Source organism: Gopherus flavomarginatus, chromosome 3 (assembly GCF_025201925.1).
Source record: "Gopherus flavomarginatus isolate rGopFla2 chromosome 3, rGopFla2.mat.asm, whole genome shotgun sequence".
Taxonomy (NCBI): domain Eukaryota; kingdom Metazoa; phylum Chordata; order Testudines; family Testudinidae; genus Gopherus; species Gopherus flavomarginatus.
The window spans coordinates 205,287,986-205,432,164 of NC_066619.1; the positions used below are offsets into that span (position 1 = coordinate 205,287,986).

A 144,179-nucleotide genomic window follows, 5' to 3' on the forward strand; every position below is an offset into this window, starting at 1 on the left:
CTAAATTGGTTAATTGACTCAGCGCGCAAGCCGTCAATTGACCCTATGCCTCAGGCAAAACTGTATAATTACTACAAATAGAGACCCCCATCTCTGTAAATTCATTTTTATCTAAAGATCAAGAGTGTATGTGAATGAGTGCCTAGTTTAAATGATGAATGAATGTTAGGGAGTTACCAGCCTGAAAAATTCAGTGTCAGCCGAAGAAGGTGTCAAGTGGAATCAACCAGATGACCCCCGGAGGGCGAACTGGAATCCACCCCAAGCACCTAACAAACATCTGACAGAATGGAGCCAGCTACCTGCTGATTGATCTAGCAACAGCAGAATGAAACAACTCCCATGAACTAACATAGGGAAAAATCCCTATAAAACTGGACTCTGAAGACTGAGGACTTTGAGTCTATGGTTCTGCTGCCAGTCTCCAGGAGCATCAGGTGCACCTGACCCGGACTCGGCTCCACTCTTGTGTACAGGGTACCTGGCCAGTATTCTGTCACAAGCAACTTTAGGTTGGTAACTATAATATCTATATAGAACCTGAATGAATGATTGTGTGAATGGAGATATATATAAGTAATCATAGGAATAAGTAGCCAAACAACATTGTTTGCTGTTATCTTTTATTATGGTATTGACAATAAATGTGACAAATGTCTTATCCCCTTTAATAAGATCCTGCTGGTTTTTACTGGTCTAGTATAATTGGTATAACACATATACCCCAGTACCCTCTGCTAGCTGGTATGCATTAGGTTCTTGGGTAACACTCTGCAAAGGTCATCTATTTTACTGAATGTTTGAGAAAGATTGAGACATATGGGAGAACTGGTGTTTGTAGAAATGTCCTCTTTTTTTCTTTGCTTGGTTGTCCAGCTCGTTAATTATTTCAATTATTGTGTTTATATGTTGGTATTTTATGCTGAGTTTTTCTTTTTAAGTTTAATGTATGAATTAAGGTGCCTAGACTTCTAATAAGTGGCACCATCACTCTTCACAGAGCATGATGTATGCACCGATGAGTTCTTTGATGGCTGATTAGTCTGCTGCATGACTGACAGTCCCATCCACAGGTCCGGCACACTCATACACTAGCAGTGCTGTGAATCTGAGTAGCAGATTCTTTTCATCTCTGACACTGGTCATCATAAAGCTTGATCCAATCTGCCTCACTTCATCTACAAGCTGACTCCACCAACCAGAGTGGCATTTGCATTCTTTCCCAAAGGATATTGTCATTTTTTTTCAAGAATTCTGAAATCTGTGCAGCAGTCTGCCTCTCTTTCTAGACCCTTGATGAGCTTCAGAAAACAGCACACTCTTCGGGATCCTGTAATCGCATTTGCTTGACATGTCCAAGCCACCTGAGTCTTTTCTTACAAATCAACATTCTCATGAATGACATACCAGCACGGTTTAAGACTTCCACATTTGTCACACTGTTTTGCTATCTTATTCGAAGAATTTTATACAAGCATCTGGTATGAAAGATATTCAGTCTTTTGGTATGTTTGGCGTAAGTTGTCTGTATTTCTGAGCCATATAGAATGGTGGATAAAACAAGTCTCATAGACATGGATTTTCATTTTTAGTTAACAATTTATTTTTTCCAAGCTCTGTGTTGCAAAAGACCAAAGTTCTTGGTTGCTTTTCAGATTCTACTAGCGAGCTCAGCTCTGTGTCAAGATCTACATTGCTGATAACAATAAAGCCAAGGTAGCAAAATGGTCAAAATTAGACTTCTAGGTGACAAATTAATCAAATGCCATTTCCGTTTTGGCCCCTGGCACCCATAAAAACTGACATTTTATGTCAGGTCTGTCATGGTATCTTTCCCCAATTTGAACCTTAGAGCCCAAAAGTTGGGGTACCAGCATGAATTCCCCTAAGCTTAATTACTAGCTTAGATCTGATACACTGCCACCACCCAAAAATATATAGTGTTTTGGGGCACTCTGGTCCCCCCAAAAACCTTCCCTGGGGACCCCAAGACCCAAATTCCTTGAGTCTTACAACACAGGGGAATAAACCATTTCCCTCCCCTTCTCTTCCCCTCCAGGCGTTCCCTCCCTGGGCTCCAGGAGAGAGAGACAGATTCAAGCTCCGTGAATCTAAAACAAAGGGATTTCACCCTTCTCCCCTCCCTGTTAAGTACAGACTCATAGATTCTAGGGTCAGAAGGGACCAATGTGATCATCTAGTCCGACCCCCTGCACAAAGCAGGCCACAGAACCCTACCCATCCACTTCTATAACAAACCCCTAACCTATGCCTGAGTTATTGAAGTCTTCAAATTGTGGTTTGAAGACCTCAAGCTGCAGAGAATCCACCAGCAAGTGACCCATACCCCAGGCTGCAGGGGAAAGCGAAAAACCTCCAGGGCCTCTGCCAATCTGCCCTGGAGGAAAATTCCCTCCCGACCCCAAATATGGTGATCAGTTAAACCCTGAGCATGTGGGCAAGACTCACCAGCCAGCACTCAGAAAAGAATTCTCTGCAGTAACTCAGATCCCATCCCATCCAACATCCCATCACCAACCACTGGGCATACCTATCTGGCGATAATCAAAGATCAATTGCCAAAATTAGGCTCTCCCATCATACCATCCCTTCCATAAACTTATCAATCTTAATCTTAAAGCCAGATATGTCTTTTGCCCCCACTACTCCCCTTGGAAGGCTGTTCCAGAACTTCACTCCTCTAATGGTTAGAAACCTTCGTCTAATTTCAAGTCTAAACTTCCTAGTGTCCAGTTTATACCCATTCGTTCTTGTGTCTACATTGGTACTAAGCTTAAATAATTCCTCTCCCTCCCTAATATTAATCCCTCTGATATATTTATAAAGAGCAAGCATATCCCCCCTCAGCCTTCTTTTGGCTAGACTAAACAAGCCAAGCTCTTTGAGTCTCCTTTCATATGACAGGTTTTCCATTCCTCGGATCATCCTAGTAGCCCGTCTCTGAACCTGTTCCAGTTTGAATTCATCCTTCTTAAACATGGGAGACCAGAACTGCACACAGTATTCCAGGTGGGGTCTCACCAGTGCCTTATATAACGGTACTAACACCTCCTTATCTTTGCTGGAAATACCTTGCCTGATGCATCCTAAAACCGCATTAGCTTTTTTAACAGCCATATCACATTGGCGGCTCATAGTCATCCTGCGATCTACCAATACCCCAAGGTCCTTCTCCTCCTCTGTTGCTTCCAACTGATGCGTCCTCAATCTATATCTAAAGTTCTTATTATTAATCCCTAAGTGCATGACCTTGCACTTTTCGCTATTAAATTTCATCCTATTACTATTACTCCAGTTTACAAGGTCATCCAGATCTTCCTGTATGATATCCCGGTCCTTCTGCATGTTAGCAATACCCCTCAGCTTTGTGTCATCCGCGAACTTTATTAGCACACTTCCGCTTTTTGTGCCAAGGTCGGTAATAAAAAGGTTAAATAAGATTGGTCCCAGAACCGATCCTTGAGGAACTCCACTAGTAACCTCCTTCCAGCCTGACAGTTCACCCTTCAGTACGACCCGTTGTAGTCTCCCCTTTAACCAGTTCCTTATCCACCTTTCAATTCTCATATTGATCCCCATCTTTTCCAATTTGACTAATAATTCCGCATGTGGAACCGTGTCAAATGCCTTACTGAAATCGAGGTAAATTAGGTCTACTGCATTTCCTTTGTCTAAATAGTCTGTCACCTTCTCAAAGAAGGAGATCAGGTTGGTTTGGCACGATCTACCTTTAGTAAAACCATGTTGTACTTTGTCCCAATTACCATTGACCTCAATGTCCTTAACTACTTTCTCCTTCAAAATTTTTTCCAAGACCTTTCATACTACAGATGTCAAACTAACAGGCCTATAGTTACTCGGATCACTCAATTCCCCTGAGCCTCAACAAGGGGAAAAAATCAAACAGGTCTTAAAAAGCAAAACTTTTAATAACTTTTACTTTTTTTCTTTCTTTTTATCTCTGCAATTTAGATGGTAAAAGTTACAGGGTCTTACAGCTTATAGACACTAGAAAGAAGCCTTCCTCCCAGCAAAAATACAATTTAAAATACTTCCAGCAAACTACACATTTGCAAATACAGAAAACAATCAAAAGACTATAACCGCCTTCTCCACTAAATACTCACTATTCTGAATATATAAGAGACTGTACCAGGGAGATTGGCAAGAAACCTGGTTGCACATCTAGTCCCTTCCAGGACCCAGAGAGAACAAAGCCAAACCCAAAAAACACAAACAAAGGCTTCCCTCCACCGAGATTTGAAAGTATCTTGTCTCCTGATTGGTCCCCTGGTCAGGTGTTTGGTTCCCTGTTTGTTAACCCTTTACAGGTAAAAGAGACATTAACCCTTAACTATCTGTTTATGACAAGGTCCCAGCCTGGTATTAGAATAGTCAATTCACTGACGCAGTTTGACTTCACTTCTTGCCACCTCGTATTGGCAAATAGACTTATATCACTATATATCTATGTGGCAGAGGTGAATTCAATGGAACGCTCTACATTCTTGGGAGGGAACATGCCTAACAAAATGGTTTATTTCTATCGGGTTTGTTCTCATTAGTGTCTCCTGTGAAGAGTCAGATGTCTGTGCTATCAGTATTAACTTGAGTTGGAGGTGTAATGGATGAAGACTTGCCTGTCTAATCTGACTAATCATGACCTAGTTATTTTATTAAAAACTGTGCATAAATTGTTTGTTAGGTGCAGCGTATTGTTAGGAGTGATGCAGAGCCATATTGCCCCTTAGAGGGGGGAAGAAAAAAACCCCTCCTAAAGGTGCTTAATAATGTCAGGAGAGAGAGAAGATAACTTGCTATACCTTTTGAAACTGCCACTATGTAACAGAGGCAATCAAAATGTGTGACAAATAACCAAAATGAGGAGCATCAGTGTTTTTTGTTGCATGTCACATTATAACTGACAAATTGTTGTTTTTTAGTATAAAACCTTTTAAAAGGAGTGTTAATTAAATCACCCAGTTATATAAAAAAAATGAAGAAACAAATTTCAACATGTGCAATTGCAAGGGCCTTGTGTGTGAGTTGTCAGTAGGGTTTTAGTGCTGGACTTTCAGATGACCAGCGTGAACCCTTACAACTTGAGCTCAAGAAGCAACTGGCATCCCCAGTTTGGAGGAATCCTTATAAGAGGATTAGATATTTATTACCAGTGGTTTATGCTACTATTAGTAGTACAATGCTGGATATCAGGAATTTTGTGATCTCTTCCTGAATCTGCAAGGTGAACATGGTCAAATATTTAGAGACAGGATAGTGAAGTCCACAGGTTTGGCATATGTGTTTTGGGAGGCACAGTGGATAAGATTTGGGTTTGCATTTTCGAGAACTATGTTCTATTCCTAGCTTCTGTAACTTACTTATTGTTAAAAGAAGGGGTGGGATGATATTAGCTTCCTTCTAGGCAGGGTATGAGATCTTGCTCATTAATAAGTGCACAGAAATATAAACAATCAGCAGAGGTAAATCCATAACTCATGGTCTCTTGGTGCCCTGCTACAGAGCATGTGTGGAGAAATCCCTCTTCATCTCTTTGATCCACAGATACCATTGCCCTGACTGGGCAGTGCAGTGGACCAGGTAGCAAACAGGACAAAATGTAAAATGTCCTGCAAAATCCTGTACGTATGAAAGCCCTGGGTTTTTCTGGAAAGCACAGAGCAAGGAGGGGGAGTAACTATTGCTCTGCCTATTCCCTGGCACCTTTCCAAAAACTTGCTCAGGTTCTAGGGCTGTGATCTTGTCCAGCTATTACACAGGCTTTTCAAGGGCTGAAGGGGAGACCTCGCTCCCTCTATCCCTCCACTCTATGCAGCTTCTTAAGGGCTAGCCATAATCTGTCCACTATTAAGTACATCTTTAAACAAATCAGTTTTATAGGAATACTTGCTCCTTGTATTTGTGGATTTTGAACTATATGGTATCATCTATATGTATAGCTAGAAAGAGAGAATCTATATCTGACTCAGACAGGTCTTCTATGCCTGTGTTTGTAACATCTATGTATCTCATAGCTACTGTGCTAGGTAAAGATTTTTGCCATTTTTTCTCATTTTCTTGAGTCTTGGGGTGGGGGGTAGGGTGGAGGACAAGAAATGCATTACTTTCCATATTTCAACTTAAGTATTTGGCTAGCACTGATCCATCCATTAGCTGTGTGTAGCTGTAGCAGCAGGTTCTTGCAAATGTTAGTGGATTTGCAGCAACCCATAGAAGACAACTGCACATTTTGCAATGTAAATAAAGTTTAAAGGAACCATCATTGTGTGGCTGTGGGAAGAAGATTGCAGGAATCAGGAACACTTTTCAGTGTCGCTGTTGCTGCTGCTATTACTGCACATGCTGCAGCGTACTACACTGTGCTCCTCCGTGTTAATACTTTTCTGAGCCAAAAGAAATTGGAACAATCAGGTGGCCAAATCCCTTATCACATTCTAGGGAGCCAAAGGCATCTTGACAGCATATTTCTGCTGCTGCTTTAACCTTTTCCTTTAATCTCTGTCATAACAGCAGTCCACACACAAAATATGAGATGCAGTCAATGGGGCACTCCTCTTGTAATGTGCCCATTATATCAGGAGAAGCCTGTTGCCGATCTTAATTTCTAGCAATAAAATCTGTGGTTGCAAATTCTGAGCGCAAATATTAGAAAGTACCCCAAGCATTTGATGTATAGTAGCAAAGGAAAAATCCCCAGCACATATCCGCACACACTTCCATAGTACAGGGCACATTCTGGTGGGTGTAGAATACCCTTTTGAATGTGCCCACCCTCCACTAGCACCCATGCCTCATAGCACAGAATGTCTGAGGGATATGAAATGCCTCAGAATGTGCCCATCAATACATTCTCATCTCTTATAGCAAGACCCATTCTAAGGCATATGCTCAACAGAGTGTGCTTGCCCTTCCATTAGCATCAATGGTCCCTTACAAGGAATATTCTGAATGGCACAAGGCAACGCTAAGACTTTCTTTCTGTAAACCATGGATGAAGAGTTGAGGATGGGCACACTTTGAGGAATATTACATAATATTGAGAATATGCCCTGCAACAAGGAATGGTAGCTGAAAGGTGCCCTGCTAAGGACCATGATGCTAAGGGAGGAGTGGACTTGTTCTGTGCTGAGTCGACTCAGATGACTAAACTTACTCCTGTATGTGTTTCCATAATTTGGCCTTAATGCTCTGATTTTGCAAGTATTTATGCACTTCATTGGAACTATTTATATGGTTAAAGTGCTGCGCACGTGTACATTTCAGCACAATTGGGGCCTAATTTTTTTTGTAAATGATGTCCCTTTCTATTCACTCTTAATTTATAATACAACTAATTTATGAAATAATTAAGAGATTTTATAATATAAAAATTACAGTATCTGCAAGAGATGCAAATGTACAATAATCTTTGAAACAGAAATCCTTTTTTTCCAGTGGAATTATGCTAGTTTAAATGACATGCTCTGTTATGCTGTTCAATGCCCAAAGCTGCTCCAACAAGAATTTATCATTATTTTTATTTGCATTATGGTAGTGCCCCAAGACCCCAACTGGAACCATCTGTGCTAGGCCCTGTACAAACACATAGGAGGATTTAGTCTCTGTGATTTGTTCAAATAATCTAAAACAAAAAATGACAAAAAGAATGGGCAAATATACAAGCAGAATGAGCAGGGTGGTCATAGATACATATCTTGTAGTTCAAGATTATTTCCTCTTATTTATTTATTAAAATTGTCCTATAGTACTGCTCTTGCCTATTCTGATTTTCCCCATCTCCATGTTTTTCTGATATTTTTAAATTATTTCATCCCTCTCATTTTTAAATTGCATTAACTGTACATTCCTATTTCATTTCCCCTACTTTTGTGTAGTTTCTATTTCCAGTGTGTTAATTGCCCTTTTCCGTTTACTTCAAAACCCCTTTGGATACTTACTCCCATCCCCATATCCTGATCCAGGGTTTCACCCTACTACATGATTTTCCCCTGGGAATTCTGCCTTTCTCTAGCCCTCATATCTCACAGTGGGTGCCCACCCTTCTCTATATCTGAACACGTGGGGGTGCCCACAAGAGCAGGAGGTGGGGAGAGCGAGCCTAGCGTTTTCCCCCCCTTATGCCACTGTACCAGTTTAACTTTTTTTTCCTCCCGGAATTCTAGCAGTGAAGCTCATAGATAAGAGCGAATATGCATCCCTAGTTCCGTCTCTCTCCGCTCCTAACTATACCTCCCCCTCCCCGCATTCCCTCGGGGAAATAAGCACACAGGGCTTCACTTCCCCAGAGCACATGGGCAAGCGCTGTGCACATGCTCACTAGAGCCAGCCCGAGCATTTTGCACATGCTCAGTAGCGGAAAGGGCGCATTTTGATGCAGGGTTCATTTTGCTACGGCTGCTGGAGGAGCTGCTCGGTCCGTTGCGGCTGTGCCATGGCGCGCTGCAGGTTCCCGGGCCACCTCCGGCTCTAGGAATCGGGGGCTGGGGCGTCCTGCGCTCGGGCTGTGGTATGTAGCGGGTGTTTGCAGGGTGGGCCGTGAGGCTGCGTGGGTGCTACGTTTGCACGGGCGCGGGGGGATTCGCCCCCCCCCGGAGAGGGGTTTGGAGCTGGGAAGCGGCGGAGGAGATGCTTCATCAGCCCCGTTGGCCCAGGGAGCCCCTGTCTCTGAGGCCCCTGTGCACGGGGCGTGCTTGCCTCCTCGCGAAGCGCCTTCAGTACCTCGGCCAGCACTGGGCAGCTGGTGTAGACGCTGCTGCTCGCGACCGTGGGGAGCTGGACGGGCAGGGAGTCGGGGCTGCTGCGTGCAGGAGGGGGTGGACAGAGAGCCCCAGGGCTGGGCTTGCAGAGGCCGGCGAGGCGTCGCTCGCGCAGCTGTTGCAGGTGGGGTGGCTGCTGCTGGAGAATGGGGGGCCCAGGGAGCCCCTGTTGTCGCTGGGTTGGTGATGAGTTTAGTGCAGATAACGTGGCTAGCACTATACAAGAAGAATTCATGCTAGAACAGTTTGTAAGTGGGGATGCTGAGAACCATTGAACCAAACTGTAAACCCTGTATCTAAGGGAAACTATTTCAGGGGGTGCAGCAACCACCTCATCTCTAGTTCCAGCACCTATGTACCAGACCCACAGCTGAAGGGAGCCCCAGAGAGCTTCATGTGGTTGGAGAAGGAGGCAGTGGGGAACCCCCTGTTGCTCTGCTTGAGTCGGGGAGGAGTAGAAAGTCGCTGTTGCTGTGATTGGAGAATGGTGTGTGGGTGGGTGGGGGGAAGTAGGTTAGTGGGACCGGATGCTATAGTTAGAGAGTATGTAAAGATCCCTTATGTGCATTTTGTAAAGCACTTTGGGAGCCTCCAATGAAAGATCCGATATAAATGTTTATTATTACTATTGTGTATTAATGCTGCTTTCTTTGAGGGGAGGACAGTTTTCAATGTGGGAGAGAGGACAGGAAGTCCCTGGATGCTCTATATGAGTGAAGGTGTTAAGGTATCCCTCATCCTCCTGCTGCTATTGTGATTGAGAGTCAAAAGACTGCTGCTGCACTTGTGGAGGGTATCAGAGAGCTCTGCAGCTGTTGCTTGGGAAGGAGATGGAGATTCCCATATCTTCTAATTTGGCAAGGCGCCCCTGCTGCTGTTTGCTTAGGGCATAAGAAGCCCCTTCTGTTGTTGCTTTTGGAGCGTGGACAAGAAGCTCCTTCTGTTGCTGATGTTAAAAGGAGTATAAATATCCTGCTGCTTCCAAGGGAGAGAGCGATGCAACTACCGTTTCTTAAAAATCCATAAAGTGCTTCTGTTGGTCTAGACAGAAAAAAATGGAGAAGCTACTTGTGGTACTTGGGACACAAAATGCACAGGAAAGCATAGTATTCTGTAGGTTATTGATCACCCTTGCTAATTACCATGTTCATTATAATCTGTAATTTCTATAATACTTGTTATAGTATATTCATTGTTGTCTAATGTGTTGTATTTGAAAGCTATTCAAATATACAATCCCATTTAAGAGCCTACACATGCAGTCTTTGTTCACACTTAACATTTAGAATAATGGGACTAATTGTGAGTTAAGGTTGAAGTGTGAGTCGCTAACTTTGTGTCTTGTCTATTAATGGTAAATTTGTTGATCACAATGTTTTAAAATGAAATATGAAATTCTCATTATCTCAATACTTGGCATACTGTGGGGCATACTGTTGCATATCAATGTCTCTGGGTGAAGACGGTGGTTTTTTTGCGGGGGAGAGGAAGAGAGGGAAGTCCATCCATGTCTGGTGAGACATCATAGGCTTCTTGAGTTAAGGCTTCTTTTATAGGGTTTAAATGTATTCCTCCAAAACACAGCAACAAAAATATGTTTATATCAACCTGTTGTGTATCTCCTAACTATCATACAGTCTATCCATGTACGTAAATATTGGGAGGATACTTAAAACAGACAAAATGTTCTCATTTGTAGCCCAGGAGCACCTCTCTCTTGAGATAACTTACTGAGCTGAGTTTTCTGTGGTTGCTGTGTGTGAATGAAATATATTTGTTTACTTCCTATATGTAGGTGATCACATTTTCCATAATTAATCCCACTAATATAGTCCTTTTTTCTTATCTACCATAGATGAGCTGTACTTCTGAGACTTATGCCCTCAAGATGAAGTTCTTACTGGCAGTTCTCTTTTTTGTTTTGTTGTCGTTATGGGTTGAAGAAGCATATTCTAAAGAGAAATCTTCAAAGAAAGGAAAGGGGAAAAAGAAGCAGTATCTCTGCCCATCGTACGTTCCTTATCTCTTTTATACTTTTTGTGTGACAAGAGTGATGGATATTATCTTTCTTTTATCTGAAGAGATTGCATACAGTTATAAAGCGAAGCCTGATTTTTTCCTATTTGAAAAAATATAGTTGTTTAATAAGTTTTGTGGGTGGGAAAGAGAGCAAGGGCTTTTGGTCAGTATAATGTCTTAAAGGTCTATCAGTTGGCATCCGTTTTCTGCCGTAGACTCCTTTTGGGTTTCCTTCAAGTTTCATGAAAAAAATCTGATGGCAAAATGACTTTGTTTTTAATTGTGATTTAGAATGTTGTGATTTCAGCCCAATATCCTCAGATTTTTGCAAAAATAATACTACAGGCTTATAATTTTGTGTTGTCTAGCATCAGATCAAAAATATACTAGTAAATAAAGAGGGTTTAAAACGTGGTATTAAAATCCATTTCCTGGGTATGTAGGTTTTGTTCCAGCCAAAAAGTAATGCAGCTGTTCACATTCGTAATGTATTGGTAATGCAACTAGTGTCTTTAATATTTCCCAACTGATAAGATGTAAATATTCATTTTATATTAAAGGAAGTACCATTGATGGTAGCTGTATTAGATGAAGTGGCACGTGCCTTTTTGGAATCTTTCTACTAATGAAATATAGAACTTAAAAGTTATTAATTACCAAGTTGAATATAAAGAACTCAGTAACAGAGAGCATATACAGTAAAACCCTTAGTGAAAATCTAAGATGATTTCATTTTGCAAAGACTTCCTGTTTTTAATGTCAAAATACTTTAGTTATATTCAGCCTCTAAAATGGCATAGCAGTTTTCTCATGGACAAATTGCCCTTTGTCATCTTTTGCATGGTGTGATGTAAAGACTCCAGGCAGAGACTGACAAAGTAGAATAGGTTATCACTAAATATAGGAAAAACATGCTGTAAATGCAGAGATTGCCAAAGTAAAATGGTGAGGCTAGAGGCCAAGTATGAGGTACCAGAGTCGCCAGTTAAAAAATCAACATTTTACACAGTTATTACACAGGGATATCTGAGATACTGCTGTCACTTTGTGTGCTTCTGTGCTAAATGTAGACTTTTTAACCAGTGTCATTCCTTAATGCACTATAAGAAAGAGGCAGGAATTAGGGGACATATCTTCCTGGGAAAAGAGAGAGGAGATATTAACTGGAAAAGCCATTATTATTTTTCTTTTAAATGCCAGAAACAAACACTGGTTGTGTATACCCTTTTTGAACTCTCATTTTGAACAATGGCTATAGTAATTGTTTCTGATCCTTTGCCAAATAAACAAATATCAACCTATGGAAGGAAGTATGTATGTATGTATTTTTGTTGTTTTATTGGGTTCCAGAGAATTGGGTGCTGGTCAGTTAGATTTGGAACTCTTGAGTTTTTAGTGTCATATGTGACCAGAGATCTCCTGAAATGTTACAGGTAGATTTTACTTTGTGTTCTTCTACTTTTTTTTTTGTCGGATGAACAGTGCACCTCATTGATTTGGTTTAAGATTTTTTTTACAGTATTTAGAATCCTTTGATAAAATGTTTTTAGGTCATTGGAGAGAGGTTGTGTAAGGAAAAGCTGAGGCCGATAATAATACCTAGCTTTTATATAGCACATTTCATGAGTAGATCTCAAAGAACTTTAAAAAGGATGTCAGTATCATTATTCTTATTTTATAGAGGTGGAAACTCAGGCTTCAGGTCATTAACATAAAGGTAGGCCCAGTCAGATTTTCTAAAAATAAACAAAGTACCCATATTTGGCATCTCTTAAATTCAGAGCCTCACAGCCAATAGGATCCTGATGTTATAATATGGAGGAGTCCCTGTTGGAGTAGTTAGAAGACATTGAGAACACATCAGTGTCAATGGGTGGTGAAAATACTAATTTTTAGAATTGAGGTAGAATGATATCGTGCATTCAATCTGTGCAGAAATATTCTCATATTCTGTTTGCTATTGTCCTGATGAGAAAAGATGATGACTCAGCTATGAACCTACCAGTTTCTGCCAGTTGATTCCAAAATCCTAAAAAATACATACCTAGTCTGTGTGAGTTTGCCAGACCTGAGAGAATTTCCCATAATGTCCCTTAAACTGCATAATACAGATTGGATACTTCTTTAGTTGATGACCTTGTATATTTATTTGGGGGATTTTTTTTTGTTTTTTTGTTTGTTTATTTGCTTTTTGCTGATGACATAATTAAGTATTTTTGTTAATACTATTTACGTGGAAAAATTCAGGGAACATCTCTCCCTCCCGCCAATAAAGTTAAATAAGTAACCTCTTAAGGGGTGACTAAAATAGCCTCAAAGAAGTGGTCTTTTCATAAAGTGGGATGAAAATGTTACTTGACAAGCAAAAAGGAGGGATAACTCAGTGGTTTGGGCATTGGCCTGCTAAACCCAGGGTTGAGTTCAATCCTTGAGGGGAAAATTTAGGGATCTGGGCAAAAATCTGTCTGGGGATTGGTCCGGCTTTGAGCAGGCGGTTGGACTAGATGGACCTCCTGAGGTCCCTTCCAGCCGTGATAATCTATGAATCCTATAAAAGATTAAATTTTCTTGATGCGGAATATTATTGCATTCTTTATTAAACTAATATGTTTTAATATTTTAAGTACAAATAACTGGTGAAAACATGCTAAAGTATATAAAGTCAAAATGTTCATCTGTCTTCCATTAACACTAGCCATTAGTGAAGAAAAAAAATATAGGCTGTTATAATCTACTGTAGGGGTTCTCAAACTTCATTGCACTGTGACCCCCTTCTGACACCAAAAATTACTACATGAGCTTGGGCGGGAGGGGGCTAAAGCCGGAGCCTTGCCGCCTGTCGCTGAAGCCCTTGGGCTTTGCCCCTGGGCAGTGGGGATCGGGCTGCAGTCCTGGGCCCGAGCAAATCTAACGCCAGCCCTGGCGACCCCGTTAAAATGGGGTTGTGATCCACTTTGGGGTCCCAACACACAGTTTGAGAACCACTGATATACTGTGAACTATGAATAATTAACCATGTAAATCACAGTCCTAAGTCATTCAGCTATTCTCCTAGGAAAGATGTATACTATGTCGGACAAATATTTGGTTACTTTGGTTGGAGAGATTGTAATTTACTATAGGTAATTTAACACTGTAAAATGGACTCTTAATGAAGGTCATCTTTAAACTTTGTCACCAGGTTTCTCTGTAATACAGGCAAATATGTCAGTATTTTCTCCCTTTACCTGCACCATTCCCAGTGTACTAGCTGTCAGCCAAACACTACTCTCCCTTGTGAAATTGACTAGTGTCAGCATGAAACTGACAGATGGGGGGTGCAGAGAAAAAAAAGTTGCGTTAAGTTAATTTTATTATTTACAAATATTTACTGGAAACTAACTTGTTTTGCAAACAAGAAAATTCTAGTTTCTTTCTAAGACAAAAAACTTTTGTCATGATTATTTACGATTCCTTTTTTTCTATGTGTTCTATTTGATTATACAATTGGTGAGTAGTATGATGTGCTGCTCTCTAGTCTGTTTGGATCTGAACCAGTTTGCCAGTTGTGTTTTGAAACAGTGCAGACTCTTGCTTTCATTAAATAGACAATTAACGGACTATTAAGATTTAATGCTTATATATAAACCTATAATGATTATAGTAGAATAGAGCTGCTGTAGTGTCTGACCCTTGAATATTTTCCCGATTTAAAGAACAAATTGATATACTGGAATTAAAAGGCCATAATAGGGAGCTCTGCTGTATAAACCTGCAAAGAATTCCACAGATGGGAAATGTGTTTGTGAAATGATTTGACATAAACTCTTGCTCAAGGAACTACATAAATCCCAGTGTCTCCATTGTTCACTAAGTGGAGGTGACTGCGTGCTTGTGGTGCGTCTGCTGCAATTAAGCAGGAGTTCAGGTATAGAAAACATGATGAATGCATTTGTGAAGTGAATCCATGATTGCCACTGAAATCTTTGTAAAGATCTTGGGTGTTAGAAAGATTTCAAAGAGAGGAATATTGAACTGACAATGGTTTCTAAGTAGTAAAAATCTTAAAGGGACACTGTCCTGTTGATTAAGGCACTAATGTGACCTATGTTATAAAAGTGTTTATTAGGTGGGAAATGTTTATCAGATTAAAAGTATTTATTTAATTTAAAAATCCATCCTTGTCACAGAGAAGGAGCATAAGATAACTAATAAATGTTAGCCATAGATATAAGTATTGTGTGCTGTTGATGATGGATAAGTATGTGTAAATGGGAATCTTTGAGACTGGAATTCTGTAGCCTGCTTCTAAGGTTTGTTCAAAGCAATCATCAAGTAACTTGTTTTTCCCTAGAGTACATTCTTCTCAGTTCCCTGGTATTTCTGATTAACGAAAATTGAAATGCATTGAGATTATTGCTGTATCATTCTTGTAGCCTTTTTATAGGGTTACCAGATAGCAACCGTAAAAAAATGGGGTAATAGGTGCCTATATAAGAAAGTATTAAAAAACGGGACTGGCCCTTTAAAACGGAACATCTGGTCACCCTACTTTTTTCAAGATATTCTCCAAAACCCTGGTCTGTACTCAGTAACACACATCAACCCCTTCTGAAGCTGAGAAATAGCCCCTTTAAGCCTTTCAGAGAATATCACTTCTGCCATTGGCCAGAAGCAGAAACTCAAAAAGGTCAGAGACGACAAAGTCCAATAAATCACTTATTTTAAAAGAAAATGAATACATTTTACTTTTTAAAAAGTTAGTGGAATTGAAGCTTTTCTAGGTGGCTAAAAAATGGAATTACTTGAAAATTTATCCTAGAATTTTTATTGGTGAACTACCAGTCCACAAAATATTCCTTTAAATAACTAAAAAGAGTAGAGAATGCATCGTGGCTCTGCAGAACCTCTCTGGCACACCACACAGCAGTAGAAAAAATAACCTCTTGTTTCCTTACCTGGTACCTAACCAAGTACTTACTTGGCTCCATTTCTGCAGTGTCTGAGCACCTCCCAAATATTTAAGGGTATGGCTACACTTGCAGCTGTACAGCGCTGGGAGTTAAACCTGTCTTCATACAGCTGAATAGGGAAAGCGCTGCAATCTGGCCACACTGACAGCTACCAGCGCACTGTCGTGGCCACATTTGCAGCATCTTCAGTTGCATTGGGAACGGTGCATTGTGGGCAGCTATCCCAGCGTTCAAGTGGCTGCAGCATGCTTTTCCAAAGGGTAGAGTGGTGGAGTGTGACAGGAAGCATGGGGGGGAGAGAGAGTGGATTTTTGGAGCTGACACTCTGTCAGCAGCTGCAAGTTCCAACCCCCTCCACCACTCCTCTCTCACTCACTGAAAGCACCAGATAAGCGCGTCCCCGAAATGGACCGCCCCCCCGTCCCGCACGCCGTGCTGCTTCTCTCCTCAAGCCCCCTCTCTTCAAGCAAACACTAGCTGTGGGCGTTCCAAAGGGAGGTCATTCACAGCAAACAGGAGCTGTGTTTGTTTTTTTGATAAGTAGCTTTGGAAGCCCAGAGTTCACAGCAAAACAAACAGAGGCATCACAACAAAACAAAGAGTGTAATCTTTACTTAAAAGCATTATGGGAAGCTTCCGGAGGTCAGTTACAGCGTAGTAAGGTTATTCCCTGTTTACACTGGCACCCCAGCGCTATTCTCTTTATTCCTCTCGTCGAGGTGGAGTACAACCAGCGCTGTAGCCAGGGAGATACAGCGCTGTATGTGCCTTGCCAGTGTGGACGGGGAGTGAGTTACAGTGCTGTAAAGCCAGCACCAGCACTGTAACTCTCAAGTGTAGCCAAGGCCTAAATATAAGGAGTGTGGCAGGGAGGGAGAAGGATGAGCAATCATCTCTCTGTTTTTTCCTTCTTTCCTATCTTGTGGGAGAAATAGTTTGCTAGTTTACAAGGGTTTTGGGGTGAGTGGCTGAGGGTGTAAGTAAAATTATGAGGAAAAGGTAAATTGAAGAAATGAGTTGTGTATTTAGTTTTTAAAGTTGTGAGGTTTTGTGGCCCTTCCGAAGATAAGTAAGCTCCAAGTAATCTACATCTGGCTCCTGTGAAATTTCATTATTCACATACTCATAAGCCTCCCCTGTTGATCAATAGTTTCATTGTTCTGGTGGCACATGGCTGTCATGGGAAGTTATGGGGGATAGATGATCTCCTAGGTATCTAGGGACAGTCCCCTGGAGGGCATTCAGTATCAGGATAGCCCTCTATTCAATATGAATAGGCATTCTGGAGAGTAAAGAGACAAAATTCTGTATAAACTGGGCATTATATTGTTTTTGTAAAATATTTATACTGTAATATTACACATAATAATCTGGGCCTATTTATGCAACCCTCACTCAGTAGTGCTTGCTCACATGTTTGGCTATACTGCATGTATTTTGACCACTGGTGTGATTTAGATACTACTCCTTGGGAGTAATGGTTACGCAATCTGTCCCTGTATTTCTTCTTATAGTTACTAGGTTGAGAAACACTTGTAACTTCCCCTGGAAATCTGTCCCACAATACAACCATATAATAAGAAATTTAAGGGGTAAATTGTGTTCTCAGATCTGTCAAATGGATCTTTAAAAATTGATTAAAGTATGTGTGATGTATCTCCATTTATATTTTCTAACCAAGATAATATTATTCCCAAGATCTGTATGTTATCTGTGTGTGGCTGCACATATTTAGGAAAAAAAGAACATGGCAAGTGAAAATGTGGATGGATTAGTCTAAAACATGTTTCTTTGCGTGGTGCTCTTTAAAAGAGGCAGATGCTGGCCATGTTTCATGTGTGTATATATATAATAATGCTAACACTAGTTTGTGTATATACTTCACTTGGGGGCCAATCCTGAAGCCTTTGTGTATGTAAAAACTCCCAGTAAATTGAGAAATGTTGAGTATGCAAGGAATGTATGGTTGGATACTAGCAGTTATCTGTTTACATGAGTATACACCTAATTATTCAGAGATACACAGATCTAAAATAATATTATGAGAAATCATGTGAACATGTTTGAATTTCTGGAGGATTATTCTTCCTGATATCATTCAGTGCTTGTCCCAAAATGGATATATTGTACATGGGGCAGTTATTTAAATGCTGATATTTATCACATACATATTGTATAATTCCCTTCATACTGAAAAAAGTTATATGATACTAGACCTTTTCTACAGTATGATGCATATCACTCAGAATATCAAATGCCCACATCACAAAAGACTAATAATTCATATAAAAAGTAATAGTGCTTGTGGTTTACTGTGATATGTCAGATGTCTTATTGCATTATGTTATGTTTCACTGCATTGTCTTTTACTTTATCGATATCTGCATCACTGTTATTTATGTATCACTGTTTGTGTAAAACATCTGCTCATTTCACTGTGGTTCGATAAGCTAGAATCAAAGTCTGCTTGAGTGATATATTGTTTTTTTTTTTTTAAATGCTTGAAGTTAATACAGCAGTGTTATTTACCACACTCTCTATCAGTCAACCAGCAGTCTTGAACTCTTCAATAGTGGGACAAGATGCTAAATCAGCTAATGTCTAAGCTATAAGGAGGTTCTGGCAACTTAGTTTACATATCATATGGCAGTCTGGACAGTAGTACAGTGTTTTATAAAATGACACATGCATTAACTTGGCTGAGACATGTCTATTTCTTCCCTCATAGTCATGCTACATGTCAACGGTGTATACCACACACTCATTAAAATTACAGATGCCACAGCATAATGAGATCTTAGGACAAGAGGTAACTGATATGAGAACAAGACAATGAGAAACAGTATTCATTAGCAGTTCTTTCCCCAAATAATTATCCTTGTATAACATGGTCTGTTAGGATAAGGATTCCCTGTAAACTCAGTGAATTGTGTGAGACAATAAATCCCATCATATGTATGTCTCAGAAGCCCAAAAAATGAGACGTAATGTATCTTGACAAACTCAAGGAAGCCTTATAGACTTCAAACTGAGAATGCCACCTATATGTCTGCTCAGACTTGCTGAGCTGAACAAGAGTTCTAAGAGTCACCTTTTGGTCAATGAATCAGTTCCTGATCTCACCACCATCAATATAAATGTATTTCCTCCACCACACATTTCATAATGCCTTGCTTCCATATCACATATGGGTAAACTGTCTGAGAATTTGTGTTGACGATATAGGATCCATATGGTTTGCAGGGATTATACAGGTGAGATGATTGGAAATCTTTCATTTAAAGTCATTGTTACATCCTGTCAGTACTGCTAATGGTTACTGATCAGTTAATGATTATTAAGAGGTCCAACGTATTCTACTGTATTGTGATGATTGCAACATTAACTGTATCTTTGTCCCTTTTTGGCCTCTTTGAGTGCACCCTCCTTTCAGCTGTCAGGCCTTGTTTCTTTACCTTTCCTGCAGTGGACTTCCACAGTATTTCTGCTCTTTGACCAGGCCCTGTTCTACAGTGCTCTGTGTATCAACTGTACTTAGCCCCCAGGTCCAACTGAACGTGGGCGCCTGTCGGTCTTCTTTTTGGGAGTCTGTGACCAGTTGTGTATATAGTGACCAGAGAGTCTTCTTAAACTAAAGTATTGTTTATTTTGCAGTAAGAACAAAGCGTTTAGAGAGAGGATTTTAAAATAACAAATGGATACTTGCATGGCTAGCTTACCTAAAGACTTATCATTCCCTGATGGCAGTCTATGCAGGCCTAACTTTTCCAGATTTCTCAGCAGATACTTGTGTCTTAGTCTCATTCCCCAGAACAACCGACCCTCTGTCTTGAGAGAGTGTTCTTTTTTTTTTTTTTTTAAACTGCTGTAGTTCTTTTGATCTCCTGCGTTCACTGGACTCTTCCTTTCCTGCTTTGAACCACTTTTGCAAATTGGGTGGAGAAGAGGCAAAATAGTAAAAGCTAATAGTCTTGACACTTCCCCTGTAACAAGCACCAAGTGTTTGTGGAGAGGTGGCCCTCTTGAGCCGTTCTTTCCCTTCCTGCCTGTTTTTCTAGACAGCCTCTTGTTGATTTGAAGCCAGTGTAATCAAACCAAAAAACCCATCCCTATAACTAGCCAATATACTTTACTTATGAAATAACACAGAGCATCTCCAAATCCATCACGAGGTTATTGAGGTAATAGAGACATTGGGAAAGTGATAGCAAAATGAATGTGAATTTTAACCCCCTCCTTAAAAAAAAAAAAACAAAAAACCCAAAACTGCTCCAGTAAAGTGACTGAACTTAGGAGTGGAGAACAGGGTTTTTATGGACAACCTTAATGAAGTCTTAATTTTTAAATTTGGTGTCCAGATACCATGGCAATAGGCTCATTAAAAATGACGAGAAATGATCATCAGGAAAAGGTTATATATTTCCCATTTGTCTAGGAATAAGAAACCGATCTCTCTCTATCTCTGTCTCTCTAACACATTTCACAAAATTGCAATGACAATGTACTTTTGTAGGTATGGTAACTAAGTTCTGAAGGTGAGTTTCCATGGAATATTAAAGGTCTCTCATATCAGGGACTGCCACTTACGTGGCAGAGACCCTGATTATCTACCTTAGCTACTTATATGGTCACCATCACCATAGTATATGAGCACTTCTCAATCTTTAATGTCATTGTTTCCTCATCCTGTCTGTTGTTTTCCTCCAGAGGCAGCAGATCATATTTTGACTGGCCTGTGACCACACAGGCTAAAAATGTGTTTGTATTAACATGCCGTGAGGATTACGTTTCAGGGGAAACTATTACTTTAGAGGAAATTGCTTTATCAGTGGTTGCAGAGGCAAGAAAATGTAGATTTAGATGCAAGCAAGATTGAGCTTTAATGTCCTAGACCAGGGGTGGCCAACCTGAGCCTGAGAAGGAGCCAGAATTTACCAGCATCCACTGCCAAAGAGCCACAGTAACATGTAATGATTATATACGTGTGTGTGTCTGTGTCTATGCACACACACAATAATTTATGTAAGTTGATAATGTATATTTATTATGCATTTATAATCTATAGTTAACCATAATAACAAACATATGAATGGCCGTACTGGGTCAGACCAAAGGTCCATCCAGCCCAATATCCTGTCTACCAACAGTGGCCAATGCCAGGTGCCCCAGAGGGAGTGAACCTAACAGGTAATGCTCAAGTGATCTCTCTCCTGCCATCCATCTCCACCCTCTGACAAACAGAGGCTAAGGACACCATTCCTTACCCATCCTGTCTAATAGCCATTAATGGACTTAACCTCCATGAATTTATCCAGTTCTATTTTAAACGCTGTTATAGTCCTAGCCTTCACAACCTCCTCAGGTAAGGAGTTTCACAAGTTGACTGTGCGCTGTGTGAAGAACTTCTTTTTATTTGTTTTAAACCTGCTGCCTGTTAATTTCATTTGGTGATCCCTAGTTTTTGTATTATGAGAATAAGTAAATAACTTTTCCAACTTAATCTTTTACTTAGTGGAACTTCTGGCAACCTTTGCTTTCAACAATTACCTTGAAGTTTAGTTTGTGTTCAGTTGTGCTCCAACACAGCAGTTCTTTTAAATGGCTGTCTGTCAAAATGGATCAGTGCTTGGATTTCACGTGTATGAGTGTTGAGAAAACAGACTCAAAAAGATAGGTTGAGGCAAACATTGTGATTAATTTTAGGGCTGCACCTCTGATGTTGGTGTATTTATTCCTTGGTACAGATATCCAGAAAGGAAGGGTCCTTCTGTCTTCTGAACAGATTTCAATCTGTCATCTTCCATAAGTTCTGCTATTTTCATCTGGGAGGTTGCTTCATCAGTGACTAAAGGGGGCTTCAGAGAATCGGCTTCAGCACTAAAAGGGTCAATCAGAAATCTGATTTGAGGTCTTTTCTGCTGCAAATCTTGGAATCTTTCCTCAAAACTGTCCTTAAGATCTTTAATCACGCTCGCATGCCTAATTGTGCTCCGTTTTAGGGGTTCTGCTGCATCTTCTTTTGATCTGGCTTGAAGTTGAGGGAAAAGCGTCAGCTGTCCCTCAAGCATTTGTCTGTGAAACAACTGCAGTTTGTTCATGAACACAAATATGCCTTGCACTAGATCAGACAGCAACCTGAATCTTCCTTGTAAGTCCACGTTTAGTTTATCCAAATGCAGCAGCATGTCTGCAAGAAATGCTAAGTCTAGAACCCATCCAGGATCTGTAAGCTCGGGGTGTATTCTATGCTTCTCCTCCCTAAACAATTTTACTGGTTCCAGGAGCTTGAAAAAATGGGAGATAACTTTACCTCTTGAGAGCCATCCAACTGCGCAGTGAAATGGCAAATTGGCAAGGGAGTCATCTTCATCCAGTTCAACTAGATTTTTAAATTGTCTGTGATTGAGTGCACATGAGAGAATGAATTTGACAATATGCAAGACAGGTTTCACGATGTGATCAAATTTGAGATTTATAGATACCAGTTTCTCCTGATGAATAATACAGTGAAATGTCTAAAATCGGGAAAGCTCTTGTCAGACTTACAAAGCCCTACTAATCCGTTCTCAGATCCCCACAGGACGGAGCCCCATCCATTGCAATGGCAGTGAGCTTCTGTAAAGGCAAGTCACTTTTTGCAACTACAAACATCAACACTTCCTTTAGATCTCGTCCACGAGTTCTGTCCTTTAGAGATACGATATCAAGGAGTTTTTCCCTTACAACACAGTTGTCAGACAACTTGCGGACAAATAAGGTTTATCCTGTGCATGGCACGACTCATCCAAAGTGATGCTCAAATAGTCATGCTGCTGAAGCGGCGAGTGCAGTTGCGGTTTGATTTTACTGTTCAGGTAAGAGATTCTGCATTCTGTTGTGTGGCGTGAAAGCTGCAGGCCAGAAATTTTCTTCTGTAGATTCTTGTTCTCTGGCGACAGGATTGAAATCACATCAGTGAGGCACGTTTTTATAAGCTCTCCTTCAGATTAGAGCTTTTTCACAGAAGCTATATGTCAGGCCACATAATAGGAGGCTAATGTTACAGTCTGCGATTGGTTGGCTAATCTGGTGAAGAACTGGGCTTCTATATCTGTTTGTTTTTTCAAAGTTTTCAGTTTTAAAGTGTGGAGTTCAGAAACTTATGGGAATTCTTGATCCATGTGTGCATGGCTCAGAGCAAAATGATGCTGCAAGTTTGAAGATTTGAACTCAGAGATGCATGTCTGGCAAAGAAGACACATGGCCTTACCATTACATTCAACAAAAAAGTACTTATTCTCTCGCTCCAGATGGAACCCTCGATTTTCATTGTGTATTTTCTTTCCTATTTGCACTTGCCTTCCATTGTTAGATAGTGTAAGAAAAATTTTGATTAAAAATTTCCACACCAGCTAGTCACCGTGTGCTTTATTTAAGGAGATGCTGATGCCAGCTAGTGGGTTCTGGACTCCTGGCTCTGTCCCAGGCCCCGGCCCCGGCCCCAAGCCCTCCCACCTCCGCCACATCTTTTCCTGGCCCCTCCCCCAAGTGAGCCGTGTCTTCACTCCTCCTCCTCCACCAGGGATTTCTCTACATCCCCCCTGAATTTCCCCAACCCCTCACCCAGTTTTGTGAACTAGTTACATGCAGTGTTGCCAATTTGGTGATTGTTTGGAAATCTGAATTGAAATTGAAACATTAATACACACTTTAAAAGCATATACAGTGTATGATAAAATACATGTATCTGGAAAAGTATGAACATAGACTAGTTTCCTTATACAGCTGTTGTTTTTTATGACCATGTCAGTGCATTCATTTCGGTGATGTTGGCCAACTTAATAATTTCAAATTATTATTTGTATGCAGAGTCTAAATGAGCTCTCCCTGACAGCTAGTGATGAGGTGGAGGCTGGGGGAAAAGGCTTCAGGACCAGATTGTATTTACATTCACACCTAATCTACCTAGATATCCAGCAAACAGAGCTGTGTTGCCCAAGTGATAGATTTTGGCTGGGGTTGGGTTACAAATCACTTGAATGCAGGGGGTAATGAAACATTATTCTTATTGTACGAGTAAAGGGCAGTAGAACTGTATTTAGCCTGTGCTGATTGAGGGCATCAAGAGAGAGGGTGGGAACAGCTGTTTTGCTTGATGATCTGCCTGAGTCACAAGTACTATTTGACCTGCCTGTTTCCACCATTTAAAGACAGAGCTGATTAGGCTCCATACATAGTCTTTTGTTAAGTGACCACAACAGCTGAAATCACTGATAATCAGGTCCAAGTGCTTAGATCTGGTGTGGGATGGTCTTTCTGTGGAAGTGATGGCCCAGACTGCACTAGCAGCGAGGTTCCCCCACTGAGAGCTCGGCAGAAATCACTGAGACCTGGGCGGAACCTCAAGAGACCAATTTGCAGAGGTCACAGTGTCAGCAGAAGGTGACGGCTCAGGGCCGTTGGCAACAGAGCGACGGAGTGAATGGTGACACAACAAACAACAGTGGCCAGAGCAAACAGTGAGCAGCTGAAGGAACGAGCAAGGTGCCTTCTTGTCCTCCACCTTGGAGGAGAACTCATGTGAAAGCACCTTTGGAACTCTGAGTCTCCACTGGCCAAGGACAACACCGGTGAGTAGGGTGCGGTGGAGGGAAAAGTGAGGGGCAAGTTGTATAAACATTTGTTTGTTGGATGATATTTTAGTGACTTTGCTCCAGAATGCTAGATTTGTGACTCGGAATGGAAACTTATATAAATATGTTTCCTAGTAGGCCACGATTTTTAAAACACATTATTTGTCAAGGTTATCTCACATCATTGCTATCTTGAGAGGTCATTTTGTTGAAGTTTCTGTACTAAACATTTTTATTATTATAATTAATTTTTAAATAAGAATGGTCATACTGGATCAGACCAATGGGCCATATAGCCCAGTATTCTGACTTCCGACAGTGGTCAAGGCCAGGTGCGTCAGAGGGAATGAATAGAACGGAGTATCATCAAGTGATCCATCCCCTGTTGCCCATTCCCAGCTTCTGGCAAACAGGCTAGGGACACTCAGAGCATGGTGTTGCATCCCTTCCCATCCTGGCTAATAGCTGCTGATGGACCTATTCTCCAGGAATTTATCTAGTTCTTTTTTTAATACTGTTATAGTTTTGGTCTTCACAGCATCCCCTGGCAAAGAGTTCCACAGGTTGACTGTGTGTTGTGTGAAGAAGTACTTCCTTTTTGGTTTGTTTTTTTTTTAAACCTGATGTCTATTAATTTCATTGGGTGACTGCTAATTCTTCTGTTATGTGAAGGATTAAATAACATTTCCTTATTTACTTTCTTCACACCAGTCAAGATTTTATAGACCTCTATCATATCCCCTCTTAATCATCTGTTTTCTAAGATGAACATTCCCAGTCATTTTAATCTCTCCTCCTGTTTCATACCCCTAATCATTTTAGTTGCCCATCTTTGTACCTTTTCCAATTCCAGTATCTCTTTTTTGGGATGGGGTGACCAGATCTGCACACAGTATTCGAGATGTGCACGTACCATGGATTTATATAGAGGCAATACATTTTCTGTCTTGTTATCTATCCCATTCTTAATGATTCCCAACATTCTGTTTTCTTTTTTGACTGCTGCTGCCCATTTAGTTGATATTTTCAGAGAACCATCCACATTGACTCCAACATCTTTCTTGAGTGGTAACAGCTAATTTAGACCCCATCATTTTGTGTGTATAGTTGAGATTGTTTTCCAATGTGCATTACTTTGCATTTGTCAACACTGAATTTCATCTTCCATTTTGTTGCCCAGTCACCCAGTTTCGTGAGATTCTCTTTATAACTCTTCGCAGTCTACTTTGGACTTAACTATCTTGAATAGTTCTGTATAATCTGCACATTTTGCCACCTCACTGTTTACCCACTTTTCCAGATCATTTATGAATATGTTGAACAGTAATGGTCCTAGTACTGACCCCTCAGGGATACCACTATTTATCTCTCTCCCTTCTGAAAACTGACTATTTATTCGTACCCTTTGTTTCTCATCTTTTAACCAGTTACTGATCCATGAGAAGACTTACCTCTTATCCCATGATGGCTTACTTTCCAAAAGTCAATTTAAATTAAATATTTGTTTTTGTTTTAGAAATCTAGAACTGTTCTGTGTTTTGATGTAATTTGCATTATCCTTATGCTAAATTTGCATTATCCTAACAAAACATTTAATTTATTCATATCTCTTTTATATGTTGAAGGTCAAAGTGAAAATGAAAAGACAAAAAACAATGCAACAATTTTTTCCACTCAAAGGCCTCAAAAACCAACCAAGGTGAAGAACACATCAAGAACCAAGAATATATCAACATTTCATCTGAAGGTTCAAGTGGTATATCTATATACAACAAGCCCGAAGCACAAATACAGGTACCTACTGAAAAAACAGTGTCTCCAATACCTAAAGGCAGTTCCCGATGTTTGTCGGTCTAAGTGTTCCCATTTATTGACGTTACAAAAGAAGGCTACTGGTCCACTCTTGTAAAAAAGCTTATGAAGAAGGAAAGCTTTCTAATGGTATAACTGGTAAAAGTGGAGGAGCTTTGTCAGACCGATCAGCAAAGCAAATGCTGACAAATTATGTGAAAAGGCTGCAAAACAGCGTGCCTCTGGAGTGCATCAACATGCAGAAAGCCTTATAAGGCCACCTGCAATGCCAATTTTAGAAGTACTTAATGAGGCTGTTAAGAATGCTGGAGACACAACACAGTTCATGCGAACAAATATGGCTGTGGCATCATACTTTCTATTTAAGCAAGAGATACCACACACTACAAACTGGAGGCCAATGTTAAGTGCATTGTCTCTTGTTCATCCTGAAGTTGAACACTGGTTCCAAACAAGACCAGCAAATGCTCACTATCTTTCTGCAAGAAACTCAACTGACCGGCTAGAAGCATGCAGTGCAACAGTGAAAGACTCAACAGTTGAAAAAGTGAAGAACGCTCTCACTACAATCAAAAAGATTGCATACATGGCTGATGAATGCACCGATGAAAATGGGTATCAAGTATTAAGTCATTGTGTACATTATCTTGATGTCAGTGGTAGGCCAGTAGATGCATTTCTAGATGTTCAAGTTATAGACAACACATTGGCTGCATCCATGACAACTCACATCTTAGAAGAGTTAAATGCTTGTCAATTAGACCCCAGACAGATGGCTGCTTGTGCATTTCGCGGAGCTGCAAACTTCTCTGGAAGACATGGTGGAGCACAAGTTTTGCTCAGAGAAAAGTGTAACCCTAATCTCTCCTATACACACTGCAGAGGCCATCTACTCCAACTAGTGCTAGTACGAGCTGCAGACTCTTCAAAAGACATTAAAAAAGCTACAAATTTGATGTCTTTATTATATTCTTTTTTTGAGAAAGAGTCCAAAATAGCTTGAAAAATATAGAAGATACACTGGGACTGAAGTTCAAATTAGTCCAACCTGGGAAAGCCCGCTGACTTTCTCATGAGAAGTCCTTGGCTGTTGCCTTAAAATTACTCCAGCCATTATTACTGGCTTTGGAAAGTATCTACCAAAATGTGATGGATCTAAGTAGTGAGGCTGGTGGATTACTTTTGCTACTACATTCAGAGAAGACTATTGCCATTCTCTTGTAAGTCCCTTGGGTCATTAAAAAATGCCATCAACTCATCTGCTACAACAGTAGTAGATCTTTGTCCAGCAATAGAAGCTACATTTCGATCAATCAGAGCTATCCTTTGAAAAAGTACTGGAAGAAGTAAAGACTTCAGTCCAGAAGTTGACTAATGAAGGAATTTATATCGAATCCTTAAGTGAAGAGGTCAAGAAGTGTTTGTTAAGACAACTTAAAAAGTACACAGACTTCATTCTTAAAAATCTACAACAGCAACTTCTAGATTCTACTCAACCTCTACACAGGTTTTACAGATGCCTGTCCTATAAAACACCGACAGTTGAGTGGAGTGAGGCACTATCAGCAATGCGGCTGCCATGTGCTCAGTACAGAATAGAGAATTTGGACACAGAGTGGAATATCATACGACGAATGAATGAAGATTTGACTTCCACTTCTTTTTTATCATCACTAGTGTCTTGACCTGATCTTTGTTCTATGTTTCCTGGGATGAAAGAAGTAGGAAATCATTTTTTGCTACTCCCAATCACAGTAGCTACAGCATTCTTCTTCATCATTGAATAGAATTTTGTGTTCTGAAAGAAGTCGCCTTCTGCTTGATCATGTGAATGAACTAATGAGCATATCAATTGAAAGAATGGAAGTACCGGACACACGAGAAGCCGCCAAAGATGAATGCATTGCTTTCGAGACGTTCATTAACAGAGTTGTGCAAAATTATAACAAGAAAGCAAGAAGGATGTAGATGTATTGCTTCATAGAAGGCTTGAGTAGCCAGCTTTAATTTGTGTGGTGATGATTTTAAAACGTGAGTTAATTTTATTAGATTTATCATCAAACATTTTTCAGTTTTTACTATGGTGCCATACAGCCCACTTTCACCCTCACGGTCTCTCCCCTCATTGGCCCTAACTCCACCTCCCCCCCGTAAATTCAAACACCTCCCCTCCATTTCAATTCCTGGGGAAAACACTGTCCCATTTCCCGACCCACTCTAGCCTCCTGCGTGTCGCAAAACAGCTAATTGTGGTGGGCGGGAGGCACAGGGAGTGAGGCGGAGGCACTGGGGGAGGGAGGGGTGAGGCTGTACACTGCATCCTCACTCCTCTGCCCTTCCCCCCCTCGAACCTCCTGAATGCTGCGAAACAGCTGATCACAACGAGCAGGAGGCCAGGGGGAGGGAGGAGGAGGCGCTGATTAGGGGGGCCTTCGGCAGGCAGGAGGTGCTGGGGGAGGAGAGAGGGGCTGATAGGGCTGTTGGTGGGTGCTGAGTATCCACCATTTTTTCCCCCAGAGTGGTTCCTAGCAGGAGCCACATATTATCTTTTGAAGAGTCGCATGCAGCTCCGGAGCCACAGGTTGGCCCGCTCTGTACTAGACTGTACACGTCAGCTATCCCACAGGAGTCCACAGATAACTGGCTATCCTGGTGATTGATGATGAATGTGAAAACTTCACAATAATAGTCTGTGTCTCATTTCCTATGTCAAGAAATGGATCTCTAGTTCAACTAAGATTGCACAGAGCTGTCGCAACCCTAAACCTGTGCTCAAACATGGTGTCTGTATGGCCAATATTCGGTCAAGGGGTCACATTGGTGCCGTGTGCTACACTATGGTGCGGTGTGCAATATTATAGTGCCATGTGCCTATTCTTGAACCTTCTGTCTGGTCAATTGTGGGTCAAGTTAGTGCCATGTGCAGAAGAGTAGGGTGTCATGTTCAAAAAAGTAGTGTGCCGGGTGCAGATCTGTTTACGTAGAGGGCACCAGCTCGGAACCTGGAAGGCGAAGGAGCTAGGGACCAATCAGATGCTGACACGAGTAAGAGTCTTCAAATAAAACTAGGTCTCGTGCCAAAAACGGCAGGAGTATCCGCTTGTTAGCTGAAAGGCCTGATCACCCTTTCAGCCAGGGTCTCCTCCGGATTTTGCCGGCTCGTGTCGTGTCGTTTCTTTTTTTTTTTTTTTTTGATTATTTCCCATCAATTCGTCATGCTCTCGGTGTCTGTACTGCTGGTCAGCTGCACTTGGAGTGTGATATGTGCATTTTAATTTTCTGTAAATACTCTGTTTGCTTAGCCTCTTCCCTTTTTTCCCTTCCCTTACTTGGTGCAAAGTTGTGTATACAGTATATCAGAGCCAAATTGTTGTATTAATTGCTATTGTGGTTGGTTGATGTATTTTACAATATTCGGTTAATGCGCAAGCAGTTTACTTAGTTTTGTGTATCTGCTCTGGTGTTTAGTGAGTAGTTGATTACAGATCATTTGGTTTCTTGTTGTTGGATGTAAATAGACTGTTTCAGGTTGTGTATGGTTTTATTCTGGTAGTATTTCTAGTTGATAAATCACCTTTTCCTGCCCAAGTTGTAACTTATCCCCATTAATAAATAGCCACGTGGTTTGAAATCTCAATCTGTCACATTTTGATTTTCCTCTCTCAATCAAATACTTACTTGAACCTGCATTGGTCTCAAACAAGAGCCACAGTCATTTATTCCTGGTACATGAAGAGATCAGTAAACCTATCTGAATGTGTTCTACATCTGGCTTCCTTTTTGTTTTTGTTTTTCCTGCTCATTTCCTAGTCTCTCTAGCTCTCTCTTAGTATTGTTGCTCACTTCTTACTTATGTCTGCCATCTCCCAATTTGTAGAATCTATTAATTTAATTTATACACAGATAACATGCTACATGAGTCAGACAGATATCACTGTTTAACCACTTGGGGCTAGTACTATAATATTCATATACTATTGCAACCAGGACAGTTTAGAAATGTGCACCAGAAACTGGTAATTTATGCTGCTAACAAGGGTTTCTAAAATGTTTCATATCTTAAATGCTGGACATATATAATTTGGAAAGAAATGCTATTGCCTGTGAAAGGAAAACTCCACTATATATAGGAGTAACAAAAATAAGCCTTAGGCAGGGTCTGGCCCTGTCTGTCTGACTATGATCTCTATTGTTTTCAGTGGTTTTACTCTTGTTTTATATGGATGTGATTGAAATGAATATCAAGCCAAGAGTTGACAGCCCTCCAGGACTGTTCTGGAGTCTCCAGGAATTAAAGTTGAATCTTAAAGTTTGTCATATGATAAAACGTCCAAAATTGGCAACCCTAATCAAGCCAGGTTTACAGGTAGTTTAAATATCAGGTTTTTCATGCTAGCTCAGCAGCTGCTGGTAGAGGGTATATGGTTTATTCAGCTTTGCGGGATCGGCAAGGAAAGTTCTCATATATATTATAGGTGTTTTCCCTCCCCCCCACCACCTTCTTTTGGAGCATCTTGAAAGTTATAATTGTAAAACTAGTTGTGATGCATTGTGCACTCCTGACCTTTCACTGTTGTATAAATCTTCTGGGATTCCATTTAGTTTATGATTTTGGTTCCTGAAAGTATCCTTTTTATCATAGCACATATTACATTTTGGGGAAATAGCCAATAATACATTGTGGTAATATGTGGATGAGTGGAAGATTGATCCTGTTGATATGATGTTCCATTGTCTGAGATATTAGAAACTTGATTGTTTCATTTAGAAGTGCTTCTCAGCATGTAGAGATGCTGCTGCTCCTATAATCACAGCCTCTACACTAATATAATCAAGTTGAGGGTAGTACTCTAATAAGTGAAACCATACTTCGCATCCAAGGAGGTAATCTTGGATTCTAAATATAAAATATACTCTGTCTTCCACATGCACAGCGTTTAGTTGTAAATTTTATGAACAAAGGTAACATCAAAAGCTCTCAACACATTCACTGAATCCTCATGTAAAATATGTACAAGCAAACTGAAACATCGTAACAAGCTGAGCAAATTAGGTCCAGTGACCTACTATTCAGTTTAGAGTGAGGTATGAAATAACCTCACCGTCTGGGTTAGGTGATGCAACACACTTGTGTATAAACTTACTGTCTTATCTCCTATGGAGTCTGAGTCAGGGTGTAAGTAGTACAAAATGATAGATTTGTTTAGTCATATGATAAATCACAAACAGGCTTAGGTTTGATGTTTCATTTGTTCTCATGAGTTTTGTTTGAGGTTACTCTGGAGTCTTGGAATTTCACAACCACATGTACATAATCTCACCAGACTCTGTGTGTGTGGATGGTCCATTGAATTGCATGGGTGAGTTGCAAGGAGGGGTGTGTGTGTGTATGTGGTGTTGTGTGCACACATGTGCCTGCTGACCTTAGTATCAAAGTTCAGTAGCTAAGCTACACTTACCTATCCCAAGCTAACTAATTTTACTGATCACCTGAAACATGAATTGTAATGGGAAGGTTAATGAGGATTGCAGTTCTCCCGGCAAAAGTAAAATGAGAATCTGCAATCTCTTTTTCAGTTGAAAAGGGTTATCAGGATTTACCAATTAAATTACGAAAAGCCTTTAACTCTCTGTGGGATAGCTGAGTCTGTCACATGAAAGCAATAGACTGCCAAAAACCTCTGAATATTTTGGCTCCTAAAATTGCTTGTCAATTTGTTTGTTACTGATTTGACAGTCACTAAAAATAGTCCTGTAGGCTGCTTCTACTAATGAAGAAATTAAAGCACCTCTGATATGTCATTAGTACATTTTTGCTTATTTGATGTTTTTAGTTTTTTATTTAGTTTACAATCAAACTGAGAGTTTTCATTGTTTTTATAACATTATGAAGAAAATATTGAAATGTCAGTATTACAGTGTATTAGGGCTTGTCTACATCAGAAAGTTGCAGCGCTGGTGAGGGAGTTACAGCGCTGCAACTTAGGAGGTGTACACATCTGCAGGGCACCACCAGCGCTGCAACTCCCTGTTTGCAGCGCTGGCCGTACTCCCGTTTTGTCTCGGGTGTAGAGGATCCAGCGCTGGTGATCCAGCGCTGGTAATCAAGTATAGACACTTACCAGCGCTTTTCTTGACCTCCGTGGAATAAGCAGGTATCCCAGCATACCTGAGGAAGCCTCTGGTAATCAAGCTGGTCTCCTTCCCCGGCTTGCTCTCGCGTTCCCCGAACCCGAGCAAGCAGGTCTCCTTCCCTGCGGTTTGCAGGGTGGTTCGCGGAACGCGAGAGCAAACCGCGGCGAAGCTGGTCTCCTTCCCCGGCTTGCTCTCGCGTTCCCCGAACCCCGAGCAAGCAGGTCTCCTTCCCTGCGGTTTGCAGGGTGGTTCCGGGAACGCGAGAGCAAACCGGGGAAGGAGACCAGCTTCGCCGCGGTTTGCTCTCGCGTTCCGCGAACCACCCTGCAAACCGCAGGGAAGGAGACCTGCTTGCTCGGCGGTTCGGGGAACGCGAGAGCAAACCGGGGAAGGAGACCAGCTTCGCCGCGGTTTGCTCTCGCGTTCCCCGAACAAGCAGGTCTCCTTCCCTGCGGTTTGCAGGGTGGTTCGCGGAACGCGAGAGCAAACCGCGGCGAAGCTGGTCTCCTTTCCCGGTTTGCTCTCGCGTTCCCCGAACCCGAGCAAGCAGGTCTCCTTCCCTGCGGTTTGCAGGGTGGTTCGCGGAACGCGAGAGCAAACCGCGGCGAAGCTGGTCTCCTTTCCCGGTTTGCTCTCGCGTTCCCCGAACCCGAGCAAGCAGGTCTCCTTCCCTGCGGTTTGCAGGGTGGTTCGCGGAACGCGAGAGCAAACCGCGGCGAAGCTGGTCTCCTTTCCCGGTTTGCTCTCGCGTTCCCCGAAACCCCTTGAAGCCGCCCAACAGCGCTGCAGTGTGGCCACATCTAACACCACTTGCAGCGCTGGTTGCTGTAAGTGTGGCCACTCTGCAGCGCTGGCCCTATACAGCTGTACTAATACAGCTGTAACAACCAGCGCTGCAAAATTTTAGATGTAGACATGGCCTTAGAGTAAGATAGGTAAAGGAAGATTAATTACTATAGACGTTACTTGAAAGGAGTGAACTTGGGGGAGGTGTATATGTATGATGCCTTTTTGATAGTTTGAATGGCATTTTAAAATGATTCAGGAAATTCAAAATTACAGTACCTACTATCTTAACAATAACCAATGCACTTTTCACAGCCAGCAATCAGCTGAAGATCTTGCAAGAGTACCTGTTAATTCTACCAGCAATATCTTGAATAGGCTGTTGCTCGCTTATGATCCCAGGATAAGACCAAATTTCAAAGGTTTGTCACATATAAAAGACATTTTCTACCTTGTCATGTTATTAACATTTCCTTTTTTATTTTTTATTTTGTTATTCACATGCACAGAATCTGTGGAAACTAGATTTCTGGAAAGATACAGGATAAACTTCTGAAAAGGGGTGAAACTGCTGAAAGATATTTACCCTTTTTAGCTGATGGATAGATAGCATATGCATATTTCATGCTGCTAACACATGGAGTGTTTTTAGGGATTTTTTTAATTAATAGCTTTTTTAAAATTAAATTATATGGTTTTAAATGGTTTTATTTAGTATTTGAATACTGTTTTCAAGGCAATGTATTTTTTAAAACATTAAACAGTTTTATTTAATTGCTTGTAAGGAGGTTCTTGTCGATGATCATGAAAATACTACAGAATTTAGGCCCTACCGTGTTAGTATTTCTAAAGCACACAGAAGTTATAATTCCCTTAAACCTATGCTAAGTCCTGTTGCTGCATTTTGGAAATTAATGTGGTTCATATGCTTAAGTACATGCCCTTAGCAGCTATCACTTCTGTACAGTTATAATAATGACAGGAGTATATATCCTCCTAAATAATATGTGATAATTCTCACAGCTGCATCTTAAGTTTTCCAGGAATGAGATTCTTTCTAAAAAAAATCAATTTTTATTACACTACTTAAACTGCAGCTTGTGAGTGTGGCTTTTGCCACATTAAAAATCGCATATAAATATGCGTGTGTAGGTATATAATTGTAACACACATACATATATAGTATGAAGAAAACTACTCTGGAAAGCTATAATCTTGATTGTACTTCTGAGGAGAGTGCTACAGATATGCCATTACCACCTTGTCCTCAAGATAAAGACTTTTCCTCTTCCCAGTGGGAAACAGTTCTTCAGATAGATCTATTCAACTCACTTTATAAAAGTATTAACCCTGCCTCCCAACCTCAAATACTATATCTTACCTCAGAAGAAACCTCACCCCTTTTTTGTTCACTATGGAAGCTTACTCAATTATTTTCAACACTAGGCATTGTCACAGGGGTCGCCTGACCACCTAATAGGCTACTTGATATTCAGCAATAGGTAGGCATATAGCCCAAAATCTTATTGTCAATATTTGATTCCTTCCCTCCCACCTACTCCCATCGCTGGCAGTCCACAATGAATCAGGACTGAAGAAGAAAGAGGAGAAATGTTACATCATTTCAGAGGGAGGTGATGGAGGAAGAAGAATATCTTCTGACAAGTGATTTTCCCACGTTAAAATATTTCTCAAGCATGACTGATTTACTTGGCTTGCACATAGACCTGGCCTAAATCTGCAAGGTACTGAGCACCCTCAATGGCACTGAAGGCATTTGGAGTTGAGGGCACTCAGCCACTTGCAGGAGGGACTCAGTGTGACATAGTATCAAGCCTGCACGTAAGGCAGAATCTACACTTTCACCAGTCAGTCTTAGCAGCATGAATTGGAACAATATTAATTAAATAAAATTTATGTTAGATTCTGAATCTGAATGTTTTCCATGTTGTCAGACTTTATTTAGGACACAAACAAGATTCTGCCATCCCTGTCCATCATGCTGGTTGCTGGAAAGGCTACCGTGTTGTGTCGGCCTCTCTCTCAACCCAACCTGGAGGACCAAAGGACTGCTTTTCATCTGGTCGCTTTCTATCCTTTGACCATCCATCTTGGGTGACCCCACCAGGAATTAAAACTCCTGCCAGCATAGCTCTCAGGGTCATTGGAGAACACAAGCTGCCCCCTCATGTCAAGTTGTAGTCTCCAGGGAAGAGTATATAAGAGCAACCTTCAGGTTCAGTTAAATTATGTTGTGCTGCAGATGAAGAAGCTGCAAAGGGCCATTTTTATACCCCACCACAACCACCAACTCCTTCACACACTCACACCAGACTTGCACAAAGAACAGTTGGTCTGGAGAATCTAACCAAATATGACAGTATAAGTCACAAATCAGTGAAGAGAGACGAAAATATGTCTTTCCTCTGTATGTATGTTGTCTGTATCCATTACACTATATACAGGGGCTGGTACTAGATTGTGAGCTTTGTGGTAACACAGAAGCATTACATTTGCAAACGATTCCGATTTACTGTTCATGTACCATTTTAAGCTTAGATATGTGGACTGAGGAATTTTTCTAGTTTCTTATCACCAGAATGAAAATAATTTTCATAATTTTTATTTTAATGGGAGCAGGATTGGACACCATATCTTTAATCTGGCAAATGTATATTAGAAGATAAAAAATACTAATGGCCTGATTCTTACCTATATTTCAGTGCCAGAGCAGTGTTAAGTGCATTTAAAAGGGGCCCTAAAGTGGGTGCAGTTCAATTTAAGGACCCTTTACATTGCCAGAATGGTATAAATGGTCACTAGTTCACAAGAGAATCACGCCCTAAACCTTACATTGTGTATTTTCTATTTTTTTTCTTTAGGAATTCCAGTCGATGTAACAGTCAACATTTTCATTAACAGCTTTGGATCAATCCAAGAGACAACGATGGTAAGTGTGAAATTTAAATATTTGCATATAAAATTTCTAAATTAAACTAAGTTAAATCTACTCATCCACAAAGAGGATTGTATCTTGTTGTTCATAAATTGTGAGAGGTTTTATTATCTGATGGATTCAAGGCCTAAAAAATTAAAAGGAGTCCAGTGGCTCCTGAGAAGTGTGAAATGTGGTTCTTCTTTGCTTAAAATATGCAACTCAGCAATGTGTTAGTGTGTATTAGTGTGAGGTCAATGACCTCCCTGAGAGCCAGTTTTGTCACTTATGCAATCTTAAAGTAAATCTTTGGTCCATAAATGAAACACACAGAAAGGTGACCATGCCAAAAGCAGAAGGATGTGTAGTATACAAATTCTTAATTTTCCAGGCACCTGAAGATATGAGTAAGCCCAGTGGAAGAATGTAAAGAAATGTAATATCAATGTACAGTTGATCACACTTATACCCATGTTTGTTACCCAGGATGAGCGAAGGTAAATTTGATTATTGATAAAGCACAGATGGTAATGATTGGAAACTCCCTACTACAGTAAGTCATTTTGGTAGTTTTTCTGAGTGCCAGGGTGAGAAGCATTCTCTTATGGACATAAAAGTTGAGGAATATTCAATAGCTTAGTCCTCGTTGGACCCAATGACATTAGCAGAAGTAGTGTGAAAGACTTGCATTTAAATTTGGAATTTGGTTTAGGAAAGGGAAGTCTAAATTTTAAAGCTTTTTCATTTGTCACAGTCTGTTCCAATCTTCTGATCACTCCCCTCTCTGGCCCCATCCCACTGTTTGGATTCATATTCAGTAGTCAGTAAATGCCCAGGCCAACTATTTGGTATCAGGTCAAATACAAATAACCTACATTCATCACACCCCTATGTGTGCATCCTATATTGCATTGGCTTCTCTTATTGCCATATTGCATTATTAACTCACTCTCTCTGCGTTACTGCTTTTCAGGTTTTTCCCTCAGACTGAATGTCTACTTTGGGATTATTTTCCCCCAGAGATATTAACCTGCTTTTTTCAAGATGAATCTAAATTGTGTTTTTTGCTCATTTTTTAAATCCCTTTAAGTCCCATTTGTATTATATCTCTGTCCTCACTGATGTTTGAAACTCCTCCCAATTTCCTACAGGACTGCAATTTCATCTGTGAATTTCATTAGTATGACATTATTTCCTCTCCTGTATCACTCAGGAAGATTTCATTTAAACAAACCGGATGTAACACAAATACCTGTGGTAATTCATTGGATTCCTCCCCCAGCTCAGTCCTGCTATTTTCAGTTATCATTAGCTTAGTCATTCAGCAGGAATTGATTTGAGAATATATTTTAGGAGACACAGTATCAAATACTTTACTGGGGCCTAAATACCCTGTCATATATCTACTATTTTCCTTAATCCAGTTTTGTGACCCTTTCTCAAAAAAAAAAAAAAAAGGGCAATCAAGTTTGTCTGGCAAGATCTTTCCTTTATTAAATCCTCACTGCGTATTAACCATGGTTCCACTATCTAAATCCATGATTCTTAATATGTGCCAAAAATTAGGCTCCTCAATCCATATTAAAACATCTAACTAAATAAGGATCTCTTCTGAAGCCCTTTGAAGTCACTGGGAATCTTTCCAATGACGTCAGTGGGCTTTGGATCAAGTCCTTAATTACCTGGTTTTTCAAAGGTGCTGAGCCCACCAACTCCCTTGGGAGCTCAGCAGATTTGAAAATCTGTCCATTTACTTCAGGCTCTGATTTAGAAAAACTTCCCTTGTTAAAGACAGTATGTAAGCACATGGACTACAATATAAACGTTTAATAATAATAGTAAAAGCCCCTTTTGATGTCAGTGGACTTAAACGTGCTTAAAATTAAGGACACACATAGGTGCTGTCCTAAGACAATTTCAATGGAGTTGCTCAAGTGCTTAAAGTTAAGCGTGCATGTAAGTGTTTGCAGTGGACTGACACAAAAATTTAGAAACATGTTTCATTTTTCTTTTCTTTGTTGTTTATTCTGTGGGTCCTTAGTATTACTTCTCTGCTCTATTTTCTTCTTTGACAATGTAATGCCATATTGTTAACATACCATCTAACCAACTGGAGCATGTGCTGCAGTTTACACTTACCAGGTCATTGATGTAAATGTGAAATACGCATGGGCCCTGCCTGATACCCTGTTGCCTGAAATATATATATATTGTAGAAATATGATACAACACTCTGTCCTCCTTTACACACATGTGGCACCATTGGTGTCATTGGGGCTACACAGATGTGAGTGAGGGCAGAATTTGACCCATATTATTGTAATTTTAACATGGCTAATCTTGAGAAACAAAGCATTTATGTAACCTAACTTTATGTATCTTGTAGCTAATTCCTTTAAAACCAAGAAGATTGGGTGCTGAAGAATGATCAGCTGTATCCATTAGAGGAAAACCACAAAAACTAAATAGATATTTTTTCATTTTAGAACCTGCATGTCTTTTTTGTTTTGTTTTTCTGTTTTGTTGTTTTGTGGTTAGATTAATATACACTTGCAAATTCTTCTCATCAGGATTACAGAGTCAACATCTTCCTAAGACAAAAGTGGAATGACCCCAGACTTAAATTGCCCAATGACTGGAGGGGTTCAGATACACTGACAGTGGATCCTACAATGTTCAAATGTCTGTGGAAACCAGACTTGTTCTTTGCAAATGAAAAGAACGCCAACTTCCATGATGTCACTCAAGAAAATATTCTTCTATTTATATTTCGAGATGGAGATGTTTTAGTCAGTATGAGGTATTGTGTTATTTTTAATTGTAAATACTTACTATTGGTTTTATTTAAATTTTCAATAAGTTATTTGGTGTAGGACATACAACTCATTTTGCAGGTTAGTAATATGTATAATTTACAAAGATAATCATTGGTAGAACTTTCAGCTGATATTGATATTAAAAATGCATAAAAATAAATCGGAGTGAATTCTCATAAAACTACAGATTCTAAAGCATATTGATTTATATTTTGGCTAGTGTGAAAGATTCTGAAGCTTAGATATGTATTAGATCATTTTAAGATATCAAATGTAGGTAAAATAAGATTTTACAAAATGGAATAAAGATCTTAGTGAGATAGTTGGCCAAATTCAGCAGAAGCCTGGTGAAACTGACAATAATTAGGGTCTTTCAGAGTAAGTGATACAATTTTCAGACCACATTAGATGCCCCTTAAATTAATAAGAATTTGATTTATAGCTACTAACAATTGCTGCAGCCAGAGGCAGAAAATGGAAAAAACCTGTATGTAGGGGATTGTCCATTGGTCTGTAAACGTAGCAGGAAAATACTGATTAGGGTCAGTGTAATACTGGATATAAGTTTTTCAGTGGATCCAAATATTTTTTTATTAGAAGACTATCTTACAAATACAATTAAACTTTTTTATTGAGGATTGAGTTAGTGGTAAAAGACACGCAACAGAAATAATGTGCTATAGTATAGTTAAATACAGAGGCTTGCAACCTTATTAAAACTACTGACCAATGGGGGGAACCCCATCCTTCCACATACAAACTATCTGGCAGGACTGCTCTTGTGTGGGTTTCACCTGGCATCAGTGGTCCTGGGTTCTACAGACCTGAGGGTGGATATGGGAGCAATGCCCCCTTTATTCCCTCAGGCCTGTCTGGAGACCCTGGCTGGAAGTCAGAGTCCCAACCCATTCCTCTCCTCCACACAAGAGGTAGAAGGGATGAGGAGAGACATATGCTGCATGAGACATAGAGGCAAGCCCATCACTATGCAGTGTTGTGCATGAGGCTCATTCCCCAGCAGCCCATTGGGGTTATAGAGACCTCACTTCAAAAGTTGCAATGAATGTAATTTAAATTCCCCAGGTAAACCTTTCAGATGCCGGTTGGAAGGTGAAAAAACCCACAGAGCAGTTTGCCATTTTTCCATATGGGAAAACAAAAATCCCTTCCAGACCCCAAACAAAATTTGGCAATCAGCCTCATCCCTGACATCGTGAGATCCAGCTCTACACAAAAGTGGGCCTGGAAAAGAACTTAAACGGCTACTTGCCAACAGCAAGCAGAAACAATCCTCCCCTAGTCCAGCAGGCGAGAGCCAATCAGCTGGTTTATCCTGACCCTCTACTGCTGTTCAGTGGAGCAGGAGCAGACAGGTCATGGTCCTCCCCCTTTTCCTCCACAGCCTGGTGGGGAAGAGGGAACGAGAAAGAGGCAATACCCTCCCCACAATGTAGTACTTCCCCAACTGCTCTCACTTGAGATTTTCCCCCTCCCACTACCTACGGTGAGGGGAGATGCCCTCCCAGATAGGGTTACCAGATAGCAACTGTGGGAAAAAAGGGACTGGGGTGGGAGGTAATAGGTGCCTATATAAGAAAAAGTCTCAAAAAATGGGACTGTCCCTTTTAAAAACAGGACATCTGGTCACCCTACTCTCGGATCCATCAAAGACACATCCTGACTAGTGAGTTGAGCTTTTTTTCCCCTCAAAATGTTATCCATTAAAACCTTATTGCACTATTTTTAAACCATACAGAATTTAGCCGACAAAATACATGAATAAATTTTGAATTATGTATGTTCAATACCTCAGTATTTTGGAATCAGACTCTATGACAAGAGAAAATTATTGAGACTCTACTCTATACATTCTTGTTGGTTTTGTACTTCTTTAAATTTAAAGCTATAGATATAGATATATCTTAATCTACTTTGTTACTTACAAAACAGTTCAAATTGTGTCTAAGATCTATTTTTCCATTTTCAGATTATCCGTTACTCTGTCATGCCCTTTGGACTTGACCTTGTTTCCTATGGATACACAGCGTTGCAAGATGCAATTGGAGAGCTGTATGTAAATCAATCTCTACTTAAAAACAGTTACCTTCTAGGCAGGCCCGAAAATCAAACAAGAAATATATTATATATGTTGTTTAGTGTAAACATTTCTTAATAAATTTTAAAATTAATATTCCATAATCATTACAAATTTAAATATATGGTTCTTTTCTACAAAAATTTCTAATTTTTATGGCACCATTTGTTCTATTTTTAGTTTTTTGCTAGCAAACACATAATGACACTGTTTAGCATTTCTGAAGACATTTAAAATGTATTGGGTAAGGACATAAATATCATTTGGAAAAATGAATTAGTAGTTCCCTCAGGTAGTTTTACGTTGCATGACAACCACTTCCTCTGCAGAATATTTTGGGATAAATTAGCTCTTGTATTATTGAGTGTAAATCTACCAAATTAAATAGGTCTGCCCCTGTTTATAATAGGTTTGAATTAGGTTTTATACGTTTAATTAATACTGGGCTCAGTCCTACAGTCCTTTGAATCCCAAAACCCTTGATATCAGTGGAAGTTTGCCTGAGAAAAAACTTCAATACAAGGCTCATTAGCAGCATTATAGATGTCATATTTACTCAAGGAAGAAGTATTCATGAACTGTTTTCTCCACTTTATTAGAAACACTGACCTTTCTTTAATAACAGACCTGCTAAATTCAAACTGGTGAGGAGGAAGAATTGATTATCACCCTCTCCCTTGAGTGATAGTGTGATTTAAGCTTTTGCCCTTTTTTATTCTACTAGCAACAGTAAGAAGTTAGCTCATGGCATAACTACCTGTATTCCCTTCCAGTTCCAACAGTGGGGATGCTTTCTTGTTTCACTTATTTGTTACCTATAAGATGTTTTGTTTTACTTAATTACTTGACTAATGGAACATCTAAAACCAAATTGTTTCTTACATAATGTCAGTCTTTTTTTAAAAAAGGTCACCATCTGGAAAAAAAATCATGAAATTCACTAAAGTAAATGGATTTGACTATGTGCTTATGCTCTTGAATTCTAGAGCAATCTTATTAATGTATCCCTGATGGAAGGTCTCTGGATGCATTTTCACCAATGGTATGCATTTAAGCATTATTCTGACCTCAGATTGAATACACGCATGTCACAAAATATTGGCATAGTATGTGTATTTTAAAAAAAGCTCCCGCTTCCATGTTAAACTGTAGCTCTAACAATCTGCTAGAACAGCTATGTATCTCATCCAAACAGGGCCGTTCTTAGCCATAGGCAGAATAGGCAGCCGCCTAGGGCACCACTAGGTCTGGGGGCACCGCTTTGCTGGGAGCCCGGACAGATGGGAAGCAGTGGAGCATGTAAGAGCAGGGCTGCTGGGTCCTAGAGAGAGCCGAATGCAGCACAGTCTGAGGGAGGGGATTTGCTGCTGTGGTCTCTGGGTAGGGGTGGGGGAAGAAACTTACCTGTAGGGTGACCAGATGTCCTGATTGTATAGGGACAGTCCCGATTTTTGAGGTTTTTTTCTTATATAGGCTCCTATTCCCCCCACCCCCATCCCGACTTTTCACATTTGCTGTCTGGTCACCTTGGGTGGGGGTAATTGGTACCTACATGAGACAAAGCCCCAAATATCAGGACTGGCCCTATAAAATCAGGACATCTGGATTTGGTCACCCTAGCTAGGGAGTGCATCTCTCTCCTGGGCTGGCAGCGATCCATCTCATCCGGGGGGAGCTGCACAGGGTAGGATGAGCTGCTGTGGCTCCATGGGTGCCCCGTCCCTGAGATCAGATGCTGTGCTAACTTCACCATGGTCTGTTGGGCTGGCGGTGGTGCCCATTGGCATGTGATCGGACCTGAGGGTTTGCTGCTGCTGTTGCCACTCTGCACCCAAAGAGGTGGATTTTGAGGTCCTGCAGTTCTCCACCTATCTCCTCCTTTACTGCAGCTGTTAGACCAGCAGGCTTAGGGGTGAGCCAAGCATGAAAGCAGTACTGCGTTGCCATTTAGATTGTCATTTAACAAATTTGTTTGCCAAAAATGCTTGCTAACAATCCTGAATTCAATTTCAATATTTTTTTTTAAAAATCAATATCTTAGCCAAAAACAGAAAATTAAGTTGTTGACAATTATTTGTGACAAGTTTGGTACGGGGAAGGGAGTGGGCCAGTTTTCATCAGAGAAACAAAAAATGTTGACTGACTTTCCTATAGCCCTGTTACTGCTAAATAGAGCCCTCCAACAACTGTAATATGTTCATCTCCTTACTAATGTATAGAGCAGGGGTCAGCAACCGATGGCACATGTGCCAAAGGTGGCACGCGAGCTGATTTTTGATGGCATGCAGCAGTGGGCTGAATGGCTCAGCCCGCCACTGCTCTGGGGTTCCAGCTGCTGCCCCATTGCCACCTGGGGTCCTGGCTACCGGCCCCACTCAGCAGCCACTGCTGGCCTGGGGACCCCCAAGGAACCTCAGGCTGGCAGCACGCTGAGCAGGCCGGCGGCTGATACCCTGGCTGAGCCACTCAACCCGCTATCGACCTGGGGTTCCATTCACTCAGCTGGTAGGTGGGCTGAGCAACACTAAATTCAACGAAATAGGAAGACAAGAGCAACTAATGACAAAGTGCAAGAATCTAGAGCAGTGGTCCCCAACCTTTTTCGTCTGGCGGGCGCCAGATGAAGGACTGTGGGGGTGGACGAGAATCCGCCAAAATGCCGCCAAAATTCAGTGGCATTTCAGTGGCGACACCTCTGGATGACACTGCTTGATGGTGGCAAGCGGCGTCATCCAGAGGTGTTGCTGCCGAAATGCCGCCAAATTTCGGTGGCATTTTGGCGGATGCTCGTCTGCCGGCTAGTACGCGGGTGCACTGAGAGGCCCCAGCGGGCGCCATGGCACGCTCGGGCACCGCGTTGGGGACCCCTGACCTAGAGAGCCTCCTGAAGCATGGCGATCATTTTGATTTAAATGGACATGAACTGTATGAAGAATTGAGTACACTGTCATCAATGGTGCCACATGCAAAATCGATGATGGACATTGTACAGTTTACTCATACCAGCAAACTTGTATATCCTAATGTGTACATTGCCACTCGTATTCTACTGACAATTCCTGTAACAGTAGCATCAGGAGAATGGAGTTTCTCAAAACTAAAGCTCATTAGAAACTATCTCCGCTCTACAAGGAGTCAGGAACACTTGATTGGTCTTGCTATTCTTGGATTCAAACAAGACATCACTTTGTCTTTGTCATACAATGACATTATTACTAATTTTGGAGCCAAACAAGCCAGAAAGATTGCTTTTAATTAAAAACAAATCCTTGTTTCAATACCTCTTCATATAAATTTCCAATAAAATTTTGACAAATTAAAAAAATTATATTATTTGCATCATTCTGTCAAATCAGAATTTTGTCTATAGTGCTACCTCTTTAGTGCTAGTCCATCAGCATTACAGTGTGCTTAATTAAGTTAAATTGGTTTTAATAACATGCACGTGGCAAGTTTTCCAATAGTGTAAGCTGATGTTTGTGTTGCTAAGAGCAAGACAGGCACAGGGGCACCAGCTTAATAATCCCGCCTAGGGCACCATAAATCCTAAGGACGACCCTGCATCCAAACCTTTGATTAAACATACCAAAATGGGGCACAGTTACTAAAAACGGTGTAATAAAGCCACAAACTGCATACATAGAAACATCACAGTGATTGGAAAAAGCTTTAAAATGGTATTGGGGATCATATGAACCCTTGATTCCAGTCACCTAGGTGCATATCACTTGAGCTAAAGGAAAATGGCTGGTACTAGAGAAGGATTACAGTTAAGAGCTCTGTTTTAGTGGACTAGCCACTAGATGAGCAGAGAGCTATATATAGTAGGAGGTCTTTATTTACATACAGACTCTCGGGCTTTAAGGATTTAATGAGTGATGGGTTTGTTTTTTTAGATACATCTTCTGAACAATAAATCCCACCCAGGCTTTAGTTTAGATCATAAAGATCAAATGTTTTAAAGTAGTAATAATTAAATATTGTCCTGGCTTTGGATTTGGATTCTTGGGTGGGTTTATCACTTGCTGTTTTGAAAGTTTAAAAATTATGGGCCAAATTCTCTTCTCTTCTCGTTCTACTCGGGAGACACAAAGGAATCTGGCCATAGTGGAGTAACTGGGAATGCCCCAATGTAATGGGGGCACTCATCACTCCCTGGAAACCCAGCTCAAGGAAATGCAGTCAGAAACAAACTCTGGTTATCTCTCAAGTTCCTTTGAGCAGAGTCACACCTGTCCTTAATCCTCTGATCCCAACCAGGAACTTACTTGCTAAGGTCCTGGAGCTCCTTTTATCTGACCTACTGGGTTCTTATTGGCTTCTTCCATGAGGCTTGTCTAGGCAGGCCTGGAGGACCCACCTTTGCTGCTGCTTCCCTGTCACTTGTCTGCTTTCTAGGGTGGGGTACAGTAGAACCGCTGGGCCTCTGTTAGGTAGCTGCAAAGGCCAGGTATGCCCTGTCACACCCCGCTAAGGAGGATCTCTCAGCAGGAATGAAGCCAGCAGATCTGGCTCCTTTGCTGACTTTCTCCTTATCTCTGTGTAGAGGACAAGGAAAGGCACTTTGTCTGCAGTTCCACTCCACCAATTCTTAACTGGCAGGTGATAACTTACACAGCTGGCATTCGGCAGCTGTACTTCAGAATAGGGGAGCCATAACCAGATCTCAGCAAAGAGTACTCCCGAAATATTTCTTTCTCTCATTCCAAAGTCTCTAGTAAGCTCTGTGTAATTTGTGATAGTAATTACACTACATAGTCTGAGTTGGAGAGGCTTTGAACACCCATAGCTCCTGCTGACAATAATGGAAGTTGTGGACATTCTCTCAGAACCAAGCCCTATATTGTGTTTTTTAGGGGGGCTGGTGGTGGGTTTTTTTCCTGACAACTTGCTTCTGTAAAAGCATTCTCCATTGCTTACACCTTGAGAACCTCTGGCATAATGATGAATACAGAGCCCTTAAGAGATGTAACAAGGTGAACAGCTCTTTAAGGGGAGAAGGGTCCAGCCTCACCTGTAACACACATAGCTTACCTCTCCATATGGAGAAAATGTTGGAAGTCATGTGGCAGGCAAGTCTTATGACTAAATCAGGGTTTCTGGGATGGGGTAAAACAAAACCCCTGGAGAGCCAGCGGGGAGAGAAAGAAAGACTTATGTTGAAAGTCCTGGTAGTTGCTGCTTGATAGAGAGCAGAAAGAGACTCTCCCTAGTTCCCCAGCAGCAAGTTTGGGGGTGCATGTCAGCAGAACGCAGGCATCAGTGAGGATGGATAGAGTGTGGAGAATAAGTCTGCTAGAGAAGAGCTTCAGCAGGGATAGGACTAAGAAAGCTGCACCAACAGTTGAGCCAGCCAGGACGACTGGGTAAGGGTTCTTGTGTTTCCTTGAGAACTTTGTTAATAAACCCAGACCCCAAGAAGGGGTGTTATTTGACACATAAAAGCTTATTTTGACATTACTGGAAAGCCCAAGGGTGGAAACTGAGACAGACCAAGTAGGTATGAACATGTTTTCCTCTCATCTGTTAAGATGCTGTTTTATTATTCTGCAGTCTCCAAAGACTGGGAGGGATTGCAATTGCTTTGGAGTATAGGGTCATAATTCAAAATGATCTGGACAAATTGGAGAAATGTTCTGAGGTAAACCGGATGAAGTTCAATAAAGACAAATACAAAGTGCTCCACCTTAGGAAGGAACAATCAGTTTCACACATACAGAATGGGAAGAGACTGTCTAGGAAGGAGTATGGCAGAAAGAGATCTAGGGGTCATAGTGGACCACAAGCTAAATATGAGTCAACAGTGTGATACTGTTGCCAGAAAAGCAAACGTGAATCTGGGATGCATTTACAGGTGTGTTGTAAACAAGACACGAGAAGTCATTCTTCCGCTCTACTCTGCGCTGGTTAGGCCTCAACTGGAATATTGTGTCCAGTTCTGGGCACCGCATTTTAAGAAAGATGTGGAGAAATTGGAGAGGGTCCAGAGAAGAGCAACAAGAATGATTAAAGGTCTTAAGAACAATGACCTATGAAGGAAGGCTGAAAGAATTGGGTTTATTTAGTTTGGAAAAGAGAAGACTGAGAAGGGACATGATAGCAGTTTTCAGGTATCTAAAAGGGTGTCATCAGGAGGAGGGAGAAAACTTGTTCACCTTAACCTCTAATGATAGAACAAGAAGCAATGGGCTTAAACTGCAGCAAGGGAGATTTAGGCTGGACATTAGGAAAAAGTTCCTAACTGTCAGGGTAGTAAAACACTGGAATAAATTGCCTAGGGAGGTTGTGGAATCTCCACCTCTGGAGATATTTAAGAGTAGGTTAGATAAATGTCTATCAGGGCTGGTCTAGACAGTATTTGGTCCTGCCATGAGGGCAGGAGACTGGACTTGATGACCTCTTGAGGTCCCTTCCAGTCCTAGAGTCTATAAGACAATTGAAATCCTCACTTAGTCCAGAAGAGTATCATAGAATATCAGGGTGGCAAGGACCCTCACGAGGTCATCTAGTCAAAGGGGGACTAATCCCCAGATCCCTAAATGGCCCCCTCAAGGATTGAACTCACAACCCTGGGTTTAGCAGGTCAATGCTTAATCCACTGAGCTTTTCCTCCCCACACCACTTCACTTACCTGACTCCTTTTTACTCTTCCAATTAGCAGTTATCAAGTGTTTGCAACATCATTGTAACACAAAATTTCATTAATCCATAACACCACCACAGCCACCAACTCCATAATCTATCTGCCTTTACCGCTAGTCTTCCCCAAAAATCTATAGTTGTTCCTACCATATCTGGCTGCATGAACGTTCTCTTGGGAAAGTAAAATGCCTCCTTCTTGATCTCCCTACCACCTCTTGTCACCCTGTGTCTGTAAGAAAATAGCAGAAATAGAGGGGGTTTAGAAACAGGTGATGAAAATTAGAAACTGAAGAGAAGAGAAACTGAAAAGACTGGCATTGCTTAGTTTAGAGGGAGATGAATAGACTATATAATAGTTCAGAGAAGGTAAATTAAATGCTTCTGTTATCCTCTCTCATAATTCAAGGACAAGAGGACATTTATTGTAGTTGAAAAGCAGCAAATTTAAAATTGATAATAGGTAATACAATTTTATTTAAAATAGAATTAACCTTTGAAACTCATTTCCACTAGATGTTGTTGAGACAGAGCGTGGTGGGATTCAGAAAAGGAATATCTACAGTTACATTTAAGATTCTAAAAATCAAGGGATATAAACCCTCCTGCATCATGGGATAAGTCAAACTTCGTGTGGTGGGTTTTGGAAAAATTTCCCCAATGAGCAGGTTATGCCATAATTGTCAACTATGGAGTTTTATGCTCCTTCCTCTGAAGCATGTGGTCTGGCCAGTGTTAGAGACTGGATACTGGACTAGATTGACCGGTGTCCTGATCTGGTATAGTAGGTCTTAATTCCTAACTCAGCTCACTCCATTCAGGATGCCTTCTAGCTTTAGCGCCCTGTATTACCATCTTCATTTTACTTTGTAGCATTTTCACTACTGCACTAAAAATTCCATAATTGATAAGAAATCTATTTTTGATCCCAATATTCCCAACAGCTGTTACCACCTGCACAAGTTACACTCATTCTATAAAGTGTTGGTAAGATTAACTTTCTCCAATTACTTTACTGCTCACCCGCTTTTGATCCAGCCCTGTATGTCTTCAGCCTCCTCCATGGCAAGAAACTGCTTTGCTTGGACTGTTCAGTTATCTCTTCCACTTTGCTAAAGATAACTCCTTGTGCTTAATCTCAGTGCAGCATATGACATCTATATCAAGAAATATACTCTTTGACTGGCCTAAACACTAAATAGATATGAGTCCCTCCTCACCAAGTTTGGCTACTATATCTCTGATGACCATTTCTTTGTCTCTAGTTTCAGAGTGGTAGCCATGTTAGTCTGTATCAACAAAAACAATGAGGAGTCCTTGTGGCACCTTAGAGACTAACAGATTTATTTGGGCATAAATAAGCTTTTGTAGGCTAGAACCCACCTCATCAGATGCATGAAGTGAAAAATACAGGAGCAGGTATAAATACATGAAAGGATGGGGGTTGTTTTACCAAGTGTGAGGTCAGTCTTATGAGATAAATCAATTAACAGCAGGATACCAAGGGAGGAAAAATCTGTTTCTTCACTTCACCCTGGATATTGCAGGTTTAAGAATGCTTGATAGAGATTCTGTAGGTGTTTGTCTCTGTTACCTACATGCCTCCAGCTTTCATCCAGACCACATCACATGATCATAGTCTACAGCCAAGCTCTAAGATACAACTGCATTTGCTCCAATCCCTCAGACAGACAAACACCTATAGAATCTCTATCAAGCGTTCTTAATGGCAGAGGGGCATACCCTCCTGGTGAAGTGAAGAAACAGATTGACAGAGCCAGAAGGGTACTACAAGACAGGTCCAACAAAGTAACAGAATGACACTAGCTGTCACCTATAGCCCCCAACTAAAAGCTCTCCAGTGCATCATCAAGGATCTACAACTTATCCTGAAGGACGATCCCTCACTCTCACAGACCTTTGGAGACAGACCAGTCCTCGCCTACAGACAGCCCCAAACCTGAAGCAAATACTCACCAGCAACTACACACTACACAACAAAAACACCAACCCAGGAACCAAACCCTGCTACAAACCCCAGTGCCAACTCTGTCCACCTATCTATTCAAGGGACATAATCATAGGACCTAACCACATCAGCCACACCATCTGCGGCTCATTCACCTGCACATCTACCAATGTGATATATGCCATCATGTGCCAGCGATGCCCCTCTGCCACGTACATTGGCCAAACTGAACAATCTCTATGCAAAAGAATAAATGGACACAAATCTGACATCAGGAATCATAACATTCAAAAACCAGTAGGAGAACACTTCAATCTCTCTGGTCACTCAATAACAAACCTAAAAGTGGCAATTCTTCAACAAAAAAAACTTCCAAAACCAAATTCCCAGCATGAAGTTGCAGAACTGGAATTAATTTGCAAACTCGATACCATCAGATTAGGCCTGAGTAAAGACTGGGAGTGGTTGGGTCACTATACTAATTTCTCCGTACTGTTACTCAGACCTTCTTGTCAACTGTCTGTAATGGGCCACTCTCTTACCACCTCAAAAGTTATTTTTCCTCCCTTGGTCTCCTGCTGTTAATTGATTTACCTAATTAGACTGACCTCACACTTGGTAAAGCAACCCCCATCCTTTCGTATATTTAGACCTGCTCCTGTATTTTTCACTTCATGCATTTGATTAAATGGGTTCTAACCCACGAAAGCTTATGCCCAAATAAATTTGTTAGTCTCTAAGGTGTCACAAGGACTCCTCGTTGTTTTTATCTCTAGTGATGACTGTGCCTTGGGCCATGTCTACACTTACAGTTTTGCAGCGCTGGTAGTTATAGCTGTGTTCGTACAGCTGTGTAGGGCCAGCGCTGCAGTGTGGCCACACTGACAGCTGCCAGCGCTGCAGTGTGGCCACATTTGCAGCACTTTCAGCGCTGTTGGGAGTGGTGCATTGTGGGCAGCTATCCCAGCATTCAAGTGGCTGCAACGTGCTTTTCAAAAGAGGAGGGTGGGGTGAAATGTGACAGGGAACGTGGAAGAGACAGACAGAATGGATTTTTGGAGTTGACACTGTTCTCAGCTCCCTGCCTTGCAAGTTCTAAGGACTGGAAGATACACAGTGCCTACCTTCAATCATTTTAAAAGTTCTAACTCCCTTCCCCCACTCATCTCTCATTCACTAAATGCAAATTATGTACTGCTAAATACCCGTCAGACCAGATAAGCAACTGCTCAACATGGACTTCCCCCTCCCCCTCTGCCGTGTGAGAGTGCTGTTTCTCTCTTCAAGCAAACAGCTGTGAACATTCCAAAGTAATTCCCCTGCCTGCCTCCGCTCGCTCAGCAAACAGGAGCTGTGTTTGTTTTTTAAATAAGCAGTTTGGCTGAACTCCGAGCTCTCCCTTTCTTCCGGTTTGTTGTGGACAGGAAGCTGGGATATCTCCTTATACCCCGGAGGTCAATAAAAGCGCTGGTGGGCGTCCACACTTGCTGACCAGCACTGGATCACCAGCGCTGGAATCCCTACACCCAAGGCTCGACCGGGTGTACAGCCAGTGCTGCAACCAGGGAGGTGCAGCGCTGGCCGTGCTTTGCAAGTGTGGCCACATCCTAAGTTGTAGCGCTGTAACCCCCTCACCAGCGCTGCAACTCTCTAGTGTAGCCATGGCCTCGGATTCTAAACCATTCTGCTCTGGTCTCCCAAAAGCTCTCTGCTTCCTTTGCCTCCTCTTCTTTACGTTAAAAATTTGACAATTTAAGCACAACTACCACTCTTATGCCAGTGACATCTAACTCTGTCTGTCCTTTTAACTCTTTCATTTACCTTTCCCTCAGCTCTCTCCCAGTCTCTCTTAAGCATATAAATCCTTGATGTGATGTTAAATTGAATGTTAGAAAGACAGGTATCCTCCACCTTTGCAAGAGAAGTATCCTCAGCCATGTCTCTAAGACATACATTTCCTTCATCGCCTCTGACCTTCCTGGCATTTCACAGGGCTATAATCTTGGAGTTATCCCTGACTCCAAAATCTCCACTGCAGCTTTCATTACTATTTTTTACTAGTCCACCTCTGCAGTGTAGTCCGCTGCTTCCTCAGCATTCACACAAAGAACTGCTTTTTTGTGAATTAGTTACTTCATGCCTTGATTTTTACAACACATTTCCTGCAAGTCCTCCTACAGATCCTCCTATCCAAACTCCAGTCTGCTGGGTGGGAGTGCTGCCACCTCTCTCATACCTTTCACCTTTGTCCTGAAAGATCTCTACTGACTTCCCAGCCACTTGAAAATTGACTCATACTAAGTATCCTTCATGACTATGCCCTTAACTGCCTCTGGTCTCCCGTCTCTTTACTCTTCTGCTCTGCCAATTGAGGTATCCTCTTAGACTTGCATTCTCCCTCTACTCTGATTCTTTGCTGCATCATGAGCTATCCTGACCATATGCTTGCCTCCCACTCCCTCACTAATTCTTCATCTGCAGTTATTGTTAATAATCCTAAATACTTCTCACTGTCTACTAAGCACACCCTCTGTAATCCCCCCACTTGACTATAACAGTTTTGTTGTAATTTGCTGTGCATATTGAGGATGTGAGATAAATTTATTAAGGGTGTATTAAAACTTATTTTCATGATAAAGCTTTTATGACACAAATGTGGAGGTAGATAATAAGTATTAAATTTTGAGACATTTTAGAGGGTCGTTCACATTTTAGTTTTTTATCACAGATAGTTTTCAAATGTGAAAATCATCTGCCTAATTCTCACTCCCTAAATGGAACTGCTCTTTAAATATTTCTTAAAGATTTGCATTCTTAGAAAAAAATTACATTGCATTCTCAATCTACCCTTTGTATGTTCCCCCATTCCTCCCACTACTTGTCATGCTCTGTCTGGGTTTAACTCCATTTTTAATGAATATCAGGCAGACAGAAAAATGACATGTAAAATCACGATTGTGATTGCACTTTTAGTTAACATCCTTTTATGCTCAAACATCATGAGCCTGCTTTTTCCACTGCTTTGCAGTATATATAAATGCAGTGGTCAAAAGTGATCTGTGTGGGCCCAGATTTAGGCAAGCACTTGTGCTTAAGTCTATCTGTATTTAAGAAAGCACTTAAGCAAATGTTTAAATTGAAGTATGTTCTGAAACTGCATTGACTTCAGTAGAATTTAGGCATGTACTTAATGTTAAGCACATGCTTAAGTGTTTTGCTGAAGGGATGCTTTTCTGAATTAGGCCCTTAAGTCTGTTCAAATCAGAAGGGAACACATGAAAGGCCCAGGTTCAGAAAGCCACGTAAACACAGTCTTAAATCCCACAGAAGTTGATGTGACTTAAGAACGTGTTTTAAAGATAAGCATGTGTTAATGTTCTTTGCTGAATCGGAGTCTAAATGACAATAGATGTTAAAAGTTGTGGGGAATCAGGTACTGTTTTCTCTGTTTAAATACTGAGTGCTAAAATAACACTCTCATTCAGTTTCAGATTTTCAGTAATACTGAGTTCCATCAAGTCCTAATTAACAAATAGACAATAAAAATCTAGTTGTGAATCAACTGATGATTTTATGACAGGAAGCAGGAATCAAGAAATGAAAGAAATACATACATGCATATATATAGAGATATAGATATTTTTGCTGGATTGACTCTGGTGTAAGGTAGCTTTAAATTTTTTTGTTTTTTTTTCTTGTAGTTGGTTACACAACTGATGATTTACGATTTATCTGGCAATCTGGAGATCCTGTTCAGTTAGAAAAAATTGCTTTGCCCCAGTTTGACATTAAAGAAGAGGATATTGAATATGGTAACTGTACCAAATATTATAAAGGCACAGGTACATAATTCTGTTAACTAATTTATTTATTAAAGATTTCAATTTGTATTTAGTTATTGTATATTGTTAATGAATAGTTGCATTGATAGTTTTTGTATTGCGGAAGAGGACATTAGTTTTTAACTAGTCAATAATTTAGATGTGAATAACACAATAACAGCCAAATATAATAACCATAAACTTCTACAGACATTGAGATGTTGGCGGTCAGGATAGATGACATCCTTATTTTTGTTTAGATGTCTCTAATCCTCCCATAGCAATTTCATTTCCATTATCCTGATAAGTTTTTATGTTTTGAAAGTACCTGGGCTTTCCTGGCTGGTCATTCATCTAGAACTACTCTTTCAAATTGTATTATGGTTGCGTCATGTTAGTTTTCTTCTTTGAGCTTGTCAAATTTTGTTTTAGAATACCTGAGTATTACTTCAAACTCTTCTTACTGCAGCTTCTAGCTTTTTTGATAGGGTGCTCTTGAAAGCATGTTTACTGTAAAAAAAAAAAAAAAAAAAAAAAAAAAAAAAAAAAAAAAAAAAAAGTGTTTACAGGTCCTATGTTTGTTCTTTTACAATTTCATGATATTCTGAAATCCAGGCTCTGCTATGTACAATGATTTGTGTAACATGGCTTCTAGTGATTTATTGTCTGTTTCTACTGCCACTGATTTCTGCCAACAATCATAGCTATAAAATTGCTCACATCCAGAAGCAATGACCAGCATTTCTTTTTCAACTGAGCATGTATTTTGTTGTATTTTGGTCAGTGCTTTTTGAGACATATATTGCTGGCTTTCAGAAAGCCTCCAGCAAAACACAGAAAGGAGAGCTAAGAGGAAGGGAATCTCTGAGGCTCCGCTTGCAATCATCAAGAAACTCTGCTCCGTCAAAGGATAGTGTTTGTTATCCTGCAGGTACTATGGAGTCATACCCTATATCTGGAGAGTTTCCAGGTAATCGTAATAATCCTCAGAGCTAATTTGATCTGAGTCTGAAGTATGTATTGGAACTTGAAATCAGTTGAGCTTTGCATTATTTCAGGTTTCAATGTAAATTTTCCTTGGAACTATTGTCTTAACTACAATAGGAATGAATTCTCAATCCAAGTCTTTGCTAGGTAATCCATTGTCTCTGGGTGACTTACCATGTTAAAATATTATAGAATTACTCTACATCCAGCAAAATTATACAGCTGTAAAAAGTACAGTCCAGAGGTGCTAATCAACAATTCTGTTCACCCCTAGTTTCGGATAAGATACCAGTTTATGTAGCAGCTACAGGTGTATTGAATTCTTAAACAATTAAACAACACATTACTCACAAAAGTTCTAATAATTAGACTAAAAAAATTGAATTTCAGCTTCAAATGGCCAGATGGTATTGAAATAAAATAGGGAAGCACCAGATCACAAAAAAGAGGCTGCTGCATCTTATTTGGATGGTGAAAAATGGAATACTTAGGACCAATTGCTGTGCTGTGCTTGGATGCTGAAAAAATATTTGACAGTTGAGTGGGATTAATTGGGATTTTGTTTGTATTTTGGAGGAGGGAGTAGTGGGGCTCCCTTATGATAGAAAAAGAAGATATTTAATGGTAGACTGTGAATATCTTCGATGTTCTCTTTTTCTTTCTCATAGGAAAGAAAGAGTTAACATTTAGAACTGGTAAGATTTTCATGAAAGTTTTTGTCAAATTTTGACTCATTTTTGTCAAATCAATTTTTTACCAACTCTCTTAATGTTCACCTTTGTAATAATTAGGCTTTGGACTTCACACTCCCTTGAGATGACTCTCAGAGGTATTGTTTTAGGTTCTTTGCAGGTACAGGCAGGAATTGCTAAGTTTGCATATTGATTTACTAAAGGTTCATATTTTGAAGGCATATGGTGGGAGATCATCTCTTTGCAATACCAAATTAAAGCCAATCTCATGTACTGTACAAGAGCACCTCATTAATGTACAAACCGGATTTCAAAGCTATGGTTTATGCTGGAAATGCATAACAACTGCAAACATAGTCCCCGACCTTGTTCACTCATTTATGTCAATGGGTGTTTTTAACATTTGTTTCAGTAGAAGTAGGATTGGATCCGTATGTTCTGTACATGTCCAAGCAAAAGCAAATCTGGGGATTACATTTTGATGATAATCATTGCCTGCACTAAAATAGAAGTCCCTACATTTCTTTTTCTTTCTGTGCCAGACAGAAATTTCTCATGAAAATGCTAAATGGATACCATTATGACAAACGGTGATGGCAAAGAATATTATACTCTGCTTATTGAAAGATGATACAAGGCCATTAGCCAAAGCCAGAATGAATTTGACCTAACGCAAACAGCCGAACACATAAAAGTCATAAATAGTGTGGAAAATAAATAAGAATTTGAAAATATCTGGAAACGATTCACAAACTGCATAGGAAGAATTCCTCAGACTAAAGATCATAAAAGGGGAAAAGAAGAATTAAGAGCATATGGATGTCTTCTACCTACAAAATAATAAGGAAAACTCTTTCCCTTCTGTTTTTGTTTGTACTTGGCTTTGTGATTATTATATATTCAAACAGCTTCTAACTATAAACTCTGTTTTTGTGTGTGTGTGGTGAACTATTTATTAACGTAACAACATAAAAAAGAACATATTTCCCTTTTTGCTATTTAAGCTCTATATTTAAGATATACTTGCTTTTCACTAACTTTAGCTACTAACTAGATAGACTAATTTGTATTGCATAATACACCTGGGAAAAGTCTTGCTCTGAGATGGTGAGAGTGAAGTTTATGGAGTTATTTTTATACTATCAAATCAGGTGAACATAAGACAATGTCAGTGGGGTTACACGAATTTAAATATGAGCAGAATTTGGCTACTGTTTTTACCATCATATTCCTTGATCCCTTTGTTCTCTACCAGCAAATATAGGGGGCTGTGGAGTTCATTTTTACTCTTTGCTCCAGTCACCTTTCCAGGTAGTCCAGCAGTATGTTTGTGTGATGAAGTTCCATATTTAAATAAACCTGAGTCTCTTTGCCTAGTTTTTCCGAATTTTAAATGTAGAGATCTCTTTTTTAAAATTTTGTCCCAACACGAAATATTATCTATATTAACTTTCATTATCATGGCAATTTTCATTAAGCCCTGCTTTAGGTCTCTACTTTTCCAATTTTTTTCTAATCTGAACAAGACTTCATAGCTGTACACCTTATTTTAATAAGCATTTCCTTCTTTTTCACAAAATTGATACCAGCTGGGATTTTCACACGAGCCTAAGGGAGATAAGTGCTTTGCTCCCATTTGGCAAAATTCTGCTTTTGGAAACCATGCATCTTCGAGAACAGAATTTTGCCAGTGTGAGTTGGGAAGCCTAACTCTTTTTGGATGCTTGAAAACCCTAGTCTCTGTTCATGCATTACACTTCCTTGGAATACAGAAGAATCCCCTCAGGCCCCCTTTTCTCTCTTTGATTTTGCTTGTCCCTATTTGGATTCCTGAATATGACCTTTCATATGCCTGCAGGAACACCCACTAGCAATGACAAGATATTACTTTACTTTTCTGTGTAGAAAGATCTGTAAATCTAGAGATTGATTTAGCAGCAGGCACTGTGATTTTCTCTGTGTTCTGAAAGGTCAAGTGCAACAGGCCAGTCATGAGCTACGGCTCTCTTTTCATTCAGGTTTTGTAAGCTCGCATGTGTGCTTCAAACGTGTTTTCAGATGAACTATTTGGTTTTGGGGAAAACAATTTATTTTAAGCCTAATTCATTGAGAACCTTATTGAAATCATGGGCAGAATTTCGACTGATTTCAACAGGGCAGGATTCTGAGTAATGCTAAAACATTCAAATCTGAAAAGGTTGGCCTGTAAAACATTTAGAACATTAATGTGTTTATTTCTTTAAAGGTTATTACACTTGTGTAGAAGTAATCTTCACTTTAAGAAGACAAGTTGGATTTTACATGATGGGTGTTTATGCTCCTACACTGCTTATTGTAGTTCTGTCGTGGCTGTCATTTTGGATCAATCCTGATGCAAGTGCTGCAAGAGTGCCACTGGGTAACCGACGTTTAAACTTACTGTCAGAACGCACTTAGCACCACTTTACCCTTTTCAGTTGCTTTGATAGCAAAAGATGGGGTATTGAAAGTAACTGCATCCCATTGCATGATCTTCATTTTCATTGAAACCTTCCCATTTCTAGCCTCTATAAAACACATCTCTTCATCCAGGATTTTGCTTAATGCCATATCTAGTGTTTAGGCATGGCTTTCCTAGCTTTGCCTTCTAATGTGGTTTTGAGGAAAGGAAGTTGTGATGTATCTACTTTCCATACCTGGAAAAGTTTGTGCTTTTATCTTATACATGTATAGTGCGCACCACAGATACAGTGGTGATAGGCACCTTATAGAGACTTGAATACATATATAATGGCTAATCAAGATGATTATTAAGGTGTAGAATACCTACCTCTTGCAGCAGTTGTTTGAGGATTAAATAGCAGTAATGCTCTGAAGAGGATTAATGGCCAACGTTATCTGACTGGCTTCTGTCTCATCAGGGCCTTGATTTATCCAAGTACTTTAACCATGTGCTCCATCCTGTTCAGCAAAACACGATTAAGGTTTCCTGTGGACTGAATTCATGCTTAGAAGAGGTAATTCTAGTCTTCAGGAGTGCTGCTGCTTCTGACAAAAGTCCCATTGATTTGAATGAGCGCAAGATCAGATCCTTCATTTGCTACCAAGCAGTAGGGGCATAGAATTAATTAAGAAAAAAAAACTTGACTAATTGGATTGTACATGATATTCTAATAGATGTTAAATGAAAATAAAATCTATTTAATATTTGTCTTTTTCAAAGGAGTATTTTAGCATATCCATCACATGCATATACTTTCTCCTTTCTTTTTTACTTGCTCCTTTAAAAATATAAGTTTGTCTATGAAACATAGTTTACTTTAGTTTGATAGCACATGGAGTATATCATGTTCTAACTTTACAGTGTTTACAGCTTTACAAGGATCATGAATATAAAATGTAACAGAGAGAAATAATGTTTAGATGGAGGAATTTTTATATAGTATTATAGGGAAAATACATATTTTTGTGAAATAAAAAAATCTGTTGCAAACAAGTCTTTTTCATATAGTCATTTCCAATATGATTAAAACTTGAAATTTTATATTTCATAAGCATAAATATTACAACTTTTAAAAGTAATTTAGTAGAAAGGTTGAATTAATTAAACATTAAATTTATAAGAAGCATGTTGCAGGTTGTACAGTATTTGAGGATTATATATATACAAACTTCAGAGTATTTCCTGGTCTCCATAAATGAATATATGTGTCTGTTTTTTGGGGTTTTTTTAAATGAAATACAGCAGCATAATTATGTGGTATTTGGTGTGACCCCAAATGGAAGCAATGGATTGTACATAATTTGCCTAATCCTTGCTGAGGAGGTTGGAGTGAGTGTTACTGAGGGAAGATTGGGACTGAAATCCCCACAAATTACAGGCATTCTGTTTTGCAGTATGGCATCAGGACAAACCTAACTTTACAGCAGCATCCTGAAGTTTTGACTTCTTATAGTCTAATGAGATAAAAATTTGGTGTGAAGTGGACTTTACATTATAATCCATATTGAAACAAATCCCAAGTCAAAATGCAAATATAATATTCTTGTAAAATTATACTAATGTTTTTCTTTTGTACGAGGAAAATTGTATTGCACATGCAGTATTGAGAGAGATCAGAGACACTAAATCCAACAAAGCAACAGTAATGGGTTTTGTTGACTCCCTGTGTTTCGACTGACCATGTCACATTTGTACAACCTTTGGAGAAGCAATTGCTCCACACCTTAAAAGTTTGCTTCTGGAATAGCTAGCTATAGAGAGCCATAAAAGGAGAGGGTGGCTACTGTCAATACAAGCTATAGAGAGCCATAAGAGGAGAGAGTGGTTACTGTCAATTCAGTCCTAAGGAATTGGTTCAAGAAATAAACATAATTGTGCCTAAATTCCATGGGTGGAATTTTCAATAGTGTTCGAGTGACTTAGGAACACAAGACACATTGAAAGTCAGTGGGCAGAAGCTATTTATTATGTTCACTAATTAATCAGAAGAATTGACATGTTAGTGTAGGGAATATGTCTGTGTACAATTACGAATTCCAGTTGGTTTTATGAACTCTATTTGTACTTGTAGCGGTCATTATGAATTAGATCAGGAGTTCTCAGCCTTTTTCTTTCTGAGCCCTCTCCCTCACTCATAGACTCATAGGTCAGAAGGGACCAATATGATCATCTAGTCTGACCTCCTGCACAAGGCAGGCCACAGAACCCTACCCATCCACTTTTATAACAACCTCTAACCCAGGACTGAGTTATTGAAATCCTCAAAATTGGTTTGAAGACCTCAACATGCTATAAAACAACTCCACAGCCCACCTGTGCCACTACACCTAGTTTTCTGCATATAAAAGCTGGGGTGGCGGGTAGCAAGCAGTGTAATTGCCTGGGGCTGCCAGGAAGATAAGTTGCTCAGGCTTCAACTTCAGTCCCAGGTGGAAGGGCTCAGGGCCCAGAGATTCAGCCCCATGCAGTGGGACTTCAGCTTTCTGCCCTGGGCCCCAGTGAGTCTAACACTGGCCCTGCTTGACAGACCCCCTGAAACCTGCTCGTGGCACCCCAGGGGGCATCGGACCCCTAGTTGAGAACCACTGAATTAGATCATCCATTTGGTAGCAGGAACCTGGCAAGCAGTGCGGTGCTATGTCTGGAAAGGTGTGCCACAGAAGTCAAGTTGCCATCAATATTGAATGACTCTCACCTGCTTTAACATTGAGGTTTCTGCCTAGAGGTCCTCTGCCTTTGACTGGACTGTGTCTTCACAAAAACCTGTTTGGAGAGGAGGGGGCTGGAATCCCCACCAGCCTGATCACGTGACCAGACTAGAAGAGCTGTGTTTTTTCTTTAGCTGACCAAAGGGGGACAGACTATTAATAAAAGAGGGCTTCTGCAAGCCCAGGGGAGACTTTTCATCACCAAGAGCACATGACTTAGCAGGAGAGTGTTGAAAAAAATGGTTGTCTTTGCCTCCTCTAAAGATTTGGATCAAATCCATTGAGTCCCAAAAGAGGGTCAGATTAGATTAAATTGGATTGCATTCGAGAGTTTGTTTTCAATAGATCTCTAATTCTCTTATGCTTTCTAAGAGTAAAGTCTGTTTAAGAAATTCCTTTGCTAAACTGTGTGCCTTACTTTACTAGTATGTGGTGCCCATTGGGTGTAACTAGGGAAATCAGAGCTCCACCAGCCAGATTATTCTTGGGGGAGAATGGGTCTAAACAACTGGGGGCTCAGGAGGGCTATGGCACTGGTTCCTGGGCCTAAGCATCCAGGGTTCAGGGTCCTACTGCCCAAAAAAGGTGTCACATATGGGGTCTGCAGCTGGGGAGAGCACTTGAGAGCCAGAACTTGGAACAGTGACTAATCACTACTCAGACACAGGAGGCTTAGCAGCACAAGAGATTCAGTAGGTTGATCTCAGCACAACCTGCTGGTATCTATCAAACAAGCGGGACCGGACAAAATTTGCAGAAGACATATGGTTATTTATGTTAGTTAAAACTAAAGAAGACTGAAGAATTGCAGAGAAATCTAATAAAGCTACATAAATTGGCAGTACAGTGGCAGATGAAATTTTATTGACAAATGCCAGGTAATACACATTGAAAGGAAGAATTTGAACTTCTCATATGCCTGGATTCTAAATTAACTACTCAGGAGAGAGACCTGGGGGTTGCTGTGTATGACATTTCCTCTGCAGCAGTTGTCAAAAAAAAAGAAAAGAAAAAAGTTAGGATGTATAGAGAATAAGAGAGAAAATAGTGATGAAACTATTTTAATGTCATTACATAAATCAGTGATATACCTCACCATGAATTCTGCTAGTTCTGGTCACCTTATCTCATATAAAATTTAACAGAAATACAAAGAAAGGCCACAAAATAATTAGAGACATGTAAAGACTTCCATTTGAAGAGAGACTGTGACAAGATTAGATCTGTTAATTTAGAGAGATTAATAAGAGGGGACATGATAGAAGTCTACAAAATAAACAGTGTCACAAGGAAGGCAAATCAGGTGTGTCTGTGTACCTTTTCTCAGATAAGAATAAAGAGGAGACCAACGGTTTTTAAAGGTAGTATGTTTAAAACAGATGACAGGAAATACTGTTTTATATAACATATAATTAACCTGTGGAACTCATTGCCAGAAAAATAACATTGAGGCTGAGAAGCTAGAAGGTTTAAAAAAGGAATTATTGACTACTTCCCAGTCCAGTAAAATACATGCTTAAGTGCTCTGCTGGATTAGCACCCTAATGAAAACGCCCACCATTGCCTCAGATAGAAATTTAAAAAATAAGAGCTATAAATCATCATTCTTAGGGCCATAAGCCAACCGCTAGCTGACAGGGGTTAAGAAGAAATTTCTATGAACTGCTTATTCCATTACTGTCCACCAAGGGCTGTTTAAACTCTAAAACGGAAGTGGGATATGTGGAAAACAGGTCTGATCCAGTATGGCAATTCTTATGTACCTGTGTTTCCTCAAACCCAGCTTCTTGGTTGCTGCCTACATTTGTTGTACCGTGCAGAGACCCCAGAAACTGTGTACTGAGCAAAGGAACTATCTATCAGTTGCTATATGAGCATGTAGCAGGGCAAGCACCCTGCTCCAAAGAGAAAGGGGTTAAAACCAGCTCCGAGAAAGAGCTCACTGAGGAGCCAATCAGGGGAAGACAGGTAGCAGCCAATCCAGGCCCAGTAGCGCTGGTATAAAGAGGGCTGTGAGCTAGAAGGCAGGCAGTCTCACTCTAGCCTTGGAGTGGGAAGGATTAGGCTGCCTAGGAGCACAGGGTACTTTCAACAGAGTAGTGCTGGGGAATGGGCAGGCTGAGCTGGGGAGCTCAGGCCTGATGACCTCCCAGCATGAGGCCTGACAGGAAGGCCTAAGGAGGTACTGGGGCTGTAGGGAATGGCAGCAAGTCCAACCCCCTAGCCAATGATGAGTATCCATTGTAGACTGCAGTTTTCCCCTGAGTGAAGGGGCTAGATGAGGACTGGCAGTGGGTCAGTGAAGTGGGCTCAGGGGAGTGGGGTTCCCTGGGTGAGGGGCAGCACCCCAAGGTAAGGGGCACTGTAGTTTGAGAGGGATGTGGGGCCTATATGTGGTGGAGATAAAGGGACTGCAGGTGGTAGGTAACAGAGGGTGAGACACTGGCCCATAGAGGGCACTCTGGGGCTTAGAGAGCTAATTCATGGATGACCAGCAAGAGGTGCCGTGCTGGTAAGTCAATGCTCTGCTACAGTGCAAGACACAGAAATCAGGGAAGGAAGGGGAAATGTTATTACTTGTCCTACTGGGCACCTCTTCCATGAAATTAAGAGGAGCCAGGCTTAGACTAGCTGCAAGGGCTGTTTCAAAAAGAAAAAGATCTTTCTCACCAGTCAGGCACTAAAGATGCAATAGAAATTAGCTAAGATAGAAGGAAGTTTAAGAGGGAATCCAAGTAGCAGGTTACATATGGAAGGGGATTTCAAGAAGATCCAGGTAGAAAAGAATCCCTCATTGCTAGAAGGAGCCATGAGAGAAGTCAGGTTAGGAGTTCCATGTGACTGGGAAAAGAACATTATGGTAGGAGGAGTGTGTGCGGGTGTGCACAGAGTAGGGGAGTCCCCATAAAGGGAAATCAGGACATGAGGCTTAGGAATTGAAATGTAACCTTAAACCTGTGAAATGCAAAGGTTGGTACTGTTCTTGGCACTGAGCAGCCCTGCTCTGTATTCCTGGCTAAGGGTATGGCTACACTTACAGTTGTACAGTGCTGGGAGTTACAGCTGTCTTCGTACAGCTGTGTAGGGAAAGCGCTGCAGTGTGGCCACACTGGCAGCTACCAGCGCTGCAGTGTGGCCACATTTGCAGTGCTGTTGGGAGTGGTGCATTGTGGGCAGCTATCCCACAGAGCACCTCGTCCCATTTTGGCTCTGTGGGTTGTGGGAAGGGGACGGAAGGGTGCGGGTCATTCCGCTTCCTGTTCCAACGCCCCGTGGTGCATCACTACACATCCCAGCAGTTTGGCGCCATTGTGAGTCTGCAGTGCGATTTCTGTTAGAAATGGAGCCCGAGCTGCTGAGGACTTTGCTGATGAATGTCACCAGCACATCACGTTTGGCAGTTGAGCTGTTCCTTCAGCTCCAAAGTGACAGTGAGGAGTCCGACGATGATATCGATTTGCCTGACACGCGTGACAATAAATTGCTTGTGGCAGTAACGGATATAATCAGCACCGTGGAACGCCGCCTTTGGGCTCGGGAAACACCCACTGAGTGGTGGGATCACATTGTCCTGCAAGTCTGGGATGATGAGCAGTGGCTGCAGAACTTTCGGATGAGAAAAGCCACTTTCATGGGACTGTGTGCTGAGCTCGCCCCTACCCTGCGGTGCAAGGACACGAGATTGAGAGCTGCCCTGTCAGTGGAGAAGCGGGTGGCTATTGCAATCTGGAAGATGGCAACTCCAGACAGCTACTGATCGGTCGCGAACCAGTTTGGAGTGGGAAAGTCGACCATTGGAATAGTGTTGATGCAAGTTTGCAGGGCCATTAATCACATCCTGCTAAGAAGAACCGTGACTCTGGAGAACGTGCAGGACATTCTGGATGGCTTTGCACAAATGGGTTTCCCTAACTGTGGAGGGGCGATAGATGGGACGCATATTCCTATTCTGGCACCACCCCACCTGGGATCCGAGTACGTTAATCGGAAGGGGTATTTCTCTGTGGTTCTCCAAGCACTTGTGGATCACCGTGGGCGTTTCATTGACATTTACACAGGATGGCCTGGAAAGGTGCATGATGCACGCATCTTCCGGAACAGTGGCCTGTTCAGGAAGCTGCAGGCTGAGACTTTTTTCCTAGACCGCAAGATCACAGTAGGGGATATCGAAATGCCCATTGTGATCCTTGGAGACCCCGCTTACCCGTTAATGCCATGGCTCATGAAACCATGTACAGGGGAGCTTGACAGGAGCAAGGACTGGTTCAACTACAGGCTGAGCCGGTGCAGAATGACTGTGGAGTGTGCTTTTGGCCGTTTAAAAGGGCGCTGGAGATGTCTTTATGGGAAGCTAGACTTGGGGGAAAGCAGCATCCCTGCAGTTATATCTGCATGCTGTACCCTCCATAATATTTGTGAAGGGAAGGCTGAAACATTCAGTGAGGAATGGACCTCCGAAGTTCAACACCTGGAGGCTGAATTTGCACAGCCAGAGAGCAGGGCTACTAGAGAGGCCCAGCACAGGGCTACAAGGATTAGGGATGCCTTATGGGAGCAATTTGAGGCTGAAAGCCAACAGTAATGTTTGGTGTCTTCCACGGGAGTGAAGTGCAGTGGTTACAATGATTTGCAGTGCCTGTTTTTCCCTTGGGGTACAGTATGTTTCACTTTCTGCAATAATAAAAACTGTTTTAAAAGCCAAGAAATCATTTATTCAAAATACAGTACATAAAAGGGCAGGGGGATAGGGTGCTGAACTGTACAGTCAGAGGTTTGACTATGTCCTGCCTGGTGTGCTGTGTAATGCCTGCTGCACTTCAGGATTAATATGCTGCATGGTGATGGGGGTTGAGTGCATAGGGTAAGGGTCGTAGTTCTCGGGCTGGTAGGTGAACGTACAGGTGTTGGGGGCAGCTGGTGGTGGTAAGAACCAGGATGCTGGAGAAGGGGGTTTTGAGCAAACAGTGGGGCACAGGGGAGAGAGCTTTGGGATGGAGGGGCATTAGCACGGTAGTGATCTGCCTGCATGGCTACGAGTGACTGCATACAGTCCGTTTGGTGCGCCAGGAGGCTTATCAGCTGCTTTGTGCTTTTCTTGGTAGCCAATTCCTTTCTCCTGCTTTGCATTTCCCTCCACTGATGCATTTTCTCTCTCCAGTCCTGCAGCCTCTTATTCTCTCTGGCATACTGATTCATAACTGCTTTCACCAAATCTTCTTTGTTTTTTCTTGGTTTCCTCCTCAAGTTCTGTAGTCTTTCAGCAGGCTGTGATAGGGCCGGAGGATTCAAGGACACTTAAAAAAAACAGAAATAGAAACATTTATTACAGAGGCTGCATTGTTTATAATCACAGTGAAGGAGTTTGTAGACTATTTGTAGCATCATTTACACATAGCAAACATAGCACAGAGAGGCCACAGCACGAAGACACGGTGAGTAATGAGGAATGAGTGATTAATGAAGCCATGTTGCTGCCACGGCTCACCGGGGAAGGGGAGCCTCTTGAGTCAGGGCTCACTGGGGTTTCTGTGCATTGGGGAAAGCAGAGAGCAGCTGGGGGGGGACCTGCACTGAACACTATCCCTACATTTTCCACAGGATTTTATCCTGCCAGATATCTCGCTGCTGCAGGTTACCTGGGAAGAGCGTGAGAGTCTTCTACAGCAATGTGGATTCCTCCCTGGTCCCTATGCAGCTTGCCTGTGTGCAGCAATGGTCCCCCCACCCCTCACGGCACAGTGGCGCAGACGCGTTAGCCTGACTGGGACAAGGACCACAGTGGCTCTCCCTATAAACTTGCGCAACTCATTGCCCACGCTCTGGCTGAAACTTTTGAAGAGATTAAAGAGGCCGATTACTGCGACATGATAGACCACATCAATGGGCTATTCCACATCTAGGCATGCATGCAGGCAGCCATAACCCCCACCCTCCTCTCCCAAAACAGTTCCATCCTAAAAATAAAATCTGCTTACTGGGAATCCGCTCCTCTGCTTTTTCTTCACCAACAAGTTCCAGCTGCTGCGACTGGCTAGCTTCCTCCTGGCTTGAGAAGAGCTCCTGGCTGCATGCCTCCTGGGACTCCGGGGTGTCTCCCACCACCTCAGTAGCCTCACTCTCGGTTTCCTCTACACTCTTCACCTCCTCTCCCTGCTCTGAACTGTCCATTGTGGTCCTCGGATTGGCAGTGGGGTCACCCCCAAGTATCGCATCCAGCTGCTTGTAAAAACGGCAGGTCGTGGGGGTAGCACCTGAGCGGCGGTTTCCCTCATGGGCTTTGCAATACGCACTCCGCAGCTCCTTTACTTTAACCCTGCATTGCACCACGTCCCGGTCGTGAGCCCTTTCCAGCATGGACTTTGATATCTGGCCATAGCTATCATAATTTCTACGGCTGGAGCGCAGCTGTGACTGCACAGCTTCCTCACCCCAAACACTGATGAGGTCCTGCAGCTTGCAAGTGTTCCATGCTGGGGCTCGTTTGGGGCGTGGAGGCATGGTCAGTGATTGATTGATTGCACTCCACAGCTGGCTGAGCAAACAGGAAGGGGATTTTTAAAATTCCCAAGGCATTTACAGGGCGGGTCACCTGAGCCCAGGGCAGTGGAGTGCGAAACAATGAGCAGAGTGGCTGAACAGGTATGCTGGGATACCTCCTGATACCCTGGAGGCCAATAAAAGCACTTTTGCTGGCCACACTTGATGAGCAGCGCTGCATCACCAGCACTGGAATCATTACACCCCAAGCAGACCAGGTGTACAGCCAGCTCTGCAACCAGGGAGTTGCAGCGCTGGCCGTGCTTTGCAAGTGTGGACACAGAGTAAGTTGCAGCTCTGTAACCCCATCACCAGCGCTGCAACTCTCAAGTGTAGCCAAGCCCTGAACCCCTTCTGCCACCTACCTGTGGCCCTAGGAGAGGGAAGAGGAACAGATACATTCCCAGCCCAGGCCAAGCACTTCTCTACCCAGCAAAATTGTGGAGGGGCTCCAAGCCCTTCCTCTTAGTGCTCCATAGGAATAAAATGTTGTTTATATTTCAACTTTTGAGTTTCTTTTTTTCTCCCCAGCTGTATTCCAGCATTTTGCTTTGGGTCAGTTTAGGTAAGCACCTAATATAGCAGTACTCAGAGATGCAACTTACGAAACTGCTGTCAGGTTCTCTGAACCATGTCAGTGTTGATTTTGCAGTGAATGTTTACTTAATAGAATATTTTCTCCACCTGATTATATTCTTTCCTTAATCTGATAAAACGTTCTTTCCTTTCTTTTGCTCTGACACTGAACTTTTTACCCCAGGTTTCCAGACAAATGAAAACTAGCAGAAGGCCATTGTGGCCTCAGCTGCACTATTGAACAAACTGATGAAAGCTCTGCTGTAATCTTTTCAGTCAGTAGGATTTACAAGTTAGTTTTCCAACTTTAAGCCCAAAATTGTAAGCTCCAAGATTTTATGTACTTCTGGGCAGTGACTGTAAAGAACTGAGTGTTTTCAGCACCTATCATATAATACTAACAAAATTAGCTTATTAGGCCAATAAACATATTTAAAGAGAGTAAAAATAATTACAAAGAATATCCAGTTATAAAGAAATATTTACTAGCCCATATTGGTAGTCTGTTTGGCTACTAGTGAGGTGATTCAGGTTCAGAATAGGTGTTGATTTTCAGGGCTGTTGAATGAAAGTGGATAGATGTACTAAGCATTTTCTATAGAGTGAACAGTAAATAGGGCATAGAGCTTTATTTAACTCTAACATTGTATTTGTATTGTTAAAAATGGGAAGTGGAAATCTCTAATGAGATCATCTCAGATAAGTGGTTCATAATGACGTGAAAGGCAAGGAAAAAGGGGGATTTCTTGTATGTGCTCAAATGCTTCAGATATGAAACAGGGAAAATCATCTGGTCCAAGCACAGGGATTTGCTACTTTCACTCTTGGCCCAGTGATATCAGTCTGATATCTCACTAGGGCAGGAAATAAATGCATTACACCAATGGAAATCTGAAATTTTGAGCTTTAGAATGATATAGGGATATTATCTCTTTCTAGACAGTATATTGAAAGATTTTGACTTTGAAATCATATCACTTTGATTATTATCATTCCCCCCATCTTTGTTTTAGTAGCTAACATCTGACAAGCTGCCAGTGTTAGATTAATGCCTCATACTAAATAAAATCTGGGATTCTAAGGTGATAGGAGACAAATTTCTAATTATAGCAGTTCTGAATATACTGGCCACTACAATCTCACCAAAATCTAAGCAAAATAAACAAGAGTGTGATAAAGTCTGATATTTTGTGCCCTGCTCGGTTTAAAATTTATTTGATGGAGCAGTACAAATATTATAAGGACCATTAAAATTTTCCAAACATAAGTGGATATGGATCAGAAAAAAAAATCCCTGTATGAATTAATATTTTAGTGTGTATATTGGACAACATATGTCAGCAACTTAGATGATAGCATGGGCTGCCTTGATGCCTCTTCTTAAGGCCAGATTTTGCAGTTATTTACATCCATCCAACATCACTTACTTCATTGAGATTGCACAGGTGCAACTGAGGGAAGAATTTTACCAATAGAGATCATAGCACCAAAAATGGCAGTTCTGACTTGGGGAAGAGGGTGTAAGTGTGCCTAATTTGAAAACCATTTCGAAAGCCTTTTCAGCACATAACTGCATATGACTGAACTGCTTCATTGAGGTGATGTCCACATTTGTCACTAGTGAGATGTATCCCTGGGTGTTGCTGAGCTTTGAGAACCTTCTAGGAAAGTGGTGCTCATTGGGACCATACAATGGCCCCCTCTGAGCACCAGTCGTTTGAAGCTGAGATTATAAAACACCATGCAGTCCCTAGCCATTTTATTTCCTTCCTTTGTGCAGCTAATTGTGGACAGGTTTTCTTTTTGATTTTTAGCCAGAAACCTAGTTTTAACTTGTACTTTAGACATGTTACACTGATAAAGACCATTTTAAGTATTTTCCATGCTGTCTAGATTCCTGGGACACCTCTGGCTTAATTCTGGGCCATCATGTTAGCGCTAAAGGATATGGCGGAAAAGACACAGTTTTAACAGTGTCATTCCCTTCATTCCCTTCCATCTTCCCAGAGTTAGATGCACATACTCAAATGACTCTGTGTGTGTGTGTGTGTGTGTGTGTATAACCATAAGTAATTTAACATCTCTATGTCTGTTTATCTATCTCTCAAGGCATTTGGGGTTTATTAATATTAATAAAATCCTGTCTAGATTATTAAGCCATTAATTAACTGAAGGTATGTGTATCATGTATATTCAGCAGATGGTCATTTCTTGCAAAGCATACCTGCTACATCATGAAGTTCCATTCACTCATAAGAAATGTCATCCATTAGAATGTAGCAGTATACGTGTTTCGGGGACTGGGAAGAGAGCTCCAGCAGGGAAGAGGCTAAGAAGACTGCACAGTTTTCATTAATTTAATATATTGCTTTACTGTTTCTAGGTATCTTCTCGGTGCTCAGCTTGGCATCTGAATGTATGACTCTTGCTGCTGAACTTCCCAAAGTGTCTTATGTGAAGGCCTTAGATGTCTGGCTGATTGTTTGTCTTCTTTTTGGGTTTGCTTCACTGGTTGAGTATGCAGTGGTTCAGGTAATGCTGAACAATCCAAAGAGAATTGAAGCTGAAAAAGCAAAAATTGCCAAGGCAGATCAAGCAGAAGGGAAAGGAGGCAATGTAGCCAAAAAGAACACAGTAAATGGTACAGGGACCCCTGTGCACATCAGCACTTTACAGGTAAGAGCTATGATACGTGAATCCCAGTCATCGTTATTTAAGTAGTTTTAATCTTAAAAATGGGATTAGAAATAGCCAAAGCACATTATTCTTTATGCACCATGATCATTAATGGGCAACATTCTGAACAGTCTACCACAAATGACTTCCGTTCAGATGTTCCCAGTGAAAAAAACGTGAAGCACATTTTTTTAACATCCTAATAAGATGCCTGCTGCTGTGCTTCAAGTAAATCAAGTGACAAGCAACTTTATGATAATCTTGCACTTCTAATAGCAGCTGTGAAATTATAACTGGATTTAATTCAGTCCGGGCTTTCAGTAAGCATTTATTAAGAGCATACTCAAGTAACATCAGTCTCACTGCTTTGCTTGAAAAATGGCCACAGCTGTACTGCATTATACGTGAAGAATTTCTAATCCTAGGGACCCAGAAGTCCTGGCATGTATAAATAGGGGAGATCTCTCCCTGTTAAACTGCCCCCCTTGTGCTGTTAGAGCTGATGGAGAAATCTGTTAGTTGTCATTATATGGTTATGCATACTGTCTCATGCCAAAGTTTTCTATTTGGATGCTGGCTTTACACGGCAGTAACAACATTCTTGTGTAGAGAGATATGGACTCTACAGGCCAATCCTCACCTGTCCTAGATGATATTTAACTTGATGTCTATTCTGCAGGAGCAAGTATAGAGCTATACCAGGCACTAGTTTGGCTTATGGTTTCCAATGACTCAACAATTTTAAATGAACAAAAATACGGCTGGGGTCCTGCTAAGGACACTTTGAGTCCAACAAATTACCTTAAAATGCTGTCCTAAGAAGGCATGGGAGGATTCACCCAGCATGGGGGTGGGGTTCCTGGGTTAGTGAAAAGCTGACATACACCAATTTCTACTAGTCCACCAGCACCAGCAACATGCTGGGTTTGGACTATGGTATACTCCACCAATTCCCAGCTGGTAGTAGAGTCCCTAGGAAATCATTCTGGCTGGCATAAGTTAAACCAACCCTGTGGCTGCTTTAGCTTGTGCAAGGAGCCATTCTTGACCCCCAGTCATCCCTGGATTGTGGGGAGGAGTACAGGTGGCATAGCAACACTGGTGCACTGAGCATGAACAGCTGGGAATTATGACCATGCCCTTTGTGTTAGGATGGGTACCAATTTCAGTAATTCCTTACAACAGAATAGCGTAGATACAACATTCCAGCAGAGCAGCATGGAATCTATTGATTACTTTTGTCAAAATTGATTACTTTTGTGCAGCTTAATTAAGGTTAACATTTTAAAATGACTATGGTGTTGCTAGCTAAAACAGATCTATGTGATCCTCTATCCAAATCATGTATTCCTCTGGTTGCATATCCCCTATCCACTGCGTGAGGTCCTTTTAATTGCTTTAACCACGCTATGTAAGAACATTAGGTGTTTCTCTGTGATCATGTCTTTCATCTGTGCTATACTATAGTAGTGTTCTGCAAAGCTTTCCTAAAAGATGGCATATCACTATAGATTTTAAGGGCCAGATGTAGGTAAGGGATTGTGCATAGACAATCAACAGAAATATTCCCTCCCAGCATACACACACACACACACACACACACACAACGGAGGGGCAGAAGTGGGATAAAGGCTTGTACTCAAGTCCTGATTTCTCTCCCCAGAAACTGCAGGGGCCTACTCTGTGGGTCATTCATTACAGGAGCCTGGGTAGGGCACTCCAAGATGAAGACGGTTTGGCCTGCACAGTTTTGTGTGTTCCTCCAAGCTATCAGGGACCCTTATATGTGAACACCTTTTTCTCCTGGTGGGAATAATGTTTGCTGGATAGGGAGAGCTGTGCTTATGGCTTCTGCTGGCCATAATAAAGGTACAAATGAAACAATGCTTTTTCTGAGAAATTTTGGAAGCATTTATGTAGTAGGACAGAATTTGTCTCTGTAATAGGGTTGTCTCCTTAAATGATAGTGGGGTTTGGGTCTAGTTGATTCTCCGTTCCAAGGTGCAGTCCCTTTAAGAACAGGTGTTCTGAGACTGGTAGCTCCTGGAGAGGGCCAAAGTGCTCCATATCCTCAACATTTCAGCTTTAATTCTTTTTGAGCTTGACACACTGTATTTTGCTTATTTCAGGGCCGAGGGAACGAAGTCAAAACGTTCAAAGTTGGGTGCCTAAAGTTAAGCACCTGAATCCATATTTAGGTATCTACATAAATAGTCTGATTGGTAGAGGTGCTGAGCAGAGTTGCATGCTCAGCACTTCTCCAATAAGCCTTATTTAAGTGTCCAACTATGGGCTTAAGTGCCTAAATTTTGGCACCCAAGTTTGGAAATTAAAAGTGTGCCTGACTGAAAACTCCATATCTGAACAGCCTGACATTTTGGAGAGCTCTGAAATCCAAATCCACATTTCAGAGCTGGTTCTTCATACTACAAAGGGCTGAAAGGAGCTCAAAAGTAGATCCAAATTATACATCTTGGGCCTATCTCTAGTACAGATTACAGAAACCAGGGTTAGGTGATACTTAATGATGAACAGAATAAGGCATGAAAACCAGTGAACAAAAGAGGAAGACATTAAGAAGCATACAGAAAGCAAGGGAGAAATGATGTTTTAAAAGAGATGGAGAATTTGAGACTAAAAAAAAATATAGGAATGCTGCCGACTTCCCCTCTTTCCCGTGGGTGCTCTACCCCTCTCTGCTCCCCGCCCTGCCCCCATTCCACCCCCTTACCCAAAGTCCCTGCCCCAACTCTGCCCCCTCCCTGCCCCTATTCCAACTCCTTCCCCAATTCCAGGCCCCGCCTCTTCCCTGCCTCCTCCCATGAGTGCGCCACATTCCCACTCCTCCTCCTCCCTCCTGGAGCATGGTAATGCTGCCAAACCATTGTTTGGTGGTGACTGGGTGGGAAACACTGGGTGGTAGGTGGAGGAGCGGGGACACGGTGTGCTATGGGGCGGAGGAGGTGGGAGGGGGATGAGGGGAGCTTGGCTGCCAGTGGGTGCAGAGCACCCACTAATTTTTCCATGTGGGTGCTCCCCCACCCTCACTCTCTTTCACCAGGCTTGGGAAGGGGTGCAGGAGGGGGTGCAGGATGTGAGCTCTGGGAGGGAGTTTGGGTACAGGAGGAGCTATGGGGTGCTGACTTTGGGAGGAAGCTCAGGGCTGGAATGCAGAAAGGGGTTTGAGTGCTGGCTCTGGGAAGGGGCTCAGGGATGAGGGTTGGAGTGTGGCCTCCCACCAGGCAGTACCTATCTCTGGTAGCTCCTGGTCAGTGGTGGACACAGTGAGGCTAAGGCAGGTTCCCTGCCTACCCCAGCCCAATATTGCTCCCAGAAGGGGCCAATGTGCCCATGGAGGGGGTGGGGGGCACGTGGCTCTGCGTGCTTCCCCTCTCTGAAAGCACTGCCCCCGCAGCTCTCCCAGCCAATGGGAGCTGTGGGGGTAGTACTTGCAACCAGGAGCAGTACGCAGAGGGCGTCCCCGACCCCTGAGGCCTCTGGGCTGCGCTGGCTGCTTCTGGGAGCGGCTTGGGGCTGGGGTAGGGAGCCTGTCTTAGTGGCAGGCACGCTGCACCACCTGAGATCGCAATTGAGTGGGAGATCCTCTAGGATCATCCAGCCAATCGCAATCCGTCGGTTGGTGACCACTGCTTTACTAGAATAAGTCTGGCAACAAATTACCCTCTGACTCCCTCTAATGTTTCATTAGTGTCATCAGCATCTTTAATAAAGGTCTTGGGCCTCAATCATTATCCTGAATGCAAAAAAGCACATTAGTAGGAAAAATGTGCTGAAATTACACCCAAAAGTAAACATCCAGAGTGCACCCAAACCATTCTTCTTAGTAGGGTAGATATACTGCCTGCATGGGGCTTAGTCTGGCAACAGGTGTTATTCTTATTTATTTATTCATTCAATTTATAATCAATAAAACAGAATCTATCCTGGGCTCTGGGCACCCATAACATTATTAAAGGTACGTATAAAAACAGTAACTTCCCCTCCTCCCAAAACTAGAAAATAACCAACCAGAGATTTAAAATCAAATGCAAAAAATACCCAGGCTCACCCGGAAATGCCAGTCCTTATCATGCCTCTCAGTCATAAGAACGGCCATACTGGGTCAGACCAAAGGTCCATCCAGCCCAGTATCCTGTCTGCCGACAGTGGCCAATGCCAGGTGCCCCAGAGGGAGTGAACTTAACAGGTAATGATCAAGTGATCTCTCTCCTGCCATCCATCTCCACTCTCTTACAAACAGAGGCTAAGGACACCATTCCTTACCCATCCTGGCTAATAGCCATTAATGGGCTTAACCTCCATGAATTTATCTAGTTCTCTTTTAAACCCTGTTATAGTCCTAGCCTTCACAACCTCCTCAGGCAAGGAGTTCCACAGGTTGACTGTGCTGTGTGAAGAACAATTCCTTTTATTTGTTTTTAACCTGCTGCCCATTAATTTCATTTGATGGCCTCTAGTTCTTATATTATGGGAACAAGTAAATAACTTTTCCTTATTCACTTTCTCCACACCTCTCTTGATTTTATATACCTCTAGCATATCCCCCCCTTAGTCTCCTCTTTTCCAAGCTGAAAAGTCCTAGCCTCTTTAATCTCTCCTCATATGGGACCTGTTCCAAACCCCTAATCATTTTAGTTGTACTTTTCTGAACTTTTTCTAATGCCAGTATATCTTTTTTGAGATGAGACCACATCTGTACGCAGTATTCAAGATGTGGCCGTACCACGGATTTATATAAGGGCAATAAAATATTCTCTGTTTTATTCTCTATCCCTTTTTAAATGATTCCTAACATCCAGTTTGCTTTTTTGACTGCTGCTGCACACTGCATGGACGTCTTCAGAGAACTATCCATAATGATTCCAAGGTCTCTTTCCTGATCAGTTGTAGCTAAATAAGCCCCCATCATAGTGTATGTATAGTTGGGGTTATTTTTGCAATGTGCATTACTTTACATTTATCCACATTAAATTTCATTTGCTATTTTATTGCCCAGTCACTTAGTTTTGTGAGATCTTTTTGAAGTTCTTCACAGTCTGCTTTGGTCTTAACTATCTTGAGCAGTTTAGTATCATCTGCAAACTTTGCCACCTCACTGTTTACCCCTTTCTCCAGATCATTTATGAATAAGTTGAATAGGAATGGTCCTAGGACTGACCCTTGGGGAATATCACTAGTTACCCCCTCTGTTCTGAAAATTTACCATTTATTTCTACACTTTGTTCCCTGTCTTTTAACCAGTTCTCAATCCATGAAAATATCTTCCCTCTTATCCCATGACAACTTAATTTACATAAGAGCCTTTGGGGAGGGACCTTGTCAAAGGCTTTCTGGAAACCTAAGTATACTATGATTACTGGATCCCCCTTGTCCATATGTTTGTTGACCCCTTCAAAGAACTCTAGTAGATTAGGAATGTTAAATGTTATTATATTATGGTTACTATTTCCGAGTGGTCCTGTTATAGTTACCTCTTGGACCAGATCCTGCGCTCCACTCAGGTCTGCACTGAGAATTGCCTCTCCCCTTGTGGGTTCCTGTACCAGCTGCTCCAAGAAGCAGTCTTTTAAAGTATCGAGAAATTTTGTCTCTGCATTTCGTCCTGAGGTGACATGTACCCAGTCAGTATGGGGATAATTGAAATCACCCACTATTATCGAGTTCTTTATTTTGATAGCCTCTCTAATCTCCCTTAGCATTTCATCATCACTATCACTGTCCTGGTCAGGTGGTCGATAATACATCCCTACTGTTTTATTCTTATTAGAGCATGGAATTAGTATCCATGGCGATTCTATGGAATATGTGGATTCATTTAAGATTTTTACTTCAGTTGATTCTACAGTTTCTTTCACATATAGTGTCCCTCCCCTTCTCCCCTTCCTCCCCCCCCACGCATGACTTGTTCTGTCCTTCCGATATATTTTGTACCCCCGAATGATTGTGTCCCATTGATTGTCCTCACTCCACCAGGTTTCTGTGATGCCTATTATATCAATATCTTCCTTTAACACGAGGCACTCTAGTTCACCCATCTTATTATTTAGACTCCTAGCATTTGTGTACAAGTACTTTAAAAACTTGTCACTGTTTAATTGTCTGCCCTTTTCTGATGTGTCAGATTCTTTTTATGTGAATGTTTCTCCTCTGATCTGGCCCATACTTTATCCTCTTCCATCCTCTCCTCCTGACTAGAACCTAGAGAATCTCTGTCAATAGACTCTCCTCTAAGAGAAGTCTCTGCCCGATCCACGTGCTCTGCTGCAGCAGTTGGCTTTGCCCCATCTCTTAGTTTAAAAACTGCTCTGCAACCTTTTTAATGTTAAGTGCCAGCAGTCTGGATCCACTTTGGTTTAGGTGGAGCCCATTCTTCCTGTATAGGCTCCCCCTAATCCAAAAGTTTCCCCAGTTCCTAATAACTCTAAACCCCTAAATCTCATCCACGCATTGAGACTCTGAAGCTCTGTCTGCCTACCTGTCCCTGCGCATGGAACTGGAAGCATTTCTGAGAATGCTACCATAGAGGTCCTGGATTTCAGGCTCTTTCCTAGCAGCCTAAATTTGACCTCAGGGATGTCTCTCCAGCCCTTCCCTATGTTATTGATACCTATGTTATTGATACCTGCACCTACTCCTCCCCAGCACTACACATAAGTCTATCTAGATGCCTTGAGATATCTGCAACCTTCACACCAGGCAGGCAAGTCACTATACGGTTCTCCCAGTCATCACAAACTCAGCTATCTCTATTTCTAATTATTGAAACTCTCATTACTAACACCTGCCTTTTCCTAATGACTGAGTTCCCTCCCCTGGAGAGGTAACCTCAGTGCAAGAGAATACCCCAACATCATTTGGAAGAAGGGTCCCAACTATTGGAAGGTTTCCCTCTGCTCCCATTGACTGCTCTCCTTCCCTGGGCCTTTCATCCTACTTAACAGTGCAGAGGTGTCTGACTGGAGATGGGACAAATCTACAGTGTCCCAGAAAGCCTCATCAACATACCACTCTGCCTCCCTTAGCTCCTCCAGTTCCCAATCTGTGTAAAATGGTGGCCTTTGCAGCATGTTCTAAAGGTTAAGTGTGATGCTATTTAGAGCTGAGAGTGGGGAATAAAAGTAAATTCCAAAGTCAAGAAAGCCCCTCCCTGGTAGAAACTCCCTCTTTTAAACCAGTGGGAGCCTAGCTTGAGTTTTTCTGTTGAGTGCAGCTGTGACAGTATGACAAAGGGATCATATATGGCAGGTCTTAAGAAATTGCCCCAATTTCTGAGCCAGAGAAAGATGGAGAAATGCCTTTCTCTTCAATTCTGCACTTAGAACAACAGGGGTTTCAACAACAGCTTCAGATTGTGAACTCTAGAAACAAAAAGTGGGCACACACCCATGGCTGAGAGGACAGATAGGAACATCTGGAAATGTGGCGATAATTCTATCAGCATCATCTTCCCCAACCTACACTTCAGATAGTTAAACTTCCTCTCTACCCAAACCCTTGATGAGGTGTTCAGCAGTATTGGCTGAGTTGGATGAGAAAGAGAAATACACCTGGGTGTCATCAATCTATTGCAATCCTCACAGCCTCTTCAGTAACCCTCTGTCATAGAGTCATAGAGTTTAAGGCCAGAAAGGCCCATTAGATCATCTCATCTGATCTCCTATATATCATCCATATACATACTGAATGAAAGGAGACAAGACAGAACCCTGCAGAATTACACATGAGAGAGTCCTTAGTAAAGAAAACCAATTGCCCCAAATTACCATCTAGAATCTGTGAGCGATAAGACTGACACGTATAAAGGGAAGTGCTAGTGTTTACAGATATGTTAACAGGGCTTCATAATCACTGCTATCAAAAGGCATCTGGTAGATCTAACAAAATCACATGAACACCTATGTGTGAGAAAACTAAGGAAGATTCAGTTGCTGTTGTAGCTTTTGCTAGTGCAGAAAGCTCTAAGGCATGTCAATCTACACATCAGGAGCCACTTTTACCACACAGTTTCCATAGATATCACTGGTCCTAAACATCGAGAAAATTTTGATAATCTCTGATGCTGTGGTAACTTTTTTTTTTTTTTTTAAGCAAATTCTGACTTTTTAATGGGAACCACTGTGGGAGTTTGATTTTTTTTTTCCCACTGCAGAGTAACATCATATAGTGAAAAAAACAGGGAAAAGGAGAACTGTTTGAAAAATGAGTCATTTTTTCTTTGCTACCACTCGTGGTGTGATTGCAGAGAGAGATTACATTGTTAACTCTGGCAAATCCTCCTGGATTTGAAAAGTCACATTTTCATCATGCCCGTTTATAGAAGCCATCCCACACATGTGTGCTGATGACTGAACTGAACATTTGCTAAAAGAATAATGATTTTGGCAGATGATGAATGGCTCCCTGAAGGTGGTGATAACACCCCCAACTCAGTCTGTCTTAAGGAGAAATAGGCATATTTCTTGCTAATCTTCTCAGAGCATTGCTAACATATTTCTGGGCTTTGGCATCTGATGCATATTATGTTCATCTATGCTGATTTATAATCTATATGACCATTCCTTTGATCTTACTATAGTGCTTTTTCCTTCACCTGTGTGCTTTAACCTCAGAGATTTTTCTTGCAGATTCATTACGTGCACAGTTTTGACTTTGACAGCTAAACCACTGTGTATCTATGTGAAGGCAATATTAAATACCTTTGACCTGTTGCTGACTTCAAGACAAGCAGACCATGGGCACCTTCGGTTTCGTTGGTTTGTGTCTTTTGTAGCTAAGCATTACTTCTGATGCTATTGCTCTGCCATAAAGATGGTTTAGGGACAAGTGTTGAGAATTTATAGAAAAGATGGTACTTTAGTATCATACCAACTTCCTTGGTAAAACACAAGAAACTTAGTCAAACTGCCCTAAAAACATATAGATAGAATACATTCTAGGTAATGATCCTAGGAACTCATCACATTGTGTATGAGCATCAGGTTTGCCTGCTAAGGGCAAGACTCAATAGATCAGTTTTCTAAGAGATAAAGCACAAGATGGAGTACTAGTTGATCTGTTATGGACCACCAAATCACACTAGAGAACAGGATGACTGGCTCCTTATGCACCTAGTTATAGTGTGTAGAGAGAAAAAAACTCTTTCAGGAGGAACTTCAATCTAAGAACATATGCAGGAAGTCTCATGTTGCCAGTACTAAAACATCCTTGGAATTTCTAGAAATTATGGATGACAATTTTACTAACTCAGAAATTGTTGCAACCATTATGTGGAAGATTCTATTACCACACCTCATATTGACAAATAAAAAGGAATTCATCACATAACTAAAAGTTAGTGGTTGCTTAGGTAAAAGTGATCATGACTTGATTACATGTGTTTTGTGCAAACGGAATAAATTTATTGTTGTTCAATGTGTATTTTACAATAGCACATAGGAGCCCTTACATTGGACCAAGACCCCATTGTGCTAGGCCTCCCACCAGGCAGTACTTACCTCTGGTAGCTCCCGGTCAGTGGCAGATGCAGCGAGGCTGCAGCAGGTTCTCTGCCTACCCCGGCCCCATAATGCTCCCGGAATGGGCCAGTGTGTCTATGGAGGGGGTGGGGGGCACGTGGCTCTGCGTGCTTCCCCTTTCTGCAATGAGAGCTGTGGGAGTGGTACTTGCAACCAGAAGCAGTACGTGGAGGGAGACCCCCAAGGCCGAGGGGCTGCGCTAGTTGCTCCTGGGAGCGGCATGGGGCCAGGGTAGGGAGCCTGTCTTAGTGGCAGGCATGCTGCACCACCTGAGATCGTGATTGAGTGGAAGATCCTCTGGGATCGACCAGTCAATTGCGATCCACTGGTTGGTGACCACTGCTTTACTAGAATCAGCCTGGCAACAAATTACCCTCTGACTCCCTCTAATGTTTCATTAGTGTCATCAGCATCTTTAATAAAGGTCTTGGGCCCCAATCATTATCTTGAATGCAAAAAAGCACATTAGTAGGAAAAATGTGCTGAAATTACACCCAAAAGTAAACATCCAGAGTGCACCCAAACCCTCTGTAAAACCACTGTCGGTAGACAGGATATTGGGCTGGATGGACCTTTGGTCTGACCCAGTACAGCCATTCTTATGTTCTTATGAGTCTATGGTATGTCCATTCATCAAACCTGATTGGTTTTAATCATGACAAAATGAGTCAGATACCCTAAAATATATACAGATTAATAACAAGTGAAGAAAAAAGAAGTCAATGACTCTTGATCTAAAACATTTAAATTAAAAACTGACTTGGGCCACAATCCTTCAAGTTCTCGTTTCTTGCTGCTCAGGCAGATGCAGTTGCAGCATCCAAACATGTTTTGTTTTTGTTTGTTTTTTGTCTTACCTCTGAAGTAAAATGTATCATTTAAAAAAAACTGATTTTTGTTGGGTAACTAGCACAGCAACATTAGTGCATTCTATTTGCAAATCCTCCGTTTTTGTCTACAAAATTGGCAAATGTGGCACCATATGATGAACCCCATGGTCATAATGGAACACTTGATTACCTGCCCCAAAACCATTGTGATCAGATAAGAAAAATAAATAAATGAGCAGTGATAGTATGATGTACCTATCCTGATGCTAGGATTTATTTTTATGCAGTGTACCTTGGCAGTTTTCAAAGAGGGCTAAAATGTAAATCCCAGAATATTTTTTCAGTTGATCCAAAAGTCCTGATGTGCTTTCCAATCCTGAAATTACCTATTAAACCAGTATACTTACATTTTTATTTTTTGACTGCTTCTCTGAATATTCTAAAATGAAAGGAGTCTCTGGGAGAGGTTTTCAAATGCACAGAAGACAGTTAGATATCCACCTTCCATTGATGCTTAGCAATGGTCTCCAAATCTCTTCAGGCTGACTGGATTGTGTGGTGGTTTAATCTTTTTATGGTGTTTGTAACAGCTGAAATATAAACTCTTTGCAGAGCAGGTATCGGGACCCAGGTAACTGTTTTTCAAAACCTTAGTCCTTGAATTACATCAAATATCAATTTATTTTTAAAATTGCCTTTCTGTGTACCAGCAAAGAGGGCAAGTCTGGGATAGAGACAGACTCAGCTGAGTTTAAATTCCCTTCCCCATGATCTGGTCCCCTTTGCCCCAGGAGTGTTGAGGGAACAGACAGCTGGGAGAAAGGTTGCCCTTCAGTCTCTCAGGGGAGTTTTCCATTCATGAGATCCTCTAGCAGTGGCTCTCAGAAAATGCTGTATTACCTTTGTTGCAGTCATTATAGAGGGACAAGGACTATTGATACAAGGAGGGTGCTCTCTCTCCTTTAAAGGAGTTCCCTCTCTGACAGGGTTTAAGCATATTAGCTATCTGGTATGGGGAACCTTTCTGTGTTCAAGCTTGGTGGATAAAGTACTGCAATTTCCAGATTCCAATCCTAATTGCAGTTTCTGAGCCCCAGTGTAACGTAAGTATTAAATGATATCAGTCTAACAACTTTCTTGTGCTCTGAATCCACTTAGAAAAAATATTCTCTCTCTCTGTAGCCTTAAAATATAATCTAGCAATATAGCATAGTTAGTTCCACAGCATGAGGCACCTTGTATATGCCAAATTATATAATTATGAATGTTTAGATTAGTTTATATGATAGGCTGATCATCCTTAAGTACTCTATATTACAAGCATTCCTGCAAATTAAGCTAATGTCGTGAATCCCCATCAACAAGTAATTTCATATATATTTGTTTGCTGCGTTCTCTCACAGGTGCATTTTGTTTGTGAATAAAATATTTGTGAGTAGATCATGATTTCCCAAACTCTTTATTTCATAGGTTGGCGAGACCAGATGCAAAAAAGTTTGCACCTCGAAATCTGATCTGAGATCCAATGATTTCAGCATCGTTGGAAGCTTGCCAAGAGATTTTGAATTATCAAACTATGACTGTTACGGAAAGCCCATTGAAGTCAACAGTGGGCTCGGGAAATCTCAAGCAAAGAACAACAAGAAGCCACCTCCTCCCAAGCCTGTCATTCCATCAGCAGCAAAACGAATTGATCTTTATGCAAGAGCATTGTTTCCTTTCTGCTTCTTGTTCTTCAATGTCATATACTGGTCCATATATTTATGATAAATCTTTTATTTTTTCATTTGTGTAAAATATATCTCATTTCATTATTCTCTTCCCCAATCATGAAGGCCAATCTGTGAAATTATTTTGCATTTGCAAAGCAATATATTGCATTTGACATGCCATGCGATTGTAATGAAAATATGACATCTTAATTTTGAATGAAAGCATGACACTGCAATGTCTGTGCTGAAACCAACTGTTGTATATAAATGTACAACATACATCCTGCTTTAGGAATATACGAAGGATGATGCATACCACACTATTAAAGCAAAATAATTCTCTTCAGTTATTAACATACAGATTTAAAGTGTTTCTGATAATGAAACTGATGTGCATGTTGAGTATTAAGATCAATATTCTAGTACGTGTAGTATTTAACAACTCTTCTTATGACTTTCAGATAAAAAATCTGTTCTTGTATAATTTTAAATGGCACTGTTAAAGAAAAAGCTAAGTTGTAATTAATATTCTTTAGACTTTGTAAGTAAGTGGAGAAAGTATTGACTAAGCTGATCTTGTCTATGTGAAAAAATAAAGATCAGAGAATAACTAATTTTGTAAAATTATCTCATTTAGAAATATTACTTTGCATCCTTCAAGCAAACCCACTGCAAAAGTGAGTGAAAATGTGTTGGCAACCAAAAATTTGGTCCAATATTTATTGCCATCTCCACAAGGCACACGTTAGAAAACCTGCAGGCAGAGGAGAAATTGGGGCTAGAGGCTGTATTTGCTATTTCTAGAACATGCCCCCCCCCCAAATCTATCAACAGGCCGCTCTCCAGGCTTCTAAGCAACAGGAATTGTGGAGCAGCATCACAAGGTAGGGTCTAAAATCTGTACCTTACTTATCTGTGGCAAACCCTTCCAAGCTTGCAGTGTAGGAGTCACAGTCTTGTCTGGTTTGCATGGGTTGCAGTTTCTGAAGTTTAAAAGGCTTGAATATAAGTGAACCCATTCTTCCCATGGTCAAATTTCATCATGACCCATATTCAAGGTTCGCATTTCAACAAGTTAGAAGAGAGCACCAAAAGTGAGGCCTAGCAACTATAGTGAAAGGGACAGGTTTCTGATTCTGAACAACTCAGAGGCTGAGGCCCATACAAAAAGTCATCTTGTGCAGAGGCCAGAGAGCAGGGGTGCAGTGTCTGTCCATACCAACCCATTTATACTGCTGCTGCTTGTTGAAAATGAAATCCTAAATGTAGTAAGGGTGTGTGTCATAGTATCTTTCCCCAATCTGAACCTTAGAGTCCAGAAATTGGGGTACTAGCTTGAATTCCTCTAAGCTTAATTACCAGCTTAGATTTGATAAGCTGCCACCAATCAGGAATTCGAGTGCCTGATACACTCTGGTCCCCCCAAAACCTTCCCTGGGGACCTCCAAGACCCAGACCCCCTAGATCTTAACACAAGGAAAGTAAACCCCTTTCCTCACCATTGCCTTTGTCAGCCTTCCTCTCCCTGGGTTACCCTGGAAGATTACTGTGATTCAAACTCCTTGAATCACAACATAGAGAAATTAGGTCTCCTGGAGAGAGAGACAGATTCACGCTCTGTGAATCTAAAACAAAGGGATTCCACCCTTCCCCTCCCTTCTCCTTCCCTGTTAAGTACAGACTCAATTCCCTTGAGCCTCAACAAAGGGAAAAAAATCAGACAGGTCTTAAAAGCAAAACTTTTAATAAAAAGAAAGAAAAAAGTAAAAGGTCTATCTCTGCAATTTAGATGTAAAAAGTTACAGGGTCTGTCAGCTTAAGAAATTAGAGAAACAGCCTCCTCCAATAGAAATACAATTTAAAATACTTCCAGCCAAATACACATTTGCAAATAAAGGAAAACAAATAAAAAGACTATACCGCCTTTTTACCTTTATACTTACAAAATTGGAATAGAAGATTAGAGAGCCTGTAGGTACATGTGGTCACTCTCAGAGCCCAGAGAGAACAAAGCAAACCCCAAAAAACACAAACAAAGGCTTCCCTCCACTGAGATTTGAAAGTATCTTGTTTCCTGATTGGTCCTCTAGTCAGGTGTTGCAAGTCACTGTTTGTTAACCCTTTACAGGTAAAAGAGACATTAACCCTTACCTATCTGTTTAGACAGTGTGACACAGGAGTCCTGATGATAAGCTGCTCTTTATTTTGTAGACCACACTTTCCTAATAGTTTAGTCCCATGAGGGCTGTAATATCATGGTTTAATTTTAGTTGCTGAGTTTAGTGTTCAGGTGATGGCCTGTGCTATACAGAAGTTTGGACTAGATGATTTGGTGGTTCCTGCTGGCCTTAAACGCTTTATGATTCTATGACCCAGTAATATGACATGACTTAGGATTACAAAAGTACATTAGCTTAATGTATGTAGTACTGCAGTCAGATTTCACAGACTCCAGTGGTTACTATTACACTGTCCTTTGTGAAACTAAGATATAAAGTGAGACTAACAAAAAAATGACATTTTCTGCTATCTGAAGGAATCGAAGAAGGTACAAGCAACCTAGCCCTCCTCCAGTACACAGTGAGAATTTGCTTCAGCCCTAATGCAGCAGCAGAACTGTGACCTCAGGGAATACATTTCCTTTTGGAAAACTGAGTTATAGTTGTTAGTCAAAATATTAAAATACAACATTTCCTACTAACTGGGGCATTTACCAAAGTTAGTATACACTAGTCCCCTCCTAAAAGATAGAAATGGGCCAGGAGAAAAATCTGATTTTTCCAGGTGAATCAGAGTGTTCAACTGAAATGCAGTCTTTAAAGAGAAGCAGATAATAAAGCTTCTGTTGAGCTGACCCTCTTGTTCACAGGCGCAGATTCAACCAGGATGCGCAACAGAAAAAGCATCACATGGCTTCCATGTTGTAACTTATCATATGTCCCTGTGCACTTGAGCTCAAAATGCATCCGATCTAGCAACCTCCAAAACTGCATATATAGAACAGAAAAGTTCACCAGAGCTACAGTGGGCAGCTCAGAAACAAAAACAAGTTTTAACAAATAACTGCCCATCTGTGAACAAAGGTGGAGTATTTTTCTGAGGTGCAAGGTCTATGCCCCACTTAAGCACAGAGGTAAATTTCAATATTTGGGTATTCTTTGATTTTCAGCAAAACATTGTGGACAGCTCTTACATTGCCAATTCCAGTGCATGTAGATAGTTTCTGATTCTAGCAGTAATAATATATGTATGGTTCAGAGATGTGCTACTGTTCAAGATATTGGGTGCTCAACAGTCTTGCATCTCCAATGTACAGGTATGCAGCCTTCAGGGGCTATTTACATAGGCAGCCTGAATATAGCCCATAGATTGGTTTCTGACTGCAAAAGATGGAAGTAACACAAATGTTACTGGACACTGTTGAACTGAAAAACAAGTTGAGGGGTGAGAGGGAGGAGTTAACATTGTTTAGGCCAGTAAGTCTCAAACTTTTGTATTGGTAACCCCTTTCACACAGTAAACCTCTGAGTGCACCCTCCCTTATAAATTAAAACCACATCTTTTCATATTTAACACTATTATAAACCCTGGAGGTGGAGGCAGACATCTTGCAACACCCCCACATGATAACCTCGTGACCAGCTGAGGGGTCACAACCCCAAGTTTGAGAACTCCTGGTTTAGGCTCTGTTTCAAAGTTGCCTTTTTTTTCCAGCTGAGGTTTGGAAGTTGTTACAAAACCTATGGAGAGATGAAGAAGATTCACAGAGGAAAGGCTACATAAAGGCAGAGTAATATATATAATTTATTCTCATACTTGTATTTTTTTCCTAAGGTTCTGGAGGGCAAGCAAATAATTACCCAGTGTTGGAAATTATATGCCTTCTGAAAGATACTTTGTTTGTTAGTACTTTTATATCAGGTGGCTTGTCTGTAATTAATGTCCATATTTTATATGTACAATTCCATTACAGATTTTATTGTTAAATTAATCTCTGTTCCTTCTTGCTTTCCTGCTTACTTTATGGTTTTCGTGTTTACCACAAAACATTTAATCACTAATACACCATAATTACTGTCCAATTCAACTCCCACAAGAGCAAGCAAAAGAAATATATATTATAATGGCAGTTGTTTTGTTTCTTTCCTGAAAGCACAAAAGACTAAGGACAAGAATAAGATGCAGACCCAAATCCAAAACACACAAAATTTAGAATAACATTCATACGAGGCTTAAAATAGAAGATACCTTGTACTTTGACAAGCAAAGGATATCAAATGCAGCAACATTTTTATCACTGCAGAACACTCTACTTGCTCCAGTGAGTAATAATTGATATAAGAAGGCTTTTACATTTTATTTTTCACCCTACTATTAAAAGGTTATGAAGAGTTTCATATGTCATCTTTTTGTATCATGGTCCTTCAGCTCCCTCTAGTTGTAAAATGCTGCCTGTAGAATGACATCTGCCAGCTACATTCTGGAATAGGATGCAAAAGTGCAAAACTGATTGCCTATTTGGGGGATACAGATATTAAACACAGTGTTGTTGTAGAGTAAAACAATACTAACAGGCTCAATAAAGAGCTAAGTTCGATAACTGCAGTTACTAATACAATAGGGGTTGTTAAGAAAACAATATAACAATTAAGAAATTCTAATAATGAAGGTAAAAATTTCAATTCCTCCTGACCAAACAGCAGATTTATAATTAGATTAAGCACAGTAGTTCTGAACAACCTACATAGCGGAGCAACCTGTTCTGAAAGGAGGAATTTTTGCAAGTTTCAACTTGCATGGTTTCCCTGTAAGCAGAAGAAACACAGGTTTCCATTCTCCCTTTAATCGGTACATCTTTCAAGATTCACTTGAGCCTCAGGGAATTCAAAATAGGCTTGGGGTTGCCCTTTGTCTCCGCTGTGCTATCTAGTATAACCAGCTCTGAAATGCCCCTGAACAGCACAGCTCCTGCTCAGAGAACATCTAAGTGGATCAAACTTTGTATTCAAATGTGCTAAGAGCTTGTAGGTGACTCCATACCTTAAGATCTTAGAATTCCATTCCACCAGGTCCAAAACAACATATATTAGTAATTTCCATGGGAATGAGTTTGGCTTTTGCCTGGAGCACAAATCACACATTTATGGATCATTACTCTCTAGAATTGGCATCTAAATCAGATGTCCAATTTTGGAGAGCAGTTCTGCAACCGTTATATGACGAATCCTCCTTCTTTTATTCTCCTTTAAGAGATGTTACTTCTAGTTTCTTTTCTACAACAGGGAATCTATACAAACAATTCTTGAAAGAAAAAGAAAGACTTACTAATAAATAACCTAACTTTTAGAAAACATTGCCCATATCGCTCCACACTTCCAACCCTATTTTCTTACTTCTGTGTCTTTAATAGTTTGAGTAAGAGGGAAAAGGAAGTGGGTGGGGCTAATCTGTACCTGAATATTTCTCAGCTGCCAATACCAATTTGTTTTTCATTTTAAATCTTCAGTGCATTACCTTTGCCTTGTTTCTGATTTCATCAGATAATACCCAATATCTTAATAAATGGTCATCTTGAAATGATTTAATGCAGGAATCTACTGATCATTTACCATGACCTGGCTTCAAGACATCAGTGGTGACATCATGTAACAGCCTTGAGTTTTGGTATGGTAAATAAAACTAAAATTGTCATCGTGAAATCTCTTTGGAAAACTTAACTAAATGTCTACGACACAAGCTTTGCCTCTGCAGTGAGACACTTTGTCCAAGTGCAATGATGGAGTGAAGTGTCTTTACAAGGTACTCCCTGTATGTCATATTTGCTTTCTTCATATTTGCATTTTGTTGTGGTTTACTGACAGCTGTGGCAGAAGTGATTTACTTTGGGGGTTTTTTATTACTATTAGTAGTGCCAAAGTGAAACCCACACTCACATGCACACATTTGGCAGGCATGGGGCTGAGAGCAGCAATAAAACTGTATGGGAATGTGACTGAATAAAGGTTCATTGTATGGGAATGTGATTGAATAAAGGTTGATCTGGATGGTAAAGTGTATGTGAATAGTAAATAAGATGAAAATATATTGGCCTTATTTAGTGCTCATATATGAAAGGTAACTATATTTCATCACTGTTAGATACCTGTGTAACTGTAGAATTATATGTTGTTTGGATGAATACCCACTATAGGCATGATATTTTCCAGCTCTCTCTAGAGATTATTGCTGAAAACAACTTATGAGAAACAAATTGTAACATTTTCAGTCTTATTGATTTTGACTATTACCTTCTAAATTTTCTGTTGACCCACTGAGCCAACAAAATATCCTTCTCAGTGTTTAATAAGTGTTTACAACAGATATATTTCTCAGCGTCCCAGGCAGCCTTCTTCACTGGATTAAAACGTTCATTTATTTTACTTCTGAAGACCTGCTTCCATTAGAATTTGGAATTGGTTTGCGGTTTGGCCATTTCAAAGGCTAAAAGCCATGCTCCTGAGAATTTCTGAGACTGAGATTATTGAAGGTATTTAGGCACCTAAACCCTATTTAAATCAATGGGAGTTTGGGACCTAAATACCTTTTGATCGTCCAGGCCTAAGTGTCTGCTCCTCCCAGAGATCTCTCTCAGGATCAGGCCTATGCTAGAGAATGGTACATTCAATAGAATGTCAATAGGCAAATCATTATCCATTAAAATATACTTAATTAATCTACTTAATTTAATTATATATTGTTACTAATCTACTAATGCTTCACATATGTTAATTGGCTGCTCATTAGGACCTCCTGCATTAATTAAATGAAGACTAAACAAACAAAAATACAGGGAAAGGAATCCTTTAGCCCAACACAGGTGGGAAAAAAATGTTGCTATTATCCCCTTAGAAATATGCCAAGCAGTCTCTGGTTTCTTTGGGTCTTACAAGTCTTAGAGGATTTGAGGACATCACTATTGCTATGGAAGAATAATTAAGCTCCCCTCACCATTTGACTTATGGAGCGAAAAGGTGAAGAAAAACAATAGGGGAGACAAAAGAGGACAGCAGAGGATTGGTGGAGGTAGAGGGAAGCTGACAAATCTCTGTTCTCACTGCAAAAAGTCCTCTCTGTTGCTGTTCTATAGTAATGACCCAAACACCAACTTGGAATAGTATTACTGCTATAGCAGTATTTTCACCCATTACTGAGAAATGCTGCAGTGTAATTCTATTGGGAGCTTGGGTCCCTGCCCTGCAAAAATTCACCCTAAGAGATTTTAAACAGAAAATATCAACTACTTAGCCAAGTTTGGCAGCAATTTATTATCTTGTATATTACTCACAACCACATTTTATTGCTTTATTTATCAAAATTCTTCCTTGCTATTCCCATGGAAAAGCATTTTAAATTAGGAAGGTGGGGGGGTTCTTTGTGGGTTTTTTAATTATTGTTATTATTTACATATACACAATATTGAACCAGATTACAGTTTACCTTATTTTCTTGAGGAATATAAAAAAGGATATGGTACATTTTAAATGACAGCTTCTCAGAGTGAATTTGCCAATCTCCATCAAGAAAGTCTTGATGAACGTAAATTGGCGGGGGGGAAATTCACAGCCAGAAATGAATCCATTAATGCAAGAAAAACTCCTGCTGAGAGTCTGATGAACATTGACAATTGAACTAAACCACTTTGTCTGAAAGGAAATCCTATATTTAAAGACAAGAAAACATTCAATCTTCAAATACTTTCCATTTACCAAGAGAAAAGAAAAAATAGCTTGATTGAAATTATAAGGTAATCTTTTCCATTATTGTCATGTCCATTCCCTGCCAATGATAGATTGTTTCCTACAGTAAATGCTTCAATGTTCTGACCAATTCATTTTTAAATAATTCAAGGGATAGAGTAGTTTCTACTTTCTAGCTAAATATTATGGGCCAGATCATTTGAGTCTACCTGAATTTTGCTTGGTGCAGAACCTGAGATGGGGGTGGAGACATCAGTTCACTCCCTGGCATAATTTACAGCAGCATCAGGGAGGAAAGATGGTCTGTTGGTTATACCACTGGGCTGTTGTGACGTTGCACTCTATATGATTTTATGAAAATATGCTAATGAGTTTAAATATAATGTAACTGGAATATGCTTCATCCAAAAGGTCTCTTGTAAGGTATCATTACAAAGCGTATAATCTATTGAGTGTGATCATCCTATTTGTATAAATGTATGGCTCTTGTATCTGAAACTAGAAATATGAAATATAACTCTGAGAGCCTATTGTAATTATGCAAAGTGTGGACCATTAATGAAACCAGGACAATTTCTGCACATGTCTCTGTTTTACTTGTATGTCTCCCTGTATACATGTGTGTGAGCAAGTGGGTAATGAAGTCTTACAGTGATATGTGCATGTCACCTGAACTGGAATCCATCTTTAACCTGGTGCTTTTCCATTGAGAAAGAGGGGTTGGGAACCTAGAGAGGGACAAAGGATTCCCACCTTATGCAAAAGATATATAAATGGGTGGAACAGAACAAAGGAGCAGCCATCATGAGGAATCCCCTAGCTACCACCTGAGCTGGAACAAGGGCTGTACCAGGTGAAAGGACTGTGCCCAGACTAGGAAGGCATCCAGTCTGTGAAAGAGACTTATTAAAACATCTCTCAGGGTGAGATTTTATCTGTACTCAGTTGTATTACTGTATTAGGCTTAGATTTGCATGTTCTATTTAATTTCACTTGATAATTCACTTTGTTCTGTCTGTTACTACTTGGAACCATTTAAATCCTACTTTCTGTATTTAATAAAATCACTTTTTACTTATTAATTAACCCAGAATATGCTTTAATACCTGAGGGTGGGGGTGGGCAAACAGCTGTGCATATCTCTCTATCAGTGTTCTAGAGGGCGAACAATTTATGAGTTTACCCTGTATAAACTTTATACAGGGTAAAATGGATTTATCTGTGGTTTAGACTCCATTGGGAGTTGGGCATCTGAGTTCTAAAGACAGAAACACTTCTTTAAATTGCTTTCAGTTTAAGTCTGCAGCTTTGGGGCACATGATTCAGACCCTGGGTTTGTGTTGGAACAGATGGGCATATCTGGCTCAGCAAGACAGTGAGCTGGAGTCCCAAGCTGCCAGGGCAGAAAAGCAGGGGCAGTAGTATTGGCACATTGGTTGGCAGTTCCCAAGGGGGTTTCTGTGATCCAGCCCATCACAACTGTAATTCAGGAAATCTCAGTTCGGTTCCAAGCACTATTGCAGACTTCCTGTATGATCTTGGGTAAGTAACTTCTTCTTCAAGTGATTGCTCATGTGTATTCCACAATAGGTGTGCATGCTCGTAACGTGTACCCGTGCTGGAAGTTTTTCCCCTAGCAGCACCCATAGGGGAGCACCCCTAGCAACCCCTAGAGTGGCACCTTCATGATGTGGTATAAAGGGCACTGTGTGCTCCCACTCTCAGTTCCTTCTTGCCGCCAGTGAAGGTGCTTCAGAACTGCTCTGCTCCAGCTCAGCTGCAGCTCTCCTCCAGAACTCTTATTCATTCAGTGTAGTAGTACTTGTAGTTAAAGTAGTTTGATTAGTTTAGTTCAGTTTATTTAGTGCACCTGGGCCGGGGCATGCCGTGTGCCCCAGGTTTTAAGTTGTGTGACACATGTAGGCAACTGATGCCAGTGAGTGATCCGCATGCGGACTGTTTACACTGTTTGGGTGAAACCTATCTCAGCGATTGCTGCAAGATTTGCAAGTCGTTCAAGCCTTGGACCAAGAGAGAGAGACATTTGTCTCCTGGCCATCCTGATGGAGTCAGCATTGATTCCGATTCCAGTGCGCCGCTCTGAGTCAGCACCGGGTACCGCAGTCTCAGTTCACGGCGACCCCCTGGCACCATCTACCAGTCAAGACCACTCCCCATCTGCAGGGCAGCCAAGAAGGCTATGAAGAGGCCTTCTCTACCCCGGCACTGGAGCAAAACTGGGGGAGAGTCTAGACCCAATTTGGGCAGTCCTTGGTCCCCATCAGCCTCTAGGCCTCCAACTCAGGTCAAGCACAGCAGCCTGGCCCATTTGGAGCAGGCTTCCCCAGATGTCCAGATGCCCTCCATGCCAGAGGCCCTGCAAGTTGCTGGGGACATTATGTTCATGCCGATACCAGGGGCACCGCTAATGCTGGCTCCATGGTCCAGAGGCAAGCCACTACTGGGATCTTGGCAGTCACCCCTGACTTGGTACCGGTCATGGTCGAGGGAATGTTCCCAATGCTGTTTGCTGCTTGGCAACCATCCCGTGCATAGTCCACACAGGTCACCGTCGACCCCCACCAGGTTGTCTGACTGGGTTCTGACTGACAGAGACTCCAGGCACTGCTCTGCCTCGAGGAGTGGACACCGATGGGACCAAGGCAGACGCCACTGAACGTCCTTGTTTCCCAGGGGCTATTGTAGCCAGTCGCAGGAGGTGGGGTGGCTCCTTGGCCTAGGAGTGGTGGAAGTGGTGCCAGTGGAGTTCAAATGCAAGGGGTACTACTCCTGTTATTTCCTTATCCCAAAAGCCAAAAGGGGGACTCAGGCGCATCCTGGACCTGCGAGGCCTGAATCAGTACATGGTGAAGCTCAAGTTCTGCATGGTCTCCCTGGCCTCCATCATTTCCTCCCTGGATCCCAGGGAGTGGTATGCCGCCCTCATCTGCAGGACGCGTACTTCCACATCCATATATTTGACGGGCACAGGAGCTTCCTCCATTTCATGGTTGGACCAATTTATGGCCCTCCCGTTTGGCCTTTCCGCTGCACCCATGGTATAGTACTCACAAAGTGTATGTCTGTGGTGGCAGCTCACCTCAGGCACCATGGCTCCAGATCTTCCCCTATCTGGATGACTGGCTGGTCAAGGGCAACTCCCAGTCGCAGGTGTGGGATCACGTGGCGCTCCCTCTGTCCACGTGCGCCACTCTGGGCCTGTTAATGAACGACACCAAGTCCATATTCGTTCCGGTACAATGTATAGAGTTTTTCAGGGCAGTCCTGGATGCCACGTCGGCCAGGGCATCTCTCCCACTGGACAGGTTCGAGACCCTGAAAGGGTTCATCAACATAGTCACAAGGTTTCCAGTGACAACAGCCAGAGTGTGTCTCCAGCTCTTGGTCACATGTCAGCATGCACATATGTGGTTTGCTGTACCAGACTCAGGATGAGGCGCCTCCTGCTCTGGTTGGCCTCAGTGTTCTCCCAGGCCAGAGACAGGATGGACAAGGTCCTCACTGTGCCCGAGCCGGTGACTGCCTCCCTACAATGGTGGTCTTCCCCGGGGAACATGCTCAGAGGCAGGCCCCCGTCAATGGAACTGGTGTCTGACGCATTGGACCTGGAGTGAGGAGCCCATATGGGAGACGTTCAGACCCAAGGTCTGTGGTCTGCAGAGGAGCTGGCCATCTACATAAACGTCAAGGAGCTCAGGGCGGTCCAGCTGGCGTGCATTGCCCTCCGCTCGCAACTGGAGGGCAGGGTGGCCACAGTTCTCACAGACAACACAGTCTTGATGTTTTACATCAACAGGCAAGGCAGGGCCCAATCCTCTGCCCTCTGCCTGGAAGCCCTCAGACTCTGGGACTTCTGTATAGCCCACAACATTTGCCTACAGACCTACCACCTACCGGGCGCCCAGAACTCACAGGTGGATCACTTGAGCAGGGACTTCTCTCTCAGCATGAGTGGTCTCTTCACTCAGAGGTGGTGCACAGACTTTTCCAAGAGTGAAGAACTCCCCAGGTGGACCTGTTTGCGACTTGGCAGAACTGTCAACGTGTCCGCTTCTTCTCCCGGGAGGGCTGGGACTGGGTGCTGTCTCCGATGCCTTCCTCCTATCATGGTGATGCCAGTTTCTCTATGCCCTACCCCCATTCCTGCTGATTGGCAAGGTCCTGGAAAGTATAAAGAGGGACAGGCCCCGGGTCCTCCTGATAGCCCTGGCGTGGCCCAGGCAGCATTGGTATGGGACCCTCATGAGCCTGGAGATTGCCCCACCGTCGCCATTGCTGTCCCGCCCAGACCTACTCTCCCAGGACCTGGGCCATCTCCAGCACCCCACCCTAGTGGCTCTCCATCTCATGGCATGGCTGCTCAATGGATAGGCCAGAAGGAAAGGACGTGCTCAGAAGGAGTTCAGCACATCCTCTTGGAAAGCAGGCAACCTTCCACACATCAAGCCTACTTGACAAAGTGGTCTCAGTTCTCCAGAAGGGTGGCTGAGCTGGGCATTTACCCCATGGCTGCCCCAATCCAGCTCATTTTAGACTATCTCCTTCACCTTAGGGCCCAAGGCTTGTGCCCTCATCTGTCTAGGTGCACTTGGCGGCCATATCGGCCTTCCACCCGCCGGTGCAGAGGCATACAGTATTCTCCCATGCTATGACTGGCCAATTCCTTAAGGGATTGGATTGTCTCTTCCCGTACATTAGGCCCCCGGTCCCACAATGGGACCTGAACTTGGTGCTGGCCCAGTTGATGGGCCCCCCCTTTGAGCCACTAGCTAAATGCTCCTGGTTGCACCTCTTGTAGAAGATAGCCTTCCTGATGGTGATCATGTCAGCTAGATGAGTCTCGGAACTCAGGGCCCTGACCTCCAAGCCCCTGTAAACGGTGTTCCATAAGGATAAGGTCCAGCTCGGCCCACATCCTTTGTTTCTTCCGAAGGTGGTTTCCACCTACCACATGGGTCAGGACATTTTCCTGCCAGTCCTCTGCCCCAAGCCCCATGTGTCCAGTGAGGAGTGCTGCCTCCACACACTGGATGTAAGACGGGCTATGGCCTTTGACCTGGAACAGACTAAGCCATACAGTAAGTCTTCTACAGTAAGTCTTCATCTCCTCAGCTGAACACATGAGGGGTTGACCAATTTCCACTCAGCAGCTTTCCAACTGGATCACCTTGTGCATCTGTACCTATTATGACCTGGCAGGTATCCCTCCCCCGTCGATTGTGAGGGCACACTTGACTAGGGTGCAAGCCTTGTCTGCTGCCTTTTTTAGCCCATTTCTCCATTCAGGACATCTGCAGGGCTGCCACATGGTCTTCAGTTCACATGTTCACCTCGCACTATGCAATTGTCTCCCAGACCAGGGAAGATGCTGCGTTCAGCTGGGCTGTGCTCTGTCCTGAGAATTTGTGAACTCCTACCCACCTCCAACAGATATAGCTTGGAATCACCTATTGTGGAATACACATGAGCAATCACTCAAAGAAGAAAAGACAGTTACCTTTTCCACAACTGGTGTACTTCCAGATGGGTTGCTCATGTCTATTCCACATTCCACCCTCCTTCCCCTCTGTTCGAGTTGTCTGGCAAGAAGGAACTGAGGGTGGAAAGAGTGCACAGCGCCCCTTATACTGCACCATGGAGGCACCACTCTAGGGGTCACTAGGGGCGCTCTCCTACAGGTACTGCTAGGGGAAAAACTTCCGGCACCAGTGCACGTGGCAAGCACGCACACCTATTGTGGAATAGACATGAGCAACACATCTTGAAGAACACCAGTTACAGAAAAGGTAACTGTCTTTTCTCTCTTTCCCTCAATTTCCCATCTGTAAAAGGAGGATAATAATACTTCCTTTCTCCCACTCTTTGTCCTCTGTATTTGGATTGGAAGCTGTTTGAAATGATTATTGACCCATACCAGCACAATGATATCAGTTGGAGCCTCTAGATGCTCTCATATTACAAATAATTAATAATAATAACTTGGATCAGTTAGTAACAACTACATATCTAGGAGCAGAAAGGTAATTGAAAGCCACCTTGGCCTACCATCAATGTGCTGTTGTGGTCTGACATCTGCTGAGGATATTCACCCTGACTTCAAAATGTCTCATTCTCCTCTCACTTACACCAGCTTTACAGCATTGTTACTCCTGATTTACCCTGGTGTGATTGAGACAGGAATCACACTTTTTGTGTTTACACATAATCTTAGATACTATTCTTTCCTGAATCTCTAAATAATATTCCTAAAATGGGCTAACACATTCTTCCCCTGATCAAAATTCTCGGAGCACTTGCACATTTACTAGAAATAGGAAATACTGTATTTTGTGGAAGAGAGAAATATATTTTATTTATTCTTTTAATATAATAGAAAGCTTAGGACTAACGCTGCGTGAAATGTGGTCTGTCAGGATTTAAGAAAGTACTGACATCTTCTTTTAAATTATTATTGTCAGTTGGCTACTACTTCCAAAATACATCAATATCAGATTATGTATGCATTTTTATCAGTTGTCTATATTAATTAGTCATGCGTTCCATGACGTGGAGAATCTATTACTGTAACTTTGAATTATACAATTGGACATACAATTCTGAATTGGAATAAATTCTTCATTTTCAGGTTAGAATATAAGAACATAAGAATGGCCGTACCAGGTCAGACCAAAGTTCCGTCTAGAGCAGTATCTGTCTACTGACAGTGGCCAATGCCAGGTGCCCCAGAGGGAGTGAAGCTAACAGTCAATAATCAAGTGATCTCTCTCCTGCCATCCATCTCCATCCTCTGATGAACAGAGGCTAGGGATACCATTCTTTACCCTTCCTGGCTAATAGCCATTTATGGACTTAGTCACCATGAATTTATCCAGTTCCCTTTTAAACATTGTTATAGTCCCAGCCTTCACAACCTCCTCAGGTAAGGAGTTCCACAAGTTGACTGTGCGCTGTGTGAAGAAGAACTTCCTTTTATTTGTTTTAAACCTGCTACCTATTAATTTCATTTGGTGACTCCTAGTTCTTGTATTATGGGAATAAGTAAATAACTTTTCCTTATCCACTTTCTCCACATCACTCATGATTTTATATACCGCTATCATATCCCCCCTTAATCTCCTCTTCTCCAGGCTGAAGAGGCCGAGCCTCTTTAATCTTTCCTCATATGGAACCCTCTCCAAACCCCTAATCATTTTAGTTGCCCTTTTCTGAACCTTTTCTAGTGCTAGAATCTCTTTGTTAAGGTGAGGAGACCACATCTGTACACAATATTCGAGATGTGGGCGTACCATAGATTTATATAAGGGCAATAATATATTCTCAGTCTTATTCTCTATCCCCTTTTTAATGATTCCTAAGATCCTGTTTGCTTTTTTGACTGCCTCTGCGCACTGCGTGGACATCTTCAGAGAACTATCCACGATGACGCCAAGATCTTTTTCCTGACTCGTTGTAGCTAAATTAGCCCCCATCATACTGTATGTATAGTTGGGGTTATTTTTTTCCAATGTGCATTACTTTACATTTATCCACATTAAATTTCATTTGCCACTTTGTTGCCCAATCACTTAGTTTTGTGAGATCTTTTTGAAGTTCTTCACAATCTGCTTTGGTCTTAACTATTTTGAGTAGTTTAGTATCATCTGCAAACTTTGCCACCTCACTGTTTACCCCTTTCTTCAGATCATTTATGAATAAATTGAATAGAATTGGTCCTAGGACTGACCCTTGGGGAACACCACTAGTTATCCCTCTCCATCCTGAGAATTTACCATTAATTCCTACCCTTTGTTCCCTGTCTTTTAACCAGTTCTCAGTCCATGAAAGGACCTTCCCTTTTATCCCATGACAGCTTAATTTACATAAGAGCCTTTGGTGAGGGACCTTGTCAAAGGCTTTCTGGAAATCTAAGTACACTATGTCCACTGGATCTCCCTTGTCCACATTTGTTGACCCCTTCAAAGAACTCTAATAGATTGGTAAGAAACGATTTCCCTTTACAGAAACTATGTTGACTATTGCTCAACAGTTTATGTTTTTCTATGTGTCTGACAATTTTATTCTTAACTATTGTTTTGACTAATTTGCCCGGTACCGACGTTAGACTTTCCAGTCTGTAATTGGCGGGATCACCTCTAGAGCCCTTTTTAAATATTGGCGTTACATTAGCTAACTTCCAGTCATTGGGTACCGAAGCCGATTTAAAGGACAGGTTACAAACCTTTGTTAATAGTTCCGCAACTTTACATTTGAGTTCTTTCAGAACTCTTGGGTGAATTTCATGTGGTCCCGGTGACTTGTTAATGTTGAGTTTATCAATTAATTCCAAAACCTCCTCTAGTGACACTTCAATCTGTGACAGTTCCTCAGATTTGTCACCTACAAAAGCCGGCTCAGGTTTGGGAATCTCCCTAACATCCTCAGCTGTGAAGACTGAAGCAAAGAATCCATTTAGTTTCTCTGCAATTATTTTATTGTCTTTAAGCGCTCCTTTTGTATCTCGATCATCAAAGGGCCCCACTGGTTGTTTAGCAGGCTTCCTGCTTCTGATGTACTTAAAAAACATTTTGTTATTACCTTTGGAGTTTTTGGCTAGCCATTCTTCAAACTCCTCTTTGGCTTTTCTTATTACACTCTTGCACTTAAGCTGGCAGTGTTTGTGCTCCTTTCTATTTGCCTTACTAGGATCTGACTTCCACTTTTTAAAGGAAGTCTTTTTATCTCTCACTGCTTCTTTTACATGGTTGTTAAGCCACGGTGGCTCTTTTTTAGTTCTTTTACTGTGTTTCTTAATTTGGGGTATACAATGAAGTTGGGCCTCTATTATGATTCTTTAAAAAGGGCCCATGCATCTTGCAGGGATTTCACTTTAGTCACTGTACCTTTTAACTTTTGTTTAACTAACCCCTCATTTTTGTATAGTTCCCTCTTTTGAAATTAAATGCCACAGTGTTGGGCTGTTGAGGTGTTCTCTCCCCTACGGGGATGTTGAATGCTATTGTATTATGGTCACTATTTCCAAACGGTCCTGCTATAGTTACCTCTTGGATCAGCTCCTGCGCTCCACTCAGGATTAAATCTAGAGTTGCCTCTCCCCTTGTGAACAAGTGTTTTATATAGTACAATTTATAAGCCTGAATTGTGAAGATTAATGCTTATCTCTTGGTATTTGCCATTTACTAAAATAGTTTTTAAGCAGTACTAGAAGAACATGAATGTGTTTTTTGGGAATGTGAGGCAAAAATCATTAGATAAATACTGAAGAAGAGAGCTCACTTTAAGTGAGCAATGCAATCTCTGATATTTTCTTGTATAGGGCAGTAATCCTGTTTCTATGAAGATCTGCTAATCCATTCCCTAAACAAAACCATGGAAATTTCTGGGTCAGCATATACTTTGTAAATTGAAAGTATCCATTTCACACATTTGTCATGCTCATAAACAGATTACCATTGCTCCAGTTAAAGTCAGAGCCTAAAACTGCTCCTATAAGCAGCAGTGCAAGTAGGGCAGTACAGTACAATACACCATACCAGCATGATATTTATAGCTGATACGAGGTACCAGAAAGACACAGGAGGAGCAGAACGTGGGGCTGCTGGACAGCTCCACGATGCCGGCTCTGGTGCAGCTGTACCACAGTGTCCCCAGCCCTTCCATGCAGGGTCTCCTCATCTGTACAGCAACCCCACTGGAGGACAGGGTTGGGGGCGTGGTTGGGGATGGTACAGCCATCCAGAGGCCCACATTCTGCTTTCACTGCTGTGGTTCCAAAATCTCCAGTGCATTGGGAGGAGGACAGAGCCTTCTCTTCCCTCCCCAGGTAAGGAGGGTGGATCCTGGGGAAGGGACGGGGAGAATATGCTGGCCCCAGGCTGGGGACAGGGTAGGTAGGAGTCATGTGGAGGGTAACGTGAGGAGGTCACATGCCCGCCAGGCTGGCCCCCGTGCCAGTAAAAAATCGATTCCATTTGCACTACTGCCTATCAGGGTGAGAATTTTAATTTAATGGTTCATTTTAGGTGGTAACCCAGGTTTCAGGCAGATTTGCAGGATAATATTACTCTATCATTTAATTTCTCTGCCAGTTGTTCAGTGGGATAGTAGGAGCGGCCAGACATGGGGCATGGACATGAACATGGTCATGGGAAAATGAAACTCCCTGACTATAAACAATGGAAGATAGAGGGTACTCCGCTACAGGATGTCCAAGAAAGACTGGCTAGGCGGAGTCTTAGAGATCCATGGCTTCGCAATGTAGCTTGGAGATATATGGGTGGCTTTGCAAAACCTGTCACTGTTATGGATGTTCTCACCAAAGGTTTCAAGTGGGGATTCGTAGCCTTTGTGGTAGCACTTGGGATCGAGTACACACTGTTTCCTCCGAAGAAAAATGGAGGACATCATTGAAAATGGAATAGTAGAACTTCTCGAAGTTATTTACCCAGTTCTAAATTAAAACATGTTATACAATAGCTTACTGATTTTGTTGCACATGTAAAGATGCCTATTAAAATTTCTCATTGGCAAGAAAAGAAACAAAAACAAATCTTTTACCCACAAGCATCACACATTCACATCTACACAACATGAAACCTTGCATTGTGTTCAGAAGGCACTGGTTTACAGATGACCTGTGACTGATAAAATACTAAATGAATCATTTAGAGGGCTAGTGACGGAAATTTCACTCATATGAGGACAACTGTAGCACAGACAACTGTTCTGCTGCTATACTGGGGCAGTGAGGCCACATCATTATTTTCTTCCACTGTACCATTAGCGAAATCTTATTCACAAGACCTGATCAGCGTGCCAGGCAGGCTTGTGATTTGCCTTAACTACATTACTGAGCTTTTCTCCCTGAGAAGAATTTTCCATTTACTTCTTGAAAGAAATTCAGTCAAATCCAGCTAAATTGAAGGCCAGATCCATACAGGCCAGATGAGGAAACTATATATGGCTTCCCTTGTTGCATTTCACTCTGTTTTGCTAAGTGAGGTCTTAGATGTGTTGGGTAAAAGCACCTCATTATCTGTGAGTTTAACCCTTGTACCTCGTAGTTGTTGTTTACCAGACATTAGACTTGGGGCCCATTCTTGCAAGGATTATTAACGTCTCACAGCAGGACAGTAGGCAGGTTGTGGTGAGATCCTGCCCCAGAGAACCATTTTTTTTTATATTAAGAGCATCTTCAGTTTTCATCAACCACTACTGTACATCTTTTTGCCTAAGGCAACTGACAAAGTGGTGCAGGACTCACTGTCTCATGATTTCACAATGGTCTCTGATTCCTACCAGTCTGGTTTCAAATGTGGTTATAAAGGAACTATTCCCCATGATTTGATTATCTTCTTTTAGCGATACACATGTGATATGTCCAGATGAGAGCTAAATAGAGATAAACCAGAAATGGTGCTTGTAGGCAAAGATACATCTAAAATGCCAGGGCTGTGAGTGCCCCTTTTATTGGGAGTATCTGTTCATGGCTCACACATGCACCTCTATCTTGATATAACGTGACCCGATATAACACGAATTCTTGATATAACATGGTAAAGCAGCGCTCCAGGGGGACGGGGCTGTGCACTCCAGTGGATCAAAGCAAGTTTGATATAACGCGGTTTCACCTATAACGCGGGAAGACTTTTTAGCTCCTGAGGACAGGGTTATATAGAGGTAGAGGTGTACATAATTATTAGGAAAAATAATCATTTGTGTTGACACTACTGCTGCAACATGGTAAGCAGGGAATTCTGTACAGAAAACTCATCTATCAAATCTTGCATATAAAAATCATACAATTGGAAGAAAATACTTTTCTGTGCATTTACTTTGAGTTTTAATTACATACTTATGGCTATATTAGAATGCCTAATTACAATTATAATTTCTTTTGTTTTATGTTTGCTCAGTAATAGTGACCATAATGTAATTAAATTTAATGTCCTTGTGGACGGGAAAATACAAAAGAAGTCAACCACAGCATTTAATTTCAGAAAGGGGAATGACAAAAAAAAGAAAAAGCTCGTTAAACAGAATTTAATAGATACAGTCCTAAGAATGAAATGCCAGCAAGTTGCATGGAAACTTTTTAAAAATACCATAAAAGAGGTTCAAAATAAATGTATACCCCAAACTAAAAAAAACGTATCAAGAGGACCAAAAAAGTGCCACCATGGCTAAACAACAGAGCAAAAGAAGCAGCTATAGGCAAAAAAGGCATCCTTTAAAAATTGGAAGTCAAATCCTACTGACAAAAATAGAAAGGAACATAAACTCTGGCAAGTCAAATGTAAAAGTATAATTAAGCAGGCCAAAAAGAATCTGAAGGGCAACTAGCAAAAGATACAAAAACTAGCAGCAATTTTTTTTAAGTAAAACAGAAGCAGGAAGCCTGCCAAACATTCAGTGGGGCCACTGGATGATTGAGGTGCTGAAAAGACAATGTCATTGCTGAGAAGCTAAATTAATTCTTTTCATCGGTCTTTACTGCAGAGGATGTGAGGGAGATTCCCACACCTCAGCTATTCTTTTTAGGTGACAAATCTGAAGAACTATCCCAGGTTAAGGTGTTAATAGAGGTGGTGTTGGAACAAATTGATAAATTAAATAGTAACAAGTCACCAGGACTAGATGGTATTCATCCAAGAGTTCTGAAAGAACTCAAATATGAAATTGCAGAACTAACAACTGTGATATATAACCTATCACTTAAATCAGCTTCTGTACCAGATGACTGGAGGAAAGCTAATGTGATGCCAATTTTTAAGACTCCAGAGGTGATCCTGGCAATTACAGGCTTGTAAGTCTAACTTCTGTACCAGGCAAATTGGTTGAAACTATAGTAAAGAACACCATTACCAGATTCACAGATTAACAGGATTTGTTGGGGAAGAGTCAACATGGCTTTTGTAAAGAGAAATCATACCTCACCAATCTATTAGAATACTTTGAGGGGGTCAACAAACATGTGGACAAAGGTGATACAGTGGATATAGTGTACATGAACTTTCTGAAAGTCTTTGACAGGGTTCCCCACCACAGATGCTTAAGCAAAGTAAACTGTCCTGGGATAAGAGGGAAGGCCCTCTCATGAATCAGTAACTAGTTAAAAGAGAGGAAACAAAGGGTGGGAATAAACAGTCAGTTTCAGAATAGAGAGAGGTAAATAGCATTGTCCCCCAAGAAGCTGTACTGTGACCAGGGCTATTCAACATATTCATAAATGATCTGGAAAATCAGTAAAGAGTGAGGTGGCAAAATTTGAAGTTGTTACAAAATTACTCAAGATAGATAAGTCCAAAGCAGACAGTGAAGAGTTACAAAAGAATTTCACAAAACTGGATGTTTGGGAAACAAAATGGCAGATGAAATTCAATGTTAATAAATGCAAAGTAATGCACATTAGAAAAAATAATCCCAACTACACATACAAAATGATGGGGTCTAAATTAGCTGTTATCACTCAGAAAAGAGATATTGGAATCCTTGTGGATAATTGTCTGAAAACATTCACTCAATGTGCAACGGCAGTCAAAAAAGCTAACAGAATGTGAGGCCTCAGAATGTGAGGAAAGTGATAGGTAGGAAGGCAGAAAATATCATAATGCTCCTACATAAATCATGTTATGCCCACACCTTTAATACTCTTTGCAGTTCTGGTCGTCCCATCTCCAAAAAGATATATTAGAATTGGAAAAAATACAGAGCAGGGCAACAAAAATTATTAGAGGCATGGAACAGCTTCCACATGAGGAGAGAGTCACCCAATGAAATTAATTTAAAGCAAACAAAAGGAAGTAGACACTTGTTTGCAGCAACATCTTAGAAGAGCAATCACCACTTACAAGCAGCATTTCTCCTGGGAACACTTTCCCTACTGTGAATTGTTGACACTCCTCCCTAAAAGCAATAGCTACTTAGGAGTAACATAGCAAAAGGGCACTGATATGTTGTTACGAATGAGTATCCACTCTATACTTCACACAAGGCATAGTCAACCTGTGGAACTCATTGCCAGGGGATGCTGTGAAGGCCAAAACCATAACTGTGTTCTAAAAAGAATTAAGTAAGTTCATAGAGGGTGGGTTCATCAATGGCTATTGGCCAAGATGACATGGGATGCAACCCCATGCTACGGGAGTCCAAAGCCTCTAAGTGCCAGAAGCTGGGACTGGATCACAGGGGATGGAGTGCTTGGTAATTTCCCTGTTCTATTCATTCCTTCTGAAGCATCTGGCATTGGCACTGTAGAAGACAGGATACTGGGTTAGATGGAATATTGGTCCAACCCAGAATGGCCATTCTAATGTTCTTAAATACTTGCACTAATACTACATAACATAATAATTAATCACTAGAAGACTATTTCCATGCAATAGTGAAAGTTGAAATACCTCTGACCTATACTGTGAGCCAGTGCTGGGATTGAAGAACAAGTGTTACTTTGCCCAAAATTCAAAATAAATGTCCACTGGGAACAACCTAGTATATTTTAATGATAATTTGAATGAGCTTCTTCTTTACACAATTATAACTTCTTGGAATGAAAATCTCTCATGCCAAAACTCAAGGTGTTTATGGCAAATAAATAATGAGGTCATAAAATCAAGCGAGATCTATTCAGGAGATCAGAATGATAGGAACACAAAATTTGCCGTTCCAGAACTGACCAATGGTCTCACTGATCTACTATCCTGTCTTTGACAATGATTGGTACCAAATTCTTCACAAAAAGACAAAAAAGAGTAATCCAGCAATAATACAACTATCAGAGTAAATTCTTTGTAACTCTAGCCCAGGGGTAGGCAACCTATGGCAAGTGTGCCAAAGGCGGCACGCGAGCTGATTTTTCAGTGGCACTCACACTGCCTGGGTCCTGGCCACCAGTCAGGAGGGCTCTACAGTTTAATTTAATTTTAAATGAAGCTTCTTAAACATTTTAAAAACCTTATTTACTTTACATACAACAATAGTTTAGTTATATATTATAGACTTAAAAGAGACCTTCTAAAAAAGTTAAAATGTATTACTAGCATGCAAAATCTTAAATTAGAGTGAATAAATGAAGATTTGGCACACCACTTCTGAAAGGTTGCTGAGCCCTGCTCTAGGCAATTTGGTGGTTGGGTAGTATCCCGAAGAAAGAGTTTGTGATTATCCTATATAACTGTATATATTCCTATTATTTGTAGACATGTCTAATCAGTTTTTGAATACTGCTAAGTTCTTGATCTTGATAATATCTTGTGACTACAGTCTGTAAATAAAATTTGCTTTACTATTTAATATTTGATGCATATTTTGTTTTAATGTCACAATATCCTCTTTGTTGTATTCTTATCAAAATTGTAAATAGGTGTGTCTGACTGATCTTTGTGTAGTCTTTTATTCATCTCCTCTGAGCCAGGCGTGCTGGAACAATTTTTATAGTGGAGGTGCTGAACCAAACTGTAAACCCTGTATAAGATGGAAACCACTTCAAGCCAGGGGGTGCAGCAGCCCCCACAGCAGCCCTAGTTCCAGCAGCTATGCTATGAACTAAATAGTCCTAACCGTTTAATTTCTCTTTCCTGGCCGAAAAAAAAAATTGCTAAAGGATACTAGATTGTCAGTAAAATAAATGAGAGTACCACATCCATTATTTGGTTAATTAACTATAGTCTGAAGTGTTAGTTTTTTTTTAAATGGAGTGTGTGGGGGGGGTTGTTTTGTCTTTTCTTTGTTTTCTTTGTTAAAATGTAAAAATGTATAACTAGAAATGGACAGGTTTATAGAGAACTTTCAAACACCCATCTGAGATGACTATGGGCCTGATTCTCATTTACACTGTCTAGCAGTATAAATGGGCCTTACAATGGGTGTAACTGTGATTCAGGGTAAAGTAACCTTAGTGTAAGTGTGAATTCAGGCCTATACATCCTGCCAAAGAGGCTTACTTCAGAAATTTTCTAAAGGAGAAGCATTTTAAGAGAGGAAAAGAAAAATGGGGGATTCACTTACTTTATTAGTGACCACAGTGAATTCTATTCTTCTTACACCAAAGATGGAGTGCCAAGTGGTAGAAAAGCAGCAAAAGACAACTCATATATGTGAGTTCAATCAAAATTTTAAATCCAATTGCATTGACAGCTTGCTAAATCACTTGCTGGTCTTGTGAGCAATATAACTTCTCAGTCCAAAGAGACAGAGTTCATACACTATGCCAGTCTTGTTCCCCTCTCTCCGCTCTCCTCCATGGTATAGTGCTGAGTATCTAGGCCTGGAGGCCAAAAACAGTCTGCATACTAGTAGCCTCACAGCAGAGTTTATTGTGGTTGAAAGGACCTATAAGGCCTCAAAGTAAGATATTACAATTGGTCAAGGAAATTCCAACCAAAACAGCCTAGTTTGAGAGCATTTTGATCCACTACTGTATTGTGGTATATTATAAAAAGTTGTCTTAATTGGATTAAGATCTTTGATGTAAGATTTTGCAATTCATTAGTCTTGCTATTGTTCAGGATCCTTTGAAAAGTTTACTTGAATTATTATGCTAAATCTCCTGTGAGGTCATATCACAAATTACAGTATTAATCAGTAGTATAATACTATCATTATTTGTAATATTTTAGTATTTGTGATATAAATCTACACTGGATGTGTATATATATTTTTAAAAAAACAGTCAAGTGCCTGACATTCTCTCACTCTGTTTAAGCATCGGGTTTTAAATATCCAAGCTTTGTGGAATAACCAATTCAAATTCCAACAGGATCAACTGAATTCTTCATCCTTCTAAGGTAGGTAGAGTGCACACATTCTTTATATTTGGTTATTGCCAATAAGACCTTAAAACTAAGGTCCAGTCTGCTCTATGTAGACTTTAATCATTCCATGGCACATTTTGTAGCAGTAGGGTTTGCTTGAATATCCTTGCTCAACCAATGACTCCAGTGCTCTTTCTGCTTGCTATGATGTTGAACACATCTTGCTGTTCATGGTTCTATCCACAACCATGTGGAGTGCAAGTATATACACAGATGACATTAGCTATGATATATGTTAGCCCCATAGATCATTGCTGTATGCAGTTTATGGACATGGATCTAATTATCTATTGTATCTCTAGCATTGGTCAGAATCTTAATGGATGTGTGAGCACTTTCACTTCTGTAATCACTGAATAAAAAACAGCTTATTCTTGGAAGCCACTTTTGTTGTTGTCACTGTTGTTGTCTATATAGTTAATAAGACATGAGTAATTCACAAGTAAATGTGACAGGTGTACATGCCAAATGTCAATACAAAGTGGACTATTACATCTTTATAAGTGGTACTTGCCAGTCAACATTTGTATCACATTTTTTGTAAATGCTGAGAGCTATTGAATCTTTGTTGCGTAGCTAGTCTGTGAAATACTCTGTTTTGGGCTATTCAAAATGCTTTTCTTTTAAAATAATTATTCACTCACTTCTCATAGGTGACAGAGCAAAGTGAGGCTTAAATAGGGATTTGGATGATTAAAGGGAGCCAATTTGGTGAATGGGTTTAGGGAGTGCACTTCAAGCACAGAAGTCAGCATAGAAGAAGGCATGGAAAGCAGAAGTGGGAATAAAAAACAAAGTGGAAGTCAAGGCTGGCATAAGTGATGAAATAGATGGGAAGGGCAGAACTTGAAGACAAAATCAGGGCTGAGTGCTGCAGCATTTCAAAAGCAATGACGAAAAGCTTGAACTTTCTACACCCAATTGAAGGATTAGAAGATGGGTGATGTAATAAAAAAATGCATGAGAAAATTATTTTTGCCGCAGCATTTTTGACAAAATGAAAGGGATGAGATAAGGCAAAAAACCAGAGAGGAACTAGTAGGTGAGGCAGGAGATAATTAGAACATGAAAAAGCAAATTATTTCTTGGAACTAAAAGAAGAGACAACAATTTTAACTGTGGTGGAAAAAAGTACAAGATTAAGCCACTCCCAAAGGGAAGCATTGACAACTAACTCCAAAATTAGCTTCTTATTTATTTTCCAGCCAAGAATCATAGATCTAATTTGCAGGTTGTGTCATTGGCCAAAATCCAGCTTGTGTCATTGGCCAAAATCTAATCAGTAAAAACTGTATTTGTCTTCACCAGAGATGGCTTTGTTATTATACACACAGACAGCTTAGCTTGAATCTGAGTGGCTTTATCCTCAAAATAATGTGAAAATGTGTCACAGATGGATGAAAATAACCTGGATTGATATACTGAATCCCAATGCACTAGAAACTCCAACATATTATTTATATAACTAAACCACTCCAAAAATGCAGTGAAGTGACATTAAATGACACTGTCTGATATTTGCATATTACTTTCCATTATTTGTAATAGCCACTCCAAAGCTTCATGATGCATTTTTTTTCCACCAATATCATGAAGCAGAAATTTAACCTGTCTATGTTTGTTGACTGTCTTCCTTATAGCTCACCACTAGTGATTATATATCTGGGAACAATGCTAGTTAATTGCAGGTGAAGAGCCAGCAGAGGGGACACTACAGCAGAAACCGTTGTTCTAATGGCTTTATTTATTTTGTACATTGGCGACATTGCTGTATTTTTTATTTTTAAAGAGACATTTGAAATCCAGAACATGCGTGTCAGACTAAACAATCTTAAAGTACGTCAGTTTTAGGGCTTGAACACCTTGCTTTCATTTACTTTTGTATTGAACTTTACATTCGCTTGGAGAAAACCATTTACTTATTTCAGAAATCCAAAGAAAAAAATTTTTTTTAGGACAAATGGAGTGTTTTGTTCCCTGACAGACAGCAAGCCTTGGAGAGTATGTTAGTTGTCTAGAATCAGAATTGTTTTTTACATCTGAGCAGATATTGCAGTTCTGCATTCTGCAAGCCTTTGTTTTTTGAAAGAACAAAAATGTATTTGATATGATTTCAAAATTAGAGGTGAATTCCTAGTTATGAAAAACAAATATGCAGATTCATAGAGTGTAAGGCCAGAAAAGACCATTGTTATCATCATTTAGTCTGACCACCTGCATAACACCCTATAGGAGTTGCCTGAATTAATTTCTGTTTGAAGCAGAGTCTATCTTTTAGAAAAAAAAAAAAGCAAGCAATCATGATTTAAAAATTTCAGTGATGGAGACTCCACTACAATTGGAAAGTTGTTCCAAAGGTTACTTACCCTCACTCTTAAAAAAAATGTCCCTTATTTCTGAATGTGTCTAGCTTCAACTTCCAGCCATTTTTATACCTTTTGTCTTCTAGATTTGTCTTCTCCTTGTAGGTACTTACACACTGTGTCACTCAGAATCATAGAATCATAGAATATCAGGGTTGGAAGGGACCTCAGGAGGTCATCTAGTTCAATCCCCTGCTCAAAGCAGGAGCAATTCCCAACTAAATCATCCCAGCCAGGGCTTTGTCAAACCTGACCTTAAAACCCTCTAAGGAAGGAGATTCCACCACCTCCCTAGGTAACCCACTCCAGTGCTTCACCACCCTCCTAGTGAAAAAGCTTTTCCTAATATCCGACCTAAACCTCCCCCACTGCAACTTGAGACCATTGCTCCTTGTTCTGTCATCTGCTAATACTGAGAACAGTCTAGATCCATCCTTCTTGGAACCCCCTTTCAGGTAGTTGAAAGCAGCTATCAAATCCCCCCTCATTCTTCTCTTCTGCAGACTAAATAATCCCAGTTCCGTCAGTATCTCCTCATAAGTCATGTGCTCCAGCCCCCTAATCATTTTTGTTGCCCTCCGCTGGACTCTTTCCAATTTTTCCACATCTGTCTTGTAGTGTGGGGCCCAAAACTAGACACAGTACTCCAGATGAGGCCTCACCAATGTCAAGCTGCTGGCAATGCCCGTACTTATACAGACCAAAATGCCATTAGCCTTCTTGGCAACAAGGGCACACTGTTGACTCATATCCAGCTTCTCATCCACTGTAACCACTAGGTCCTTTTCTGCAGAACTGCTTCCTAGCCATTCGATCCCTAGTCTGTAACAGTGAATGGTATACTTCTGTCCAAAGTGCAAGACTTAGCACTTATCCTTGTTGAACCTCATCAGGTTTCTTTTGGCCCAATCCTCTAATTTGTCTAGGTCTCTCTGTATCCTATCTCTACCCTGCAGCGTATCTACCATTCCTCCCAGTTTAGTGTCATATGCAAACTTGCAGTCCACGCCATCCTCCAGATCATTAATGAAGATATTGAACAAAATCGGCCCCAGGACTGAGCCTTAGGGCTCCACTTGAAACCGGCTGCCAACTGGACATGGAGCCATTGATCGCTACCTGTTGAGCCCAACAATCTAGCCAGCTTTCTATCCACCTTATAGTCCATTCATCCAGCCCATAGTTCTTTAAATTGCCGGCAAGAATACTGTGGGAGACCGTATCAAAAGCTTTGCTGAAGTCAAGGAATAACACATCCACTGCTTTCCTCTCATCCATAGACCTAATTATCTCCTCATAGCAGGCAATTAGGTTAGTCATGCATGACCTGCCCTTGGTGAATCCATGCTGACTGTTCCTGATGATTTTCCTCTCCTCTAAGTGCTTCAAAATTGATTCCTTGAGGACCTGCTCCATGACTTTTCCAGGGACTGAGGTGAGGCTGGTTGGCCTGTAGTTCCCTGGATCCTCCTCCTTCCCTTTTTTAAAGATGGGAACTACATTAGCCTTTTTCCAGTCATCCAGGACCTCCCCCGATCGCCATGAGTTTTCAGAGATAATGGCCAATGGCTCTGCAATCACATCCGCCAACTCCTTTAGCACCCTTGGATACAGTGCATCCAGTCCCGTGTACTTGTGCTTGTCCAGTGCAGTCCTGAACCACTTCTTTCTCCAAAGAGGGCTGGTCACCTCCTCCCCATACTGTGCTGCCCAGTGCAGAAGTCTGGGAGCTGAACTTGTTCATGAAGACAGAGGCAAAAAAAGCATTGAGTACATTAGTTTTTTCCATATCCTCTGTCACTAGGTTGCTTCCCTCATTCACTAAAGGACCCACTCTTACCTTGATTTTCTTCTTGTTGCTAAGATACTTGAAGAAACCCTTCTTGTTACTTTTAACATCTCTTGCTAGCTGCAACTCCAAGTGTGATTTGGCCTTCCTGATTTCACTCCTGCATGCTTGAGCAATATTTTTAGATTCTTCTCTGGTCATTTGTCCAGTCTTCCACTTCTTGTAAGCTTCTTTTTTGTGTTTAAGATCAGCAAGAATTTCATTGTTAAGCCAACCTGGTCACCTGCTGTATTTACTATTCTTTCTACACATTGGGATGTTTTTTTCCTGCAACCTCAATAAGGATTCTTTAAAATACAGTCAGCTCTCCTGGACTCCTTTCCCCCTCATGTTATTCTCTCAGGGGATCCTGCCCATCAGTTCCCTGAGGGAGTCAAAGTCTGCTTTTCTGAAGTCTAGGGTCCGTATTCTGCTGCTCTCCTTTCTTCCTTGTGTCAGGATCCTGAACTCGACCATCTCATGGTCACTACCTCCCAGGTTCCCATCCAATTTTGCTTCTCCTACTAATTCTTACCGGTTTGTGAGCAGCAGGTCTAGAAGAGCTCTGCCCCTAGTTGGTTCCTCCAGCACTTGCACCAGGAAATTGTCCCCTACACTTTCCAAAAACTTCCTGGATTGTTTGTGCACCACTGTATTGCTCTCCCAGCAGATATCAGGGTGATTAAAGTCTCCCATGAGAACCAAGGCCTGCGATCTAGTAACTTCTGCTAGTTGCCAGAAGAAAGCCTTGTCCACCTCAACCCCCTGGTCTGGTGGTCTATAGCAGACTCCCACCACGACATCACCTTTGTTGCTCACACTTCTAAACTCAATCCAGAGACTCATGTTTTTCTGTAGTTTCATCCCGGAGGTCTGAACAGTCATACTGCTCTCTTACATACAATGCAACTCCCCCATCTTTTCTGCCCTGCCTGTCCTTCCTGAACAGTTTATGTCCATCCATGACAGTACTCCAGTCATGTGAGTTATCCCACCAAGTCTGTTATTCCAATCACATCATAGTTCCTTGACTGTGCCAGGACTTCCAGTTCTCCCTGCTTGTTTCCCAGGCTCCTTGCATTTGTGCACTTAAGATAACTCGCTGATTGTCCCACTTTCTCAGTCTGAGACAGGAGTCCTCACCTCTTGCATTCTCTGGCTTGTGCTTCCTCCCGGTATCCCATTTCCCCACTTACCTCAGGGCTTTGGTCTCCTTCCCCCAATTAACCTAGTTTAAAGCCCTCCTCACTAAGCTAGCCAGCCTGCTTGTGAAGATGCTCTTCCCTCTCTTCGTTAGGTGGAGCTCATCTCTGCCTAGCACTCCTCCTTCTTGGAACACCATCTCATGGTCGAAGAATCCAAAGCTTTCTCTCTGACACCACCTGCATAGCCATTCGTTGACTTCCACGATTCGATGGTCTCTACCCAGGCCTTTTCCCTATACAGGGAGGACGGACAAGAACACCACTTGCACCTCAAACTCCTTTTTCCTTCTTGCCAGAGCCATGTAGTCTGCACTGATCCACTCAAGGTTATTCTTGGCAGTATCATTGGTGTCCACATGAAGAAGCAGGATGGAGTAGCAATCCGAGGGCTTGATGAGCCTCTCCATCACATCGTGAATCCCAGCTCCTGGCAAGCAGCAGACCTCTCAGTTTTCTCGGTTGGGGTGGCAGATAGATGACTAAGTCCCCCTGAGGAGGTAGTCCCCGACCACCAACACCCCGCTCTTGGGAGCGGTGGTCATGGAACCTCCATCTCTAGGACAGTGCATCTCATGCCTTCCAATTGGTGGAGTCTCCTTCTGCTCCCTTCCCTCAGATGTATGTATGTACTTCTTAACCTTTTCTTTGGTAAGTTGAATAGGTTAAGCTTCTTGAGTCTTTCAATATAAGGAAAGTTTTCCAATCCTTTAATTTTTCTCGTGGTTCTCTTCTGAGCCCTCTCCAATTTTTCAACAATATCCTTGAACTGTGGATACCAAAACTGGACACATTATTCCAGCAGTGGTCATATCAGTGCCAAATACAGAAATAATATCTCTCTACTTCTACTTAATATTGTCCTGCTTACACATCCAGAGATCACATTAGTCCTTTTGGCAACAATGTCACACTGGTTTGTTATGTTCAGGAATTATCCACGATGACCCCCAAAAGTCTTTTCAGTTACTGCTCCCTAGGATAGAGTCCTACATATTGTAATTATGGCCTACATTCTTTGTTCCTAGATGTATGACTTTACGTTTGGCTCTACTGAAATGCATATAATTTGCTTGCACCCAATTTATCATGCAACGCTTTTCCTTTTTTTGTGCAAAGAGTACTGAACACGAATCTCAGTCATATTATGTGGGTTTTTAATATAATATTAATTAGTATGGTCTATTCTTACCATGTTAGCATAATTTATCAGCCAGTTTTTCTTTTTTTTTTCTCCCTTGCCTCTCTTGCATCTTTTCACTGAACTAAGGATTTTTATAGAAAAAGAATGGAGAGATATAGAATGCCTTATTTTATTGTCAGCATAACTTTTTACATCTGTTTGTAACGTCTGATGTAATTACCTTCTTGCAGTTTCATTGGACTGTATTGTCCTCATATTTGAACCATTTCACCTCAATTGCAGTCAGTGGGCTCACCAGGGTGGAGCTGAAAAGAGAATGGGGCCAAATTGCTTTTATATTTTTCTGCAGTTGGCCACCTAGTGAAATAAAAAGAAAAAGAAAAACTGATTATTTTTAATTCTACAATAACACAATCAGACTATTACTACTGACTTGTTATTATACAAGAACTGTGCATACAGTCTGTGCTAAACATCCAATTTTTTTTACGTAGTTCTTACTCTTCTACCCTTGCACTTGGTTTCATCCACCTCTTATTCCTTGTCTTTTAGGCCTTTATTCTACATAGCGTACAGGTGGACTGCTCAGCCCCCACATTGCAGATCAAGGCCTTAAATTGTAACCTCTTTGGGGCAGGCACTGTCTTTTATTATATAAATGTACAGTGCTTAGTACAATGGGACTGCAACTTGGTTTAGTCCCCTAGTTGTTACTGTGATATAAAAAATAAAAATAACATTTTACTAGATACAGGATAAAACGTGTCATCATAAATTATATGCACAACATTTCTGGCAAAGAAATATAGGTGCACATCATTAGATATTTTTTCTACTTATATGTATTGGCCAGTTTAGTTATTTTCCAAACTGTAAAGGCAATGAGTCCACATAATGGATTTATTCTAAATTTCATTTTTATCCAAGCACAAAATAGTCTCAGGTTATTTTGCTGCTGTTTGTTTTCTTGTGTATTTTGCAATTCAAACTCACAAATAGGATTTTTGTTTGCGTGTTTGTTTAAACATAAAATATCACTCTCAAAATTAGATATGTGCCAAATTTGTGTCACAATGAATTTTTAGAGTAGAGCTCTTAATCCCTGAGACTGGAGGGATAGACTGGACATATCTGTACTAAAATTAAATGTAGTATGGCATTTTGACCCTGAAATATTTACCAGACGTAATGACTGTTGATTTGATGATAGTCCTCTAAATATATGCACAGAGGGATTATTTATATGCACATTTTCCTAGACGATGTGAAGTACAGCAGGGCTAGTCATTTCAGTGAAGTTTACCACCCCCTTCCCCAAACCTCTGTATTGCCATCTTCAAGTAGCACATGATATGAGCACTGGGAAGGGGCAACCCAGATAAAGAATGGGGAGGCACAAGAGTAGGAATAGTGTGCCTTGCATAATTCCTACCCCCCCAATGGGGCAGCTGGGCACAATGTATTATAGTTGTAGGCTTTATTTATTATTATTATTATTTATTGAGCCCATCCATCTTGGGGAACCTCCTCCTAATCCCAGTAGTTTCCAAAGGAATTCCCTAGTAGCATGGCTGCAATGAAGCTGCACTTCTCAGAAATTAGATGAGGTAAAGCTTTTATAGCTCATGCTCCAAAACATCTGTTAGTCTATAAGGAGCCACAGGATTCTTTGCTGCTTTTATAGTTGCTTATGATCTCTAGCAACTGCTAGTTTGGAGCTGCAGGCTCTGATTCTTCTGTGGAAAAGAGACACAAACAGAATCTAATAAAAAAATCAAAAGGAAATCCAGCAGGAGAACATCAGCGTTTTCCTTGCCAGAAAGGTATTTTTCCAAAGAAGGGGCAATTGCCCCCACTCTTATTATTTGTGATACAAACCAACTTAAAAAATGCACTCACTATTCACCATTTATTGGCAAATTTCTTTGCAGTGTATGTATTAAAATGTTCTTACATAAGATATTTTGGGGGGCAGCTTCTTATGGAAAACTGAACAAGGTTCACTTATGGTTCACTGTATATTTATCTATTGGAGGTGAAGTGAATTTTGGAAAATAAATGTGGGTGCAAATTAAATTTGGTAATTTGAGCTTTGGCTAAGCATTCAGAAATAAAACAACTTCCTTAGCCGCTTAATAGTATTAATGTGTAAATTAAAAACAGGTTTTCCAGATATACCTGAATTTCAGATACAGCCAATATTCATGCAGGTAAGATCTTGATGAGGATAAAACTAGTAAAAAATGAGCTACCTCAAACAAAATTCTGCCTCCTTTTTCGCCTCTACTTACTATCTAAACTAATCTCTCCTGTCCTTATGGAGAGACCTGTGATTATGGAGATTTCTCTCCATTTTTTATTATTCACTTAGGCCAAACCTTCCAAAAGCCAGAGTCTAAAGTTAAGCACTTAAATCCATCTTTTTCAGGATGCTTGCTGTAGGTGGTCAACATCTGTGAAAATCAGGACACTCATTCAAGTGCGGACATTTGGAGTGAGGTGAGGTGTCCAATTATTGGCACCTGGATTTGATAATGTTGCCCATAATGTTTGGGTCTCTCATCTTTATAAGTGAAGGCTTAGGGTTTTCCAAAAAGCCTAAGGGAATTAGGCGTCAGCTCCTACTGAGCACCCAACACCCTTAAGCTTGAGAGTCCCCGCCTAAATGACTGAAACAAAACAAATCACGTATGGAGGCAAGTCCGGGCCGTTTCCTTTCGCTGCCCAAAGTTAAGCGGACGCCCCCGGTCTAACTCCGCGGACCAGAGCCGCTTAGTGCCCCCGCCCCAATGGGCGAGCACCGCGCCTGCCGCAGACCAAGCGAGTCCTGACGCGCGTGGAGGGAGGCAGAGCCCGAATCCCGTGTCACGGTCGCACGCCCTTTGGGCTGCAGCACTAGGCGCTCTGGCCAGTGTGCCGACGCCGGCTGCTAGCCGGAACCGGCCCGCACGGAGCAGGCTGGAGAGCAGCTCTGCTGCAGTTCCCCCTGCCGCCGCCACGCGCCTGCAGGGCTCTGATGTGGGGGAAGGGAGGCCCTGTGCTCCGCCACAGCTGAACACTCCCACCCCCCTCCTTGACCTAGCCATTGACAGATAAGGGAGCCCTTTACCCAGCACAACCAGGGGGCCGGTTAGGCCAGCGAGCCTCTGGCTGCCCCCAGGCGAGGCTGTCGGGAGCACTGGGGGCTGGCGGCGGGTAGATCCGCGGCTGCTTCGTTGCTCTTGCTGCGGCGCTGTCCACGGTGCGCAAAGGCACCAGCCACCTGGTTAGCGCTGTCCCGGCGGCAGCGGCCCTGGTGGGACGTGGGAAGCAGCCGCAGCAGCGCAGCCCTGATGCTGAGCCGGGCGAGCAGCGCAAGCCGCGCTCTACGGCCGGGACAAGGAGAGAAAGTGGGGGTGGGCGCGCGCTCCCGTGCGCTATGCTGCTCGCGCACGCGCGCCAGGTTCTTCCCCGCTCCCCAGCCTGTGAGCTAGCGCGAGGGGGTGCGAGTGTGAGTGCATGTGCGTGTGCTGGATGTACTGGGACCACGGCAGCGTTCAAGCAGCCTTCTTACTTCTGGAGCCGGGACAAGGGCCAGACCTTGTGCAAACGCTTCTCCCGCTTCCGCTGCTTCGGGGTTATTTTCCTTTCTTTGGGTGGTCTGGTCCCTCGGCCAACATTGCAGAGGATCTAATTCGCTGGCGAGAACGGACAAAGAACGAGGAGGAGGAAAGGGATCGTTTGTAGCTTCGTGGATGCTCTAGTTTTCATGGAAATGCACAAGATTATGCATATTTCTGTCTTCCTGGCTCCTGTGTTCTGGGGACTGATTTGGGGGGTCTATTCTAACAGCATACAAATAGGTAGGTGTCCCTGCCTGGGAGGATTTTTTTTCGGATTGAGGTTTAATTTGAAGGGGTTATTTATTCATTCATTCACAGCTGGCATTGCGCTCGCGTATTCATGTCCTGTCAAGCCCTGAATGCCATGTATTATACACACACATGTGTGTGTGTGTGTGTGTGTGATTTTGTATGACGCCTCCTCCCTTCAGAAATGATGGCTATTCCCCCTTTGCCTTAAACAGAAACGAAATCGTGTAGCTGGTCCGATAGCGGTTTGCCGATGCTAGCTATGCACGTTATTAAGAGACTCGCATCTCTCTGGCTTGATGCAGAACCAACGGCTCCCGACAAATAACATGCCCCCCGCGACAGCTGACTAGAAGAGCTCCACCGCCCCAGAGCGAGCGTGCATGTAGCTGCCCCTCTCCCTGGCAGCAAGAATACGTGGCTCCCAGCGGTGCGATGCCCAAGAGGGGTGGCCCTGTTGCCTGAAGCTTCTCTCTTTGCAGTACTGATCGGGTCTCTTGTTCTATTTTGTGTGTGTTTGTTTCCCTGCAGGGGGGTTGTTTCCGAGGGGTGCCGATCAGGAATACAGCGCATTTCGGGTAGGGATGGTTCAATTTTCCACTTCAGAGTTCAGGCTGACGCCCCACATCGACAACCTGGAGGTAGCCAACAGCTTCGCCGTCACCAATGCTTGTGAGTAACGAATGCTCGTGTCATTCGAATAACCGTGGACAGGGCTGCTCCGGGGAAGGCGTGAGACCGCCGGGACCGCTTTCTCTCGACTTCGGGGGAGCGAGGGGAGCAGGGGCGCGTGCGCACTGGGAATGGGGCGGTGGGAGAGGAGAGAGTGGTGTGCGGGCTGTGCAGTGGTTTGCCCCCCCGGGTAGCTGCGGGGCAGATTCGGGGATAACGCGCCCATCTAATGCGCTCCTCTGGCGATGACTTTGGGGCTCAAAGGGCGCCTCCAACGCGGATGGCACACACTGCTTTACACATGGTCTAAGTTTAAAATGGTTCCTTTTCGGCTCTTTCCATGCATTACATAAGCCTGGCTTACTGCACATGGCGTGGGACCATATGCTAGCTTTCCCAGTCCAGCTGGACAGGCAGGCTCAGCAAATTAAACGCTCCATGCTTAGCTAGGAGCTGTTAGGCGGAGATCCATTTAACTCTCCAATTAATCAATTTAACTTAACTGGGAGGGCCTGCTGCCCACGAAAGCTGTGCAGTGCTAGCTCCGTTGCGCGGCGTTCCTAGCTTCCGCCTTGGTGTGGTACAGCGGTGCCCTGGCAAATAAAGCAGGATGTGCCAGGCGATCGGGAGCGAGGGAAGCCATCTGGTCTGAGCATCAATAGCTAAATGAGACACGGATCAGCCATTTTACTGTTTGCAATTCTCCATATTACATCAAGCTCCCCCTTCCTTCCATTACCCCAATAATTCTAGTCTCCTTGAGGAATCCCTCCAGGATGGCAGGGCGGGCACCTTAACAAAGAGACCAGCAAAGAGATCGTATTTTCGGGAGGAAATGCACATTAAGAAGGAGCCCGCTCACTCCCTGTATAAAATCATTGCCACCTCGAGGGTTGTACTGTTGGAAAACTGCTGCTTTCTTCCGACACATATTCTGGGGTTTTCTTATGATCTACTGTATTATAATTTCATAAGGCCAGAACAGCTGCCATCCCTTCCCATCCTCAGGATTTCCTGTTTGTTTCCCCGTGTTCAGTTGTTTTGCAGTCGGCTCAGACAATAGGTAAAATGCCAGGGCCACGCGGAAAAATACCACAGTAAAACCAGCACTGAAAAGTCCCTACGAACATCGTCGGTTGCAAACCACATCACCTCATCCGAAATGGTTGATTGAACGATTAACAATTTTGACTGAGCATGTAGACGCGAGAGTCGTGATCATCCCCCCGTTTTAAAATCACTCAGGCAGAGGCTGTTGTTTTTCGTCTCCTTGATAAAATAAGGATATATCAAGAAAACATCATAAATCTGCCTGTATGTGTAACAAATACATCCTTTGAGTAGGGTATATCAAAATAACTGGAGTCAGGGGTTTAGTCTTAGTTCGATGAAAAGAGAGAGCCATTCCTCGAGTAAGGTGCTTTGCAATTACTTATGCTATAGCATCATTTGCAAATTGTATCTAGTGTTGTATGCATGTACACACCGATTCCGATGGGATAGTTTTACGCCCATATTTTGCATTGTTTCAGTGTCGGAGGATTGTTTAAACCTGTGTAGTATCTTGAATGAGAAAGGCGCTTTTATGTTCTGGGAATGAATTATGAACGTTCCATCTGGCCTGTGAGATTCCCTTATTGTATAGTGGCGGCGCAACACCTTTAAAAAAAAAAAAAAGAAAGAAAAAAGGACCAGGGAAGACTCCCATTTAGGCGCCTGCCTAACGAGAAAAATCATCTCAGACTCAGCCGATTAGAGCAGCAATTTGTCATTCTAACTTTAAGGGGAAACCGTGCGTTACAGAGTAGAAAACCCAAACAACCGTTTAAAATGACAATTGTAACAAATATAGGAGCCCTAAAAACGCACACCTGTCCAGGTGGAGCATTACAAGCATCTTGTCCCTCATGCTCCGAAAGACTTCCTACATAGTCTCCAGCTTTCATTCTTGCTCTCCTAACACATCTTTTTGCAGTGAAAATGAGCCCACTGCAGAGACACCGTTTACAAGGACAAACAGGCAACACACATTGATAGTAGCTTGGGAAACTGACTATTCCTTATTGTATACTACTAAGAGAGCATTGCATGGACACACTGAAGTTTCCCTTAATTCTGCGTGTAGGCTGCACACTCAGCCAGGGTCTCTCGTTTTTTAATATGTCCTTAAAAAGTGGGAATGAAAGAAAAAGGTACCTTTTTAAAGAAAAACCTTGCTGTTATCTTTGAATAAGGGTACTAATGGCTGGGGAAAACACAGATTTCCTCCAACGGCCAGCTAGTTCCATAATTTTATTGCATTAGTTATTTACTATAACGTGAGAGAACTGCCCAGTTTATTTAATTGACGATTTCTCAGCTCATCAAATATCATGGGAGACTCCAGGGACTTAATATTATTTCTGGGTAGTATTTTCAAGACATTTTGTTGGAAATTAGTCAACTGAACTAGATGTTTCTTAAAATCCTAGGCCTGACAAAATTCAAGGTCAGCCTGAATGATTGTTCTGTGTTTTCTTGCTTTTCCACTCCAAGTCAATGAACTCCTGACTATGATTTAGTTAAAGCAGCACCAGTGATTTTACTGCTGCTAACAATCCCGAACGGCAAACATGGCTGCTTTTAAATTTCTTCCAGAAAGTGGAGGAATCATGCTTTCCTTAATAAACCACATTGGATGTTTGTACCTGACTCGTTCTTGATCTTAAATATCTTCCTCCAGACAACTCCTACAATATTTATCGAACCTCGGGGGGGTTTATGAAAGGCTCTGACGTCATTAAAGAGCTGATACAGGCTTTCAGTAGGCTGAGGCTATCGTGGGCTCTCCTTTTTCTTTCTCTGTGTGGCCAAATCCCAAACTTCCATTTTTGAGCAACTTGAAGATCGGTGTCCAGGATAACAGCCCGGTCCATGACAAGCTAAAGTGCGTAAAGTAAGAGCAGGTAGTATCTCTCAAATCTATCATAAGTGACCGTTTAGTGCAAGCATCCTGTTGGTTCTGGACTGAATCAAGCAGCACATACTAAAAATAATTAGAAATAGTACTTCTTCGATTACTATCCAAGAAAGGTTTGTGATTAGCCATCAGAGGATACTGGAGACTAATATTTGCTGAGGCAGATAAAATTAGCAGTTCATTTAGAATTGGAGATACTGAACATTTCAGAATTAGCTTCCCCCACCTCCATTACCATTTTCACTACCTCATCCTATGAAAATCGTTCTTGTCTGAGTATTGAGGTTCTGTATCTGGTTTTCTCTCAGACTGCTTTCTTGTGGTGACCTACAAAGCATTTTACAGGTGAAATAAAACTGATAGTGGAAACTGCTGCTGGATCTTTACCCAGTCATTTTAAGGTAGTCAGTTCATCAACCTTGCTTAGCAGGAGTGCTCTTCCGCTAGTTTAGCCCATGCCTTAACCAAAGTTCAGTAATAATAATATTCAGGAGAAACTGTTACTATTCAAAGTAGTCATGGCAGTGACTGAATAAAATAAAATGCTGTTTTGACCGCTAGAAACTCTACACCAGGGGTAGGCAACCTATGGCACGTGTGCCAAAGGAAGCATGCAAGCTGATTTTCAGCGGCACTCACACTGCCTGAGTCCTAGCCACTGGTCTGGGAGCTCTGCATTCTAATTTAATTTTAAATGAAGCTTCTTAAACATTTTAAAAACCTTATTTACTTTACATACAACAATAGTTTAGTTATATATTGTAGACTTATAGAAAGAGACCTTATAAAACGGTAAAATGTATGCCTGGCACGCGAAACTTTAAAGTAGAGGGAATAAATGAAGACTCGGCACACCACTTCCGAAAGGTTGCTGACCCCTGGTCTACACAGTACTTGCAAAAATGGAGTTCTACACCTTTAAGAGTAGATTCACAGACCGAAAACAAAAATGTCAGACATAGATTAAGCATCCAGCAGATGGCAGACTAGTTCCAACAAGAGGCAGGCAGCCTTTCCAACTCCTCTCCTACCAAATGAAATTGTTGAGAGAATAGGAAGTCTTACTCAGCGTTGGATGTTGATTTTAAATGTTTGTAAATCATTCTTTTGAAACCGAGACACATTTCAAAAGTTAGCACGTACACAGACACCTCAACACCTAATAATGGACCGTAAGCAAAGGACCTCCCAAAATAGCTAAAGGAAACCCACGACGCAGAGTGCTCAAAAAGTGTTTTTAGTTAAAGATCTTATGTATTATTGAAAACATTTAATTGCATGTAAATACTGAGTCTATACATGGAACGAGTGGCTTGTACATAAAGCAGTACTGATTAAAGTATTACGTTCCCACATGCACAAAGGAAGGAGGCATGCGCGACTAACAGCTGTCAAAACAGGCAGCAGACAGTCTGGTGAATGAGTTCTTCTGATCCGTAGATGATGACCAAAAGACAGATCTGTTGGGAGGGAGGCTCTGCTTTGGGTAACACAGGTTGCACTACGTTGTGTAACACATACCGCAAGCTGTCGTTTGGGAGGGTTCATTTTGGTCTTTAGCAAATACTTGAGAACAAATCTTCAGCAGCTGGTGTCAATCGAGTAGCACCATTTCTTTCATGCCGGAGGTGAGGCTCTGGTTCGTGGTTTTCACTGAGGGGCTGTGGAGCCCTTACATGGATGAGACAAGCGTGAGTGGTGCTCAGGAGCGAGAGTACAATCTCTCCCTAAGGGGGAGGCGGGCTAGAAGCAGCAGATTTCGATGCGCATAGGTGTTTCCAATGACGTAAATCAGGGAAAGAAGTAAAGGGGAAAGGAAAGTAAGAAGGTCATTACCATGCACACAAACTGGTGTTTGGGAGCTTTTGTGTTTAATAGTTGTGACAAGGTTACAGTATTGGCGGTGATCTATAGGGTAAAATTGGAGGTTATCCAGAAAAATGAACTATTAGTCCTTTAGCACAGTATAATTAAACCCAACCCAACTAATGAAATCACTTATCTTCAATATGAGGAATAGATTCTATTGTGTAATTACATCAAAACAGAAAACAGCTGAGGTGATGAACCTTGACAATCTTCCTGTTAACCCTACAAACACTAAACAGTACCAATTTTTTTGTGAACACTGATTTTTTTTTATATAAAAAGAGATTTGAGTCCCTTCAAGAGAAGTTTTCTCAGGGTAATGTAGAAGCTCAATGACAGTAACAAGTTATTCATAAAGTAGCCATGGCACAGAGGTAATATATGTATGATCTTGGAACTTTAATCTTACTGGCTCAAGAGGGGGTTGAGCATTTCCATTTTAAATAAAGTCTTACAGCTCTGCAGGGATCACTGCACCATGACATTATGACAATGAGTTGCTGATTCATGCATAAATTTCAGATCCTCTCATTATATCATCAACCAGCAGCTTTGAAGGAGAGGTATTCATGGCATTTGGGTTTTCTAGCTATTTTGTACTATAATGCTACAAATGGAATTCTTAAGAGAATAGCATTTAGAACATCACCAGTAAAAACATTTAAAAAATAAATATATATTTTTTTAAAAATAAACTATTCCAGGAAAGCCAGGAAAGATGTATCTGTGTTTATGTGGAATAAATATGTTCTAGACCAAAAGCAAATATATTGCACAATAATGGTTTGGTTTGGTTTTTAAGGAGAGGAGAAAATGATTCAATAGTTATGCTTAGGTTTGTTCATGTTTCTCCTGTTAGTTCTTTTTCATTTCTTTTCCCCTACAAATCTCTACACAGGAAAGCCATGGAACTTCCTTATAGTTAGAATTGACAAGCTCCAAACTGTATCTACCATAAAAATGATGTAAAAATATATGTGGATGGTATGCTGTATGAACTGTCATACTTCTCACACTCCCAAACAATCCTCCCTCCCTCCCCCACCTTCTCACTTAATATCAAGAAATTTAGCAGCCTCTAAAGTACTTTCTTGATGCTGGTGTCCTTACAAAATCAGGACACTTGTTCCTTGTGATAGTTCCATCCCTGCTGTGCCTGTTTGCTTCTTGCTGATATTTAAATTTACATAGACAGAGCCATGAACCAGAAGTTGAGGAATTACACATAAGTGACATTTTTGATTTGACAGCTTGACTTTCCAGATTTTCATTGCATATTTGCATTTATTGCACAAATCTTGTCTGTGTCTTAAATATACATCCTATTTATATTTCTGAAGATAGTTTTATTTTAATTAAGTATCAAATGAGTTAGATTTAACTGCTAATCGTGAGATACACATCAATTAAATTTTGACTAGTCTCTAAATATTTTGATGAAATAATTATTATTTTACTTATTAAATAACTACTAAAATTAATTTTAGTTCCTTATACTTAGTAATATAGTTATTGTGTGAATTACTACTATAATAACTAATTTACATTGACTTTAATGGGACTGTTCACAGTGCATAAAGTTAAACGTGCACAAATCTTTGCGTGATCTGGATCTCCTGCATGAACTGGGGACTTATCTAAAGCTCTTGACGTAAATTATAGTCTTACTACTGATGTCAATAGAGTGGATCAGATTTCTGATGAGAAAGATATATTTGAGTATTAAAAACAGCTACAATTCTACTTGCACAGTTGATAATTCTTGAGGGAAAACGTTTTTCATTACTTCAAGATTATTAACGAAATTGAAAGTAAGCTATCATTGTTATGCCAATGTGTACACAAGCAGGATGCTTAATATAATTAGCAGTAACTTTCTTCTAGAACAGGAGTGGGCAAACTTTTTGGCCTGAGGGCCACATTGGGGTTGCGAAATGGTATGGAGGGTCAGGTAGGGAAGGCTGTGCCTCCCCAAACAGCCTGGCCCCTGCCCCCTATCTAACCTCTCTCACTTCCTGCCCCCTGACTGCCCCCTTCAAAACCCAAGACCCATCCAACCCCTCCCCCCCGCTCCTTGTCCCTGAACTGCCCCCTCCTGGGACCCCCCGCCCCTAACTGCCCCCGGGACCCCACCCCTATCCAACCTCCCCTGCTCCCAATCCCCTGACTGCTCTGACCATATCCACCCCCCACCCTTGACAGGCCCCTCCAGGAACCCACACCTGTCCAACCCCTGTTCCCCATCCCCTGACCCCTATCCACACTCCCACCCCCTGACAGGGCCCCCGGACTCCAAAACTTATCCACCCCCCCCGTTCCCTGTCCCCTGACTGCCCCCCAGAATCCATGCCCCTTATTCAACTCCCCGACCCCCTTACTATGCTGCTCAGAGGAGCATGTCCGGCAGCCGTGCCACCTGGCTGGAGCCAGACATGCTGCTGCGCTGCTCAGCAGGAGCGCGCAACCCTGCGGCCCAGGGGCCCATGTGACTGCGGGAAGGGGGGTCAGTGAGGGAGAGGCCTGGGGCTAGCCTCCCTGGCTGGGAGCTCAAGGGCCAGGCAGGATGGTCCTGCAGGCTGGATGTGGCCCACAGACCATAGTTTGCCCACTTCTGTTCTAGAACATGTCATGTCTAAATCTTGACAGAAAAAGATTTATGCAATGATAAGACCATTTGTAAAATCTGAGTGACCTTATAGAAAGTTCTAATAAGACCAATTATTTGATACTGAAATGGTTGGAAAAATACTCCATACTAAACTTGTCAAATGAATACAACTAATAAATAAATACTTGGCTTTGGTGTAATATAAAAAAAAGACGGAAATTGTTTAAACCACACAATAACTTTCTGAATAAGATGATTCCAAAAGCCCTTACAAGCAAAATTAGTATTTTAAGTCAACCTTCCCATCTCTATAAATCAGCTGGGAGCATGAATTACCAATATTTTATACTGAAGGCTCTGTCTTGCATTCCTGGATAGTGGACACTGGCACTGAAGCCAAAACCTGTAGGATCAGGCTCAAAGTAATGTTGAGAAAAGGTTTGCATGAGTAAATGCATCACACACATTGATTAGGTATTGTGCTTCTCATATGAGAATTCCTGAGTTGAAAGATTTTTATTATATTATATTTTTAAATTGTTGGATAACTGTAGGTACCACAAGTTAAGTATCTGACATACAGTGGCTAACGTCACAGTACTGTGAGAAATTATATTTGTAGAAGACCAAGAGTTAGGGATTCACTCGTGTAGTTTTCTACAGTTGTTCTGCCCATGGTGATTTTTTTCTTTTGTGTCTCATAGTTTACTGAAATCTGGTTTCAGTGTTGTAGAAGGTTTGCTGTTGTAGAAATCTGTCTTACGTTATTTGAAATTAATGTGTTTTGTATCAGCATTATTATTTTATTTTAAAACCTTCAGGTGTTACTTTAAAAAGTTAATTAAAATTGTACATTGGTTACAAATACATATTAGTTTTAAGCTAGTTAAAATTGAAAAGGTACTTTTATGATAAAGAAACAGTCTGGAATTCCGTTAGTGAATGCTTTACAATTTATTTGAATGGAAAGGAGAGATGAAAAGAACTAGGCAAATATAGTAAATGCATATTTTTTTTTGAAAATCACCTGTTAAGATAATACATACTGTGTCATCAGTAGCTCCATTTACTGCACTGTATTTCTAATTTGTAATGTGTACTTACAGTTGTCATAAACAGATAGCTAAGGGTTAATGTTCTTTTACCTGTAAAGGGGTAACACCAGTAACCTGAAACACCTGACCAGAGGACCAATCAGGAAACAAGACTTTTTCAAATCTGGGTGGAGGGAAGTTTGTGTGTGAGTTCTTTGTTCTTTGTTTTGGGTCTGACCCTCTCGGCTATGAGAGTGATTTTTCTATCTCCAGCTTTCTAATCTTCTGTTTCCAAGTTGTAAGTACAAAAATAGTAAGGCAATAAGGTTTATATTGTTTTTTTTTGTATTTACATGTGTGTAGTTGCTGGAATGTTTAAATTGTATTCTTTTTGGATAAGGCTGGTTATTCATTTTTTTCTTTTAAGCAAATAACCCTGTATTTGTCACCTTAATACAGAGAGACCATTTTTATGTATTTTTTCTTTCTTTTTATATAAGGCTTTCTTTTTAAGACCTGTTGGAGTTTTTCTTTAGTGGGGACTCCAGGGAATTGAGTCTGAAGCTCACCAGGGAATTGGTGGGAGGAAGAAGTCAGGGGGAAAATCTCTTGTGTTAGATTTACTAAGCCTGACTTTGCATACCCTCTGGGTAAGGGGGAAGAGAGATTAGCTCTCTCATGTGTTTCCAGGACTGGAAACAGGGAGGGTGGAGTCCCTCTGTTTAGATTCACGGAGCTTGCTTCTGTGTATCTCTCCAGGAACCCAGGGAGGGAACACCTGGAGCGAGGAGGGGGAAGGGAAATGGTTTATTCCCCTTTGTTGTGAGACTCAAGGAATCTGAGTCTGGGGGTCCTCCAGGGAAGGTTTTGGGGAGACCACAGTGAGCCAGGCACTGTAAATCCCTGGCTGGTGGCAGCTTTACCAGGTCCAAACCGGTAACTAAGCTTGGAGGTTTTAATGCTAACACCCATATTTTGGACGCTAAGGTCCAAATCTGGGAAAAATGTTATGACAACAGTGATATGGATTATGCTGTTTTAAGTATTACTTCTAATATCTACGCTTCATGTATCTTTTTGTCTGTGGTGCAAAGATGATTGTGAATCACTGAACAAGGGGAATAATCCTCATTTTTTTTTACTTTTCCTTAAATACATCTTTGACATTTTGTATGCTTTTAAGAAACTTTAACCATTTTCTTACCTATACATGGGTCAGTTTAAAAGAGAAGTGAATTTGTGCCCTAAAGTTTCCATTTGGAGAATGAAGTCAGTGAGTAAAGCTTTTGGGGCCTGATTCTGTTTTCATTTACACTGTTTCAGACAGTGTAACTATATTGGTCTTCAGTATGCCTAGGTAAAGAGTACAAAAAGACATAACAAAGAAAAGACTTTCACCAAGGGATATGACTTATTCTCTACAAAATAAAGGTCCAGTTTTTCTACAATAGCTGACTTTGAATATCATCTTACTCCACAGGCAACCTTATAGAAATTAATGAGATTGCTTTTTGGGTTAAGGTACTATATTCAATGCAATTAAAGGTGGCAGGATCAGGCCATAAGAAATTTCCTGTTTCAGGACAAAGCTATAACTTCATTCTATATAAGATCAGACTGTTCAGCTCTATATTAACAGAGTTAACTTGGCATGGGATCCTCTTGGATGTTTGCTTGATGATGCTGTGCCTACAACTGAATTACCACTTGAATTATTCTGTGAATAGCCTATTGTGCACATCAGAAATGTATCTTTATTTGTTAAACACTGAAGTTAAATTGTTTTAGATACTGAAAAGAAGAGAAAAATGGCAATTTCCCATTTGTGGTCTAATCCCATGAGTCTTTTGCTGGCAAAATTTTCACTGAAGTCCATGAGAGTATTTACTTGTCATGTGCAGTGTAAGGGGAATGTCAGTAAAACTGTTCATGTAGGGTCAGATTTTCAAATTTTCAGAATCCGCAATTGGTGCTATATTTTCTAGAGTTCCACACTCAGCAGGTTCTCTTTGTGACATTCATGGCTCAATATTCAAAAGAACTCAGCACCAAACATGCTGAGCAATTTTGAAAATATGGCTACTTATTTTGGTGCCTATGTGAACACTGGACTCTCTTGAAAACCTGTACCACCGTTTCTATTTTGTTTACCAGTAGACTGAATCACCCTTGAAAACTTATAAATGCAGTTTCTTCCATAGATAAAGCCAAATCAGCCTAACTCCAGCTTCAAGTCCACTCAAGGCAAGGATACTATAACTAAGATAGTAAATAAAATGCTCACAATTACCAGCATCTGATGAAGTCTAGTTGCTATATTATCCCACCTTTTCATTTTAGTCTCTGATTGAATTTCAGTTACGTGATACTGCATTTTCTCATATTACTGTAGTTAAGAATGTCATCTCAGCATTTTTATTAGAAAATTCTATTTATAAAGAGTTAAAATTTTGACCCAGGATGAAACTGGGCATAAAGTTATTTCAGCCTGGGAGCAAATTGTTTGATTTTATTTCCTTTTAAATGATTTGAAAAATAAAAGGGTTTGACTCTAAAATGTTAAGAATGAAAAGCAAAAAACAAAGCGGTCCATTAGGTAGTGCTTTCAGTTGCTTTTTTACCAAATAAATCCTAGAATTTAAATGACTGTTACTGAATTGCTAAAGTTTTGCAGCCTACTAGCGCATGACATCAGCTATCACTTAATGGCCTGTTTTGAGGTGGAAAGAGAAGTAGCTACAGTAACTCCTTACTTACCATCCTCCCTTTTAACATTGTTTCGAAGTTATGTCACTGCTCCATTAAGGAACATACTCATTTAAAGTTGTGCAATGCTCCCTTATCATGTTGTTTTGCTGACTTTACAAGGGAGCATTGCACAAGTTCCTCTTCTCTGTGTCCTCCTCCTCCCTTCCTCCCTCCCTCTCTCCCAGTGCTTCCCCTGCCATCAAACAGCCGTTTGGCAGTGCTTAGGACTTTTTGGGAGGGAGTGAGCGAGCCAGCGAGGAAGCTGCCTCCCTCCCCCCCGGCAGGTAGGGCCACCCAGAATGCAGGGGCTTTAGGGGCTGCAGGGCTCTGGGCTAAGGGGGCCCCGGGGCCCTGGCCTGCAGCTCTAAAGCCCGTTTTGGAATGCGGCCCTGTGAACATGGACCGGAGGACTCGGGAGGAACAGGGGCAGCCGTGCAGCCAGCGGCCAGAGAGAAGTGGCACAGCCTCCTAATTTTCAGCTATCTCTGCTTAGAAGTAGTTTTTCCTTTTGTGAGGAATTTTCCATTTCCTTTACTATACTTTGTGGATTCAATCTAGAATGGCTGCCATTGTAGAGGCTGGTCCAGGGCTGAAGGGATATCTTTTCTAGGGATGTTTTGACCAGATTCTTTCACTGAACATTTGGAGGTACTAGTGGAGATTTTAGACTGTAACCTCTGAATTACTATTACTAATTATATGTATTACCATAATGCCTAGATGTCCTAGTTATAGATCAAGAGTCTAGTCATAGACCTCATTGTGCTACATTACAAACACAGAACAAAAAGAGCTTACAATCTAAGTATAAGACAGGAGAAAACAGATGGATATAAACAGATAGGTGAGGGAGTACAAAGAAACAAGGCAACAGTATTGGTCAGCATGATAGGCTGTGGTCTCAGTGCACTATCAAGTTTTTTTTTTTTTAGGCTTCACTACAAAGGAGGGCTTTGATGTGGACGAACAATGATAAGTAGGTCAAGTTCAGCAAGGAACATGTACATGAAGATTGGTTTTCCACCCAGTTCATCATCTTTGTCAATAATTGTAACCATTTGATTGAAGAGATCATCCTGCAGCCCTTGGTTGAGGTAGATATTCTTTTCTCTTCAGTCAGTCTCAGAAGGTGATTTGGTGCAGTTGTCTGCAAAGCAGCTCTTGTAGTGGTTTTTGCAAGGCTCTCTTTTCTCATCCTCCTTTCAACATCTGTGAGTGTCAGCATGGAGGTGGTAGAGAAATTTGGGTGTGTGGTGTCCTTTAATGTGAAGAAGATATACAGATTTTCCTTGTTTTTTCCATATCTGGACAGTTTAGCATCAGTGTTTGACCAGTGCCTAGCCAAATCTGGCACTTAGATGACTGAGACCAGGACAAAGTTCAGCTCAGATAAGGTATAGTTTACCTTCGTGGTTGGGGGAAGGATCTGATGGCATAGGAGGAGTATTTTTCTCTTCATTATTGTCTGTTTTGTACATTTTGTTCATGTAGACATAGCTCACTTTATAACTCAATCAACAGTATGCAAGATCTCCATTGTGTATCCACACAAAAATCAACAATGCGCACATGTAAGTGGTCCATTCCCAGATGGGCAGTTAAACAATTTTGAGGGCATTTTTCTTTGTGGACAGGTTTTTTACTCTTGGGATGATTGGAAACAAAGGGTGCAAGTTACATCTCACTTTATGCTCCTGTTCTCTTCCTGCAGAGGAGGAGAATACAGTATGAATGGCTTCCTCTTTTTCATTTGCCGTATAGAAAATTTAGCAGGGTTTTAAAATAACAACAAAATGGATATGATCAGACCAAACTCCCTGCACAATACATTTCTCTCTTGCACAGCACAAGAAGTGAGCAATTTGAAGCTGGTTTGAATAACTGTAGCCATTTGTCACCTAAGAGGAAATGAAGAAAAAAAAAGTTTTGTTTTTTTTTTAAAAGCAGTGTAATAACACCATGATTACAAAATCTTATGCAACCCTCAGGAACAGTTTGATTTATTTGATCTAACTAGTTTTGACAACTAACACAAACCAAATCCTGAAAGGTTTTAAGCATCTACAACTTTAATTGAAGTCAGTGGGAATTGCCAAAGTTCACACTTTGCAGGATTTGGCCCATACTTTCCCATCCATTTTAGCTGTTTGATGTGTTTGAAAACATTTAATCTAGTTTTGAGCCATATACACAAATATGAGAAACAAAGTATATAGAAAACATTTTTTTGTTTTAAATAACAGCTTTGCATGAGGAGTGCTTGGGGAAATTAATTGCTGCATGCATGTGGTTTGAGTAGAACTATGGCATAAACTTATAGTAACGAAAATTATCCAGAGTGTAAAATCCATGGTCCAGTGCAATGTCTTTATTTCTGTGTTGTACAGGGCAGAACATAATGTCAGCACTTAATAATGACTGGGGATGTGCAATCTGATTTGGTTAAATATTCAGTAAGAATTCCTCTAAACCACTCTTCATTCTTCATAGCAAACCCAAACTGAATTTTTCTGAAGATTTGAAAATGTGTTTTGGTTAAGGACAATTCTATTTGCTATGTCTGGCAGATAGAGAAGATCCGAATATGCCCTTCTCTCTGAAAGTATTCTGAAAGTGTGTTTCTTCAGATTAACTAGTCAGGGTTTACAAGGCCCAATTATGGGTAGTTTAGAACAAAAAAGGAAAGGGGGAAAAAGGCTAGCCTGGATCTAGGTAGATATATGAATGAGCAAAAACTGTTTGCCAGAATTCCGTACTTAACAAATTGTACAAATGTTTGGGTATTCGATATGCAGGTGTTAGTAGTAATTTGCCTTTCTTGAGGGTGTAAGTGGTACCTGAAGGCACATAGTGTTCCTTTATTCAACGTCTGTGAGTATTCTAGCAGATGTGTACAGAAAGAATCTTCAAGAAAACATAATTTTAAGTTAATATTGACATAATTTGAATTTTGAATTTGTAACCATAAGTAGTATTTACACTGAGAACCATATTCTGAGAGTTTTTGCTTATTCAGTTAGAAAACCCTAAGTTCTGTTATTTCACAACTCTGCAGGAGTGGAAAGGAGAGCTTTATAACATTAAGAAAGACAGACCATGCTTAATTCTTGTCTTAGAAGATACGAACATTTTGGATCTTAAAATAACATCTGTAGGTTTTGAAAAGCTATTTTAAAGGTAGTTATTAGTCTTTTAGAAGTTTATTATGGCTTCCCTTTCAGCTCAGTCCATTTGGAACTATGGTCCTTAAACCTGGAGGAAAAATGTTTCAATAAAGAATGTTCTAGAATATTTATAAAATTGCTTGTCTATACTACATAAAAGAGTCCATGATACTATATGTGGTGTATTGCATATATGGAGCATGGAGAATACATGATGGGGTGAGATGGTAAAAAGTTAGGATAAATTTACTTGTGAGAAATCAGATTATCTTTGGTTAGTTTTCTTTGTTATCTGCTGTGCCACTCATGAGTAACCAACTTATCCAAACGAGCGCTGAAAACATATTGTGTGTATGTGTATATTGTGTGTATATAGTGGGTCAGATCCTTAGTCCCGCCAAGTCCCTTTTGCACAATTCCTGTGATATTAAGGGCACTTAAAGCTATCTGTAATGTGGACTCCCCTAGTATACTAGGGATTCTCCTGGCAAAGCTTAACTGGCTGTATGCTACTTCCTCCTGGTTCCTCTCCCACTAGCATAGGAGGTATGTCAAAGGTGTGCAAAGGGCAGGGGAGAGGGAGTGACATGTTGGAGTGGCATACTATTCTCCATCCATTTTTGTTGTCATAACAGCCCCTAGGGAGGCAACCCCTTACATCCTGATGCAATGAATGGCAACTTGTTCTAAAATGTGCCGGCAGCCAAGCCAGCCCCTAGCCACTCTAGGGATCAGGGATGTAAAAGTGGCTGAAAGCCATCTCTCCCCGCCACCCTCTTTACATGATTAAGCATTGTGCACGTGCATCAGAAAATCTGGCCAATATGCATGTTCTGGTTTCTGTGTTCCTGTAAACATTATTGGAAACAATCACAAAAATACAAACGTATTTAACAGATTTATCTTTACGTTTATCATAATGGAGAAAGAGCACAAAAATAGGACACAACATTTTTTAATAATAGTTTATTAAATCTCATTGTGGAAGCAATATTCCGTGATATGTTGCATAAATTTTTAGTTTTGCTAATATGCAGGGAAAACTCACTCCATGGAAAGAAAAAAGTTGTCATATCATCAAGAAAATCTGATTCACTTTTATGACAAAAAATTCTGAATTCAGTATGATGGCTCCTTCAGGGAAATTAGATGAATTTTTTCCTGTGCTTTTCTGGAATCGTTATTAGTGTTACCTTCTAGCAGTAAATTCAGGTGGCATTAGGAACCCCAGAGCTGCCAATTTCAATCCATGTCTAAGATGTAGACATGATCCTCTTTCTGAGAGAAAAAAATGTGTCACTATTTTTAGAGACCTCCTCTGTTGTTTGCCTTGCTGTGTTTTACCTTGCAGTGTATTAACAGAGAGGTGAAATGTTTTATATGAGATTAATACTGTCTTTTTTAAATTCCAGCAAGTATGGGAAAATTATTTTTTGCCTTTTGCTGGAACTTTTGATTTAGCTATCCCAATGATCTATAATTCTATTTTGGAATTTATTATCCTCCTCCTCTCCTGAAAGATGCAAAACAATGGATTTGCTTGGGAGATTCAGGCTTAAAGGCTTTTGATGCCAAGCTCTGTGTGGGAGTGTGAATGTGTGCATGACAGACAGAGATTGAGATGGGCACTTATGTTGTTATTGTTTGTCATTTTTAAGGTAGAACCTTGACTTTGAATTTCTGTGCTGCTTGGACTTTTTTTTTTTTCTTAGAATTGAAAAATTCTTTAAAATCTTTTCAGAAGTGCTGGAGTCTTGACTCCCCCTTAATTCCAGTTTAACCAAGATTTTTTGCCTCAGAGTTACATTGCAATCTAAAATAGCAATCATTGAGGAAGAAAAATAGCTAAAGAAAATCTTTGGCCAACCAGTAATAGATTAGTACTGTTGGCCATAAAACTGAGGGACCTTATTCTGAACTCACACATATGTAAATTAGTAGAAACGTCATTGACATTAACAAAGATCAGAATCAACCCTAAAATGCATACTGCAGGCTGGTATTTGGCCTTTTTGTGGCGCTCTGCCATTTATTTCCATTTTCCAAGAGGGCATGTTCCATTAATGCCAATGGGAGTGTTGCACATAAATAGAAAGGCAGGGTAGAGCCCTAGGTTGTGATCCTAGTTTTACACTCTACATTTATGTATCATTCTGAGGGGTTCTTAGTTGCATAACTAACTACCAGTTACATAATTAAGTTGGATGTTTTTCAATGAATATTCACAAACAGTAATCTATAACTATTTCACTCATTGCTCCAAAAGCCTGCAAATACTTAAATATTGGAAAGAAATTAATTACTAGCTATTACTTCATGTTTGGAAAAGATATTATAATGAAGTGTAACTCTTCTTGCATTATCATGGTAGGACAATTAATATAAAATAAGAGTTAGTTCCTACTAAATTATTTCATAGATTTGAGTTTATTATTACAGGAGTCCCTACAGGTCCTTAACGAAGATTGGGATTCCATTGAACGAGGCTTGTATAGACACACAAGTGACAGTTCCTGCCCCAAAGAATTTAAAATCTAAATAGACAAGATAGACAAAGAGAATACTATTATGAGATACAGAAAGACTGAATGTTTGTTCAGCATCCCATCGGATGTCTGTGGCATTACTGGGAAATGAGCCCAGGTTTCCTGAGTCCCAGTCCAGTGCCACACAAGACCATAATTTCACTCCTCTTTTACTGTATTATGCTGTTCTTTAGCATTCAAGGGTACAGAAAAGTCCATGTTTGCTGATTATTAAGGCTTCATCCTGAATGCAAAAGTGTACTTTAACTGCTTTACTACTATGCTCCCTTGAGCAAGAGCTCATTGGAAAACAGAGGGGGGAAATTGCATCCCTTGTATTTTATTGTACCATTTATTAAAGAATCACAAGGGCACCCGCTTATATGTTCATAATAAAATGTCTAATTTTTCTTAATGAAAAAGTTTCCAAGTTGTGACACAAATCAAAATATGAGACTAACTTGTTTCCAGGCAGTGTTCTGCAGAGCTGAGTGTCTAGACATAGCAAATTCATACTAATTAAAGAGATACAAGTAAAGACTTGAGCAAATTGCAGAACTGCGCCTTTTTTACAATACCAAACTCTTTTAGCCAATAAAGGAACACAGTATCTCAGAGGGTCTGCATCACAGACCATGAGTATGCAATCTGACAAATAATTAATCCTTTTTTTACTGAACTAATATATAATACCATGCCTAACATATTTCCGTGATAAAATTGCATGTGGATTTCTTAAATTTTAAGATTTTTATTTTTGTATCATGTACTATATATTTTATAAGTGAAGGAAAGGTTGGTGAAATTTTCCTTGCATTTGCAATGGATGCTGAAAATGTTTTTGCTGGTTCTTAGATTCTCCAGAAGATTGTTCCACAATTGTGCACTGGCTGAGTAAATGCTCTATCTCCTATACAAACAAGTTTTATCCTTGGAGCAAAGAGTTCTATTGTGCTTGAAGAATGGAGTTTGCTGCTGCAGTCCTCCTCTCAGAACTTGAAGTGATTTCTTAGGTATCCCAAGCCCAGATCATTAAGCACCTAAAAGATGATGACTGAAACTTTGAATTTTACGTAGTAGCCTATGGGAAGCCAGTGTAGTGAGTGAAGGACAGGTCTGAAGCACTTGTGCTAACTTGTGTTCCTGAGAACAGGTGCTCATGCATTTTTGTACTAGTGTAGTTTCCATGTAGGTTGCATAGCAAAGAACAGGTTATTGTCCACCGGGATGCAGGTTCCTAGCCAGCAATAGATGATAGAGTGTGCAGATGCTGCTGTGTGAGAGCTTAGAAGCAAAGAATCCAGGAACCTGCTAAACTGCGGACTGATTTGACCAACTGGTTTTTATCCCCAGCCAGTGCCTATAAATTCTTAGTGTTTTCTTCTGCCAACCAATATGATTTTTGTTCTGAGTGAATTCAGTTTCAACCAACTGTTCTTCATCCATGAGTTCATCTTGGCCAAGCACTGGTCAGCTTAGAAGAGTAGACATGTGCCTTCCATCTATTGACATTAGGAAATCATCCAACAGACCACTAATACTACTTTCATTCCATGTTCTTATTTGTATCCAGATTGTGCAGGGTCTATGGTATTGGCTTAGTTAGATGAGCTTGAGGGTAGCCTTTGGCTAGCTTCTGCATGAACTTGTTCAGGAACAAGAAGCTTATTGCTTGGGATTAGAGCCAGGTCGTCTGTCCAGGATGGGTTTCTTCATTATTGGTCAGACTGTACTTTTTTTGAAGGAGGAAGAGATAATCCCTTTACTGAATGTTACATGGCCTGTTCCTGTCAGGAGAGGTACCAGTTGCTCATTACTCTCTTTAACGGAGAAGGGTGGGGTCAGATTCACAGGTCCTCAGTCCTGTATATTTAAATGGCCTGTGCAATGTTTGTGAGTTAAAATACTGGTTAACGGAATATTTTCCAGGTCAGCTAAAATTTATAAATTAAATATACATAATTTTAGTTATGAGAATTTTGGTTATAAAGGAACTTCTTTAGACACATACAGGCGATGCTTATTTTAAAAAGACAATTTAAAATGGTAACCAAACAAGTCATTCAAACTGGGAGTAATTTTAATTCACAGTTAGCATGTGCCTTTAAAGGCTTGTCAGTCAACCAGGCAATGACCAGAAGCTTAGAAATATTATACTATAATCAGTAATATAGCTAAAGTGAAACTTAATAAATAAGGAGCTCTTGGGGTTTCAGTGCTGTGCAGTGACAGATGTAATGAAAATCTTGAGTGTATGTGTAACTAGGCTTTTCATCCCTCCGGTCATTTGACTCTCCCTGCGCGCACACACTGACCTGTGCCAGTTCCTTTTCATTACTGTTTGGGGAGGGGAATTGCAATTCTGTTTTGCTCTTGACCTTGTGACCAAGCCATCACCTCACTCCTGCCTTTCCCTTCATGGAAGTCAGAAGTCAGTTTCCTTCGTTCTAGGGCATCCAGTAGCAGTAGTAAGTAACATCAATTTCAGTTATGTTAAATAAAAGTTAACTCTTATTTTGCATAAGGCAGAAAATATCACAGGCAGAACACATTTTAAGCAAGATCTAAACACAGTTTAATTGATCACATGTTTATCTAGTCAGGCCCTAATCTTATTTATAAATACAGAATATTGATGAAAAAGATGAAAACTTTACATATAAGGGAATTCCTTGTCTCATCCAGTTGCTGCCACTCTGTCTGCCTTTTAGTATCTGAAAAGGGTTCTCAAGACCCAAGAAGTCTCTGTTTCTTTTTGTCATTTGTGACCCTAGATATAGTCCATTGGACTGCTATTCAGAGGTCAGTTAGCATGCTAGCACTATATTACTCCATTCCAAACTTATGGTAGCCAAAACCAGTTTGAGTCCAGTTATGACACTTGCTTTTTCTGTCCACAGACTTGTGGGGCTATTAGGCAATTTTCTCTTTCAAGTATTCACTATCAATTTCACTGCATAATCTTAAAAGCCCTATAGCTAAGGATGCAACATTAGTTTCTATTTAAAGCTGAATTTTGCGTCCTCTCTAAAATCTGCATATATAGATCAGCCTGAAAATTGACATGACAGTTCAATGGCTATGATGGAGTTTGTGAGGCAGATGTGAGCTCACTTGATCAGGGGATTCCTAAGATACAGCTCCTACCAAAATGACCTGTTAGGAAATTTCAACATACGTATAATGCTTTTTGTGCTCAGTTAAATAGGGATCCACATGAAATTTAAATCCCTGGAATATCCAGGTGAGATATAGTGTGAAAACTACAAACTGCTTATCCTCACTAGGATTTTACCTCATGTTAGTTAACTCAATTTTAGGAACTTAAGAACACTCCTTTTTTCCTAATGAAAATGCACCCTGTGAGGAGGGGATTAGAGGATTCCCAAGTGAAACATGCAGAGGCTGAAGAAGGAAATGGGGCACAGTTTGTTAGGTTAGATTTGTGTGAGACCCTGGAGAGAGACAAAAGTTCCTGACAGCTGCTTCTAAGGGCTGGCCAAAGGTGCTTTTACTTTAGTTTGTACATGAAGTTGTTTGCATGTAGTTTGCTCCACCTCTGTTCAAGGAAACAGAATTTATGTATGTTTTGTAAATAAATAAATCCAAGAAAATATCTGACTCCACATTAGCAATTTTGGCTCCCACTAGAAACTGGACCCAAATTCTGCAAAGGGGCAACAAAACCATAATAATACTTTTCTTATAAGGTCTCTTTACAAAGCACCCAATGCATGGCCATGTAAGGAGGTCTCCAGTTAGAAGAAAGTGCAAAGATTTCAGTGATTTTTTTCTAAAGTATTATCAGAAATAGCAATTGGCTTAATGATAATCCATTTGCTCTGGGAAGTGTGTGCTTGTAATAAAAAAAGGATAGAAATAGATTAGTTCTATAAGCTTGTATTCAGATGCCACTGTTTCAGAGTTGAGCACTGTCATGTTAAGTAGATACTGAAGTTTGAGATTATACTTTTTTAGCCTAATGGAAACTTGCCAAGCACATGATGATAGTGATGCATTTGGTCAAAAGTAGAGTACTGCACTGACAGAGGAATGGACTAGAAGACCTAACGTTCTTTCCCGTCTTTAATGGCTATGACAGCAGCTTTGGCCACAAGGCTGGCTGTTTGTCAGCTGAGCCACAAATCAACATTGACTCTGCCTAAGTGTGAAGAGCCCACAGTGGTAATTGTAGAAAGGATACAACAATTGAGGAGGGAAAATAAAATGGGGGTAGGGAAGGGAGAGAGATTGAAAGTAAAAATGGAATAAATCAACCATTCCTCAAAGCATCTTTTTAATATAATAGCTCACTCCAAGTTAAGGCCTCCAAAAATGAAATCTAAGTCAAAGAAAGCTTTTCAATGCAATCTGTGTGGTAAACAAACATTGGTCAAGTCACATTTTGAAATTAAGTATGAATAATGTTTGATGATGGACTTTGCCTAAGGTAGTTAGCACATGCTTGCTCAAAATTTGACTTTCATGGTTGTCATTTGAATTTGTCAAGGAAGGCTGAGAATAGTTAGATTTACATAAACGAGGTCATATATCTTCCATACTTTTGTGTTAGGAGTGGCAAAACAGGAAAATGAGCCATACTAAACTCTTTACTGTCAGAAGAGTTTCTTGATGTGAACTCCCCTTCTTCTCAAAGTGATTACAAATGTTTGTTATTACATGTGAATATTTCTTCTGATTAGTCATATATTCTAATATTATTCATCTATTCCAATATTGTTATCTGTGGATTATAATTCCAATTTTTTTCATAGTACAAGTACTTGTATTACCTCAGGTTAAATAATCCACATGGTTCTTAGAATTGTCCTGTTTGACAGCCTTCAGATTAATTTTACAATTTATACACTTTACTGGACACAGAACTTTAAAAGCAGGCAACAAACGTAGTGTAAGATGGTTTGTGTTTTTAAGCACAAAAAGATTGTCTCCCCGTTTGGTGTTAGAAACTACACAGTGAAACATGGCATATGCAATATTGTATTTCATAATTCTGTTTATCTAGACTGGAGTATTTCATAGAGAGTGGAAATAGGTTTATTTCCTCAAATTTTCCTTTGTAAATAGATTAGGATTGACTGACTTTTAAAATATACTAAACAGTCACTGCATGAACATTACATAGATTGTAGTCATGAAAACAAGGCCATCTTTAAAATACGATGAATAATTTTGGCTGCATAGTAATAGTGAGAGCAAGATGTCCTGTGCAGATTTTTCTCTTTGCATTATGTTTTAGGAGATCATTTACTTCCCTAAAGTTACTGGTAAATCTTTCACATATTATATATATGATAGAATGAAAGAGATTTACTAGCAACTTTGTTACAAAGACATAGAGCTTGATTTTTTTTCTACTGTCTTGTACCTTGTGTAGTCATTTGCACCTATGAACGGTGGGTGTGAAATCTTACCAATTCTCCAATCATATGCTGATAGAATTATACAGCCCTTTTCCATAGATGCAAAGCCATAATTCTCATTGTGTCCCTTAAAATCATGTTGTGATCACGTGCTTACTGAAGTCTAACTCTGTGTGGGACTAAGCACTCTCATTTCCACTGAACTCAACAGCAAGGGGTAGGGGCTATCAGACACCTCTCAGGAGGCAGAAAATTGGACCCAGGTGGAAACTGTTTTATTTTGTGGTACTTATTTTTAGTGTGAGAGATTCCCAGATTCAAAGCTAGCCTAGTAGCTTGGTTCTCTTGTGTGAACTTCAGTGCTAGGTTTGCATAGGTTAATCTACCAATGTCCGAGTTCAGGTAATGTTGGAATATGTTAGTTTTGATGCAATGTTTGGCCATATTCTTCCTATATTAAGTATTTTTTACTTTCCTTGTAAATTTACATTTTTTTCACTTGCCATGTATATGTACAACTACAGACTTTTGTAAAAACAGTACCTTTATTTGTTTTGCATTTCTATTGCTATTCAAATAAGTATAGGAATGTTTTTTTTTAATTAATTTCTGTTCTATTGGAGTCAACTGAACAATATGGACTAACAGGTGTTGCAAAAAGTTCTACTAAAAGAAGAGATCTACATATAAATTGATCAAACCATATGGTTAAAATGTCTTGTGAAGGTGAAAAATCTGTTTCATTCTGGCACACAATATACATAGTAAGTGTTGATGAGGTATTTGATTAGTATTTATTTGACTGAAGACTGTGGTGGAATATACATGACCTCTCCTGCCATTTATCAGTGTCTTAACATAAACCTATTCCTGGCAATCTGTAAATTACATTAGTAAAGGAAAAACTATAAAGATGCAGCTTTGGTCTGGATTTATTTAAAACTGTGTGCACAGAATTACAGCGCCTGATCCTGCAAACCCATAGTTAGTTGTGTAGTTCCATTGAGTTCAGCGAGACTATTCAAGAGCCTGGTTGGTGACCAGACCTTACATGGGTATTTATGAAGGGAACATGGAAGAAGAAACACGGTGACTGCTCCCTCCATGCCACTTTGAAGGCACACACAAGCCCAAATGGGACAGAGAGGAGGTAGGACCATGGGACTGCTCCTTTCCATCCTGTGACCATAGTGAGGGCCTGATACATAGAGCTGGAGAGGGGGTGAATGACCCCTTTTCATATGCTATATGGCATGCCTTCCCATCTGCTCTTTCCTTAGGTGGTTTAGGATTAGGAGCTCCGGGCTCCTCTCCAAAGCCCTGTTTTAAAACAATTTTCCCAGTAGTCAAATTACAGGCAAAAGTTCATGGTTACTATGCAGCTGCAGTAGCCTCAAATGAAGAGCAGCATCAAGTTCCTAGTGGAGTAAGCATGGATCTGGACATCAAAGGTCCTACATTTTATTTCTGACCCTACCAGTGAATTGCAGCATAGCCTTGGATAAATCATTGTGCCTCTCTGAGACAGTTACCCACCCTTTCCCTTATAAAATGGGGATAATAATTTGTCAAGTACTTAAAGACTATGGCTGAAAATTGGTATAAGTGTTAAAATTACTATAATTTTTAAGTGCTGGCAAAGACACAAACTCTGAGAAATACTGGTCATAAATTTCCCGTAGCATTACGGGAAGAAAATTTCTCAAACAGAAGGTTCATGGTCAGGTGAAAGTCAGAGATTAAAAAAACTAAAGCAGGTATGTTAATAAAATCAGTATCTAATTTTTATACTTCTTATTTACTTGCATTTCTCTCAGTCTGGAATTGACTTATTTAACTTTCTAGTTCTCCTGCATTAGCACTAAGCTACACTGTTTGCATTTAAACCAAGAACAAAGGTTTTTCATAAAAATAAATAAATGAAATAATTAAACAGTTCCATTTAATTCTAGGTTTTGTAAAAAGCTCTTTGTTTCCCTTTAAAAAAAAAAGCATATGTTTTTAGAATTAAAGTATCAGTACAATATCCTTTTACCCAATACAATCTCTCTTTAAATGTGTTCTCATTTTGAAATAGCTTCCTGATAATGCCAATTTAATTAACAATGGTTTTAATGGAAATACCTACTCAATACGTATTAAGCAATAATCCAAACAGAATTCATGATTCAAGTCTAAATGCATGTTACTGTGCAAAATTACTACAGAAGACAAAGGGAATATTATATTGGCATTGTTTTTCAAATATAGAGCCCAATCTTGTAAACTTTCACTCATCTGGGCCCTCTTTACTCTCTCACAAGTAGTCTTGAGGTTTGCAGTGTTTGTTGTAACTGTGTTGGTCCCACGATATGAAAGAAACAAGGAGGTTAAAAAATATTCCCTCACCCATCTTGTTTCTCCTGTAGTCTTAATGACTATTAGTGTAAGTAAGTGCTGCTCATATGAGTAAAATTTTGCAGGATCAGCCTTAATCAGCAGAAAAAAATAAACATAAATTTAAATATAATAGTAAATTTCATATATATAAAAAAGATTATGGGCAGGTGGGAATAATCTGCTTCCGCAGCCTCCTGTCAGCTTGTGTCAGTTATCTGTAGGTATCTTTACTAGTGCTTAAAGTTGAGCTTTGAGGAATTACATTGTGATTTCAGATAGATTTGGAAGGTTGACAAATTTGTACTTCCACTGTTCAACAGAGTTGCCAGACAATAAAATCCATGGTTCAGGGAAGCGTATAGCCACTGTGATTGATAATACCATAGATTATGAGCCCAGTACAGTCCTGAAAACTCTACAGAAATGTATGGAAGATGTGCAATTCCTCGCTGAGTAGATTATGATTTTTTAATGTTTGGGATTTGAATTTACTGTGTCAAATTTTATCACTCCTTAGCATGCTTTATTCAGTAATCATATCGTTCAATAGTATTGAACGTTGAAGATCTGACGCATGTACAGAATTTGCAAAAGAAAGAAAATTACAAAACATTTGTTCATTATGGGCCAACTCTGGTTCTGCATGAGATAACTATGCAAAAAAGTGTAGGCTAAGGTACAGGACAGGGCCTACTCTGGTGCACAGTAAGGCTTCTTTACACTGTTCTGATAGTATAAAAGGACCTTTAAAATTAGTATAAAGTTAGGCCTTTGGGTAAAGGAAAATCGGGTTCCAACCCCACCATATCTTCCTAGTTTTAATCATTTGAATTGTCTAATTAAGCCTATATATTCAGTATTGCCAATCCTTGCAATTTTATCCCCAGTCTTGTGATTTTTTCCCCCTGAAGGCCCAGCTGCTTGAATTTAGAGATTATATGAGAATCTCAGCCTTCATTTACAATAAAATAAAATAAAAGAGAAGGTTTCTTGCCCTCATGGTTGCAGAGAAAATCTTGAGAACTTTAAGCTAACCGGACAGCAAATTGCACGAAATCTAAATGTATGGCTTTAAAAAAACTAATTATTTTGTGCGGCTTGACTCATGGTTTTTAATGGTTGGGGCTGGCAATACTGTGCATAATTATTCCTCCCTCCCATATTTCTATATCATGCTGTCCTGAACTACAATAGTTTTCAGATTCTGAATTGCCATTGTTGTATGTTTCACCTTTCACCCTTGCTGAGAAGAAACCCATGCTTTCTGCTAGGCTGCATTTGGTTGATAGCTTTTGAAAACAATCCATATTGTTGCTTTATTCACATAATGCTTTTCTAATGTAGCATCTATCATCTAAGAATTCTTTTGGCAGCTGTGGTTCTTGATTGTCCTTTACTACTTTTGTTCAGTGTATTGTTGTTTGTTGTTCTCTTCTAATGTCCATTTGTTTCTAACATGGCCTATCATAGAAGCTGAATGATTGTTGAAATTACCAAGGGGATATTCAATTTCTGTCTCCCATTTCCTGGCTGCTTCCTCTTCATCTATCAACTTTTCAGCCCAACATGCATTTTCCTTTATCTTCTGGTCCTTTTTAGCTGTTTCTCTACTCTTGTGCCATATTTTCTTTAGAAGTGAGGGAATCATTACTTCATTGGACATGATTAAATAACTTGCTCTGAAATTTGATATATAGTTATGTCCCTATGTTAGTCTTGGAATTATTCTGATTCAGTCAACAATTAGTGCCATAGACTT

The 144,179-nt window shown here is 40.9% G+C and overlaps 3 protein-coding genes across 11 annotated transcripts in view; all 3 read left to right on the forward strand.

The window, feature by feature from the left end:
* Positions 1-8,404: 8,404 nt before the first annotated feature.
* On the forward strand, positions 8,405-83,583 carry GLRB (glycine receptor beta). 3 transcript variants are annotated; one of them, XM_050946506.1, is made up of 10 exons: positions 8,405-8,548; positions 10,654-10,808; positions 33,430-33,536; positions 35,997-36,064; positions 38,620-38,849; positions 40,853-40,935; positions 53,270-53,410; positions 57,314-57,466; positions 69,755-70,047; positions 81,884-83,581. In XM_050946506.1, exons 2-10 carry the CDS (start codon positions 10,654-10,656, stop codon positions 82,178-82,180), a joined length of 1,527 nt encoding a protein of 508 aa, XP_050802463.1. In that variant the 5' UTR covers positions 8,405-8,548; the 3' UTR covers positions 82,181-83,581. The 3 variants fall into 3 exon arrangements, with proteins under 3 accessions (XP_050802463.1, XP_050802465.1, XP_050802464.1); XM_050946507.1 differs by lacking the exon at positions 8,405-8,548 and adding an exon at positions 9,607-9,911 and having other exon boundaries at positions 81,884-83,582; XM_050946508.1 differs by lacking the exon at positions 57,314-57,466 and having other exon boundaries at positions 81,884-83,583.
* A 16,408-nt stretch (positions 83,584-99,991) lies between these two features.
* On the forward strand, positions 99,992-100,418 carry LOC127047852 (NADH dehydrogenase [ubiquinone] 1 beta subcomplex subunit 3-like). Its single transcript, XM_050946726.1, has one exon. It carries the CDS (start codon positions 99,999-100,001, stop codon positions 100,287-100,289), a length of 291 nt encoding a protein of 96 aa, XP_050802683.1. The 5' UTR covers positions 99,992-99,998; the 3' UTR covers positions 100,290-100,418.
* A 16,282-nt stretch (positions 100,419-116,700) lies between these two features.
* GRIA2 (glutamate ionotropic receptor AMPA type subunit 2) overlaps positions 116,701-144,179 on the forward strand; it is a 117,260-nt gene continuing 89,781 nt past the window's right edge. For 6 of the 7 annotated variants that reach the window (XR_007773449.1, XM_050946305.1, XM_050946304.1 and 3 more), the window contains exons 1-2: positions 116,702-117,069; positions 117,610-117,750. Coding sequence is in view for 6 of the 7 variants with exons in the window: in XM_050946305.1 (XP_050802262.1) it covers positions 116,976-117,069; positions 117,610-117,750 (235 nt within the window). In the remaining variant the exon portion in view is untranslated. Of the gene's footprint in view, positions 117,070-117,609; positions 117,751-144,179 lie in introns of all 7 variants that reach the window. The other variant, XM_050946310.1, reaches the window with a different exon arrangement.

Excerpts from the sequence above, each read along its gene's own strand:
- GLRB (XM_050946506.1), top strand. The coding sequence starts at position 10,654 with ATGAGCTGTACTTCTGAGACTTATGCCCTCAAGATGAAGTTCTTACTG. Across the intron at positions 10,809-33,429 it reads AAGCAGTATCTCTGCCCATC|CCAGCAATCAGCTGAAGATC; the intron begins GTACGTTCCTTA and ends CACTTTTCACAG. Across the intron at positions 38,850-40,852 it reads GATGTTTTAGTCAGTATGAG|ATTATCCGTTACTCTGTCAT; the intron begins GTATTGTGTTAT and ends TTCCATTTTCAG.
- LOC127047852 (XM_050946726.1), top strand. The coding sequence starts at position 99,999 with ATGGGGCATGGACATGAACATGGTCATGGGAAAATGAAACTCCCTGAC.